The 137,605-nt window shown below is 56.1% G+C and overlaps 6 protein-coding genes across 16 annotated transcripts; 2 read left to right on the top strand and 4 right to left on the bottom strand.

Annotated features, from left to right (window-relative positions):
* The first annotated feature begins 2,644 nt into the window (after nt 1-2,644).
* Gdf15 (growth differentiation factor 15) lies at nt 2,645-4,909 on the top strand. The gene is made up of 2 exons (XM_076845970.2): nt 2,645-2,894; nt 4,165-4,909. Exons 1-2 carry the CDS (start codon nt 2,645-2,647, stop codon nt 4,803-4,805), a joined length of 891 nt encoding a protein of 296 aa, XP_076702085.2. The 3' UTR covers nt 4,806-4,909.
* A 2,282-nt stretch (nt 4,910-7,191) lies between these two features.
* On the bottom strand, nt 7,192-11,637 carry Lrrc25 (leucine rich repeat containing 25). Its single transcript, XM_076845956.2, has 3 exons — nt 11,526-11,637; nt 10,236-11,086; nt 7,192-7,524 (listed from the first exon to the last, which is right to left on the bottom strand). The coding sequence occupies exons 2-3, from the start codon at nt 11,075-11,077 to the stop codon at nt 7,386-7,388; spliced, it is 981 nt and encodes a 326-aa protein (XP_076702071.2). The 5' UTR covers nt 11,078-11,086; nt 11,526-11,637; the 3' UTR covers nt 7,192-7,385.
* Nucleotides 11,638-26,805: 15,168 nt separating this feature from the next.
* Nucleotides 26,806-40,413, top strand: Ssbp4 (single stranded DNA binding protein 4). Of its 8 annotated transcripts, XM_076845902.2 has the most exons (18): nt 26,806-27,099; nt 33,839-33,911; nt 34,224-34,285; nt 34,369-34,453; nt 37,046-37,135; nt 37,447-37,512; nt 37,722-37,781; nt 37,861-37,930; nt 38,062-38,132; nt 38,214-38,281; nt 38,545-38,590; nt 38,709-38,744; nt 38,835-38,889; nt 38,974-39,044; nt 39,141-39,219; nt 39,501-39,529; nt 39,619-39,726; nt 40,076-40,413. In XM_076845902.2, exons 1-18 carry the CDS (start codon nt 27,041-27,043, stop codon nt 40,103-40,105), a joined length of 1,158 nt encoding a protein of 385 aa, XP_076702017.1. In that variant the 5' UTR covers nt 26,806-27,040; the 3' UTR covers nt 40,106-40,413. The 8 variants fall into 8 exon arrangements, with proteins under 8 accessions (XP_076702017.1, XP_076702024.1, XP_076701968.1 ...); XM_076845909.2 differs by lacking the exon at nt 37,447-37,512; XM_076845853.2 differs by having other exon boundaries at nt 38,062-38,281.
* A 237-nt stretch (nt 40,414-40,650) lies between these two features.
* On the bottom strand, nt 40,651-43,844 carry Isyna1 (inositol-3-phosphate synthase 1). The gene is made up of 11 exons (XM_076845797.2): nt 43,805-43,844; nt 43,574-43,702; nt 43,272-43,433; nt 42,767-42,899; nt 42,488-42,681; nt 42,160-42,309; nt 41,864-42,079; nt 41,590-41,754; nt 41,395-41,508; nt 41,097-41,314; nt 40,651-40,957 (listed from the first exon to the last, which is right to left on the bottom strand). The coding sequence occupies exons 2-11, from the start codon at nt 43,691-43,693 to the stop codon at nt 40,750-40,752; spliced, it is 1,680 nt and encodes a 559-aa protein (XP_076701912.1). The 5' UTR covers nt 43,694-43,702; nt 43,805-43,844; the 3' UTR covers nt 40,651-40,749.
* Nucleotides 43,845-47,437: 3,593 nt separating this feature from the next.
* Ell (elongation factor for RNA polymerase II) lies at nt 47,438-114,504 on the bottom strand. 2 transcript variants are annotated; one of them, XM_076845761.2, is made up of 12 exons: nt 114,363-114,504; nt 69,901-69,948; nt 63,215-63,336; nt 62,872-63,035; nt 60,232-60,497; nt 58,221-58,345; nt 54,971-55,064; nt 54,188-54,692; nt 51,214-51,280; nt 50,845-51,016; nt 49,562-49,606; nt 47,438-49,141 (listed from the first exon to the last, which is right to left on the bottom strand). In XM_076845761.2, the coding sequence occupies exons 1-12, from the start codon at nt 114,495-114,497 to the stop codon at nt 49,025-49,027; spliced, it is 1,860 nt and encodes a 619-aa protein (XP_076701876.1). In that variant the 5' UTR covers nt 114,498-114,504; the 3' UTR covers nt 47,438-49,024. The 2 variants fall into 2 exon arrangements, with proteins under 2 accessions (XP_076701876.1, XP_076701885.1); XM_076845770.2 differs by lacking the exon at nt 114,363-114,504 and adding an exon at nt 101,540-101,862.
* Nucleotides 114,505-125,583: 11,079 nt separating this feature from the next.
* On the bottom strand, nt 125,584-134,730 carry Fkbp8 (FKBP prolyl isomerase 8). 3 transcript variants are annotated; one of them, XM_076845829.1, is made up of 9 exons: nt 134,633-134,730; nt 132,812-133,110; nt 129,871-130,040; nt 129,694-129,782; nt 129,183-129,403; nt 128,621-128,793; nt 126,992-127,069; nt 126,456-126,587; nt 125,584-126,076 (listed from the first exon to the last, which is right to left on the bottom strand). In XM_076845829.1, exons 2-9 carry the CDS (start codon nt 133,083-133,085, stop codon nt 125,990-125,992), a joined length of 1,224 nt encoding a protein of 407 aa, XP_076701944.1. In that variant the 5' UTR covers nt 133,086-133,110; nt 134,633-134,730; the 3' UTR covers nt 125,584-125,989. The 3 variants fall into 3 exon arrangements, with proteins under 3 accessions (XP_076701944.1, XP_076701935.1, XP_076701925.1); XM_076845820.1 differs by having other exon boundaries at nt 134,612-134,715; XM_076845810.1 differs by lacking the exon at nt 134,633-134,730 and having other exon boundaries at nt 129,183-129,400.
* Nucleotides 134,731-137,605: the final 2,875 nt, after the last annotated feature.

Below are 137,605 nucleotides of genomic sequence, written 5' to 3'. Positions count from 1 at the left end.
CACTCTCCAGGTGTGGGCTGGGGCGGAGCCCGGGAAGAGCATGTGCTTAGCCCGCGGAGACCCCAGGGTCCCTGCCCAGCGGCCTCCAAAAACACTTAAGCATCATCATCATGAGACTCAGCAATTCTACCTCTGGACACAAACCCAAAGGAACCGAACGCAGGGGCACGGATCTCGGTGCTCACACACTCCCAGTGGCCGAGAGCCACAAGGTGCAAGAGCCTAATGTCCGCCCAGGGTGAGTGCGCCATCCAGGAGTGGTGCCCGGGCTGCAGCGCCCACACCTGCCGCAACGTGAGCCCCAAACCACCACGCTCAGCGCAAAGGCCAGAGGCAAAGGCCACCAGTGGGCCACCTCCTTGACATGAATGGTCCAGAACCCATGACTGCACAGGGACAGAAAACAGGCCAGCAGCTCCAGGGGCTGGTGATGGAATGTTCTGGAAGATTTAAGGCAATGCTTATACTACACGATGAATGTGCTAAAGGCCACTGCATCGGACATTTTAAAAATACTTCTTAGTTGTTGATGGACCTTTATTTTATTTATTCATATGTGGTGCTGAGAGTCGGACCCAGTGCCTCACAGGTGCCAGGCAACCGCTCCACCACTGAGCCCCAGCCCCAGCCCCAGCCCTGCCTCACACCTGTCACCCCCAGACACACTCCTCGTCATGGCACGGCGGCCCACACAGAGCTGGCAGAGGCCCTGGGGCCAGGAGCCCTGAGCACGGAAAGAAGGTGGGGGAGGTGCTCCCTGGCCTCCACATCTGGTGGCTGGACCTGACAGACACCAGCCCTCCCCGCGGTGACACCCAGCTCCTCAATCCCGCCACCTCCATTCTGGGCCCCGCCCAGAGCCTGGAGCACAGGGAAGATGCCTTCCTGCCCTCAAGGGGAGCAGGAGCCGGGACGGAGTCCCAGCTGGGAGGTCAGCCTTCGCAGAGGATGAGCACTGCTCAGTAGGGTGGGGGCTGCTCCCTGCAGGAGGGGTTGGATCAGGGTTTTGAAGAAGGAGTAGGAATTCTCCCGTGCGGCTGAGTAGCTGTAGTAACGCCCGGTTATTGAGCACTTATTATGCACCTGGTGATCCTCCCCCAGGGTCTCCATCCCTGTGGAGTGGTCCCCTGCATCTCCCTGTAGAACAAGAGGGCGTCTGGACGCGGCCCAGCTGGGAGTCCGTGACCGCGCCGTCCCATCTCCGCTATTGAACTTGAAAAGCTGCCGACTCGGGCAGTGTCCCTTTGCCCCACTGCCACCCCAGAACAGGCCTCCTGGGTCCCGGTGACCCTCCTGACCTGCTCAAGGCCACACGCATCAGGATTACTCATCTCTCCTGACAGGCCACGTGTGGGGGCGTGACCTCGTTGCCTGCCAGCTTTCAGCCGCCTCCGTGTGGCACCCTTCATTGAGCGCCTACTGTATGCACCACGTGGGTGGGAGAAGCAAGGCCAGAGGCTCCTCCTCCCAACCAAGCAGTCAGGATGGAACCGAGAGGCGTTTCCTGAGCACCTATGATATGCCCAGAGTGTCTCACCGGGGACCTCTCCCCCGCCACAGCACAGTGGTGACCCCGCGGGACAGAGGCTGTGACTGACCTTTGACCTCCAGGGTGGGGCTGGAGGCTGGTCTGGGCACAGGCAGCGAGAGGTGTGCAGTGGGTACACGTGGGCACAGGCCCAGCCTCTCTGTGTCCGGGAAGCTGGAAGCTGCCACAGGGACGGTGTCTGGGGCCAGGAGTCCTGAGCAGGGGGCAGGGCGCTCCAGGGCACCCTGGCCCTCCACGTCCAGTGACTGGGCCTGACCCCAGCCCCCGACCCTCACACCTTAGTTCTCCAGTTTCCTGCTGCCTCTGTTTTGGGACCAACCAGGAGACTGCAGCACTGGAGAGAAGATGCACTCCTGTCCCCAAAGGAGACAGCACTAGGGACAGGGGAGGAGGGGAGCAGGCAGATCAGCACCCCTGAGCGGCCAAGGGCAGGTCAGAGGCAGCTCCCTGGAGGAGGGGTTTCTGGAACAGGGTTTTGACTAGGGAGTAGGAGTTCTCCAGAGGAGGCTGAGTCACGGGAATAGCAGTTTATTGAGCACTGACACTTCGTCTGGCCACCTCCTCAGAGAAAGGCTGTTTTCCTGGTGGGGACAGTGAAGCCTGAACTTGCCCTTCCAGCTTTGACCTTGCTCCTCGGCTTCCTTTGTTTTTCACCCTCTTCAGCCCTTGATCCCAGGGAGAGGGGCGCGGGGGTCCCCCTGGGGGAAGGCCACCTCTTGGCTCCTGCCTGCAGTTTCCCACAGTCCTGGTCTTTGCACAAAATCATGTTCCAACAACCCCCCGGCTGGGATCCTGTCCCGGCTCGGAGAGGAGCCCGGGCTTGTCCCGGAGACTCCGTCCCCCAGCACCTCCCGGAGGCCCGGGGACTCCCCGCCCAGCGGAGGCCACCGCAGTATGGCACAGGGGCAGGCGGGGCGGCAGGCGGGGCGGACAAAGTCCGGGACTATAAAGGCCGCTGTTCAACGTCGCTGTCAACTCTCGGAGCGCAGCGAGCAGCCGGCCATGCCCCGGCCCGGAGCCCGAGCCTCAGCGACAGCCCCGACAGCGCGGCCCCGGCGGCCCCGGCGGGGACCCGCGCCTCCGCCCCGACCGCAGATGCTGCTGCTGCTGCTGCTGCTCCTGGTGATCTCGTGGCCGCCGTCGGGCGACGCCGTGTCCCTGGCCGAGCAGCGCCGACCCGGCCTCCCGGGGCCATCGGACACCCACCCCGAGGCCGAGCCCGATCGCTGGTCCCGGGAGTTGAGGCTGCGCTACGAGGACCTGCGGGCCAGGCTCCGGGGACAGCAGAGCCCGCGCGACGCCGCGCCCGGCCCCGCCCCCGCCGTGCGAATCCTCAGCCCAGAACGTGAGTGGCCCTGGCGACCCCGGGGCGCCCCCGTGTCTGACTGCCCCACGGGCCCAGCCCCCGCTCCAGGCGCCAGTTTTCCCGCCTCTGAAATGGGTGGGTGGGAACTCTCTGTCCCCTGCGGAGTCCCATGGGGAAGGTGGCCGCCACCTGTTTGCGACGGGCCAGGGCCGGGCTCCCCGGGGTGGGACCTCAGACAGGGGCTGCAGATGTGCAGAGCCAGGCCCAGAGATGCCGGGGCGTCCCCCGAATGCGCACAGGGCCTGGGTACCTCGGGGCCCCGGTGGGGAGGCTGGTCCCTGTCCCTGCCCAGAGGTCCAGGAGGAGGGATGAGGGAGCAGAGGGGCGGCCAGCGACGAGCAGAGCCTGCAGGAGCCGGATGGGAATCTGACGCAATCCCTCATCAAGATGTTGGAGTCGGGGCAGGCGCCCCAACAGGGGAGGGAGGTTCTCCCTCTGCGCACCCTCCACCGAGGCTCCAGGGGGCGCCGCTGGGACCCAGGAGGGGTGGAAGCCGGCGACTGGCAGAGAAAGGCACTTCCCCACACGCCCCCAATCCTTGCCCTGCTGTGTGACTCCTGGTAGATCTCTAGCCCTCGCTGAGCCTAGAGCTGGGTTGCAGGCTTTCAAACCGGCCTCCGCCGACCCTCCACACTTGCACGACCCTGGGGGGCTGTGTTTTCGGGACCAAGTCATCTGGAATGTGGGGGGCTTGGTGCTCCTCACTCCTTGGTCCTCGCAAGTTTGTAGAATCAGGTCAGACCTCCTGTGAGGTATTTTTGAGCTTAGCTTAACCTGTAGTCTTAGTTCCTTGGGAGGCTGAGGCAGGAGGATCACTTGAGCCCAGGAGGCCAAGGCTAGCCTGGGCCACACAGTAACAGCCAACCCCCCAAAATAAATAAATAAATGATTTTTTTTTCTTCTTTAATGAGAAGGAAGCAGGCCAAGATTCGAATCTCAGATTCACTGATTATTGGATATACATTCATTCCTTCAAATGTTTACTGTGTACACTGTGTGCCCGGCACAGTGGCAACCAAGCCAAGAGGGACTGAGATTCTAGGGAAGATGAAGTACTTACCACAAAATAAAACAAGATGGTTGATATTTAGGTGGCCTAAAGGGATGGGGCACAGCCACGCTGAGATTCCCGGGAAGAAGCTGTGCAAAGGCCCTGTGGTGGGATCCTGCTGGGTGTGTGGGCAGCATGGTAACCCCTATTCCTCGCGCACAGTAGGGTGACCAACTCTCTGATCTCTTTTTTCCCCAGTGCGACTCGGCTCCGACGGCCACGTGCACCTGCGCCTCTCCCGGGCCTCGCTGACAGAGGGTCTCCCGGAGGCCTACCGCGTGCACCGGGCCCTGCTCCGGCTGTCCCCGACACAGACGAAGTCGTGGGACGTGACGCGGCCGCTGAAGCATCAGCTCAGCCTCAGAGGATCCCGGGCACCCACGCTACATTTGCGACTGTCGCCGCCTGCGGACCTGCCACTGGCACTGTCGCCCTCCGCCGGGCCTCAGCTGGAACTGCACTTGCGGGCACGAGCCGCCAGGGGGCCCCGCCGCGCGCGTGCACGCGACTCGGACGGCTGCCCGCTCGGGCCGGGGCGTTGCTGTCGCCTGCAGACAGTCCGAGCGACGCTGGAGGACTTGGGCTGGACTGATTGGGTGCTGTCGCCGCGCGAGCTGCAGGTGAGCGTGTGCGTCGGCGAGTGCCCCAGCCACTACCAGGCGGCCAACACGCATGCGCAGATCAAAGCGCGTCTGCACGGCCTGAGGCCGGACGCGGTGCCCGCCCCGTGCTGTGTGCCCTCCAGCTACGACCTCGTGGTCCTCATGCACCAGACCGACCGCGGCGTCTCGCTCAGGACCTACGACGACCTCCAGGCCAAAGCCTGCCACTGCGCATGAGCAGCCCCGGGCCCCACTTAGTCCAGCGCCTGCGCAATGGAAGTGGCCTCAGTGGTCCCGCCTGTGGAGGGGGCCCGCAGGCCTTGACCGTCAACTCACTCCCGCTGCCTCCCTCCCGCCCTCCCGCTGTATTTATGACTGTATTTATTATTAACTTATTGGGGTCTCTGCCTGGGAGACGCCTGGTGGAAGGTGTATTTATTTAAGACTCTGGATATGTAATAAAAGTGGAGCTGTCTGAACTGATTCTTGTCCAGGATGGGGCTGGGTGACCTCGGAAAGATTCCCAACTCCTGGCCTCAGTTTCCCCAGGGGAGCTGGGAGGGGGGAGTGGAAGTTTGGAGGGTGGGTGGCAGGATGTCCTTCAGACACCAGCCACCAGAGGCGTTCGTGGCCAGGGAGGTCCCCCTAACTGCTCTGGGGATTCTCTGTCTCTATATTTTCTTCTGTTCCTGGGACCCTTTGAGGTCTCAGTCTGCCTCTGTCTTTCCTCATCTCTCAGTACTCTTCTCTGGGGGACAGAGGTGGCTCTCTGTCTCTGTCCCTGAGTGGAGTCACCTTTCCAAGCACAGGCAGCCCAGACACAGGCCCATCTGCCGTCGAGTTCATCATTTTATACCACTGCCCCTCCCTGAAGAGACCCACCACCCCTCCTGTTTGTGGCATTTCCTTCCATGTTAATGATACCTTCGTTCTTTCATATAGAAAGAGCAGGGAGAAATAAATAAGTGGTGAAGAACACTTTCATGCACATCACATCTCCCAGGTTCCATAAGCATCTTCTTGGCGTTGCTGAGGTGTGCTAAAGGCAGCACCCCACCTACCAGCCTTCTGGGCCTTGGAGGGGAATGCTGATGGGGGCTCTGGAGGGATAAAGGATCTCCAGCAATGAGCTGTGTCCCTGGGAATGCCACCACCATAGAAGCCAACCTGAATGACAGTAGGTGTCCCTGCATGTATTCAGCGAGTGCCAACTTTGTGCCAGGTCCTGGCTGGGCATGAGGATGCAGCAGTAACCACACAGACAAGAGCCGCTACTGATGATCTGATGGAGTGGGGGAGACGCAGGAGTCTGGAGGGAATCCTGGGGGGGTGGGTGCCGTCCCAGCACCACACCAAAAATCCCAAGAAAGTGGGCACTGTAGAGGAAATGTGTGGAGATTCAGCCCCGGTAATTCACTAGTGAGGGAAGGAAAGTGAGTTAAGAGGGTCAGGCGAGGTGGGGCTTCCTGGCACTTACCTACAATCTCAGCTCCCAGGAGGCTGAGGCAGGAGGATCACGTTTCAGGCCAGCCTCAGCAACTTGGTGAGGCCCTGTCTCATTACAAAATTTTAAAAAATGAAATGACTGGGAACTGGGCACATGCCTTGTAATCCCAGTGACCCAGGAGGCTGGGGCAGGAGCATCACAAGTTCAAAGTCAGCCTCAGCAACTTAGTGAAGCTCCAAGAAACTCAGCAAGACCCTGTCTCAAAAGAAGAAAGAAAAGGGGCTGGGGATGTGGCTCAGTGGTAAAGCGGGCCTGGGTCCATCCCCAGTACCCAAGCCACTGGGATGACAGAAGAAAAAAAAAATTAAAGAAAGAAAGAAGCTTTTGGCTTTTGGAGCCAGTGTTCCCTCCCGTGGGGTTGTTGTAGGCACAGACAGGCAGGGCACCCAGGATAGCAGGAAACATTTGTATTTGACTGCAGCCAGGTTCAGAGGGCACAGCTTTTGCTGTAATCAATCAATCCCCTGAACCCCGAGTTCAGGGAGTTTCAGAGTTTTATACCCAGCACGTAAGGGGAGGGGCTCAGAAGTTCACAGTCTGCAGAAGTTCACAGAAAAGCAGCTTTTTCTTTCTCTGTTCTGGGCAAGTTAACCCTTCAAGGACAACACCTGAGAGGGGAGAGCTTCTTGTCCCCTCTCTCTCCTCCCCCTGCCAGCTGTACCAGGGAGCCCAGTTGTAACTTATGTAGACATCTCTGTGAAGCCCAGCTCAGGGCCAGAGGCCTTGTTTGCACATTTCTACAAAGTACTATACTGGATACGTTTGTGAAAAACTAGTAAGGGGGTGTCCAGCACCTGGAGTGCTGGTATCTTCCCTGCGGTGGCCAAGTGAAACAGGAAGTTTCTCTACACTGGACTCTTTTGCAGAGACTTTTTTGCTGACAGTCCCCAAATCAGCCATGGTGAAGATTTCTGGAGAAGCCCAGTGAAGTCTTTTCTGGGTAGAGGCGGGTGCCACTTCAGGGTCAGGGCCCAGCCTGGACACCTGGGAAGGGGGCGAGGGCAGGGCACAGGGCAGGGCTGGGGGTGGGGGAGCCTGGGTATCTCAGATGGAGCCCTGGTCTGGGGAGCCAGGGAAATGCCGCCAGGAGGGACCCACAGGCCCTGAGCCAGCAGCCTGTGTCCTAAAGCATTTATTGAGCACCTCTGCGACATCGAGGGGGGGATGACATGGTGTTGTCAAAGGATGGCCCTTCTCCAGGATGGACCTTCTCTGCCCCGTTGGTCACACGGGGAGACTGAGGCCAGAGGACGAGCTGGCGGTGCCCGGGGCCCCAGCAGGGGCTGGAGGACCAAGGCTCCGGCACCGGCTCAGCGCCTGGGGGTCGCGCGCTCCTCCCCGGCCCCCGTGGCGCGGCGCAGGGACAGCAGGTTGCAGTAGACGGGATGCGAGTCGCCGGGGCCGCCCTCGAAGTTTACATAGAAGTCGCCTTCCTCTGCAGCCTGAGCCCTGGGGACAGACACACGGCGGTGAGCTGGAGGAGGACGGGGGGAGGCACATCTGCCCGGCTGAGGTCGCGTTGGCTGAGTGGCACTAAAGGGCGCAGAGGGGACCGCAGGCCAAGGGCGCGGTCTGGGGAGGGAGGAACCGCTGACTCAGGGACCCGCGGGTTCAGCCTCTGAACCTCGCCTCCCGGACCGGCACCCGCGGTGGGGGTTTTGGGGGGAGGTGGTTGTTTTATTTCTTCCTTCCCTAAAGTCGAGGTAGCTCCCCTTTTTCACATAAAAATTGTAGATTTCAGTTTCCTCTTGAAAAAATCGGAAGCCCTGCAGGGCGGCTGGAGCCTGCGACGGCTCCTATAAATGGGGTGTTTGTCTTGCCGAGGTCCCCTGAAGCAACAGGGGACTGAGGCTCCCACCTCAAAATCAATTTCTGACCAGGCACAGTGGTGCAGGCTGTCGCGGCAATGGCTTGGGAGGCTGAGGCAGGAGGATCGTGAGTTTAAGGCCGGCCTCAGCAACTTAGCAAGACCCTGTCTCAAAATTAGGGGAAAAAAAAACGGGGTGGTGGTGGCTGGGGATGTGGCTCAGTGGTTAAGTGGCTCTGGGTTCAATCCCCGGTACATATTAAAAAAACAAAAATTCTGAGTCCGAGTTTTGGCATCCATGGAAGGAGTCAAGGAGTGGATAAGCTGCCTAGAATGTCCAGTTATGGTGAGACCCCCCGGGAGAACTCTGTCCAGAACATCCTAACACCTCCTCTTGATAAAAGGCTACCTTGAGCCAGGGGCAGCGGCACACACCTCTCGTTCCAGCTACTTGGGAGGCTGAGGTAGGAGGATCATGAGTTCAAGGCCAGCCTGGGCAACTTAGCAAGACCTTGTCTCAAAATAAAATAAAGAAGACTGGGGATGTGGCTCAGTGGCAGAGCATTTGCCTAGCATATGTGAGGCCCTGGGTTCCATTGCCAACAGTGTCAAAAAAAAACCCAAACATATATACAAACATATATGTGTGTGTGTGTGTGTGTGTGTGTGTGTGTGGCTGTGAGGAACTGGGAGATTCCAGGCAGCCCGGCAGGAAGGGAACTCAGGGCTGTTGATGAGAAAGGAGAAAATATGCAAAGCAGTTGCAAATATGGTTCAAAAGCAGAAGTGGCCTTGGGAAGGAACTCGAAGGCATGGACTTCCCACAGCACCCTGTGGGGGGACACGCGCCTGGCCCTCATGTCCTTTCAGGACCAACCTGGCCTCCGATAACACCCTGGGTGGAGGCGAAGGTCACTTTCACCCTGTTTTCTGGTTGCAGAAATGGAGGTCCTGGGAGGCCCAGGAATGACCGGGCCCCACATCTTACCCTCTCAGGAACTGTTGACCATGGAGCCTATGTTCTTTTCCACCTTGGGGCCTCAACCCTTGAAATTCCCTCCTGGCTCTGTCTATCTTTTCTCTCTCTCTCTCTCTCTCTCTCTCTCTCTCTCTCTCTCTCTCTCTTTCCCTCTCCCTTTTAGTTGTTGTTGTACTTGGGATTGAACCCAGGGGTGTTTAACCACTGAGCCACATCCCCAGTCCTTTTCAAATTTTTCATTTTTTTTTTTTCTTAAAGAGAGAGTGAGAGAGGGGAGAGAGAGAGAGAGAGAGAGAATTTTTAATATTTATTTTTTAGTTATTGGCGGACACAACATCTTTGTACGTGGTGCTGAGAATCGAACCCGGGACGCACGCACGCCATGCGAGCGCGCTACCACTTGAGCCACATCCCCAGCCCTCAAATTTTTCATTTTGAGTCAGAGTCCACTAAGTTGCTGAGGCTGCCTTGAGCTTGTGATCCTCCTGCCTCAGCCTCCTGAGCCCCTGGGATTATAGGTGTGTGCCACCGCTCTCTTCTCCGATCCAGGAAAGTTGAATTCATCTATTGAAGCCCAGTAAAATCTTCTAGAGGCTGGGGCTTTGTGGGGGAGAGGAACCCGGTGACCCGTTTAGCATCTTATGTGTGTCAAAGGAGATGGGAGGGCTGTCCCCATTTTATGGGGAAGGAAATGGAGTTTCAGAGAAAGTCTGTGTCACACAGGACCTCAATCCAAGCTGCTCACCACTACCACAGAGCCCCCACTGTCCCTCAGACTCCCCTGCTCTCCCCATCCTCTGAAGCCGAAAACTGAAGGGGCGCTGATCCCACACACAAGACTTATGTAATTCTTACCCCAACTCCTTCTGATCTTACAGTTCAGAAGACTGAGGCCCAGAGAAGGAAAGCTACTTGCCTGAGGTCACCCAGGCTGCAGAAGATCTAGGATTTTTTTTTTTTTTTTGATACCAGGGATTGAACTCAGGGGCACGTGACCACTGAGCCACATCCCCAGCCCTATTTTGTATTTTCTTTAGAGACAGGGTCTCACTGAGTGGCTTAGAGCCTCACTTTTGCTGAGGCTGGCTTTGAACTTGAGATCCTCCTGCCTCAGCCTCCTGAGCCTCTGGGATGACAGGCACTTGCTCACCACGCCCGGCTGGTTTTTGTTTTTTGGGACAAGGTCTTGCTATGTTGCCCAGGTTGGCCTCAAACTCCTGGGCTACAGGGATCCTCCTGCCTCAGTCCCCAGAGTAGCTGGGACTACAGGTGCGTGTCCCCATGCCCATCTGGCAGAGTTGGGATTTACATCCCAGCTCTGTGGGTCAGGAATGTCACCATGAGCCCCTGCAGGCAAGGCTGGGGGTCACTCACCCATGTCCAGCCCATTGGTGCTTGTCCCCTGGCTGGTCCAGGAATATGTTCTCATAGTCAGGCACAGAGATGCGGTGCAGGGTGGCCCCTGGGGGCTTGGTGCCGAGGCTGCGGCTGCTGTACCGTGGCTGTGAGCCCGAGCTGGGTCTGGAGCCATCCTGAGCACCCCAGGCTTTGCCGGGGCCCAGGCTCCTGGCCTCTCGGCTCCCCCGGAGTCTCCAGACCAGCAGTGGACCAGCGACTGCAAGTCCAAGAAACAGGACCCCACCAGCTGCAATGGCCCCAATAGTCACTGGGGACAGGCCAGGGGCACAGTTGGGTTCCAGGAAGGCTGAGAGGTTCTGCCAGGCCCCAGTGGCCCTGAGCAGGCACTGCGGAGCTTGCTGTCCAGAGCAGTTGCTCTGCCAGACCTGGTGCCAGGGCAGCATGGCACAGCTGCAGTCTGCCCTCAGCTCAAGGCCACAGCGCAGGGCCAGCGCCCCGTCCACCCTGCTCAGCTGGTTGCCTGTCACATCCAGGAGCTGCAGCTTGTCAAGGTGAGCAAAGAAGAGCGGCGGGAGCTCCCGCAGGTCATTGGCGGACAAGTCCAGGATCTGCAGGTGGCTGGCGCGGAGAGACTGGTTCCAGGGCAGGCTCGGGAGAGACTGGTTTGAGGGCCCGCTCCGGAGCAGGCCACTGAAATTCAGGCAGGTGCCCTCAAACTCCCTAGTCCAGTCCACGGGCACTGGCCCTGAGAACAGGCTGCACGACCATCCCTGGCTTCCTGGGTTCTGCAGCAGCAGCAGCAGCAGCAGCAGCAGCAGCAACCGCACCGGCAGCACCGACGCCAGGGCGCCCCCCATTCAGGCAACCTGGGTGGAGAATGGCCCGATTCAAAGGCCTGTGGTTGCCCTCACCCTCCCGCCTCTGTTGCTGTCTCAAACCAGCCGCGGCCTCTGCTGAAATAGTAGAATGCAGCCCCTGGTCTGTCGCCCTCTTGGTTGGCTAGGGTCGCCGGGGCTCAGTCTTCCCCTCTGCAGAATGGGGACGCGACCACAGTCCCTCGCGGGCTGGGAAGGCAGAGAGGAGACCCTGCGCTGTCAGCCCCTCCACCCCCGGACCTTCGGGCCCCCTCATTGGCCGCGACGGGACCCTATGCAAATGAGCGGTTGCTCTGGGAACGGCTAGCCCCTCCCCCGGCCCAGCTCAGGGTCTCTCCCAGAACTCGGATCCTGGGATGGGGCTGCGGAAGGGGTCCCCGCTCGGCTCGCAGCCCTTGCCCAGGTCCGAAGCCAAGCGCCTTGGTCTGACCTTTCGGTTCGGGTCCCCGCGCCTTTGCCTGGGCCGTGCAGGAAGCCTCCGGTGCCCGCGAGAGGCTCACGCCAGCGCCGAGCGACTGCAGGGGGTGGTGGCAGGTGCTCCTCAGGCCTCGCACCAGCGACTCTGGGGAAGAGGAACTGGTGGCCGGGTGGAGCGCCGAGGGGAAGACTGAAGATGACAGTATGACCCGCCCTCGGCAGGGCCGCGGGCTCTCAGGAGGGGAGGAGGGGAGGCCCAGGGTCCCACTTCCCTCTTGCTGGAACCCAGTGACCTCACGTCCCCCATCTGGACCTCAACTGCCTGCCACCTCGTCAACAGACTCCCCGATCCCAGTTCAGGTGACTCCCCCTGCGCTTCAGCGATTCACTCAACAAACACGACTCAGGCCGGGCTGCGCGAGGGGCCTCAGCCAGGACCCGGGCCTCCAGGGCACCCGCCCTGGGAGAGAACAGAGCTGGACACACACACCTGCTCCATGGAGTCAGTGCAGGGCCACAAGGAGGGACAGGATCCTGGAAGGCTTCCTGGAGGAGGAGGGGTCAGGATCGGGGCTTCAACACATGGGTAGGAGTTTGCCGAGGATTCCTAGAATCCAGTTGGCTCTCCAAGCTCCAAGCTGCCAGTGTAGACACAAAGCTCCAGCTTATGTTCAAGGGTGCCTCTGGGTTGGAGGGGCTGGGAGGAGGGCTCCTGTGGGAGGGGACATGGTTCTGAGGCTTGGACAATGGCTTAAAGTGACTAACAGAAAGGAGCACATTGCAGATTTGAGGCACAAAGACCCCTGGGCAGGAGGAGCTGGTGGTGTGGGCAGGGGCAGGCAGTCTAGGCTAAATCGTGGGGCTTTATTCCCAGGGCCAGCGTTCAATCCGAGGGACAGTGACCATACTGCAATTGAAGATAGAGTGGTCAGGGTTGACCTGGGAAAGGGTCTCAGCTGCACAGGGACCCTGGTGTCAGACAGGCCAGGTTCAAATTCATTCCAGCCGCGACTCACTGAGTGACGCCAGCCACTTTGAGCCTCAGCCTCCACATCTGTAAAATGGGGTGATTGCTAATAGGTTTCTCCTGGATTTTGAGAGGATGAGCGTCTACTCCAAACTCAAAGGAATGGTCACAGATTTTGGGCCGAGACCTTGCAGAAGTCTTGGAAATTGTTCCTCGATGCATCTAAATATGCTTGCTCTAACTGGGTGCAATGGTGCACCCCTGTATTCCCACACCAGGAGGCTGAGGCAGGAGGATATCAAGTTTGAGGCCAGTCCCAGCAACCCAGTAAGACCATGGCTCAAAATAAAATCAAAAGGGCTGGGGATGTGGCTCCACGGTAGAGCACCCAGGGTTCAGACCTAGCAGGGGAAAACGAGCTTGCTCTTCATGAGAAAATTGCAAATCACAAATCCCAGCTCTGAGATATGGTTCACCTATCAGATGGGCAAAGACCCAAAAGCACAATGACAGTCTGTGCTGGCTGGACAGTGGGGACGCAGGCGACCCAGAACGGTGCTGGGGAATGTCCCCTTGGGCCCGTCGCATTGTGAACTGTCCCCTCTTCCTGGAGGAGCCCATTCCTGGGGGTTCTCTCTGGTATTTGCAGGTTTGTGCGCATCAACCCAGCCAGCCTCCCCGCCGTGGAACACCACGGTCACCAAGAGGCACGGAGAGGTCGTGGCTCCAACCTGGCTGAGCCAGGGAAGGGGAAGTGGGGGTGGGGGTGGGGGGTGCTGAGTGACAGAAGCCACACAGTCCTCAGTCTGCAAAGCAGATGCATGGATGCCAGGGGCCAGGGAGGAGAGCGGGAGTGGTCACTAGTGGGGACAGTTTCCTCTTGGATTGAAAATGAGACAGGATCGTGGCGGAACGGTACATGAACTAAATGGCCCTGAAGTGTTTGTTTGGGCGCGAGGTTGGAACCCAGGGCCCTCCCTGCACATGCGAAGTACACTCTCCCACCCGCCACGCCCCCAGCCCCAGTGATTCACTTTGAAGTAACTTAAAATGGCCAGGCGAGGGCGCCTGTGAGCCCGTCATCCCAGTGGCTCAGGAGGCCGAGGCAGGAGGATCGCGAATTCAAAGCCAGCCTCAGCAAGAGCCAGGCACTAAGCAACTGTCTCTAAATAAAATCTAAAAAAGCTGGGGGATGTGGCAACGCTGGGTTCAATCCCTGGTATCAAAAAATAAAAACAAATAAATAAATTCACCCTACTTAAAAAAAAAAAAGGAACAAGGGTTGGGGTTGTGGCTCAGTGGTGAGCGCTCGCCTGGCATGCGCGAGGCCCTGGGTTCAATCCTCAGCACCAAATAAATATAATTGAACAAAATAAAATAAATGCACTGTGTACAACTAAAAAGTAAATATAAAAAAAGATAAAATAGAAAGCAGAAAAGACGAGAGGCGTGGGATCATTCGCCCCAGCTTTGTTTATTATATGGAAACCATCACTCAGAGTTCCTCTCTCCCAGGGGGTGATGAGAAGAACGGATCTCTGGGGACCCTAAGGAAAGACTCACTAGTTTTCTTCAAGTCTTATCTTTTTTTGTTGGCACATCCGCAGCCACGTAGTGCTGAGGATGGAACCCAGGGCCTCCCATGTGCCAGGCGAGCGCTCACCGCTGAGCCCCGGCCCTGTATTTAGAGACAGGGTCCCGCTGAGTTGCTGAGGCTACCTTTGAACTTGAGATTCTCCTGTCTCAGCCTCTAAAGCCACTGGGATTACAGGTGTGCGCCACCATGCCCAGCCTCCACAAGTCCTTATTAAGCTCCTACTGTGTGCTGGGCAGGGGTCTGAGAGCTGGGGACAGAGGCGTGAACAACACAGATATGCCTCTGCCCTGGGGGGGCTCTTGTCACAGCTGGTGGGGACAGGGAAGCTGTGGGATCCAGAATCCATCAGGAAGCAGGAAGTAGAGCAAGCCAAGCGGCGGGAGTGACAGAAAGAAACATAGACGCTGGAGGAAGAGAGGATGGGAGCAACTTTTTTTTTTTTCTTTTTTTTTTTTTTAAAGAGATGGGGGTCTCTCAATATTGGCCAGACTGGTTTTGAACTTCTGGGCTCAAGTGATCCTCCTGCCTCAGTCTCCCAAGTAACTGGGATGACAGGTACATAACACTGCTAATAGCAACTTTTTAATGGTGTGATCGAGGAAGCTCTTATGGAGAAAACAGCTTCTGAGTAAGGAGGTGTGAATGTGGGAGGATTTCCATGAAAAAGGTCAGCCTGTACAAAGGTCCTGTGACGGGAACAGACCTGAGTAGGCATCAGATGTCTTCAGGGGTTTAGTTCAGGCTGCTGTAACAAAAATACTATAAGCTGGGTGGTTTATGAAGAGCAGATATTGCCAGGAGCAGTGGCACACATCTGGAATTTCCAACAACTCATGAGGCTGAGGCAGGAGGATCGAAAGTTCAAGGCCGGCCTCAGCAAATTGGTGAGGCTCCATCTCAAAATAAAAAATAAAAAGGACCGGGGTTGTAGGCCAGGGTGTCAGAGCAACCCTGGGTTCAATCCCTGATACTGCATCCACCTCCTGTTACCAGCCCAAAGGGGACTAGATGTCAACATATCAATCTTGGAAGGGGACACAAAATTTTGGACCCTAGAACCAAGATAAAAATGCTAAATGGAAAAAAAAAAAAGTTCATCAAAAAAATTTCTATATTTCCTTTGAAAAAAGAAACTGGGTGAAACAAGGAACACAAGGAACAGACACCCATGGTCACCTCTGAGTGGCAGCCAAGGGGGACGCAGACCCTCCCTGGGGACCGTTCACAGTTTCCACCCTAGCGGGGAGCGCAGTCTCACGGAGGCCCTGGATGCCAACCGGGAAGCCAGGCGGCTGTGTGAAGGAGAAGCCCTGGGAGGGGGCCGGGTGCCCAGGAATGTCTGGGGCAGCCTTGGGGGTGGGGTGTCTAGCTCAGGGCCTCTCAGAAAAGGAGGAAATGAGGAAATACGGAAATGAGGGGACACCAGCTGCACTGCCACAGAGGGCGGGGGATGGGCAGCTGGGGCCTGGGACGCTAGGTCTTCAGGGGGGGCCTGGGGGTTCTGGGGCCTCCGGGGTCCGGGAATCTGGGGGCCTTGGGGTCTGAGGCCTGAAGGACTTGGAGTCTGGAAGACTTGGGGTCTGGGCCCTCTTGGGGTAGCCCCAGCCCCACCTCTGGGAAGGGGACAGCTTTGGGCTTTGCCAGGCCCCACCCTGACGGAGGGAGCTAGGAGGTGGCCAAGGGTGCACCTCTGGGTCCCCTCCCCTCCCCACCTGCCACACCTGGGCCCCAGGCAGGGCCACCTGTCAGCACAGAGACCTCCAGGACTCCCAGAAATGGCCCTAGATAGAGACACCAGAATCTTCCCAGACACCTCCAGGGACACCCGGCAAATCTTCAAGATCCCAGAGCCCCCCAGAGCCCCCCAGAGCCCCCCAGAGAACCTGGGGATACACAGACAACCCAGCAGCCCAGAGGGACCAAGGGAGAGACTTTCCTGGGGCCTCCCGGCTCCAGGGCCATCAGTTTGTGATCCCCTGGGTTCAGCCCAGCCATTCAACACCTGGGCTCCCTGCCCACCCTGTGCAGGTGCTGCCAGGACCCCCCCCCAAGGTCTTGCCAGGGCTCTGCCCCCAGGGACCGCAGTCCTGATCAGGTCGCCCTCCCCTCCCCCCACGCGGAGACCTCTCAGTCAGGTCCCCTTTCCTGGCTTCCTGCCTTGTGCCATCCTCCCTGGGACATCCTCAGGGCTGGGGACTTGGAACACCCGCCCCCTGGTCCAGCCGCTCTGGGAATCCACCCACCCGGAGAGGGTGGAGGGCAGGCAGCAGAGGTCCCCCATGGAATCAGAGGCAGGGGTGACCACCAGAGGCCAGGCCAGGGCTGGAACCTAGCCAAGGATGGCTGAGGCCCCTTCAGCTCATTCCCAGTGATGGGACCCAAGACCAGGGCCCGAAGGTCTCTGTGCCTTGACATCCCCTTCTGTAAAATGACAATAGCCAGCGCAGTGGCACAGGCTGACAACCCCAACAGCTCGGGAGGCTGAGGCAGGAGGATCACAAGTTCCAAGCCAGCCTCAGCAACTTATTGAGGCCCTGAGCCACTCTGCCAGACCCTGTCTCTAAACACAGAATAGAGCTGGGGAGGTGGTTCAATGGTTGAGTGCCCCTGAATTCAGTCCCCAGTCCCCCCAATAAATAAATAAATAAATCGAAGGCAATAATGGAGCCGCAGTGTAAGGTGGCTGTGGGGACAGCAATGGGGCCTGGAACCACCGTGGAAACACTGAGTGATTGACACACGGAGTGTCCAGTGGGGGGAGGGGCGGGTAAACGGTGGCCCAACCTTCCACGGAAATTGCCTTTGGGGGCAAGGCTGGGGTGGCCGGGGCACGGTTTCCCTCTGTCTGCTGGGAGGGAGGCCAGCGGGGACGTGAGGCTTTAGAAGCCACTAAGTGCCTTGGGGAGGGCAATGGGCGAACTGGTTGGCCAAGCAAGCGCGTCGCACATGCTAAGCTGCATCTCTTGGCTGCGGGCTGATCTGGTCGCAGGTGGCCATGGTACCGGCCACAGGGCTCTCGGGGGAGCAGTCGTCAACCTCAGCCGGAAGGAGAGTGGGTCCCACGCGCCCGGAGCCCGAGCGCCCTAATGTGCGCCTGCTCCGCGCCCCGGGCGCCTGCTCGTTGGCGCCCCCGCGGGGCTCCTTCCCTCCGTCTCTCTTTTAATATTCTTTTCAGTTGTTGATGGAGTTTTATTTTTTATTCATTTTTTTTTAGTTTTTGGTCGTGCTGGGGATGGAACCCAGGGCCTTGTGCATGCGAGGCAAGCCCTCTGCCACCCGAGCCAGGTCCCCAGCTCATTTTTCGTTTTCGTTTTCTAGCTGCAGACGGACACACGGCATCTGTCTCCATGGGCCGAGGGTCCCGCCCGGGGCCTCACGCCTGCCAGGCGGGTCTCTACCGCTGAGCCACAACCCCAGCCCTTCCTTCCTGTCTCTTTACCTGCCTCAAAGAGCATCCCGAGTCCCCTTCCAAACCATCAGGCCCTTGAATCCCAGCCTTAGGGTCTGCTCCTCAGGGACATTAAGAGGCTGTACCTCGGGGCTGGGGGTGGCGCTCGGTGGCAGAGCGCTTGGCCTGCATGACTGAGGCCCCGGGGTCCCCCCCACCTCCAACAGATGGAGCGATATGAAGGAAAACAGTCACGCGTCGCTTAATGACTCGGACATGTTCTAAGAAATGCGTCATTAGGCGATTTCCTCGCTGATGGGTCTCACAAACTGAATGGCCACTTGGTGATATAATCTTAGGGGACCAACATCATATATGGGTCTGTCCTTGACCCAAATGTCTTTAAATGACATTCTCAAAGGTACTATTTAAACTGGCCCCGTGGGGCACACCTGTAATCCCAGCGGCTAGGGAGGCTGAGGCAGGAGGATAGAGAGTTCAAAGCCAGCCTCAGCAATTAGAGGCTCTAAGCAACTCAGGGAGACCCTGTCTCTGCAATGCAAAACAGGGCTGGGGATGTGGCTCTGTGGTTAGGTGCCCTTGGTTCAATCCCCCTAACAAAAAAAAAAAAAAAAAAAAGAAAGAAAGAAAGAAAAAAGAAAAGAAAAGAAAAAAGCCCTCTACACAGTTGACATTTTAAATAACTAGTAGAAGCAGCCAGGTGTTGGTGTCTTAATTAGTATTAAGCCATGTAATCTTCACAGTGGCCTCTCAAACTAGGTGGTGACATTAGCTCCTTTGTACATATGAGGAAACTGAGGCACAGCATCTTCAAGTCAAGAGTCTACAGCAACTGAAGATCTGCCCAGATCTGCACGGTTGACCCCTAGGCCACACAGCATGCAGAGACAAGAGTGATCTGTCCGCAGGCACTTGGGAAGGTTCCAGAGCAATGCCACTGGCCCCAGGAAGCTTCATGTTGCTCTGGACACGTGTGTCGGCCTTGATTTCACAGTGGGGATTGCTTGGTAGTAAAAAAAGAAGTGGGACTTGGGTTAGGGCTAAAAACACACTTGTCCCTTGGCATCCATGGACGACAGTTCCAGGACCTTTCCAGGACACCAAACTCCGTGGATGCTCAGTCCCTGTGTAAAGTGGAGTAGTGTTTGCATAGAACCTACACAATCCTCCCACAGACCTTCAATCATCTCCAGACTAAAATCCCAGTAACCTGGGAGGTTGAGGCAGGAGGATCCCAAGATTGAGGCCAGCCTCAGCAAATTCATGAGGCCCTGTCTCTAGATAAAAAATTAAAAGGGCTGGGGATGGAGCTCAGTGGTAAAGCGATCCTGGGTTCAATCCCAGGGTCTCTAGCTGGCTTACAATGATGATGTGATGAAAATACACTGTATCCATTTCTGATACAACCAAAATGCTATTCAAATAGTTGTTGTTATAGTATATTGTTTAGGAAATGATGACAAGAACGGTCTCTATATGTTGGGTAGTTTTTTTGTTCGCTTTACCGCTGAGCCACATCCACAGTCCTTTTATTTATTTATTTATTTAGAGACAGGGTCTCACTGAGTTGCTAAGGGTCGAAGTTGCTGAGGCTGGCCTCAAACTTTCGATCCTCCCACCTCATCTTCCTGAGTTGCTGGGATTATAGGTGTCCGCCATCACGTGGGGTTCTATGGGGTTCCACCCTAGGGATACTTTCAATCTACAGTGGGCTAATCCATGGAATGTCCAAATATGGAGGGGTGTCTGAGTGCAACTTCATTTGCTAGGTTTGATTTAAAACAAAAAGGGTGGGGTGTACATGGGAATTGAACTCAGGGGCACTCGACCCCTGAGCCACATCCCCAGCCCTATTTTGTATTTTATTTAGAGACAGGGTCTCACTGAGTTGCTTAGCGCCTCGCTTTTGCTGAGGCTGGCTTTGAACTTGCGATCCTCCTGCCTCAGCCTCCTGAGCTGCTGGGATGACAGGCGTACGCCACTGTGTCAGGCTGATTTTCAAAACTTTGGTCAGAATTTGTTCATTCCTCGTATATTTACTGAGTACCTTCTGGCCAAACTCCTACCCTTGGGGAGTGACATTCTAGTAGGAGAGATACTATAAATCATAAAATAACAAATTATAAAAGAAGTTAAGAAATAATTGTGTGATGGATAAAAAGTTAAGCATCAGGGGGAATCTGTGAGTAGGGTGGGATGTTTTGCAGGTTTTTATTTTTTGGTAGATTTTGGGGGTACATGAGTGTGGGGGAGGTGCTGGGGAAAGAAGGGGGGGGTTTGAAGTTTTGAAGTTAGTCAAGGAAGCCCTCTCCAGATTGAAAATGACAACGACCAAACAGAACAAAAAGGAAAAAGAATAGATGTTTTTAGGTGATTCCATGACAGGAGATCTTTTTCTGAATTTTTCTCCTGTGTCCTGAAACAATTCAGCACATAAGCCTGTAAACACCTATTTGGAAGCCAATCTGAGAACATGAGCAAGATTAGGGGAAGCCGACTAGATTCCCCACCAGAACTTGGGGGTTCCGGGTGGTTCCCAGGGGTATGGGGTGTTCCAACTAAGTTCAGGTTTTGAGTTTCTGCTGCCATCGTGTGGTCATACTTGGAACTGCAACTGCAGTCCCTGACATCGGCTGGGGCAAAAAAAAACAAAACGTCTCCAGGTTCTCTGTGTCCTATCAGGCCACACAGGAATTGAGCAGAGGGGACATTGGTGGTGTTTCATTAATCTTTCCATATTAAATATTTACTGAGTGTCTACTGTATGCCATGACGTGTTCTAGGCATGAGGCCACAGCATGGAACAAAGCAAATTCCCCACCTTCATGAAACAAGAGGTCACTGGGGACAGAGGAAATAGATGTGCAAAAATTAACAAATAAGATTTCAAGGATGATTCATCAGGGTGATGTAATCCAGAGGGAGGCTGGAGGGCCTTTCTGAAGAGGTGTCATTGGAGCTGAGGCCTGAAGGACAAAAGGCCCGCATGGGGGGAAGGGTATCCTGAGCAGGAACAGCAGCCAGTGCAAAGGCCCTGGGGTGTGAATGAGTATATTCAACATGATGGTGAGAAAGTGTTCAGTGCACAGCAGGCAGCTACTCCCCAATGTTATTGCTACCCAGAAGACCCTCAAAGGGAAAGAAGAAAAAAGACTTCTCCCTATACCACTGGGAATAGGAACTTAGGGAGCTATGGAAGCTCCTTCCTTCATCAGGAGGAAGAGGGGCTGAAGTTCTGGAAAAAACAGGTGAAGGAGGGGCGTTGCCAGTTCACCCCAAGTTTGGGACTGGGTATCTGCTCCCTGCTGTGTGTCCTCAGACCAGTTGCTCTGCTACTTGGAGTCCACTTTCTCCTTTGCAGAACAGGGATGCCTCGGTGCCTGCTGGGAAGATTCAGGGAAGGTACTGAAGCCCTTGGGAGCCTGCTCCTAGTTGAGGAATCAAGGGCTACAGGGGAGATGACCCCTGACGGGCCCCGGGGAGAGACAGGGAGGGAAAGAGCCCTGTTGGAGATTCACCCACTAATGGGCAGGCGGTGCTGTGTACTGAGCCTCCCTGGTGCCCCTGGGGGACGGTGATCCTGCTTAGTGACGGTGGGGCTGGGCTGTTTATCCACCCGGCGTCATTCTGGCTTCCCAGAAAGCAGACAGGGACCCGGGTGTCTGGGAGGTTGTCCCAGAAGGCCCTCGTGGTGAAAGACCCCAGCCCAGCAACCTTAGGCTTAGTTACAAAATTATTAGGGCACGTCACAAACCTGCAGACAATGTGTTTTTCAGATAATCAGTTAAGTGTGACCGATTGAAAAGGGAAAAACAGGATGGTTGGGAAAGAGCAGAAAAACAGATTCCAGGGCATGCCTGAATAAACAGGGGCTAATAAGCAGGAACAGAAAAATCAGAGTGCTCATATATAACTGTCATGTGGTGTAATTCCAGAAACATAAAATGAAAAATAACTTTACCCTTTAGGTAACCTGTATGCTGGGTTCAAAATAGCCAATAAGAAACCTGTTGCTTACCGCGCGCGCGAAACCTGCCCCTTGACCCTATAAAAGACCTGTACCCCAAAGCCTGGTGTGCCAGCTCACCAAAGCTCCGGCTGAGGTTTCGCTGAGCACCCGCAGGCGCCTGTGTCTGAATAAACCTCATGCGTTTGCAGCCAGTGCTTCGTGCGTCTTTCCTGGACAGGGAATCGGTGGGTCTTTCAGTGGGAGTTGGTGAAGAAACCTTCAGGGGACAAGGAGCCGGAGGTGACGGGTGAGGCTGGCTTGACTCTGTGGCTTTAGGAAGACCAGAGACATCTGGGAAGGGCATTCCTTCCCCCAGGAGATCTCCAGGTGAGGAGGAGAGCACCTGAAGTCGGGGTCCAGGCACTCGGAGAAGTCGCGGGTGGCAGTGTGGCCCTGCCCCATTCCCTGTCATGGGGTCGCCTGGTGTTCCACAGGATACCTCCAGGGACCCAGACAGAATGTTGGAGGTACCCTCCGAGGGACCCCAGCAAAGGTGACTTTGAGACTCCTTGGTGCCCTTCTGAGCCTCAGTTACCCCAGGCTCCTGGGGGGTGGGGGTGGGCGCCCAGGACCTGGTGGACTCCCAAGCTCTCTAGGGCGGAACTCAGGCAGGGCCCGGTGGGGGTTTGCCTTGTGGGCAGCAGGAGCCACAGAGGGTGCTGTGGGGGGAGCAGCACCCGCCGGGCTGGCCTTCCTGGGGGAGGGCGGCCCCAGGCCCCCGCGGAACCCAGCTGTGTTCTTTCTCTTGCCTGGACTCCCTTGAAGCCCTATGGGTTGGGGCACATCCGATGGCTGAGAGAGGTCACTGGGGTTCACCTGGCACCTGCGCAACGCCACACAGTGGGGCCGGCCACAGCCAGGGCTCACACACGGGTGCAATCCCCACTTCAGAACCCGGGACTGCGCGAGTTGAGGGACGGCCCCAGTGTCGCCCCTGCCGGCCCCGCCCCCCAGCCCCCACCCACCCGTTTCCACCCGCTGCTGCGGCTGCTCTCTTCCCGGTGTTGTTTGGGTTTTAATTTTTGTGTTGCATTTAGAAAATTACCCGTAATTACAGCTTCGGAGAGGAAACGGCCTCGGAGCGCAGCCCCGGCTCCCCAGCTGTGGCCCGCCGCCCACGCACAGCTGGGGAGGGGCTGCAGGGGCCCCAGGCGCAGCTCCCGGCCCCCGACAAGACCCCGCTTGAATGGCAAGGATGTGGGAGGCCGCTGCCTCCTCCTATGGAGAGGAGTAAATCCATCATTAGGAAAACCACGGCCGCCTTCTCCCCAGGACTGCAGCACCCGGGCCTCTCGAAGAATATTCATGGGTCCCCACCTCGGTCCTGGGGGGTGTGGGGGTCCCGGAGCTAGGGGCGGCACCGGCTGTCAAAAGATTACATGATGCATGATTTTTGTAACAGTGACAAGTCCAACCAAGGCCAGTGTGGAAACAGTGATGCGGGGGAGGTGGCCCGGGAAGGCCTGGAGGAGGAAGAGGAGGGGGAAGGGCAGCGCAGGAGGAAGAGCGGGGAGGAGTCCTTGTCCTCCCGGTGGTGACGAGGAGGAACTGTTGGTTGAAGGAGGAGCCAGAGGAGGCCAGGACAGGGGTCGGAGGAAACTCTCCAGGTGGAAGAAAGATAAGACTGTGGAAGATGTATGGAAGGGTGGCGGGGTGGAGGTGCCCCCTCTGCGTAGACTCCCTGCTCCGTAAGCAGACTGCCTTCGGGCTCCCCCAGGCACCACCCTGACCCTGCGGGGCTGGTATCTGATGGACTAGGCAGTGGCGACTCACAACCTACCCCTCCAAACCGACTCAGCTGCAGTCCCCGAGCAGCCACACGGGGGCGACATGGAGCCCACATAGAGGTGGCAAGGCTGGGATGCAGTCTCGACCCTGAGTATTCTTGGACTCTAAATCAATTACCAGATCTGCCCTGCCCAGGACGCTTGCCCAGCTGGGCACCTTTCCAGGTGCAACTTTCCTGTCATATCACTTTAACTCTGTAGAAGTGGGGAGATCCCTTTCCTCATGCATGGGGTCTTGGCCACTACTCTTGTAACCAAAGACAGGTTCACAAGAGAAAAGCATATTGGATGTATTGAAAATGTATTGAAATAAAAGTTTTCCGTAGCTGGAAGACTTTGGAAATGAAGACCAAAGGCCCAGGAAAACTATTTGTATTCCTGCCTCCCCTGTAGAAACGTGATTGGACAAAATGGCAAGCTACAGAGGAGTGAACCCCAGCAAGACCTCTGTTCACATTCTTCTTGGTCTGTGTATGGGCAGGACGCTTCTAGAAAGAGGGTCTTCTAGTTAGAGGGAGAAGAGTGATCTAAGCCCCTCCCCTGCATGCTGGAGTTGAACCAGAGCCTGAAGCAGCCAGGCAGGCACTGTACTACCCAGCCACACCCCTAGCACGATCTTTTGGCTTAATGGCTTGCTTTAGAGGAGCAGGGTTCTAGTTCTATCATGTGCTTTGGGAAAGAGGAATTCTGCTTTCTATGACACTTGTCCAGAGAGAAAGAGGGAGATTGGGCAAAAGGTCTGAGACTTTGCTTCTGAGGCCTTCCAATCTCCTTTAGTGCAAAGAACTCAGCATTCCAGATATGCTTTGGGGCATCTCTTCTGAGCTCCAACACCAGCTCCCCACATGGTCATTCCTAGCAGATCCACACTTTCCTATGGCTCCCTATTGTTCTTGGAACAACTCTCAACTCCTCCCAGAAAGTGGTGGTCTTGTTCCGCTGCCGTCCTTGCCAGCACCTCTCTCCATCAGCTCCAGGTTCACCTGTCTCCTCCCTCTGCCTCCAATACTTTGTGTGCCAGCCTCAGGATCTTTGCACCTGCTTCAAAGGCAATCTGAAACTTCTTCCAGATCTTTGAGATCCACGCCTCCGCTTTACCCTCCCCCCATTCTCCTCGCTTGCATGGGCGGGGACCCCTTTCTGTGCAATCTCCTTTGGTGTAGAGCGCGCAGCTATTTCCTCGTGGTTGCTGGAGCCCAGGGCGCGTTCACCTTGCACTTTTCCGCAGGCGCCCAGGCTGTGTTTGGGAGATCCTTCCCCGGTTGCTATGGGAACCGCGCTAGTTGCCCCCGCCCGCAAGTAACTCCCCCAGCGCAGCTCTCGGAGCCGCGGGCGCCTCCGCCTCCTTCCCTCCGCCTCCGCCCTCCTCTGGGAGCCCTGCCGACCTCGCTGTCGCCTGTCCTCCCTCCCTCTCTCTCTCTGCCCAGCACGTGGCACTGCCTGAAATTATCCGACTGACTCGCCAGCTTTTGACTATCCGCCTCCCCCATCAGATTCTTCGCCCCACGAGTGGTAGCAACGTGTCCCGGCTGGGTCCCCAGAGTCTGGCACACTGTGGACGTTCAAAAAATGGTTGTAGGGTAGACGAAGACTCACGTCGAGCCAAGAAACTGTGGCTCACAGAGGGCTAGAGACCCGTCCAGGGGGTACAGGATCCTGGAGAGTCAGGGAGCCATGGGTGATAAATGGGGGTAGGGGGACCGTCTGCCTGGCCCCAGCCGTCACCAACGTGCTGTGACGGGTTAGCCACACCATCTCCGTGCCACGTTGGGAGTAGTGGAAGGAGCGCTAATTATGATGGGGTGTCCTTGACCCCTAAGCCCCCCATGGCCCTCCGTCTGCCTCGGGCTCCGCGGAGCAGTGCTGGCGGCTCCTCTGCCGACCGTCGGCTAGAGAGGCCTGCGGGAGAGGAAGCTGGGGGAGGGGGCGGCGGGCTGGACAGGAAATGGGAAGGACTGGCGTCCCTCCCCCCCCCCCCAAGCCTGGGCCCCAAGGGGAGGAGGCGGGGCTGGGGCCGGCCCTGCCCTTCCCTTCCTCTAGGTCTGTCTGGAACCCCGGCGGCTCCCGACTTCCCGCCTGCCAGACGGCCTCGGGTGGGGGTGGGGTATTGTCCAGTGCTAGGAGGTCGGCCTCTATGGAGGGTCAGATGGTGGTGGGTAACATCCAGGCGCGTTCTCTCTCGCGCGCGCACACACACGACACAGGAAACGTGAGCGCACAGCTCACACAATGCAGGTCCCAGGGAGCTGGCGATCCACCCACGCGCGGAGACACACATCCGCACATTCGCACACACTTGTGCACACAACCTGAGACTGGGCGTTTTGACCCCCCCCCCAAACTGCTTCGGACACAAACGCAACCGAGCCAGGGACAGCTGCGTGGATAGCTACCATTCACTTGGGTGTCTGCCAACCCCTAGGCACCACGATACGCAGGTGAACTCACAGGAAACTCGGTTTACACACACCGTGGCCGTGCACAGGGAAAAAAGCATTCACGTGTCAGATATTCACGTGTCAAACATTTAGACGCCGAAACCCCAACTTTCCACACCCCTGCTACCCACACACACCCACCCGACCCATAGGCTCACAGACCTCCACTCATAACCCGGACCCCCAATCTGGGGGCATGCCCTGCCTCCCCACCTCCTACGCACATGCCCTGGGTCCAGGAGGGGGAATGGTGCACCCACTGTCTGCACCCCTCACTCCAGCAAGAGAGCAATTACAGGTGGAGTGCCCCCGTTTACAGCTGGCAACACTGAGGCTGAGAAGCAGAGCCAGCGAACGAACGGTCCCCCAGCACCTCTGTTGACGCCGGTGGTGCTGTGAGGCGGTGCAGGGTGGCTCACAGCGTGTATGCTAGGAACCTCAAAAATTTATGTCTGTATGGAGCTAGGTCGCGTGTGGCTCAGTACGACCCCAGGGCTGCGATGTCATGCCCTGGGGTGATAGTGAGTAGCTGCCCGGGCCCTTTCCACGGCTGTCGGAAGCTGCAATTTAGCTTTGCGTGTCTCTGTGCAGCTGTGTGCCTGTGTACACGGTGACCTGTGTCTAGTTGTTCTGTTTCGGCCACTATTTAAGCTGTGCATACAGCAGAGTTTCGCTGGGCGAGCTGTGTGGGGTGGCCCCCACCCTTGCTGGGGGAGAGTCTCTGCGGGGGGGATACACGCAGTATGCCTGAAGCTTTATGGTCTGTCAGTTGTTGCAGCAGCTGTGCACTTTTGTCGTGTAGGGTGCTGTGTCTGAGAGTGTCGCTGCGACTGTGTGGCTGTGATCCTGGGTGTACAACAATTTGGGTGGCTAGTCCTAGCTGGTATGTGTGTGTTTGTGTGTGTGTGTGTTAGCCGCGCCCCCACCCCCCGCAGCGAGCACTGCGCGTGCGCGCCCGTCCCGCGGTCCTGGCGGCGGGACCCACCCGCGCGCCTGTCATTGCCCCTTTAAGAGCGGAGCCCGCGGGCGGCGGGCGGGGGCGCGCGCGGCAGGAGGAGGGGGCGCGCGCTTCCCGGAACAGCCCGCGCTGAGGGAAGAGAGGAAAAAAATAAAACCCGCGGCTGGAGCCGAAGCTGGAGTCACCGCTGCCGCCGCCGCGGCCGTCTGGAGCTCCCCCGCGCGGACGATGCCCGCGGTGCCCGCCCGGGGCTCGGGGCGGTGAGGCCCGGGGCGCGGGGTAGCTATGGCGACGGCGAGCGCGGCCCCCGGTGCCGCCTGACAGGTGTGGGCCCCGGCGGCGGCGGCGGCGGCGCGGAGCAGCATGTACGCCAAGGGGGGCAAGGGCTCGGCCGTGCCCTCCGACAGCCAGGCCCGCGAGAAGTGAGTCGGCGGGCCGGGGGCCGGGGGCGGGGCTCGGCGTCCGCGCCGCTCCCGCGGGCTCCGACGCGGACCGGCCCCGCACCGGGCACGTGGGCGCGGGCTGCTAAGCGTGCGGGGTCCGGGCGCGCTCGAGGGGTCGCGAGAGACCCGAGGGGCGCGAGATTTGAGGGGGCGCGCGAGACCCGAGGGGCGCGAGATTTGCGCGGGCGCGCAACTTGCGTGGCCGCTCGAGACCCGAGGGGCTTGTGAGATAAGCGGGAGCGTGCGAGACTCGAGGGTCCTGAGGGGCTTCTCAGGGGTGCGGGAGATCCGAAGGGGGCGAGATTTGAGGGGCGTGCGAGACTCGAGGGGATGCCAGAGACCTGCGCGGATGGAGGGGTCGTGAGATTTGCGGGGGGGCCCGCGAGACCCAAGGGCGCGAGATTTGAAGGGGCGCGCGAGATCCGAGCAGGACTTGAGGGTCGCGAGACCTCCCCGTGGGGCGAGGCTGGAGTACGCCAGGTTGCGCCCTCTGGGGACCAGGGTTTCCAGGTTGCGCCCTCTGGGGACCGGGGTTTCGTAGCTTCTCGCAGTCCCTCTCGGAAGTTTCCCGGGTGGATGAGACTGGTCTCTCGGAACCCTGGCGCCTTGGGAAAAGCTGGAAAGGAGAGGGGAGTCCTTGAGGGGTGCACAACCACCTGTCCAGCTCTGCTGGAGCAGCTGCGCTGGGCCGGGGCCTAGGTGCGTCCCTGGGGGTGGCCACACGGTTCAAGGTTCGGAAGCCTCCCGGAGCCACGGGGCTGAGCCCCTCCCCCAATGCCGCAGAGTGCGTTCCCAGGGGCCACCCCTTAGTCTGGGCAGGTTTCTGAGAGATGGCTACCAGGTGCTCTCAGGCTGATAGAATCCCTGGGTGGGGAAGCAGCTGAGTGCCCCTGCAGCTAGGTTGCTGAGCTCGAGATCTGGCACTGCCCCATTCCTGTTCTGTGGCTCTGAGCTAGGGAGTGCCCCCAGCCAGGCTGACTTTCCTTCCCTGAGCAGTGCATTCTTTTTTAAGGGTTTGGGGAGCATTTGAAAGGTACTTGGAGCCATGACAGCAAGGGCACCCAGTCCTCTGCAGCACTGTGAAAGTGTCAAAAGTGAAGGGCCTGTCACAGAGTCGGCAGATTCACAGGATCCTAGAGGTTGGACACCTAGGGTAGCCTCCATGTGGAGTAGCCCACCTAAGCAGGAGAGGATGCTGGGTCATCAGGAAGGGGTCCCATGGAAGTGTCGGAGTGAGGATTAAAGAGAAGCCTGGACAGTGAAGAGAAGCCCTGAGTGCTGGCTGACTCTGTCCCCCTCTTCTGCCTTTTCCTGGACTGATGTTGGAATCCCAACTCCCCTCCACAAAGAGAAGGACACACACTCTGCCTAGTCTCTGGGTCACATTGGAGAAGTGGTTCTTTGGGCCAGAAGATGCTAGGCAGTGACCTCTCCCTTCAGAACTGTCTTGCTCATCTGTGCAGTTAGGAAGCTGAGCTCCATTTGCAAGAAGCTTTAAACCCAAAGACTTTTTGAAACTGGCACCTGGCTGTTGCTGCTGGGTCTGAACGTGACCACCCACCAGTGGGGATTTTTCACGTGTATATCAGATCTGCACTAGAATAGGTCTTGGGGTGTGTTGGTCGGCAAGGCAAACTTGACCCTGAAGAAGGCCACAGCTTTAAGTCAGGTATTCAGTTACCATGGGACAGTCACAGGGCTTGAAGAAGTTAGGGATAGCGAAGGTAAGAGAGGGAGGAGGCAGCAGATGGCAAAGCACATGCCAAGGCCCTGAGCTGGGAGTAGGCAGTGGAGCCCAGGGAGGCTTGTGTTTGCAGAAGTGCACTCAGGCCCCATGTGCAGTGGGGCTGTGGGGGGTCAGGAAAGAGGCCGGCAGCCTGGGGAAGGCAAGCACAGTTCTCTGGAAGACAGCCTTGAGCAAGGTGGAGAGCTAAGAGAAGGGAGGGATCATAGGCCTGAGGTGGGAGCGGTGGGTTTGGGGTGGGTTCTTGACCCTGTCAGCCATCCGGGGGAATGATGGTTCTTTGAACCTGCCTCTGTTCTGGATTGGGGCTGGTAGAGGGATTTATCTCCAATTTTTACCCTTCTCCCTGCAGTTGCCTTACCCCCTGGCCTGCCCCACAGAGGTGCTCAGAGGACGCCAGCATCAGGATTGAGAATGCTTACAAGTGGCTCAGCACCTGGTGGGGAGGCTGAGGTCCCTTCTTGGGCCAGAGCCACCCTGTGCTCACCCATTTCTCCCGGAGGGTGTTGTGTGTGTGTTGCTCTGCTGCTGAAGAGAGTGTGCAGATTAAATGGTCACATTCCTCAGCTCATGGATGGGGACGGGCCTGGGGTCCAGGAGAGCAAGTGGCCTACCAATAGCCTAGCTTCTTGGCTGCAGGAAAGCTCTCAGAAGTAGGGGGGGCACCTCACTAGAGAGGGGGACTGGTAGCATAGCACCTCAGTTCCTCATCTAGAATGTGGAGGGCCTGCCATTTGTAATTTTTTTTTTTTTTTTTGTACTGGGAATTGAACCCAGGGGTGCTCAATCTCTGAGCCCCATTCCCAGCCCTTTTTATATTTTATTTAGAGACAGAGTCTTACTAAGTTGTTTAGCACCTTGCCGTGCTGTGGCTGGCTTTGAACTCTCCATCCTCCTGCCTCAGTTTCCCACACCCCTGGGATTACAGGTGTGCACCACTGCACTGGCACCTTTTGGAATTCTTGGGACTGGGTGAAAGACTGAAGGCAGAGCACCCACACCAGCAGCCCTCACTCTAAGGAAATACCAGCTGTGGCCGAGCCACTTCCTGTCTCTGGGTCTTGATTTCCTCTTCCGTGAAGTGGGGTGAAGCCTCCCGCCTCCTGAAAAGTCCTTTCCTTCCTTCTCTGGTCCCCATACTGAGTCCAATTGGGCTCCCTGTGGAGCCTTTGGGTCCTAAAAATGGACTGAGCACCTGCTGGGTACCTCCTAGATGGTGGGGTCCCTACCTTAGCTCACAGCAGTGACCACAGAGTTCAAGGTTGCCGTGGTTAACTCTTACCCCTCAGGCGTATCCTTGAGCCCTTTAGAGCTGCCAGGTAGTTTAGAAGAGTCCCTTAAATGACAGCCAGGGTTGGTGTCCCTGGGTATGTTGTTTTCCTCTGAGTTTGGTTTTGAAATGGGCATGTGGACCTGGATAGTTAGATCACTGGGTCAGAGCAAAAGAGGGTCTTTAGAAAGGAGCCTGAGATGAAGCCCTCAACTGGGGAAGAAAAGCCAGGGGTGGGATTGGTGACAAGGTGCTGCTGAAGGTCAGGCCCCTTGGGCTGGCAGAGGGGAGGGAGGACTCCAGTTGGAGGGTTGGAGGGTCACTTTGGGAGCTGCAGTGGGATTTGGTGATGGATTGAAGGAAGACACAAGTGTTTGGAGTAGAGGGCGTTTCTCAGCCCTTAGCAGAGTGTATGTCCAAGGGGATGCTGGGTAGGGGCCCCCATTATGGTAACTCTTGATAATTAAAAAAATTCTCTATAATTGTGGTAGTTCTGGGTAATTACGGTGGTGGTTGGTGGTCCATTTCTGTCCACAAGTGGTAATGCTGCACCATGTCTCCATGCCTGGCCAGCCCTGTGCCTGTGGCTCAGGGTCACTCCTCCCTCAGGGGATGAGGAGCTGTGCCTGGGGCTTCCCCTCTCCTGGGCCTCCAGTGCTCCTCCTGTCTATCTGCCCTCGGTGGCCACCCCTGGGGTGGGGCAGGGCTCTCAGGTCTTGGAGCCAGTCCTGGGAGTAGCTGCGGATTTGGATCCCGCACCAGGACCCTTGAGACCTGGGCCAGTGAGTCCCCTGCCCCTCAAACCACATTCTAGAGGGTCTGCAGCAGTGAGCAGAGAGCTGGGTCAGATGGCGAGAAACAGGATGATGGGGAAATGGAGCAGAATCGGGGTCAGGTGTCCCAGGGAAGCCTCTGATGGTGACCCTGGAGATGGCAGCCTGCATGGAGGCCCTGGGGAAGGAAGCAGCTAGTTTATATAGTGGGGGGCTCTGGAGGGTCTGAACAGGAGTGGCCGGGGAGCACAGAGGTGCCAGGGAGAAGCAGCCCCTGCTGGGGTTCTGCCACAATCCTGGTGAGAGACCTGGGCTGGGGTGTGGGCGGGACACAGGGGGCTTCCCTCAGGTTTGGTTACTTGCAGCAGGGGTCTCGTCATGTGACCCAGGCTGGCCCTGAACTCCTGTCTTGAGCCATCCTGCTGCAGCCTTCTGATCAGCTGGGACTACAGGCCACCATTTACTACATTTGTCTTTAATGTAGTAAATGCAGTGTGTTGGGGTACGGCTGAGGGGAGCCCAGTGGACACCTGGTCCAGGCCAGGGCTCCTTTGAATTTGGGGGCACTGAGTTCTGGCGACCAGCGTGGGAGTGGAAGGAGTTGCGGTGGGCAGCTGGCAGAGGCAGACACAATGACGGGGACGGGGATGGGCAGGTGGTGGGGAGGAGCACGGGGCTCCGGCTGGGCCTCCGGCTGTCAGGTGGAGAGTGGAAGCGAGTGGAGTGGGGACCGGGCTGGAGGTGGGTCCTAGCTGTTTGGAAGCGTCACCAGATGTCTTCAGATCAAAGAAGGGAGGCCACCAGGGAGAGGGGAGGATGTGGCCTGGGGTGGAGCAGGCAGGGCGTGGAGGCGCTGGAGGATGCAGCGGTGGGCAGGGGGCTCTGGGGACTCTGGGCCGTGGGACAGTATGTGGAAAGGGGATGGAGAAGGACATCATAGGAATGCTCAGTGGACCTGCTGATGACAGGGTCACTTCCTTAGGAATATCTTGAGACCCCAGGAGAGCGTGTGCTCCTGGGGTGTGTGGTGGAATGCGGGCACGGCAGGACCTGTCCCCATGCTGTCCTGCTGCCCCTTCCTGCACTTCCCGGGCAGCTTCCCTGGGTCCCCCCAGCCCTTGTCTTTCTGTCCATCTCGGCGTCTCACCACCCGCAGCCTTTGTGCCCCCTGCTCTGATGCCCAGAGCCAGGCCTATAGGCCCCAGCCTCATGGGGCGAGGAGGGTGGGATGGCGTGAGCTCCCCAGTCTGGTGGGCTCTCCACAGACCTCCCCCATTGGCCATTGCGGGCATCCTTCACTGACGGGAGTGGGTCTGTCAGATGCTGGCTGCTTATGAAGGCTCAGGAAGCCTCTAGAAGTAAGTTGGCTGATAACCCTCAAGGCCAAGATGCCAAGGGTGGTCATAGAAATGGGGTGCCAAGTCAGAATCTGGGCCCGGAGGTGCTTTTGAGTGGGGTAATGATGTGACAGTGACTGCGGCCTGTCTGGGGGACCACACACTGGGACGTGTCTCCTCTGCCCCATCCCTGCACCTTAGGTGGCCATTACCACCCACTAGGGGAGGTGTGAGCTGCAGAGACCCTCCTGGCCCTGTGCCAGCTGCACCCCGACCTGAGACAGAGTGTCCTTTGCTGGCCTCCGCCCCTTTCTGCCTCCCCGCCGCCTGCCTTCCCTGCTCCTCCCGGAGTCTGGGGCTGGAGGCCTCTCCTCCTGTTTGCTGGTTATTGGGGGAACGGACAGATGGATGGAGAAAGGACAAGTGTCCAGGGTAGGTCAGAACTCGAGAGGGGAGCCCCCACATTCATTTCCTAGTAGTTGGGCCTTGGCAGAAGCGCTGGAGCTGGGGTGGGACTGAGTAGATGGGGTACGTGGGGGGAGTGCAGGGACATGAAGTGGAACTCAGAGCGAGGCCAGGAGGGCCGCGAGACTGCAGAGCATGAGTCAAGGGAAGGTTATTTTAGGATGGGGCTGTCGGCCAGGGGAGGGCGGCCGCCGAGTGGGGAGCAGACAGCTGAGGCTGCTGGGAGGCCTGCGGCCAGCCGCCTCCTGTCCCTGCCCACCCTGATGGCGTGGGGAGGCCATGAGGGCCGGGACTGGGAGTGGGAGGACCCTGAGGTACCCAGGGAGTCAGGAGGGGCTGGAGCCTGGGGATTAGGTGACACTGGGAGTGGGGGTGGGGGCCCCTGTCCCTACTGAACCTACTGTGGAAGGTGGCCTGGGAAGCCAGTGAGTGACCTGGCTTCCTTTTGTGACCTGCAGAGGGCAGTGCTGGGGCCATCTGTCTGGGCGAATAGTGGCTGAACCCTTGTTTTCAGGGTGAGCAGTGACTGAGGAAGAGTCCAGGTCTCCCTGCTGGGGACCCATGCAGGACACTGGGTGTTAGGGTAGCACCATAGTGAACACCTATGGCTCTGTCTCTGCGGGAGAGTCAGGAGTGTCTTGTTTGGGACAGAAAAGCTGCAGCTACCTCCTGCTGGTGACCCTGAGGGAGGGGGGGGACCCAGGGACACCAGGGAGTGGGAGCCTTCCTGGCAGGCACAGCTGGGATGGGGTAGCTAGTGGCCCTGGGCACGTGACACAGCTGCCCACCCAGAGTCGCTCCCTGGTGCCCCATCAGGAGAAGCATCGGGAAGCCTGTTTCTGGGTGGAGGTGCCCCCAGGGCCGAGGTCACCAGGGAGTCAGTGTTGGTAGGATGGGGCGGGGCTTGGTCCATGGGGGCATGCTGAACTGAGCAAAACTGGGCCTCGAGTTGAGGGGGGTGATGCCCGGGGATCCTTCAGGTTGGGTGTTGATGGACCCTAGGCATTGGCTGAGCTGAGCAAGAGAGTTGAGGACGCCATCTTCTGGGAGGGATGGGGACACAGCAGGGGGGTGGGCTTGGGGAGGTACTGGCCACGGGCCCTGCCCACCTCGCCCGCCCTCCCCGCAGGCTGGCGCTGTACGTGTACGAGTACCTGCTGCACGTTGGTGCCCAGAAGTCAGCCCAGACCTTTCTGTCAGAGGTGAGCTACACGCCAGCCTGGCCTTTCCCCTGCCACACCCGGGGTCCTCTGCCCTGTTTCCACTGGGGCGTCAGTTGGGATGGCTCCTTCAGGGAACCGAGGGCAAGGATGGGGTCAGGAACCTGAGCTGGCATCCATCCCGGCCTGTGGCCCTGGATCCATGTGTCCACCTCAGTGGCTCTGGTTGGCCGGCTCGCCCCCTTGCTCTGATCTGGTGGCCCCCCCAGCCCCAAATGCCCGGGCTCTGTGGGCTGGGTGGCGGGAGGTTGGCCTGGGCCGCAGCCTCTCAGCCACCTCCCCTCTTCCCTGCAGATCCGATGGGAGAAGAACATCACGCTCGGGGAGCCCCCAGGGTTCCTGCATTCCTGGTGGTGGTGCGTGTGGTGCTGCTGGGGGCAGAGAGGGGACAGGGACCAACGGGATATGGCGCAGTCATCGTCCCCTCTGCTGCCCACAGTGTGTTCTGGGATCTGTACTGCGCAGCGCCAGACCGCAGAGAGGCGTGCGAGCACCCGGGCGAGGCCAAGGCCTTCCAGGACTACGTGAGTACTGTCCCGGGCGGGGGTGGGCAGGCCTGGGCTCTGTGGGCCTGGGGGGACCTGGAACCTTGTCCCTGCGCACCCCCTTCCACTGCAGCTGGCTCCTGAGGGTCCTGTAGCCCCCCTGCCTCCCTGCTCAGCTGGGTGGGGTGGGCACCAGCCTGTCCCTGCCACCCCAGACTCTGGGAGCCCACGTGTTAGTAGGGGAGGCAGTGGGGCCCTGTCCCCACAAGCTCTAGAGGTCATCATCAGGGCAATTCCTGGCCCCTACGGCGTGGGCTCCACCTCTCAGCATGTTTCCGGTTGGGTTGTGGGGCTCCGATGCCTGTCTGCAGAGGAGGCTGAGGCGTATCTTGTCATTATGGGGCTGTGGATCTGAGGATGTGCCCTCACTGGCTGGCGGCTGGGGACAGTGCAGCTGACCTCCCACCCACGCTGGGGGACTTCGCTGCAAGGTGGAGCTCAGTGCTTAGCTCCTCAGGTCCCTGAAGCCACCTGGGGCACACTCCGGGTGGAAGCAGGGCCATACTGATGGCCTCCCAGCATCACTGTCACCTACCGAGACTCTTAGTGCCCCTGTGCGGTACCCCTAACCCTGCCGGAGGAGTGGGTGGAGGGTACCTGTCCTCCGCAGTGGCACTGCAGCCCCCCCTGCTCCCGCTGGGGTCTAGCAGCCTCCCCAGGCGCCTTCTGATCCGCCACTCGGCAGAAGGCACAGGCCGGTTTCCATGGCAGCACCAGCATTGGGAGCAGCTTGGGCCAGGAGATGGGGGCGGGGGCTCCCCAGGCCTGGGTGAGGGTCTCTGTGGCCAGGAGCTGGGTGTGTGACTGCTAGACTGCCACCCTCCACTGTGACGGGGCGTCCTATGTGAGCTCCCAAGGGGGCCCCATCCTCCCGGGCCCGAGTGAGGATTCTGTGTGCCCCTCCCTGCTCCAGGGCTCCCCAGCCGACCTTGGCGTCTCCAGGAAAAGCAAGCGTGCCCAGCCCGTCGTCATGACAACACGGGCAGGGCTCTGGCGCCTCTTTGCCTCTTTGGGATGATTGACGTGGGGGGTCTGGCTGGCTGCTACCAGCTAGGGAGGCAGGCGAATCAGCCCAAGATTAACCCCTCAGGGCCTAGAGTTTGGGGCACAGGTGCCACCCACCCCCTCACCTTGCAGTTTGTGGTCTGGGCCCAGCCGGAGTCCACCTCCCCTCCCTTCCTGGCTGGGCCTCCAAACCCGGATTGCTCAGGTGTCCCCTGGGGTGAGAGGGGGGCCTGGCTTCCTGGGGCTGGACTGACCCCAGGGGAGGTGCCCCCTGGCCAGCCCGAGTGTGCTGAGCGTGCAGAGCCCTGAGGTCCCAGAGGCAAGCTGGCAATTTGGAACTGGAAACCCGAGACGAGTTGGGGGCTGAGGCCGTGACCCTCCTCAGATCACGTGGCTTTCCAGTGATTTGTTGGGGGTCTGGGAGGCTCTCGTATCCACATGCGCTTGGAGAGGCGCCCACTTCCCCCTCCACTCGCCAGGCCTTGGCTGAGCCCTTGAGGCTGCCCTTTTGAGAAGGGGCAGGAAGGGAGTCCAGCTGTGGCCCACAGAGTGAGGGTGAACCAGAGACCCCGCTCCTAGCCGGCCAGTCGGGGCCAGCATACAAAGCACCTTCCTCTCTGCACCCAAGGGGCCACAGGGCCACAGGGCCACAGGGCCAGAGCACCCTGTGTGCCAACTTGTGCCTGCCCCAGGGACAGGGCACCCCTTTCTCTGGGGGTTTTGACCTGGTGAAGGAGGGGGACGTGGACAGATAAGGGCCAAGCAGCCAAGAGGGGAGACCTGCTTGCTCAGGGACTCAGGTGCTGGCCTCCCAAGCCCTCCTCCCTTGTCCCCTTCTCCACATGTGGTCCTCAGGCTGCGGAGACAGACTGGTCTGGAACTCAGGAGCTGATTAGGAAGTGGCCTGTCAGCCTGTCCTCTGCCAGCTTAGGGCCTGCCCAGAAACCTCACCTTCACAGACACAGGAGCCCTCATCTCTAGCACCGCCTCTTCTCCCCTCCCCACCTAAGGAGCGTCCGGATGCCTGGGAACCCCACTCTAGTCCTGTTCTTCCTCCTCCATCCTGGGGGAAGAGATTGTCGGGGGGCGGGGGGTCTGCACAGCAGTTGCAAGGAGCCTCCAGGACCCGGCTGGACTTTGTGTGTGCTTGGGGTGTTGGGGATGGGCTTAGGGGCCCAAGTTACCCTGCCAGTCAGGAGGCTAGGGCCAGTTGGGTGGACTTGGAGAGCAGGGCCAGCCCGGGGCCACCCTGTCCATATGCCTTTGCTACTGAATGAGGCCCTCACTGGGGTCTGGGGCAGTGGAATCCTCAAGTGGAACCTCACTGAAGGCTGGGACCACTTTGCAGCGACACTTAGCTGGGGTGGGGCTGGGGCAGCTGCTCTTCCCTCACTTGGACCCCCTCCCAGACTCCCCGTGGGCTGACAGTGTCAGCTAGTCTGGGTTCAAGTCCAAACTTGATCACCTACAGCTGCCTGTCCCATGGCCACCTGCATATAGGAGGGGAAGACACCCCGTGCAGGAAATGTCCTGACCTGGCCCTCACGGTGTCTCCCATCCCCTCAGAGTGCCGCAGCGGCCCCCAGCCCGGTGATGGGGAGCATGGCTCCCAGTGATGCGATGGCAGCAGGCCCCATGGCGCCCGGATTCTTCCAGGTATGGCCAGGCCTGGGACTCCTTTTCCCCCAACCCTGGGTGGGCATGTATCTGAGGCGGGGGTCGGGGTACCTGTTCTGGACTTGGCAGAACCAGCAAGGGAGGGACCTAGGTGCGATGGTGGGAAGGGGAATGTCTGCACAAAGGAGCATAAGGTGGTTGGGATGCAGTGGCCACCAGTGGGCCTAGTGACCACCAGTGACACAAGTCCCACCTATGACCCTTCCAGCAGGGCTCCCTGCTATAGGCTGGCCCACCCCCCTGCCTCCATGGAGTCCCCTCCCACAACCCACCTGGTTCTGTCCTCTTAGGGCCCCTTTGGCTCCCAGCCGCCCCCCCACAACCCCAACGCCCCTATGATGGGGCCTCACAGCCAGGTAAGGACCTGTGGCCCTGCCCAGCCACGCACACGCACACACACCTCCCCCTCCCCCAGCCCCCAGTGCGCCGTCTAGTCCAACCACCTCAGTTTTTTGTTAGCTAGAGGAGGGGCCTGTCCAGATTGGGGGTCTGGGCATAGGAGGGACTGGGGAGCTTTGGGGGAGGAGGGTGGAGGTGGCGCTGATCCTCCACCCACCTCTTCCAGCCCTTCATGTCACCGCGGTTCCCAGGGGGCCCCCGGCCCACCCTGAGGATGCCGAGTCAGGTGAGAGAGGGATGAGGGGAGGGGCAGCAGTGGGCCAGGGCGGGGGCACCCCACTCAGTGCAGCCGTGCCCCTTCGCAGCCTCCTGTGGGCCTCGCAGGCTCCCAGCCCCTCCTCCCTGGCGCCATGGACCCCTCCCCGCGCACTCCGGGTGAGTAGGGAAGCTCTCAGGACCGGACTCCCAGCGTCCCCACCTGGCTGCCTCACAGTGCAGACCCCAATTCGCGTCCACACTGGGGAATGGCCCAGATCTGAGCCCCCTTCTTTCTGCTCCCACCCCAGGGCACCCCAGTATGGGCGGCCCGATGCAGCGGGTGACGCCTCCCCGGGGCGTGGCCAGCGTTGGGCCCCAGGTAAGGGCCAGCGGAGATGGGGTGAACCTGAGGGGCTGTCCCTCGGCGGTGCTGCCCTTCACAGCTCCTTTGCCTTCACAGGGTTACGGAGGTAGCATGAGGCCCCCGCCCAACTCCCTTGCTGGCCCAGGTCTGCCTGCCATGAACATGTAAGGCCCTGAGTGTATCCCCAAGCATGTGTCACCCGAGTAAAGGGGCAGTTATCTGCAACGGCAGGACAGCCTAGATGGTGCTTACTCCATTGGCACTGTTTAGGTGGGAAACCGAGGCCCAAGCCGCAGCCAGACCCTAGTTAGTGGTTGGAATTTGAGCACCTATGCTGTCCTCTCTGGAGGCAGATAAGAGCAGGGTGTGATGGGTGACTGCTGTACCATCCTGGCCTAGCCCCAGGGTCTATCACCATCTCTTCCAGGGGCCCAGGAGTGCGAGGCCCTTGGGCCAGCCCCAGTGGCAACTCGGTGAGTCAGGGGCAGGGTAGGGTGCGCTGGGTGGTGGGGTGCACTGGGTGGTGGAGCCTGCAGGGCAGAGGCGAGGAGCCTGCCCATGCCAGCTACTCACAGCTGCTCCTGTCCCCAGATTCCCTACTCCTCCTCATCCCCCGGCAGCTACACGGTGAGTCGGGGTGAAGTTGGGCAATATGCAGGCTGGGGCGCAAGCTGGCAGCCAGGGGCCTTTCTCACGGTCCTCTCCCTCCATGTGCAGGGACCCCCAGGAGGAGGTGGGCCCCCTGGAACACCCATTATGCCCAGCCCTGGAGGTATGGCCTGGGCGGTGACGGGGGCGGGTGCATGGGGGAAAAGCCATTCACACTCCACCAATCGTGGCCCTGCTGTCCCCCCAGACTCCACGAACTCCAGCGAGAACATGTACACCATCATGAACCCCATCGGGCCGGGCGCCGGCAGAGCTAACGTGAGTGGGGGTGCAGGGCTAGGATCCTAGCCGGGTGGTGACCCCGTGGGGGGAAGTGATGAGGTCGGTCAGGCCCATGCTGCTCTGTCCCCACAGTTCCCTCTCGGCCCTGGCCCGGAGGGCCCCATGGCCGCCATGAGCGCGATGGAACCGCACCACGTGAACGGATCCCTGGGTGAGTGGCACGGCCCCGCCCCTGCCAAGCCGCTCCGTGAGCCTCGAGCGCCCCCTGGCGGCGGCATCCCCCCTTTAAACCACTGTCGCCCGAATCCGGAGGCCCTGCACATGCCCTTTCTGGGGACCCAACGGCGGCGTGGGTCGTCCGGGTCTGGGGGAGGCTCGGGGAGGGCCCCGGGCCGCAAGCTCCGGGCGCGGGTGGGGAGGCGGCGGCTCCGGAGTCCAGCAGGCTGGCGCAGGCGCGTCTGAACCGCGCGCGTGTCGGTCTGTCGTTCTCAGGCTCGGGCGACATGGACGGGTTGCCGAAGGTGAGGGCTGTGCTCCTGCAGGGGGCGAACCGGGCGGAGGTCTGGGTGCGGGCGGGCAGGGATTCGGCGCTGACGGTGGCCGCCCCTAGAGCTCCCCCGGTGCCGTGGCCGGCCTGAGCAACGCCCCGGGCACCCCGCGGGACGACGGTGAGATGGCGGCCGCCGGGACCTTCCTGCACCCGTTCCCGAGCGAAAGCGTAAGCGACTGCGTCGACTCTCCCCCCGCGGCGGCGTCGGGCCGGAGGGGCCTGGCGGGCAGGCCCCGGCGGGGCGGCCGGGGGGCCAGAGCAAGACCGTGACCGCGGCGGGCCAGGTGGGGGGGGCGGCCGCGGCATCCTTTCCTCCACTCCCCGCCCACTCCCGCCCCTGCCCTCCCCCCAAGAGCCCCAGGACGGCCTCCCCCTGCATCCCGCCCTGCCCTGCCCCGCCCCTCCCCGGGTCGGCCCTGCTCTTCCCTGTCTCCCTTTCTCCTGGGGGGAGGTGGGGAGGGTCCCAGCCGAGGCCAGAACTGAGCCCGCCCCTGCGCGCCGCCTCCTCTCTCTGCAGTACTCCCCAGGGATGACCATGAGCGTGTGATGGGGCTGCGGCCCCAACCCTCTGCCCACCTCGGCTTCTGCTCAGTGCCCCTACCCGGGGCGAGGGTCTGAGGTCACACCTCTGGCACCTGGACACCTGGCCAACCAGGCTTGGACAGCTGGGAGGCCCCACAGGACTTTCTCATTTTATAAAAACGCAAGGACCTCAGAGACATTGTTTCCCACGTGGGCCCTTCCCGCGGCTCGCGATTCGCGATTCATCAGAGGGAGGCTCCTTGGTGGCCCCCTCTCCCCAGGACAGCAAGGGTGGACCCTTCCAATAAATGTAACTGGTTTTGGTTTTTGGTAGCCGGGTCTGGATTCTCACTTGGGCCTGGACCTGCAGCCACATCCTCTCCACCCTGTTCTGCCACCCCCCATGGCTGGGAGGTTCCTGGGAATTGGGACAATAACTCTGAAGAGTGGGTAGGAGGTTGACCAGCTGAAAAGAGGGTGGGGTAGAAGCTAGGTGTCCAGCTGATGCTGAACAGGTTTGGGGGTGACCATAGGAGCGGGTGACCTTCGGACACACCACACAGGTGGAGGTTTGTCTGATAGGGGCATTGACTTTATTGTCTTTGCGGGACCTCGAAAAGATGGACCCAGAGGGGTGAGAGGAGGGGCTGGGGGTCTGCAACTGCAGCTTCAAGCTGTGGGCATCTGGGGTGCCTCAGCCTGTGGGTGCCCATTGGCATCGCCGGTGTAGCCGTTGGGGGCAATGGGCGCTGGTCCTTTCTTGCAAGGCAGAGGGCAGGCGGTAGCCACAGAACCGACTCGCTTGACGCCCAGGCCTGGGCGCTCCATCTTGTGCTCCAGGAGCATGTGGTTTTGTGGGGGGAGCCCCACACAGGCCCTGGGGGACAGGGCTGGGATCAGCAGGGCCAAACCTCCAGGCTGGTGACCTCCGCAGCCTCCAGCCCCCTAGCCCTGTGCATAGCCCCATGAGTGGATGGATACGTGTGCCATGGTGGGAGCCGCGGGACCCAGCGCACCTGAGGATGTTCTCTATGCAGCTGCGCTGGCGGAAAAGCGCATTGACCACCGGGCTGCCTGGGGGCACAAGTGGAGCCTTGAAGAGGAAACTGAGGAGTGATAGCACAGGGTGGAAGCCCTGTGGCTCTGGGTCTGTGTTGGTGGTGAAGCTCACGCGCTGGCACAGCTCCGTGAGCAGTGCCAGGTCCAGCATGATGGGCGCTGCCAGCAGCGAATCCTGTGGGGTGGGCGGGTCAGGAGGCTGTGGGGTGGGTGGGGCTTCCTATTCGGCTCCGCCCACCGTCTCTCCCATTGTACCTCACAAGTATTGTGCAGCACCAGTGTATTGGTTCCACCAAGCATCAGCTCCGATGTATACTCGTCCAGCGCACGCTTGCTGTCACCCACATAGGGTACATACTTGATGACCACCTAGGGGGCAATACCAGGTCGCAAGGGCCCCTGCCACCTCCAGCCAGAAGCCCCCCACCGCTCTTGTGGACCCCTACGCACGCAGTGGTCAGGCGCCTCTCCTGGAGCGTACAGCACTGGGTTACTCTGCACCATGTCATCTACCACGCTGCTCTTGGACACCTCCTTTGAGCGGAACTGCTGGGGCGCCGAGAGGTTCTGCCCATCGTTGTTGCCCAGGTGGTTGTAACTCACGATGGACATGGTCTGGTCAAAAGAGGTGGCACAGAAGTCCTAGGCCCTGCAGGGAACTAGGTAGGTCCTTCGGGTCCAGATTCCTTTCCTCCCCATTTTGCACCTCTCCAGATAGACTTACCTTGAGGCCAGAGCCAATGAGGAAGTCCACGAGCACAGATTTGACCTTGGTCTGGCCTGATTTGAAGTCATCTCCACCCACAAACACACGATGCTGCGCCGCCAGCTCAAGCGCACCGGGCACCAGTGTGTTCTGCGGGGATCCATTGAGGAAGGCGCAGCCCTCCAGGATGCTGGCCACCGCAAAGAGCGTGGATGGTGACACCTCTCGACCAAGCTGAGGGTGTGGGTGGGCAGTCAGCAAGAGGGGGTCCAAGGAACTGGCCCTGACCCTACTGCACCCTAGCATGTGCCCACCTGGATGGTGTGCAGCAGGTTCTCGGCTGTGTCGTTGAGACCAGGAACCACTTCGCAGAAGCGCTCTGTGTTCGCTGTCCACAGCACGATGACCTTATCCAGCCCCGCGCTGGATCGGAAGTCGCGGATGTCCCTGCGGATCTGCTCCAACTGCAGGGAGGGTGAAGGAAGGCTAGCGAGGAGGTTGTACAAACCCCACGGTTTGCAGAAGCGTGGGCCACTCAGTTCTCCAAAGTACTAAGTGGGGCCTGGGTGCCCAGGATAGGAGCATGAGGCAAAAGGGAGTGAACAGGTGGCAGGGAACAAGGGATGCGGGATGAGGCAACACCTGCTGTGCGCGTGTGCCCGGGATGAGGTTGTCAGCACGCGCATTTTGGTTGGCCGCGATGAACTCGGGGATGTAGACCGAGGGCCGTGGACGCATGGCCTCCATGTGCGGCCACAGTTGCTCCTGAAGGCCCCAATCCAGTACCTTCGCGCGCCGCATAGCCTCAGCCAGGTTCAGCGACGAGATATCCCAGCCTGCGGGGGACCCTCACGCTTGGCCCAGCCCTGATCCCCAGCTGCTCCAGACCCCACCTCCCATCCCGCCCAGGGCTCCGCCCACCATCAAACACCAGGTCGTTGGGCGACACCATGGGCAGCAGTGCACTGAAGGGCACGAACACCTCCTGGCCCTCAGCATCCAGACCCAGGTTCACGGTACCGGCCTGAGTCAGCGAGCCGAAGTAGTTGGCTTCCTGGGTGGTGGGGGGAACCAGACACAGCGGAGTAAGGCGCAGGCGTGGCTAGAGGAGGGCCGGCGGCCTGCCCGGGGCCCCGCCCCGGTCCTCAAGCTCCGCCCTGCCCTCCTGCGCTTTCAGCTCCGAGCCCGGGGCGGAAGCCTCTCCTCCCAGCGGGTTCCCCGAGCCGGCCGTGCCTAAGGCTCCGCCCCCACAAGGCTCCTGCGGCTCTCCGCCCACCTTCTGGAACGCCCAAGGAGGTCTGCGGCAGCCAGGCCCCGCCCCCAGCAGGCCCCCTCCCCCGAGGAACCCGCCTCCCGAGGCCCCGCCCCCGCCCGCAGGAACTCCGACCCAGCCCCCCTCCGCGGCCGGGCCTCCCCGGCCCCCCACCTTGCGACCAGCGCGCGTGGGCCAGGACAGGCGCAGTCGGTTGGCCAGCACGGCGGCGGTAAGCGTGGAGCCGTTGTTCCCGCCCCAGCCGACGAGCATGACCCCGAGCCGGGGCACCTGCCGGGCAGTCCGGAAGGTGAAGCGCGTGGACGTGGGGCGCACCTGGGGGCAGGCGGCGTCGTAAGACTGGGGCCCCAGCCTCTTCTCCCCTCAAGGCAGGGAGAGGGTTGGAGATGTTGGACAATCCCCCGCCATCATCTCCCTGGTGTCCCCAACCCAAGGCTCCTGGGCCCCTCGCCCACCTTGAGGACACCGCCCTCACGGCTGACGCGCGTCGTCCGGTACTCGTACTGAGCCTCGATGGCCTCGGGGCTGTAGACCACGTCCGGGCTCTCGACCACGAACTGGGGGGCTGCCTCCATCGCGGCGACCTGGGGCCCGGGTTAGCAGAGGGTCAGCGGGGACCCCAGGTGACCGGCCCAAGCCGGCCTGGGTCCCCAAGAAGCCCCCAATCCGTCCAAGACCTCGCTCACCTTCGAGGAGTCAGCTCCGACAGCGGCGGCGGACAGCGCGGGCTCCCGGGCGTCCTCGGGAGAAAAGCGCCGCGGCCCCGCCCCCCGCCCCGCCCCCGCTTGCGCCTTGTTGGGGAGGGGCGCGACGGCGGGGGCAGGGGTTCTAGGCCGAACTGTCGAGGCCCGGTCCGGCCGGAAGCGGCCGGCTCACCACCGGGCGGCATTGGTTCTCTTCTCTAGAGGTTCTCTGGACACGCAGCCGCTTATTCCCATTTTACAAAAGAGGACGATGGGGCTACAATTGAGCCCCAGACCCCGGCCACAAGCTGGAGGATGGGGCTGCGCAGGGAGGCTGCGGCTGTGGAGGGAGGGGCCCGGTCTGTGATACTGCAGGGGAAACGGACCTGGAAGCCAGGCCGGCCTCCTTTATGAGCGGTGGCCCCCACTCAGTGCTCCGAATCTCTGGGCCCCATGATCCCGGAGCGGGTGGACCAAATTTCCTCTGCCTCAGCGGGGTTTCACATGCATGAGGAGTAGCGGGCTGGGGACATGGCTGGTCACTAGGGAGGAGAGAGGACCGCCAGTGTGGGGAGGAGCCGGGACAGCACACCAGAGGCCCCCCTCATGCACAGTGATAAGGGAGCGTGGGAACCCAGCGGGCAAGCGGGGGCGGCTCCCCCAAGGAACTTTCCAAAACAAGCCAGCCGGAAAGTTTCCACCACTGGAGCTGGCCCAAAGGTGGAGAGTTTGGGAATGTTTGCAGAAAAGGCAGCCGGGGGCCTGGTCTTGGGGACTGGGGGCTCCAAGAGTCTGGCTCTTGGAAAGGGCCCCACTCTGAAGTAGGAAGTGGACCAGGACCGGGGCACCTCCAGTTGGAAGGAACTCACAGAGGAGGCTCTACAGAGCAGGGTTTCCAGAGCAAGTGGCTGGTGGAAGGGGTTTTGAGATACGAAGAGTTCACCCGGAGAAGACTATAAGGTGCCTGAATCACCTAAAAGCCTTGGGGAAGGGGCTCCCACTCTGATGACAAGGTGGCAGTGGAAGGCAGGCACCAGTCTGGAGACCATGCTGACCCCAGGGGCTACTAGGAGAACATCTGGTATCTCCCTGGCTTCTGGGAGATTCGAGTTCAATCACGCATCATGAGTCATAAATTAGATTAACCAATCGCATCTATGCAACCACACCACTGGGGCTCAGAACGCAGCTCCCCCAAAATGCCACTTTGACATGCAACCGGAATGCTTGTCCCCACAGCACCTGTCTCCCCCACCCATAGCACCGAGAATGCCTCGGAGCTGCATTGCTGACCTGCCTGGTCTGGTAGCAGATAAGATCCCAGTTCAGGAGTCCTGCCCCCTCCCTGGGAGGAAGGACTCCCCACAGAAGGAGGCGAGAAGAATCTGGACGGACAGGCCTCTCTGGGCGTCCAGGCCCACTGTTTCCATGACAACAGCCACTTTTGTCCAATACCTTTCTCCACGGCTGTCCGTGCTTCATGGAGCCCAAGCCCAGGACATGTCTCCCTGGATTCTGTTTCTGAAGGCTCCTGGTCACCTGAGACCTTGATCTAGTGATTTCTTTTCTCTTTACTCTGAGGATGGGAGCCGGGCCTCCTGCAGGCCAGGCAGTTGCTCTGCCATTGAGCTCCGCTCCAGCACCTTGTGGTCCTTCGTCACAGGAGTCGGGGTGGTGGCCCTTACCGGGTGAGGAAAGGCACTGCAGGCCCTACAAGACTTCCGAACAGTCCCCTAAGAAAGGTTTGGGTTCCTTTGTGGTGGCGCTGGGTGGTGGCATGGATGGAGAATGCAAGGGAGGTCCAAGGCCCCATCATGCCCTTCGCACGTCCCTGGCTGTCAGCCAGCCCCCGAGTTCTGAGAGCTGTCATCCAACCCAAGGCGGGGGTCCTGGGAGTCCCCTGAACAGCCTTGGCTGGGCAGAGCTGTCTGTCGGCAGCAGGAATGTCCAGGGGTCTGAAGTGGGGGCAGTCTGTGCGCTGAGCCTCTTCACCGGGGGTGGGACGAGGGCATGATTGCAGCTTGAGGCCACACATGGCACCATGGGGACATATGCAGCAATGAGGAAGGCCCCCAGGCCTGGCGTCCCCAGGGCTGGCTGGGCCGGGGCAGGAGGCAGCCCCACGAGCTCCCTGTGAGCTCACAGGAGGTGGGAAGCGACATGGCCTCGGCCCTGGGCCGCCTCCTTCCCGGCAGATGGTGCTGGGAGGTGAAGGTAGGGGCTGTGGGGTGGCAAGGCTGAGGGAGGGGACTGGGCCCGTGGACCAGGGTCACTGTGGTGACAGAGGTAGGAAGAAAGGAGCGTTTTCCAGCCGGAGGAGGAGTGTGGTGGTAGCCCCAGGCCTTTTCTGCCTTGGTGTCCAGGTCACCAGGAAGGAGACACCCTCCTGAGCTCCCAGGGGTCCAGTCTGTCCCAGGAAGGACAGCGGGGGACAGACTGTAGCTTCAGTGGCCTATGGTCCAGGCAGAGCGGAAAGGCCAGAGGTGGCAGGTGCTGGCCCTGAGGTGTGCAGACGGGTGTTGTCCCCGGGAAGAACGGGGTCCAGACCATCTTAGAAGCAGGGGACGATCTGCCTCGCTGCTGGCCGACCTCCCCCTGTGCCCCACGGATTCCTGGCCTCAGAACTCTGGCCAAGAGGCAGCCCGCCCCAGGCTCCTGCCCTCCGCGCGCCTTTGTTTTTCCGCCTTTGTTTTTCCTTTTTAAAATAAACACCCCAGCCCCCACCTTGTCCTTGGAGGCCCAGCTCCTCGCCTGGAACACAGGCCCGGATGGCCACTCCGCTGAACCTCAGCACTCCCACTGCCACCAGTGTCAGTGGCTCGGGGGGACAAGCCAGCCCCATGTGCCTGCCTGGGAGTCGCACACAACGAACCCCACCATGGCCACTGCTTCCTTCTTTACAGCTGGGTTCCGTGTCTTCAAGGGGATATCACCTGCTGACGGGGGTGGCTTTGGACTCCAGGGCTGCGCAGCCTCCCCCTCAGCCTCCCACAGAGCTGGGGCCCATCCACAGGCAACCTGCTGCTGTTTTCCCCAGAAATGGGGTGAGTCACAGCTTGTTCCCCCAAATATCCTGGTCCCACTCCTGCGTGTCACTCAGCAGCCCTGTCCAGACTGGGCAGGGGACACTACTGTGCTCAGCGCCAGCTCTGCCGCCCCTTCTGTTCCCACTCTCATGGAGAGGGTCTGGCCCTGTGGCGCCCGCAGAGGCCGCTGCCTTGGTCCCTTGTTCCCGGCCAGTAGCCTCAGGGGGGTGCGTGGGCTGCCAGCTGGATGCCCCTCATCATCATGGAGGCTCCTGGCCAAGTCACCTCCTGGCCCCAGCCCACCCCCATCCCAGGACCAGGGACTCCCTGGAGCCACCGCAGAACCCGGCTGTGACACACACACAAGCCAGCCAGGCAGCCAGGGGCAGCTGGTTCAGTTCAGTGAAATTTATTGTAGGTTGAAAAACTCAGCATTCCCGTGTTGAGTACAAAAAGGACACCAGGTGCTTAAGAAAATACGAGGGGACTGAAGATGCGACGCCTTTCAATTGTAACATTTTGGCAAAAGTGAAAAATTCTTGTAAACACCAACTCCATGGCTCAAAATAGTTTTTCTCCACAGTACAACATTAAAAGGAAAAAACGTATCAATAAGTTAGACCATCTTTAATCAGCTAGAACTTTCGTCCATCAACCCCGAAGCACATCAGCTTCCTCCGAGGAGGACGCAGATGCCCGAGGAGAGGCCAACGGGGCGGTGGGGGGCAGTGGAGGGCAGCCAGGCCTCCTCCAGCAAGTCCTTCCACCCCCGAGGGAGGGGCCAGAGCCCGCCTGGGCTGCCCTCCCCACCCCAGATGCCAAACAAAATAACAGCTATTGAAACATGAAGGATCAGTTTCCTCAGAGATGTGGGGACCCCAGGGGTCCCAAAGGAAAGACACTGGGGCGGGTGGGACATATGCAGGCGCCTCCACACAGGCGCCAGCTCTTTGGAAGCCACTGGGAGACACCCCCACGGTTTAGAAAAATAGACGCATCTGTGTTTACCCGCCAGCCCTCCCGCCTCACTGCTGTGGACGGCAGTGCCCCCCCACCGTGACTGACCCTGGTCACAGCTGCCCCCACCACATTCCCGAGTCATGGCTTCGCTTGGCCCTGAATGTGAACACTCGCCTCACCCCCCACACCTTGGAGGGGTCACATACACACACGCGCGCGCGCGCGCACACACACACACACACATAGTCCCCCAATGCTTTGGGGGACACTAAGAGACTAGGCACAGCGACAAAGCAGCAATTGGGTTATCTGTGGAGCTTGTGCCCCAGAGAGGACAGATAGGGTGTGTCCTCGGGTTCCTGCAGCTCTGTCCACGGGGCCCCAGCCCCTCCCTGAGTGCAAGCCCCAGCGGTGGCCCTGCTGGCACAACCCCAGGACCCACAGGTGGATGGAGCCGGAGCCAGGGCCAGGGCACGGTCAGCAGAAACCGCACGGCCTTGACGGCTCGGAACCGAGAGCAGCTGCGAGGGGGAAACCGAGGACCTTGGGACATCATGCTGCCGCGGCCGAGGACTTTAGCTTGTAGCTCAACACACCCGCGGCCCTGGAACAGCAGGACGGGCGGGGCCCGGAGCGCGGCCTCCTCAGCTCTGAGCAGCTTTCCAGGGGCGATGGTAGAGTCCCCCTGAGCGGAGCCTCGAAGGTGGCTTTGGAGCAGAGACCCTGCCCAGCCCCGCAGCCCTGGCCCACCAGCTCGGATTCTCCTGGGAAGTCCCCAGTACTGTGCCTTCCGGTGGCGTCTTAATACTGCGGGAAAGGACACAGGGTAGCATCTAGGCCCTGGATGTCCAAGGAGAGGGAGGCACAGGTTTAGAAAAAAAGATTTGCTTTCTCTTTTGTACAAAAATAGACTTGAGTCTCTAGCAGTAGCTAAAAGTGGCTGACATTGTATAAAACTAGAAAAGGCAGGCAGGCTGGCCTCCGGTCTTCGGTTGTGGCGAGAGGGGAAGTGGGACCCCGTGGTGGGCTTCCGTGGGCCTGGCCTGCAGGGACTGCTGGGAGGCAGGGTGGGCCTGGGCCACCCCACTGGGCGAGCATGGTGGGGCCTCCCTGACAGCCGTGGTGCTGGCTCAGATGCGTACATCTCCGGTGTTTATTGTTTTAAATAAATCCTCTCTCCCACGCACGCCCCCCCAGCCCCTGGCACCCAGAGGGCCCATGAGGTGGAGGGTGCCGGCTAGGGCCAGGCCTGCAGCTGCCGCTGGTCGTACTCGGCGATGAGCCTCTTGATGTGCGCCAGCTTGCTGTGCAGGTACTCGCAGCGGTGCTTCTCCTGGCTGTAGTTGGTGTTGGTCTGTGAGAGAGAGAGAGAGAGAGAGATAGATAGATAGATAGAGAGAGAGAGAGAGCCACGCGGGAGTCAGCCGCCCGCCCGGGGCTTGAGGCTGCCCAGGCATGTGGCCCCTGCTCGCCTGTGCCCAGCATGTGAGGGTCCTCCTGGGACTGGGACCCTGCAGGCTGGGACGCCAGCTCGTCCACCAGCAGAGCAGGGTCCCCTCAGCCAAGCCCAGTGGTTGCTCCCTTCCTAGAGACAGGGCCCCGAGGCCCCCCACCCCCGCCCCCGACCTTGGGCACCAGCTCCGCTCAGGAGAGGCTCGGCCCCTCTGGTGGAGGAGGCACTCTGCGGATCAGAGATCTGAGTCCACCCTCCTGCTCCAGACTCATCTGGAACCTGGTGCAGCTGACCCCAACTGCCCAACACATGACTATTCACCTTTTTGATTTTTCGATATTCCTGCAGAATCTGCCCGCGAGTGGTCTAGAGGGACAACAGAACAGCACATGAGTCACGTCTGCATCTGAAGGAGGCCAGGCTGAGCCGCCCTCTCGGTGCTCTGCACAGCGTCAGAAAGAGCAGCGGCCATGTGGCGGATGTGCCCTGTGGGAGCTGGGGCAGCCTCCGGGGCAGAGCGACTGCCTTCCCCCAAGCCCAGCGGGGTCTGTCCACAGTTCCAGGGGCAAAGGGGTTGCTGTGGAGTGGCCACGTGGGCTGCAGGAAGTGTGTGGGTCCCAAGCCATCATCCCTCCAGTCCTCCGGAGATCAGACTGACCTCGGGCAGGGGACACAAACCTGACCCTTACCCGGGCCAGCCCTGCAGTCGGGCAACCAGCTCTGAAAGGTGGCAAGTGGGGACAATCGGTGACTGGGTGCGGGGCCTGATGGAGGATGTCGCTCAGCCAAACTTGTCAGGTCCTGACCCTTCTCACAACCCGCCTGAGCACTTCCTAGTGAGGTCCGCCCCAGGGTCCTGCATCCCCAGCAGCCCCCGTGTCGCAGCAAGAATCCTGTCAGGTTGGTTTGGCCGGAATCCACCCCAGGTTCCCTCTTGGCCATTTTCCATCCTCTGAGGCCGGTTCCTTGCTCTCGTCCCCACCTGCCTGGGCTATGTGGAGGCTGAGCCCTGCTCCCCGCAAGCCTATGGTGGCTTCCAGGTGGCCCTGTCCCTTTTCCTTATCCTGCTTTAACAAGTGGCACTGAGTAGCTACTTCTTCCTATAGCACTGCTAGGGCTGGCGCCCAGGACCCTCATGCCAGCTAGCACCCTGCCACCAAGCCACACCCAGCCAGCAACTTCCTTCCTCAACGAGATGCTTTTGCTGCGGAGGAGGCCCCACGTTCCTGAGCCCCGGGACAGGGATTCTGGGTCAGGGAGCTACAGGAGCCTCCACCCCGCTCAGTGCCCTCTGCTCTCTGCGATCACAGCAGTGGTGACAGGCTCTAGGTAGGGCCAGGCCTGTAGTCCTGCTCATGATGTGGGGTCCTGAGCCCCGGTCCTGAGTTTGAGAAGGGGACCCACGCGCCTCAGCTCATCTTGCTCTTTCGCCTGCACAGGGGGCCGGTGGGCCCGGCTATCTGTGAGGACACCTGTGACGGGCTGGTTACTATCTGGCGCTGGCCCTGCGTGACACCAGGGAAGGCAACGCCTGTGTGTCCCCCGCCCCAGGGCACAGGTTCGGCAGGGACTCCTGGGAGGGCTGAGGGAGGCGGCGGCCCTACCTCGTACTCCTCAGAGCCCTGCGAGAGCTGCCGCAGCTGGGCGTCCAGCTGTGTGAAGCGCCGCGTGATCTGCTCGATGCGGGCGTGCAGGTCGCGGTACTCGCTATACTCGGCGTTGAAGTCGTTCTTGTAGCTCTGGCGCTGCTCGGAGGAGGAGATGGCCGCGTATTTTCTAAGGAGAGGAAAGAAAGGGGCCATCAGGGCTCAGGGGGCTCCTGAGGAGAGCCACCAATGGCCATCCCAGGACACCCCGGCCACAGCTGTGTCCTGGGATTCACAGAACAAACACGGAGCCAGGGGAGCCTCTGCCAAGCTGAGGAGCCGGGGACACTGGCCCCAGAGAAGCGGAGCCCCTCCCGAGGTACTCACAGCAGATAGTCTGGTGTCTCTGATGTGGACGAGGGCACGCTGGCGCTGCTGCAGGTCCCGTTCAGACCTGCAAGAGGAAGGCACAGCTGCTGGGTGTCCGCACTGCCTGGGGCGGGGCCGGGACAGGCCCATACTGCAGAGGCAGGGCAGAGCTGGTGCTGTGCCGAGGCCACCAGGAGGGTCTAAGGGGAGGGCAGGGCAGGCCAGAGCCCCACAGAGCACGTGCGCCCAGATGCTGCCTCAGGGACACCTACAGTGAACAGCTGACAGGTCAGGGTGGCTGCGTCACTGTCCCTGTCCGGAGCTGGACAGCACCAGGCCTTTGCTGCTTCTACTGACAGCAGGTTAAAGGTCACTGAGCTGAAACAAATGGTCCCTGCCTGGCCTCGGTCCTGGTTTCTGGCCACAGATGCAGCCCCGCATCCTGCTCCTCTGACCAGGTGCTAGGCTGCGGCTTCTGCTGGAGAAGCAGGGGCCACCTGCTTAGAGGTCCCTGGGGTGGAGCTCAGGGACATGGGATCGACAGCATGTGGCCCTTTAGGCAGAAGGGACCTAGTGAAGGCCACGCAGTCCACACCCATACCTGGCGGCCAGTGTGCTGCCCTGGCCAGATCACACAACACCCCAAAACCGCCAGAGACCAGGGAGGGGAGGGAGAAGTGCCCTCGCCCCCACCCACACACTGTGACCAGAACGAGGCTCATTTCCCCGGGGACCGTTTCTCTCCAGAACTCGCACTCCCTTCCCAGTACAGAAATGAGTGTGTCCCTTTGCGGTGTGGAGCGGGAAGGATGAAGTACCGCTCTGCCTGGCAGAGGACCTCCCACTTCTTGGCCCTTCCCGTGGACCTTCAGGGACCCATGCCCTACTCCTGTAAGGCGAATGCCAGTCAGAGGAGAGTGGCCTGGGTGTCTGCCAGGACAAGCAAGTTCCCCGAGCCGCGGTCCCAGACGCAGCTGAGGCGCCCACAGCCTGAAGGTGGCCCAGAGCTCGCTCCCTCTGCTCCCCTCCAGGCGGGGCTGCAGGGCAGCTCTTGGGACATGCCCGTCCTCGGTGTGTATCCACACCCCTCTGAAAGTCCCCTCCAGGATGGCCACAAGTGGACAGAACAGTCTCCCCAGGGCTCTAAGCTAACATTCCCACCCTGAGCCACGCACGGCCATCCATGCATGCCCATCCTCAGCCCACAGGGCATGAGTAGGACCGATGTGCCAACATGTGAGGGGTGTGGCCAGCAAGGCATCTCTGCCATGGTGAAGCCCATGCTCCTGCCATGCCACGGGCAGCGTGAGCAGGGCCTCCCTGGGCATTCTGGAACAGGTGACTGCCGTATGCCAAGCCCAGCAGGCACCAGCTCATTTAACCCTCAAGATTTTCAGCGGGTGGGATGACAAGTAGACAAACCAAGGCTCAGGGCTAGCCTCACCCAGGGCAGGAGGGACCTTGAAGTCTGGCCCTTGCCAAACACTGTGGCCCCTGTGCCAAGCCCAGGCCCTGGTCATGGCCTGCTGAGCTGCTCTTGCCAGGGGGCTTCTTTGGGAACATGACCCATTCGTTTCTCTTCCGTCTCTCCACCGGCTTGTCCTCTGCTCCTGGGCGGGGGCCCTGGGACCTACCCTGCACCCGGACCAACCTGGGCCCTGGAGACAGCGGGCTCTGTGCTGGCACAGCTGCTGGTGCCATGCTGCACTTCCCTTTTAATTGTCTGGCGCTGGGGATGGAATGAGGGCCTCGGCCCAGCAACGCTCCAGCCCCCTCCGGCCCTGCCCCCTCCCTGCTGCTCGCATGGGTCTCCCAGGGCCTGGGAGGAGCTGCTCGAGGGCTGACCTGCACCTGGCAGGACTCTGCAGGGCTCCTATTCCTCTGTTCCTGGCAGAGGCCGGGGAGGTGTGGCCTTCCCAGGTGCAGTGGGACAACTCATCAAAACCACAGTCCCAGGAACCCCCGCCTGGGATTATGCCCAGAGAAACAATGCTGAAGTAGCAACAGGTGGCACCGCCCGGTTGCCCTGGCCAGCTAGTGTTGGGGAACAAGGTGGCCATTTCGGATGCCACTGCCCTAGGAGGCCCCACCCCGTGTGGCTGCTCAGTGTCCAAATGAGGCTGGCGTGGTGTGCTGTGCTAGTCCACGCTGCTCTCTACAAATCAGCAGGAACCAGGGGTCACTGAGCTGGACAGGCCACTGCCTGCTCGGCTCAAGTCCCCAGGGCTGTGATCTTGGGCACTAGGTATAGAAGACCTCACTGCCAGCCCTGCCTTTCTGGAGAGCACTGTGCTGGCCCACATCATCCCTCAGTGGCCCAACACTGATTCCCCATCACAAAGTTTCCTCTGTTGGGCTGGGTGTAGCCCAGTGCCTGAGCCCCTGCCCAGCATGCAAGGCCCAGAGGGTCCCCTGCTCAGCACAGGGCCTGGCATGTTTCACCCCCTGGTCCTGTCGCTAGGAACCCGTTTCTGGGTCCCCTAGGGCTTCCCACCCCTGCCAGGAGACCTGCAATGCCTTCTAAATCCTTCCTGCATGTGCCCAAACCCAGCTCCTCCACAAGCCACACAAGCTGACCACAGCCCAGGTGCTGTCCTCTCCACCCTGGGTCTGCCTGGGTGGAGCTGGCGTCCCTGTCCCTCCATTTCCTTCCCTGGGCCCCAGCAGCCCCCAGCAACCCTGCTGCCTCTCAGCAGCCAGGGTCTCCTGCAGCGTGTTCCTCTCCACACTGATCCCCTTCTGTGAGCCCTGCTCCCTGCTGGTCTGTGGCCTGCATATGGGCAGTGAAAGCAGCACCGGGCCTCAGCCCTGGGGGCTCCCCAAACCCCCACACCAAAGGGGCAGACGGTGAAACTCCTAGGACACAGCGGCCACAGGCTGCAGTGCGGGGAGCCTGACAGGGCCTCGCGGGCAGCATGGCCAGCCTCCCTCAGACTCTAGCAGCCTGGACCTTCATGACACCCTGCGAGTGAGGGTGAGTCGGGGCACCCACCTGGGGCATCGGGCGGAGCTCTGGGGGTGGCAGGAGCGTGATCTGGAGGCTGGGTCCGGTGCCTGTCCTCGGCTGCCCTCTCCTTGTCTTTGTGCTTCTTGGACTTCTTCTTGGGCTTGCTGCGGGCAGGGCTGTCGTGGGGCCTGTCGGGCTGGGTGTAGTCCGTCAGCAGGGGGAGACCAAGGTGAGTGGCAGGGCTGGGGGCAGCGGCCTCCCCGCGCTTACTGTCCTGGCCACTGTGGCCCAGGTCATTGCTAACATCGGTCAGGGGGTCATGGGCCCGCGGGGGCTCCAGTCGCGGAGGCTCCAGTCGCGGAGGCAGATGGGCACTGGAGCTGAGGGTGTCCGTGCTAGTCGGCGGCCCCGGGGTGGGCAGGAGGGCCTCGCGGCCATTGGGCACGCTCAGTTTCCCGTTGAGGGCAGGCTGGGCTCTCTGGGCGAAGTGCGATATCCTGGGTTTCTTGTTGGCCAGGGGGTCAATGAAATCAGGTGGCTGTGGCCGTTTCTGCAAAGAAAGGGCGATGATTTTACAGGGAGCCTGGGAGCCACCAGGCGGCACCAGGCCCAGGGAGACCCAGCGCCTGTAAGGCACCCTCTGGCCACACGGGGGCGCCTGGACCCTGGGTCAGGACTTGGCAGCCAAAGATGGCCAGCCAGGTGGCCAAGCCTCTAGGCACAGGAGCCTCACCAAGGCAGGCGGACAGGGTGCCAGAAGGGGTCCTTTGGCTCACAGGGGAGACCCACCCCCCTCCTGCGCTTCACACCCAGTCAGTCAGCTGCTACCTGAGGGGGCGAGGCCGAGCTGCCATGCTCGCCCGGGGGGCTGGCGGCCACGGGGTCTCCAGGCAGGCTGGTGCTCTGTGGCTGGCACAGCTTGCTGTAAGGAGAAGTGGGGGGAGGGCGGGTCAGAGGACTCGGCAGCGGTGCTGGATGGAGTGACCCCCTGGCTAGGAAGCCCAGGTAGAGGTGCCCCCCAAAACCACTCCAAAAATGAGAGCTGGGCCGGGTGCAGTGGGGAGTGGGGGAGCCCGGGGGGTGGTGGGAGCCCAGGGAAGTGGGGGAGCCCAGGGGAGTGGGGGAGCCCGGGGGGGTGGGGGAGCCCAGGGAGTAGGGGAGCCCGGGGCGGCGGGGAGCAGCCTTAGGGCCTCTGGACCAGCTGGCACAGGAGGACACCCCTTGGTGCCGCTGAGGTCTGAGCGTGGCCCTCGAGGCTTCTGTGTGGCGTTTGGTCTCCACTGTGAATAAGAGGACAACAGAAACTGAATCTGCCTGCGGCTCCTCAGGTGGCCTCTGTGACTAGGGTTAGTTAAGGGCATCAGGATGGAGCCCCCACAATTGAGTCCTGGGTAGATGGGGAGACCACAAAACAGACACAAACGCACGCACCCTTTTTCTCAATATGGGAAGGTTTGCACTGCTGCAGGACCTGCCAGCCAAAAGCTGTCACTAAATGCAGGCCCCAACTCCGCACTCCAGAACCATGAGCCAAATTAACCTCCTCTCTAGTCAGTTGCCCAGCCTGAGGGATTTTGTTTCAGTGTCCTGCACCCAGAGGAGGGTAGTTCACTGCCTCTTCATTTACATGGAGACGAGGAGCACATAAAAATGACCTGACACTTAGGGCACAAGCTGAGTCTTGCTGGGGACTCCAGTGTTCACAGCAGCATCACTCATCACAGGCAAAAGGTGAAAACCACCCAACTGCCCATCAACAGATGCCTGGATCAGCACAGCGTGGTCCAGTCACCTGGCGGAACAGCTCCGATACAGGCTACAGCACGGACGAACCTCAAAAGCACGATGCTGAGTGACAAGAGCCCTATACAAAAGGCCACACAGCGTGTGCTTCCAATGACATGAAATATTCTGAACAGGCGAATCCACAGGGACAGGACACCAGGCTAAGAGAAGCTGAAGAAATCTCCCAAAATTATGAGAGAAAGGAAAACAGGGAAGACATGACCACTCAGCACCACGGCCCCCTAGTGGCAGAATTAGAGAAAGCAGGAGGGAAGGGCAGTGGCATCATTTCTGGACCACACATGGGATGGAGGGAACAAGCGCCATCCAGAGCACCTGTCTGCATGCCTGTGACCGCATGGGTGGATGAGAAAGGGCTGGGTCGGGATGCCTTTGACCAAAGGCCAGGTCTTCAACATGAAGGGAGAGCGCTTTTGGCTCTGAAAGTCTAGTCTTGGCCATCAGCTGACACTAAGTAGGGTGTGAAGACACTAAGTGGGGTGTGAAGAGGGGTAGATGGGTGGCCTCCTGAGCCCTTTCCTGAGTCAGAAATCCCAGAAACTGTGTTCCCTCAACCCCAGGGAGGAGCAGGGGGCAGCTTCGGGGCCAGGGATGGGGCTCTAGGTGAGAGAGGAGCACCTGGACTGGGGTGAGGCCCTCAGCACTGGGTGGTTCTGGTGGAGTCGGTTCCTGAGGGCACGTGCAGGTCTCCGGACCTCCCAACAGGGACAAGAGGCCCGGGGAGTGGATAACCAAAAATGGCTCGAGCTGTTGGACTGAGAAGAGGGCGTAGACAACCGACAGTGCAGCCGAGGCATGGCACAAGGCTCTGCTGCAGGCCACCTGCAGTGAGCTGGTCCCCACACCCTGCCTGTTTTGTGACCTGCACAGGCCTAGCCTTCCTTGTAACAAAGGAAACACTCCGAGCTCCTGTCTTCTCTTCTGGTCTAAGTGAGGCCTTGACTTCGAACACTGCCTCTGCGGGGCATCTCTGCACAGCCACAGGCTGGGACACTGACGCTCGCTCTTCCCATACACCAGAGGCCACCGATCCACAGCCAGCCCCCATCGAGGGCTGACTGACCGCCCATGGGCTCCCGCAGGCCAGCAGCTCACCAAGGGAACAACCTCAGATGGAGGTGAGCAGGGTGGCTGGGGCGGGCATGCTGTGAAACCTGCCTGACATCCAGATGCTGCTTCCCACTGACCCACACAGGCCTGGGGCTCGCTCCCCGCAGCTCCCCTGCCTGGGTTGGGACAAACCAGCAGGCACAGAACCCCTGGGGTGCAAGCACTGTCGGAGGGACCCCAAGGGAGGGGGCAGGCTGGGTGCAGCCTTGCACTTCCAAGCACACAGGTCAATGTCATTGATGGTACAACGTTCGGTCCTTTACCCAAGTGTGTGGCGGGTGGAAACAGCTGGAGGAAGGAGGATACAGTGCTGCCCGGGGACAAGGTTGGTTGGAGTAGCAACCAACCACACCGTCCCAGGTGTGGACGTTGGCGGGGGGGGCTTCTGCCAAGACTATGTCCTCTGCCAGCCTCTCCTGAGCACCCAGGACCCACCACTGGACACTTGGGCTCCAGTTGGCCAGCTCAACCGAGGACCACAACCAGCTCCAGGAAGGGACACCGCAGGGGCGAGGAGGGGAAGCGCTGCTGCTGCTCTCTGGGGTTCATGTGGAGTGATCCCCAACCCCCTCGGCTTTCTAGACACAATGACTGCTTCAAACAGCCACACTTAAAAACACTTAAAAACGCCAAACTCACAGACAGCTCAGGTCTAATTAGCACACAGGCCTGCAGAAGCGCTGCAGGGGAAAGCTGCCCGCCTCCTCAGCCCCGGCTCCCCAGGACCCACTGCTCCTGACCCTAGGGCCCAATTAGTCAGAAAGGGGATGTGTTTAATTAACGCTGCTTAATCACATCTGCAGGGAGCACGCTTTGCCTCATTTCTCTCAGCTTGGGGTTCTTGAGAGGTTCAGCAGTGGCCTCCGGGGATGCTGGCTGCTCAAGGAGCCAGGAGGGAAATGGGGGGATAGTCACAGCTGATCCAGGCACACCGAGGCCTTTGGTTTGAGGAGTTCTTGGCTGGGGCGACGTGACTCACACCCCCACCCAGGGTGCTGCCTCCCCCACCAACCAGCAGGAGGCCAAGGGGACTGCGGGCAGCAGGGAGGACAGTCGGGAAGGCGCCCAGGAGATTCCGTCCTGAGTCACTGGCCTTCGGGACCATGAGACGTCGTCCCAGATCTCTGGGAGGTGCCGGGGAGGGGACAGGAGGAAGCATTACCGGACAAGCATTCGTTTCAGCAGCTGCTGGTCCCCCTCTGAGTAGCCAGGCCAGTCCTTCTGCACGTCCTTGTACATGCAGTCCCTCAGCGTGCATGTGCCGTCCTTGGCATTCACATTGGCCACCTGCAACACATAGCCAGCCGTCACCGTGCAGGGAGCCTGGGTGGCAGGCCCTTCGGAACACATGCATGGGGGTGTGCAAAGACAGAGGGAGGCAGACAGAGCGGAGAGAGAACATGGCAGCCCCCTCTGCCTGTGCCACCCGCTACTCCCAGCTCCCCTAGACCTTTAGGCACATAAGGGACAAAGGGGGTGAGGGCGTGAGGTCCACATTTACTTATCTCACAGATGCTGGGGGCCAGGCTGGCTCCAAAAAGGAAGCGCCACCATCTACACTCGTGAGCTTCCGGGACCCAACGCCAGCCCGTCCCCTTCCCTTTCAGATTGTGGCTCCCGGAGCAGAGCCAGCCTAAGCTCAGGTGCCCACCCCAGGCCAGGGCTAAGCCACCCTGCCAGCAGCCTTCTGCCTTCAGCTGTTCTCCTGGGCTATGGCCGCATCCCTAAGGGCTCGAATCCCAGCGTTTCCGCAGGCAAAGCCGCAGCGCTCCAGGGACAGCAGCTCGGGTGGCCGCGTTCTCAAGAGAATCGGGGTCAGGAGTATGGGTGCGGGCGGTCTCCTGGGACTACCTCCCTAGGTTGAGGGCTGAGGGAAGCACTTGACCACAGGTCCCCAGTACCTGTGCTCTGAGTCGTCCACACAGTAGGGCCTCAGAGGCCCCTCCTCCCCTCCCTGCCTTCATGCGGCACCTTCAGGACACCCCTGAAGCCCAGCCTTTCACAGATGTCGCCCTCAGTTCCACATAAGGAGTAGGGACTGGGTGGGTGGCAGCCAGGCCAACATCCTCCTGAGGCCGCGCTCTGAGGTCCCCAACCGGCCTTGGGCTGCACCAGAGACAATGAACGTGGCAGATATGGAAATGCACCTCAGATCCAGCTGCCATGTCACCGCATAGCACGATGTATGCTCCCTGCTACAGGAGGCCCCGCCTGTGTTCCCAGCTGCTGGGGGACTGGGCAAGCTGGTGGGTGACACCCTCGACATCCTGCTACGACCCATTGAGACAAGAGGCCCGGCCACACCTCCATGGCAGCACTCCTGGGCAGAACACCCCCCACCTCAGGCCTGGCTCAGGGCTGGCAGCCAGCTCAGGAGTGCTTGGCTTCCCAGGGGCCTGGGGGGCCTGGGGAGCCAGGGTGGAGCCTCGGGAATGTGTGGGGAGTGCTGGTGAGAGGGGTGGCAGTGGCTGGGGTTTGTCTGCGGTGCTGGGGGTGGCACCCAGGGCCTCCCTCCCGTAGGCTAGGCGAGCGCTCCTCGGCTGAGCTCCACCCCGAGTCCTTTTTTAAAATTTCATTTTGAGCAGCCTCAGCAGCAGCTCCACTTTCCGGTAGGGCCTCAGGGCCAGGAGGTTGCTCAGGCTGGCCTCAAACTTTCCATCCTCCTGCATCATCCCCCAAGTCCCTGGGATGACAGTGAGCACAGCACTACTGGCTCAGTGTGCTGCTAACAGCAGATCCACCTGCCACCACCGCCTTCGCTGGCTCCCCTCCTTCTCTTCAAGAGGGACAGAGCTGGCACTCCTGTCAGGTGAGGACCTGTCGGGTGAGGACCAGGGGTCCCAGGTACAAAGCCCCTTGCCTAGGCTCACAGCTGTTGAGTGGCAGGGAGCTGTCCACAGGCCACCTGCCTGCTGAGCCCGAGTTCTATGCTGCGAGGCCCCAGGCTTCAGATCTACTGTCCCCGCAACAGCAGACGTGGCTGCTTGGTCCTGGCCTTGCAGCTGCCCATCAGCCAACACACAGGAGGCACGTCCCCCAGGTTAAGTGTGTTCTAAGCCAGGAGGCCCAGGAGGGCCCTTCTCAGACGGCCCCACGAGACATCTACAGCAGACGCCACTGTGGCGCATGACCTCAAGGTGGGTGGGTTGTGCGGCCCCTCCCCCAGTCCCCACCTGCTGGAGCAGGCCATCCAGTGAGTCCTTGTCTGCCTGTGCCAGGCCGTCCTTCTGTAGCCTCAGCAGCAGCTCGGCCTTCCGGTAGGGCCTCAGGGCCAGGAGGTGCAGCACCCGGTCACGGAAAGGCCTCTGGGACACCCCACTGGCCCCGCTTACACCACTCTTCCTGATAGCACTTGCCAGGTTGATGGGGGTGGCACGCTTCCGGGAAGGCACTGCATCTGTCGCCCCTGGGGCTGGCTTCCGGAAGTGAACCTTCTTGCCTGCAACGACAGCCAGGGAATTAGGGAAAGAGGGAGGGGGCGGCCCGTGGCGTACCCTGTGCTGGCACAGGGACTGGGAAGACAGCGGTCTGAAGCCCACACCAAGCCAAAGCTGAGTGCTGGACGGCCAAGAGTGCCACCTGCTGCCCAGCCAGCCAGCCTGTCACCTCGGGGTCCCCAGCCTCAAAGAGGGAGGTGCAGGACACAGAGGTGCTCAAGTCCTCAACTAATTGTATCAGTGTAACTTGAGTCCTAGAAACTGGAGACTTGGCCACCCTGGGGGTAGAGGGCATCTATGAACCCTTAGGTATACTAAAATGGGGGTCCCTGAACTAAAGACAGGTACCCCTGGAGTCTGGATCTCACAGTCTGGATCTCCTATACCAGCCCCACAGCTGTCCCCCCCACCCTCATTTTTTTTTAATAAACAGGAATAGGTGTCAGGGCCACTTCAGACAGCTGCTGCACAGACCCCAGAGGGCATGCAGGTCCCCAGCCATGGGTCCCAGTAAGTGCTTCTCTGGCAAGCGTGGCTGTGCTTCAGGTCTTGGGGACACTGAGCTTGCCCTCAGTCCCAGAGGGAACAGAGACAGAACAGGGTCTAGCATACCACAAGTCTGTATGACCTCCATTCAGAAGTCATTCACCCTGTCCTCAACACTGCCCTGGCCTCCTGCAGAAGGCACCCAGCCAGGCAAGCTCAGCAGCAAATCCTGAGGACTTGGGCCACAAAGCTCTTTCTTCATGAGGACGTCCTTTTCTTTGGTACCAGGGATTGGACCCAGGGGTGCTCTACCACTAAGCCATATCCCCAGCACTTTTTAGTTTTGTTTTGAGACAGGGTTTAACTAAGTTACCCGGGTTGGCCTCAAACTCTCGATCTTGCTGCCTCAGCCTCCTGAGTTGCAGGTTTACAGGTGTGCTCCACCATGCCTGGCAAGAGGATTTCCTTTTGATCTTGTCACTCAAACTATGATTTGTGACAAGAAAACAGAATTATTTTAGAATCCCTAGGGCCAGCCGCTCACACCTCTGGGTTTGTTCAATGAGGTCCAGAGAGCAGGGCTGGCCCCTGTCCTCACAGGCTGAGAGAAAGACATGGGCCAGGGGTCAGGGAGGCGTGACACTAAAACACTCAGGGCCAGAGCCAGGACATGCATGTTTACTCTTCACGAAGACTGTTTCCGTGAGAATGTCAACTGCTTCAGAACCATCACTGTGCCCGATGTGGCACAATGAGAAAGTTTTTAACCAACATTTTAGCCAAAGGACCCGTGAATTTATTAATGTGTGTGGACATTCAAGTTTCTACCTTGAAGCAAGAGCAGGTGGGTAAAGCACCCAGCTGCTCTTTCCCAGGAGACACTGCCAGGTGGCTCATAGCCCAGTACCTGCTGCAGGGGGCGGGCAGGGATTTCTGGCCATGGAGCACACCCACTCTCGCCCAGCACTGGCCAGGACCAGCCCCTGCAGTGGCTGCATCTAGAGAGAGGTCTTTGGGGAGGAGGATGAATGTGAAATCTTCCCATGTTTTCTTTTTATTTACATTTTCTTTTAGTGATCAATATACCTTTATTTTATTTAGTTATTTTTATGTGGTGTGAGGATGGAACCCAGTGCCTCCCATGTGCTAGGCAAGTGCTCCACCACTGAGCCACGACCCAGGCCCCCCAACCCCATGTTTTCTTATAAAAGAATGAACCAAAAGACCTTGGAGGTTCTCATGCTTTAAGCTGCTCACCTCCCAGCCCAGAGCCTGGAGCGACCAGTGCCCCAATCCTAAACTCCTCACCCCTGGGGGGAGGGGCAGGGCAGGGCAGGGGCGGGCGAGGCGCTCTCTAAAGACACCGCCTGACTCCCCTCTGGATGCTTATTAGTTTTTCCACTTTTTTTTTTTAATTTATTTTTTTAGTTACAGGTAGACACCGTATCTTTATTTTATTTTCATGTGGGGCTGAGGCTTGAACCCAGTGCCTCAGCATGCGAGGCCAGCGCTCTCCCTCTGAGCCACAATCCCAGCCTTGGTTTCTCCACTTTTTCTGCAGAACCCATTCGTTTCCCTGAGGCAGAGGTCCCCAAGGTCCCCAAGCTACAACCTACGAGGAAAGCCCACCAATTCAGATCAGAGCTCCTAGAGATCCTGGGCCCCTGTGTGTACTTTGGGGTTCACAAGGCAGCAGCTGCTACAACTCAGGTGCCACCGCCAAGGTGGCTAGAAGTTGCCTTCTGACCTGGATGCTGGTGTGGGCATCTAGTCCTGCTCAGGGACTGACCCCTGTGCCGACCCACCCACCACTTCTGGTTAGAAACAGCCAGCGCCTGGCCTGGACCAGCCCGCTGCTGCCCCAGGCCCAGGCCTCGTCCCACTGCTCACCCAGGTAGCGGCCTCCGGGCTTGATGACGATGGCCCCGCGGCTCCGAGTCTCCTCCTCCGCCTGCGCCATGCTCTCACGGGCCTTCTGATAGGAGTCGTCAGTGGCGCACACTGTGACCTTGTCCTGGATGCTACCCAGGCAGTCCAGGTGGACGTCCCCATGGCTGAAAGACACAGGGCCAGGGAGACGTGGTCATGCCCTGCCTCGCACCCACCTGGACGTGGGGCTCAGTCCCCTCCGACTCGGGCCACACTGCTCAACAGAACATGTCCCAACCTGGCCAGAGGCCACAGCCAAGGCCTAGCACCCGGTCTGGGGGTCCCCAGGGCAGGGGCGCCTCACCTGGAGACGTACTGCTGGATGCAGTCGAAGCTGCCCTGGGGGCTGTCCCGGCCGATGTTGGAGAGGTAGAAGGAGAATGTCCGCGCCTCCTCGGGGCAGTCAGGCTGAGGGATGGAGATGTGCTGTGCACAGAGGGGGCGGGTCACTGGGAGGCCCGCAACAAGGAGGGGCCCACAGCTCCACCAGGCCCAGCTGCCCCCCACAAGTTGCCGCCACCGAACCCTCACCCCAGGAACTCCAGCAGCTTCCTGTAAAACACACCTCTGCCATTCCTGGCAGTAACAGGACAGAGGCTGTCCCCACCTTCTGCCCTCAACAATGGTCAGGAGGGGCCCCGGGCTCCTGTGAGGGTGTCCCCGTCTCGAGTTTTAGTAGCAGTGGCACCATGAACACTGACTGCTCAGCACCCACCCAGAGGCAGCGTCTTCACCCTGCTCATCTGGCTCTGGGGAGGTGGCTTGCCCGGGAAGTGACTCAATTTGCGCACCCAGCAAATGGAGCGACCTGGCCTGGGCCCCAGGAAGGTGAAATGCAGTAGGACTGGCACCAGCAGACCCTCAGAATCTGCCCACTTGGCTCACAGACTCCAAGTGTCACTCATTGTCCTGTGGCCACAGATAAAGCAGGAGTGGGCCCTGAGAAGCTTAAAGATGGGCAGCACTGGACCCCCATATCTAGGTAACATGTGACATGGTTTACATGTGCCACAGTCCATGTAAGCCTGGCTGCAGACCATGAGTCCAGCCCAGCATGAAGCCACAACAGCCGATGGCAGTGGGCAGGCGGGCAGCCATCCTAGTTCCAGCATAGACACTGGGCTCCCTGCAGGACAGCATCACCACGCCCCTGCCTCCAGCCCACCCAGGCCGAGGGAAGGCCCGGGGCTGCTGAGGAGGGAGGGAGGAGAGAGGAAGGTCTTGCAGAGCCCTGGCCACCAGGGGTGACCCTTCCGAAACTCACCCCTGGGTTTGAACACAAGTTCCTCACAGCTAATCAGACACACAGATGGGGACATGAAGTCAGTGAGGAGGGGGCAGCAGGGGTGGGGAGCAGGCCTCATCTCCAAGCAGCCACATGTGCCCAGAGGCAGCTTAGTCTGTCTGCACTCGGGCCTCGGGAGCCACAGAACACAGCTCCTGAGTCACCAGCCCACACAGAGAGACGCCCACCCTGCCACCTGCTGCATGGCCTCTGCTGGGATGTGGCTCTCAGAGTGGTGTGTAGGGACACAGGGAGCCACAGAATCACCGAGCCGGGATCATCCTGAAACACTGCAAGCCCCACGCAGCCCAAGCCAAGGCCCTGCCCTGAACCAGAACAGCTGCCCCACTGTCCCAGTCCACAGACCCTCCTGCCCCTCGCACAGGCTGAGCCTGCTCCAGAGGAAGGATCATCCCATCTGCCCTGCCCCGCCCAGTCCCAGGGCCTACCAAACACCCCTCTGTGCACCTCCACCCCACGCACCCCTGCAGGGAAGGAGCCTATGCCCCTGTTGTGCTCACCACAGGCTGCACCTAGACATGCACCCTAAGACCTCAGGGTGCTGTGCCAGGTAGGCCTCCACCACTTGTGTTTGTCTGAACACTAACATGTTTTTATTAGGTTCAGAGAGGGATGGGGTGGCTTACACTCGGCAAGAATCAACCCAACTGCCTGTGACTCACCTCAGGACGCACACGTGCTCTCTCTCTCTCTCTCTCCTCTCTCTCTCTCTCTCTCTCTCTCTCTCTCTCTCTCTCTCTCACACACACACACACACACACACACACTCACTCACACACTCTCTTTCTTCCCCTCCTTAGCCTTGGCCAGAGCCCGTGAGGGTGACCCTGCCCATCCAGCCTGTCCTGTCTGGACACCGCTGTGGCACCTCCTCACCCAGGTAGGCACTGCATCCTGTCGACACATCCCTCTCAGTGGCAGAGTGACTGGGAACGCCCCACTCACTGTAGCAACAGAGCAAATGTGACCTGGCAGGCCAGCGCATGGCAGGCGAGGGAGCCTAGGACTGCGACATCTGGGGACTCCAAAGGGATCTGATCCAGCTGAGTCAGGGATGGGCGGGCCCCCTCCGCCCATCAGTCTGCTAAGCCCCCAGGCACACATGGTCCAGGCTCTAGCTGACACTGAGGCTCCCCTGATTCAAGTCCCAAGCTGCTGGTGGCTCTTGCCCCGATGAGCGGCAGCTGGGGGCCCTATATGCAGCTCTGTTCAGGGCAAATTTGGACCCAACCTTAATCCAGTGAAGAGGAGCTGGGGCCAGACCAGGGCTGGTCACACAGAGAAGGTGAGCCTGGCACTTGAGGCCCCGCCCACCCACACTGCCACATCAGCAGGCAGGGCAGTGTGGGCCTGGTCAGCACCCCGAGGACCCTACCTGAGCCTTCCCAGGGTCTGGTGTGGGGGAAATATGGGGTGACAGAGGGTGACATGAAAGTGCATCCCTTTAGGTAAGAGGCTTAGGGCATGGAAATGACAGTGGGAGACTGATGCTGAGAGACCTTCATGCTCTGGTGACAACAGGAAGACACGAGAGGGCGCCTGTGGCCAGTGTTTCAGGCAGCAGTTGGTTGTTGGTGAAGGTTTTGCTCCGAGTCAACCAGGGCACTCCAGTCCCAGCCCAGGGTTCAGAGGCACTGCCACACTCTGCGACCCGAGGAATGGGCTGAGCACTGCTGGCTAGTGGCCACCAGCCGCGGGAGGAGCAGGAACCTTAGCTGGGAGACAGCAGGGCAGGGACGCAGGCACAGCCTGTGTCAGCCAAGCGCTCGCCCCTGCTCTTGGCCAGAGCCCATAGGGCGGCCACCACTTTGTGACTGCTGGATGAGGTCTCGGCTGCCCTTTTCAGGCTACTGTCAAGTCCCAGTGGCCAATGTGCTTAAGGTCTCCCAGGGGCCGTCAGGGGAGTACTGCAGGGCTGCCATGTCTGATGCCAGCCCCGACTCCAGGTTATTTGGGGTTCCGGGCATCCAAGGTCTCCAGTCTCCATCCTTTGCTGCTGGTCTGACCCATGGCCACCAGGGGGCTCTGGTCCCGCCTCAGACCAGGTCTCAGCTAGAATCCTTCCAGCATGTCCCTCTGCAACCTATGCCCCTGATGAGCTCTGTAAGGTCTCTGCTGCAGGGTGTGTATGGAGGGGGTGAGAGGTAAATTAAGTTCTGGTGTCAGGGAGTACAGTGAAGGAGTGGGGAAAAATCCCTCAATATTCTGCTCAGTTAAAACCAAACTGGCCAGACACGGTAGCCCACGCCTGTAATCCTAGCAACTCGGAGGCTAAGGCAGGAGGATTGCAAGTTCAAAGCCAGCCTCAGCAGGTTAGAGAGGCACTGGCAACTCAGCGAAACCTTGTTTCTAAATAAAATATAAAAAAGGGCTGGGGATGTGGCTCAGTGGTTAAACAACCTTGGGTTCAATCCCTGGTACCAAAAAAAAAAAAAAAAAAATACACACACACACACACACACACACACACATATATATATCAACACAAACTGTCAGGCATATACCTGTGATCCCAGCAATTTGGGAGGCTGAAGTAAGAGGATTGTAAATTTGAGACCAGCCTGGGCAAATTAGACCCTGTCACAAAATAAAAAATCCTGGGATGCAGTTCAGTGATACAGAACTTGTCTCACATGTTGAAGGCCCTGTGTTTCATCCCTAGCACTGAAAAAAAAAAAAAAAAAAAAAGAAAGAAAGAAAGAAAGAAAGAAAGAAAAAGAAAAGAAAATCTTTAAACTTAAAGAATTAAAACAGGAGGGGCTGGGGCTCAGTGGCAGAGTGCTTGCCTGTCATGTGTGGGGCACTGGGTTTGATCCTCAGCACCACATACCCCCCCCCCAAAAAAAAGCAAATAAAGTCATGCTGTCCATCTACAAAAAAAAAAAAAGAAAGAAAGAAAGAATAAAAACAGAGGGCTGGGGATTTAGTTCAGTGGCAGAGCGCTTGCCTAGCACACACAAGGCCCTGAGTTTGGTCCTCAGTCTTGAAAAGGAAGAAAAAAGGGGAGAGAATAAAAACAGGTGGCAGTGTGGGTCCAGGTGTATCCATGTAACAAATGCAGGGACCTAGACTCTGACCAAGCAGGTTCTCTCCAGCCAGAGGGCCGCTCAGGTAGCATTTGTTTTCTTCACTGAGTTCAGTTCCCAGTGAACTCGCAGAGTAGAAGCACATTAAGCTTTCTGAAGAGAGTGACTCGAGTGGTTGACAATGATGTCCAGGAGCAAGCAGCCTCTGCCACCCAGTGAAGGGTCTTGCTTCCTCCTCACACCCAGGTGTTTTCTAAGTTACAGGTTGTGCCCACCTGAGGTTTCCAGGCTGCTTGGTCTCTGCATAAGGATGCTCCTAATTCTGAGACCCCCTTATTATTATTACTTTTTTGGTACCAGAGATTGAACCCAGGGATCCTTTACCCTGAGCCACATCTCCAGTCCTTTTTATCTTTTATTTTGAGGCAGGGTTTTGCTAAGTTGCTTACAGACTTCATACTTGCTGAGGCTGGTCTTGAATTTCTAATCCTCCTGCCTCAGCCTCCCGAGTGGCCAGTATTACAGGCATGCGCCAGTATACCCAGCTATCACCTGATTTTTTTATTTAAACAGTTTGATTTCTTTCTTCCTTCCTTTCCTTCCTTCCTTCCTTCCTTTCTTCTCTCTCCTTCTTTCCTTCTTTCTTTCTTTCTTTTAATTGTAGACGGAAACAATATCTTTATTTATTTACTTTTATGCAGTGCTGAGGATCAAACCCAGGACCTCCCACATGCTAGGCAAGTGCTCTACCACTGAGGCACAACCCCAGTCCTTATCCCCTGATTTTTTAGGCCATTTCTAAGTTGTGTTCCACACAACAAAGCATCAAGCATGCCTGTGGTTAAACCCTTGAACACATCAGTAATATTACTCCCGTAGAATCCACCTCTTAGGCACACGGACATGGTCAGAGACCTCAGACAAGTGCTGTAGACCTTCTAGAGACCTTTGACCAGACACTACTGCTGCACACAGTCCTAGCATCTGGAACAGCCCTGCTGTTTTTCTTTCTTGTTTCATCAACTGGGATTTTGCTGATAAATTCTGGAGGTGGGGTCAGCCAGGTGAGGTTTCATTTCCCCTTGGAGTTAAAAGCTTACAAGTACTCCCCAGACAGCCACAGCCATGGTGTCACAAGAGGGCAGAAAGCCCAAGGGCACATGAGCAAAAGGCAAGTGCAGCAAAGTATGTGACTCCAGAGGCCACAAGTACCACAGGTGGCCCTGCTCTCAGGGAATCTGGCTCCACAGAATCTGTTGGCTCTGCATGTCAGCTTCCTGGGGGCCTGTCTCTCATAGCACTTACTGTAGTGGCGAGGTGGGCCACTGTGTGCTCAGACTAGGAGGAGATGCACACAGTGGCTGAGCTTGTCCTGGGCCACAGGAGGACACTGTTCTCCTGACATCAAGTTCAACCTGCAAACGCCCTTTCTGGTGGACAGCCTCTCCCCCATCGTGTGGACTAGGAGAAGGAGGGATGGAGGGAAGAATGTCCTACTGCTCAGGAGGAAAGGATGGCTCTGAACACCAGGGGGCACTGTGGAGCCAAGCAAGCACAAGTCAAGGCCATCCTCTGATCCCCAGGGGAAGGTAAAGGGGAAGTGGCCAAAAGGTAGCCACAGATTCAGGAATCCCACCGTCCACTGCACTCCAGTTCAGGTGGGTGACAGAGGTATCTATCAATGTGGTTATATCAACTACAACCAATTGGGTGGAAGTAGGTAAAGATGACCCACAGGTCTGAGTGGCCCTGCCCAACAGCTGAAGGCCTTAAGGGGGAACTGAGGATTTCCGGAGGAGAGAGACACTTCCAGGGCAGCCTGGGGCCTCTGACCCGCCTTAGGGGCTGCAGCCTTTCAGGAGCTGCAGAGACTTCCTTACTATGGATCCTTTCACACCTGGTCACACAGGCACTTGAAGATACACACTGCAGGGGCTGGGGATGTGGCTCAAGTGGTAGCGCACTCGCCTGGCATGCGTGCGACCCGGGTTCGATCCTCAGCACCACATACAAACAAAGATGTTGTGTCCGCCGATAACTAAAAAATAAATATTAAAATCTCTCTCTCTTTCTAAAAAAAAAAAAAAAAAAAAAAAGATACACACTGCAGCACCCAGGGGCTCTGGAAAGTCCGCTGACCATCTCGTCCACCCTCCTGCTGTGAGGAGCCCCAGGTGGGAGGAAGGGTGGGTACAACATGGCAACTTCAAACACACACATGCACACATGCAATCCCAATGGCTCGGGAAGCTGAAGCAGGAGAATCCCAAGTTCAAAGCCAGCCTCAACAATTCAGCGAGGCACTAAGCAACTCAGGGAGACCCTGGCTCTAAGTAAAATACAAAATGGGGCTGGGGATGTGGCTCAGTGGCAATAGCTTCAGGAAGGGGGCCTTCTGAGGAGAGCTGCCCTCTGCCCAGCAACAAGCTGCCATGGGCACTGGGAGCCTGGCTGAGGTGGCCCGTGGGCCTAGGGCCACCCAGAGGACCTCAACTGGACACAGGCCAGGCTGACAGGCCCAGGGCCCCAACCTGGCACAGAAGTGGACAGGGCCAAAACGCTGCCTCCCCTGAGCCTGCTCCGTGTCCTGCAAGCAAGCGCAGGCTGAAGGCGGCGGAGCTCCCTTGAGCGCAAATAGATTGAGGCAAAAAGACTTACCCCTTGGCTTCCTTGAAATCGGATTGATGGTCTCAGTGAAAGAGAATCCTGCAAAAAAAGAGGGGTGGGTGTCAATAAAGACCTTTAGAAATGTGGACTCAAGTTTCCATTATGAAGGAGCAGGACCTCAAGGACAGTGATTTTAGGAAAGGTGAAAGAAAACACGCTCAAGTGTGGAAATTGCAGGGCAGGCCACCGGAAGCGGGGTTTGGAAGGGTCAGCAGGAGCTCTCGGAGTGGACACGGCCAGGGCCAAGGGGGGGACCAGGAGCTTCACAGGCGGGCAATAGGGAGAGGCTGGCAGCAGGCCCAGGACTCCAGACTCAAGAATGTGTTCCATGTCCTCAGAGGCCATTGTTGGCCTGTGGCTCCCATGGGGAGAGAGAAGGGAAGCAGGGCTCAGGTGTCCGTGGCCCCACAGTCCTACGGGGAAACAGTGAGGACAGGATGCAGCTACCCAGATCACACAAACTCCCTGAGCCCCTGCACGTGTGGAGACGGCCCTTCTCCATTCTCACAGTCCCCGTTAGTTCCCAGGAAGCCCTAAACTGGCTGAGTCCCGCCTAAAGACGCCCTTCAGGTGGAACCCGGAGCACAGCAGCCAGCAGAGCCCAGGCAGCCTGGGCCGGAAGGATGGGATCCCCCATCTGTCCAGCGCCCCAGCACAGTTTCTGAGCAGTCTATCACCTGCTTGGGACATCATAATTTCTAAGGGAAAAAAAAACTATACTAAAAACCTACAAGCTTTAGTTCCTCAGAGATCAGACCTCTGGTGGCACTGCGGAGAGAACGTGGGCCCTGAGCAGGCACCCTCCGAGTCCCAGAGCCATCGTGGAGGGTTAGAACTGGTCACCTCGACCCCCAGCCCCGAATCCCCCCTTGCACCTGCCCATCCCCTCAAGGTCCAGAACTGTCTTCCTGCACGAGACACCCACCCAGGCCCACTGGTGTCCCCTGCTCTCCTCTCCTTGGCACTCTGGCCTCCCCACTCAGACCCTGGTTCCAGCTCCACTGGTCAGAGGTCTTCCCAGGCAGCAAAGCTCCACTGTGTCTGCAGGGGCCTCCTGCTGATCCTGCCCTCTGCAGAGCAGACCTGGAGCTAGTGGAGTAGAGAACCCACCTGTGCTCCAGGGGACAGAAGCAGACACAACACCACCCCCCAGGTCAGTTCTGAGTCTGCCCTTTGGAACTCAGGCGCCTCCCAGGTCCGCAGCAGGAGGCCATGCCCTAGGCTCCCCCTTTGCATAGGGAGCATGCTAACAGCCTGGGGTACAGGGGTGCAGAGAACAAGAACCAGAGCCCAGGCCCAGCACTGGGCATGAAAGGAGGTACCACGAGCAGGGACAGGGCGGAATGTGAGGGGACTGGCTTCACTAGCTCTACGATGGCCTTGAGCTAAGAGGGTCACTTGGGCAGCTGAGACCCTGTGGCCATGCATGGCACCCAGGGAGAGGCTCCAAGGGCCCCCTCCTGTGCGGGTCCTGCGATCCAGACACTACAGGCACAAACATCACCGTGCTGCAGATGCAGGGCAGCTCAGAAAGGGCTGACCCTGGCCCACAATCCACAGCCTGACCACCACCCGGGTGGCAAGGCACTTGGGGATATGCAGCACCTAGCAGGGACAACAGCCGGACTGGGCCCTCAGGAGTGCAGCGTTCAGTGACCATGGCTTGGAATTCAGTTGTGGACGGGCCTGAGGAAGAAGACCTACAGGGGTCCATAGATGCATGGGAAGACATGGGGTGCCCTGACTCCTCAGGGAATGCAAACCCTAACCGCAGGGAGGTCTCTGGATGCACCCAGCCAGCCAGCTAAGACCAAAGAGGTGGATAACACCGAATGCTGGTGGGGACAAGTGAATCCAGAAGTATCCAGAACCCTTGCCAGCTGCTAGTGCCAACGAACAAAGCGCAGCTGGGATGGAGACAGGTCTGGCAGGTGTTTTTCTCCCCCCTGGCACTGGACATGGAACCCAGGGCCTGGAGCATGCTAGGAAAGTGCTCTACCCCTGAGCCCCACATCCAGGCCCTGGAAAGGCTGGGGAAGGTTACACCCCCAGCATTCCCGCTCCTGGGAAGACCCAAGAGAAGTGAATGCTCTTCTTAATGAAAACTTACACCTGAACATCCCCAGTAGTCTCCTACAGTGTCCAAAAAGGGACAACAACCCAAATGTCTGTCAACTCGCAGAGAGACCCACACGGCAGAATATTCCCAGCAATATAAAAAACAGACTGCCACGGACACGCACAGAGGAACCTCAGCACCAGCCAGGTGGCAGAGATCCACAAATTCCCAGAACAGGCAGACTGGAGACATCCACCATGTGACCAGCGCACTGGTTTCATTAATGAGGTTCTTGGCATAAAAGTTAGCTAGTGAGATCGAAATAAACACACAGACTCAGTTACCTTTTTCTATGACCAGGTCCGAGACGGCTCCCCTCTCTGGTTCCCTCCTCTAACCACCCGGCAGGGCAGCAAGGATTACTCAGGGCTAGCAGGAGAGAGAGAGAGGGAGCACCCCAGGGAGTAGCCTTTTATTGGGGAGCAAGAAATTCAGGGGAGAATTCCATCCAATGAAGGTTGAGGGGGGCCGCACTCCAAGGTCAGGGTCAGTGATTGGCCCCCGGGGTCAGTGGTCAGTCACGCCCCCACACGGACAGGCTCTCGCACCAGGAGAGGGCCGGGAAAGCTCCGACACAGTTAGCCATAGTCGCCCAGTCACGTGTGAGAATGGCTTCCCACAGAGACACCAAGCAGGTCAATATGTTTCCAGGGCCAAGGATTGGAGCAGGAGGGGGTCACACTGGTGCTCGCGGGTGGCCAGACACTGACAATGCGAGTGCTTCATGGGACGCACGCTATATACCTCTGTGATGCCGCTGGCTGCCCTCTTGACTTACACGGGGTCTTTGCCAACCTGGGGGCTCTGGAGTGACATTCTCTGGACACACGTAGGCCATTCATGCTGGGACTGAACCAGAGTGCCACACACGCCCAGCTCACATTCCGACACTCAGCTACGTCCACGGGCTCCATTCACCATTTTTTTTTTTAAATATTTATTTTGTAGTTATAGGGGGACACAATATTTTACATTTATGTGGGCTGAGGATGGAACCCAGTGCCTCGCACGCGCTAGGCAAGCGCTCCACCCTGCCTCGTTCACCATTTTTAACACACAAGTGAGATGAAGCGGGTGAAAGGAAACCAGTGAAGACATAAGATCCACACAGAACAAAGAAGCCCCCACAGCAGAGTGACCCTGCCTGTCGTCACTTCCAAAGACCTCTGTGACACTGAAGCATCAGCCCTCACGGGTCTGACTGACTGAGACCAGAATCAGGGAAGGGCTCCTGGTGAGAAGCCAGAGGGGTACAGCCTGGAGCGGGGTCTGGGGATGCTGAGGTGGCATAGATGCTGGCGCGGCCCCCAAGCCTCCACAGGCCCACGTTACTCCAGCACCATCATCTACTGCTCACTCCATGCCAAGACCTCTGTGGGATGACCATGTGACAGAGATGGGGCCACAATGTGGCACAGGAGCCAGGAAGGTGCACCATCCTAGGACTGTGCTGGGGGTCTGGTGGTCGGCCCACCGATGACAGCACCCTCAACTGGCTCGGCTCTCCCGCCGTCCCCGCCATCAGTGAAGCACTCACCGCCTTCTGTAGCTGATGCCAACCGGGTTGTCTGAATGACTCTTCCTCCAAAGTCGCTGTCTCCCCAAGGGTATTCCCAGGAAGAGGACTCAGCAGTCAAGAGCCCAGCCTTTCTCTGCAACACTGGGACAGCCAACCTCAAGTGCCTGTCCCCACGTGACCTGGCTGTCAACAAAGATCTGGGCTCCTGGCCATGTGAGCTTGTGTAGTATCTCCTCCCTCCAGCAAACGAGGCCCTTCTTGTCAACAACAGAGCATTTCACTAGGACCATCTCTTACACGCACGCACATACACACACGGGGACAACACTCTGCATACCACCTGTCCAGCCATTCACAAAAATGGGCATCCAATCCAATATCCGACTAAGTCACAGTCCCTGTGCAGGCTGGCAGACAGGGCACCTGCTTCCCAAGACACAGAATAAAGGGAGGAGAACTGCTCGATGTTCCCAAATGTGCCTGATGATGACAGTTGTATTATAATGGCACTTAGCCCATGTGTCCAACAGCTGACAACCAGTCAGATTAACCAGTGTCAGGGAACATGTGTGACAAAGAGCAAGCCCTGTCTCCTGGCACCAGAGCTGCCCCTCCAGGCAGGTGGTCTGGTTAACACAGCTGTAGCTGCTGGGCTGGCCATGGCTGTCAGTCTATTAGCCACTCCATGACAGTGCAGGGAGCCTTGACCCCTTCTGCAAAGTTCTCCACCCAGGCATCTGAGAGCAAGCTGCCCACCTGCCCCTGCATATCCCTTAGGCTCCCAGAGGAAACAGGCCCACCAGCACCACAGGGGAAGGGTGTCCCTCAGAAGGCTGAGGAAGCCTCTGACTCTGGAGTGTCCCGAGTACCCGCACATGTCCACCTGTCTCAAACTCCCAGCTCAAGAGTTCTAGCATCCTTTAAAAAAATGCTACAAAATAAAAATTGTAACAGATTTAAGAAAACAAATTTTCTAAAGAGTTCTCGAGTGCACCAGAACTATGTTCCCAACATCCAGCAAAGCGGCCACCAGGCACCGAAGGTCTGCGGTGTCTGCAGGGGGAGGGGCTTGGAATGGCATCTATTTTTCGATCAAAGTAGGGTGGCTGTTTTCTTAAACAAAAGTCCTCAGGTGACACTGAGCAGCTGCTATCCAACAAATACACTTAATTTAAATGACTCCCAGCACACCCCTGTCACCTAAGAACCTACTGATGAAGCCCCAGACAGCAAGTCAACTGTGGAGCAAGGGCAGGCTGAGGAGAACCCAGCATCTGATGGCCCCCTCTTTTTGTTTTTTTGGCGGGGCTGGGGATGGAGCCGAGCTCTCCCGTGTGCCAGGTAGACACTCCGTGACTGAGCCACATCCCCAGCCTGTGAGCTCTCCTGGAACCCTGCCTCCTGGGCTTGTCTCAGTCAGGCTGCTTGTGGATGTGGCGGTCCCAGACCTGCTGGTGAAGCAGCCCCCGCCTCCGTTCTCCCCTCCCCTGAGGCGGGTGAGACCATCCAGGACTCTTTCTGCTCTAGTCAGCAAGCTGGGGGCAGACACAATGTGGGTCCCACTAGGAAGTCGAGGGGTATCTGCTGGGCACACGATGCACAAAACCCCAGCAAAGGCCTGGGTGCCATCCCTGAGGACCTGGGGACAAGCAGCCAGGGCAGCACCCAGCCCTGCCCCATGCCAGTTAGCGTCCAGAAAGGTGCCCAGCAAGGAGCAGGTGTAGAGCAAGGCCTGCCCGAGCCAGTGCTTGGGTCTGCCCCTGAAGCAGTGGTACTGCACACTTGCAGCACAGGAAGACCTGCGTGGTGACTGTTCCCGAAGGCTCTAAGAAGCAGGGGCAACCCAGCCTTGCAGCCGCAGGCCCATGCCCTCCCGACTCCTGTGGGCAGTGTGCAGAGAGCTGAGACCCAGCTGCCCCGGGGAGCAGCAGGAAGCCCTGCGTCCACCAGCACTGCAGCCCCTGCGTCTGGGAAGGGGAGAGCGGGAGGGGGGTTTCTGGAAACACATCTGAAGGTGACATGCCAAGAGCTGTCTTTCAGCAGAGTATCACTGAACGCCACCACAAAACTTGGGGAGCTCAAAGAGGATCACAGGACTGGTCTAAACACAGCAAGTCTGAATTCCAGTGCCCTGGGACACAGCAGAGTCTACCCTACTCAGCACTAGTGTCCAGCACAGTGCCAGGCACACAGTGGACTCCGGTCATGTTTGCTGATGGATGGACCGAAGGACAAATGGCTGCCTCGCAGAATCCCCCTGGCCCCACACAAGCAAGCACCCATTCAGGCCAGGATCTGGGACCCAGTGTGCCTTCAGGACAACATTAGAGTGCGGGACGGACAGTCCAGCCACAGCTCCCCACAATGGGCACGGGAGCCTAGAGAGGGGAACGACTGAAGGAATCCCCAATAGCCCAGAGCACTCCTGAGGAGCCTCCAGCCCACAGGTGCGGGGAGCCCAGGGTGGGGGAGGCAGAGGAGACTGAGGAGGTCAAAGGGGCTGGGACACGTGGGCAGAGACCCCAGAGAGGTGGAGCAGGGACTGGGACCTGCACAAGGCCTGAGTGGCTGTGGCTGAGAGGACACTTCAAGAGGCAGGGCTGGGAGCCTTGGAGCCACCGAGGGCACTCAGTGGCTAAACTAGCCCTTGGGTAAAGACCTCTCTCAGCTCCCCTTATTAAAAGGAGCTGGAAAACAATTCCAAGGGACCAACTGACCCACTCCTGATCAAACTGCCGGCAGCAGCAGGAACACACCAGCATACTTCAGCAAGGGCAGGAAGTCCAGCACCCCAAAACAGAATCCTCCAGACACATCTAAGCTGCAAAGCATGACCCTGGGGTCGGGGAAAAAGTCAGTCAGTAGAGGCAAGCCCGGAGGACAAAGAAGGCAGAATTAAGAGATGAGGGCTGGGGTTGTGGCTTAGCGGTAGAGCGCTTGCCTCGCACATGCAAGAACCTGGGTTCGATCCTCAGCACCACATAAAAAAATAAATAAGTGAAATAAAGGTATTGTGACCAACTACAACTAAAAAATAAATAATAAAAAAAGAATTAAGAGATGAGCTTCAGATTCGCTATTATAAATTTTAAAAGCTTGAATTGGCTACATAGTTCGGGGTAGAGGGCTTGCCTCGCATGCTCTACGCTGTGGGTTCAATCCCAGTACCAGATAAACAGATAAGTAAAGAAAAATCAATAACGAAGGCTCCAGGAAGCCAGGTGTGATGGCACACATCTGTCACCCCAGTCGAGGTAGGAGGATCACAGGTTTGATCCCAGCCTGGGCAACAGAGTAAGGCTGACCCACTCCTGGTCCAACTCCTGTCGCTACATGCTGCTCCAAAGAAGGAGGGTAGGGTCCAGGGTTTACATTAACCAAACCTGAACTGATGAGAAGAGAAACAGGAGGAACCAGGAGAGACACACCGCAACAGAGAAACACATCTGAAATGAGAAGTTCACCAGGAGGAATGAACAGTAGACACTGCAGAAGAAAAGCTTAGTGAATGGAGACAAAACCACAGAAACTACCAGAATGAGTCACACAGTGAATGGACATCCTAAAGGAAAATAAGTCTAGCCTCGGTGACGAGAGGGACGCAGGCCATGAGGTCCACCATATGCAGAACTGGGGCTGCAGTGTGGCTCAGAGCTGGCGCGTCTGCCTAGCATGAGAGACTCTGGTTCGCTCCCCAGCACACAAACCAAACCAAACCAAAAAGTCACAACGGACTCATATCAGAGCCCAAAGGATGGACAAAGCATCTCCCAAGGGACACTCCACGTACTCCCTATACCTCGGTCACAGGCCCAACAACAACCAAGGACGTCTCCAGAGCACTGAGGGTGAAACACAGCCAACCTTGAATTTCACAGACACGCGGATTGCACCTGGGGGCACGCTGGGCAGAGGGCGTGTGGAACCCAGAGGAGGCAGGCTCATTACTTTTCTGTAAATACCCTTTGAGGCACTCAAAACAACAGTCAAGTTCAGGTTCTAAAGGTGGCACTATGGACAGTGACAAGAACACAAGGACTAAGAGGGGAAATGGGCTGGACTGCGGGAGGCAGCCCAAGGCACTATGCCCTAAGAGTAAATGGTGGGCAGCGACACTGTGGGCACTCCAGGGCTGCGTGCTGCACCCAGAGGGCATCAGCAGATGGGCATCTATAAGCAGGTAGCCAGAGCCCAGATCACAGGTCGCGCCAGGCAGAATCAGGCGTTACCCTGGACCTACCTGGGCATGGTGGGCTGTCCTGCAGCCCTTAGGGCTGGCTGCTCCCTCCAGGACCCCACAACTCACAGAGTCAGGGCCCACCAATGTCATTCTCATCTAAACAACAGGACAAAGGGCCCAAACTAGCCTGTGGCACTGGTAACAACAGGCACTGTTTCTTGGTCGCTGCAGTAGCTTTGGGGCTGGATGTGAGAAGTCACTGGGTAACTGAAGGAAAGGACACCCTTCCCAGCTGTCTGCACACCTGGATACCCCACCCACCCAGACTCCACAGGCCCTCTGAGGGATCATGTCACCCCCATTGCAGGGTCAGAGGTGACATCCTCCCCCAAACCCTCTCTAGTTCACGAGTCTAATCAGGCCCCTGTGGGTTAAAGGTCTGTGTCGCCCTAGCTTGGCACAGGGATAAGCCAGGAGCCCCCACAGACAGACACACTCCCTGGTACTCTGCTTTGGGCCAAGGGCCCCAGCCATGAGTCTTGAGGCCTGCCAGAGTCACAATAGCTGGACCACCAGGGCCAGGAGCGTTGTCCAGGACAGGTGGGGAGGTGGGGCCAGGCTACGTGTAGGCTGAGAAGCCCTCTCACAGAGGACATGTCTCAAAGCAGCACAGCAGAGACATGGGCATCTTGTCACTCGGCCTGGATGCCTGATGGAACTGTGGCGCACACTCAGGAACCACCTCAGGCAGTGTCCCTCCATGAAGAGACACACCTCAAGAGAGGGATATCTATGGAAGGAAAGGGGGAGGGGGTGGGGGCAGTGTCAGGTGGCATGAGGCAGGGGAGGAAACCTTGAACACTCACTGCTGGTCTGAGAACAGGACAGAAGGAACCTCTCCATGACCCAGAATCCCCTGATCCTCTCCCCAAAGAGAAGAGCACTTCCTAGGGTGAAGCAACAGGAAGTGGTTTATGAAATTCACCTCCAGGCCTAGCGACCAGTTTACAGAAGTGCAGCCGAAAAGCATCAAGTTACATCAGCAATCCTCAGCCCCAGGGACACTGGCTGTGTCTGCAGACATTTGTGGTCACCACAGGGTGGGGGTGCTGCTGGCATCTGGTGGGTGGAGGCCAGCTACGCTGATCCATGTTCCACAAGGCACAGGATGCCCCTACCAGGGAGAACAATCTGGCTCCAACTCTCAGAAGTGCCAGGCTGAGAAGCCCTGGGGCTGACCCTGCCACAGAGAAGTGATCGTCACAGCAGAGCCAGTCACAACAGAGCTCGGGAAATTCCACAGACAAGAGACCTGGTTCCATAAGAATAGATGAGAAGGAAAAGGATTGAACCTTCCAAATGACCACAGGCTCCAGGACGTGGACACTGATTACCCAGCTACGGTGGCAACGTCAGGGACATGGTCAGGTGAAGGTACACAGGGCAGGGCTCCAGTGATAGTACAGTGGCTGTGGACTGGGCCAAATGTGAAAATGTGCCAAGATTAGGTTAAAAAAGCAAGTCATTATCTCTGGACATTAAATCTTGTCATTAGAAAGGTCAAGGGTAAACAGAAAAGATATCTGGGATAGTTTTTTTTGTTGTTTTGTTTTTTTTTATAATTTTTTTTTTTTTGAGAGAGAGAGAGAGAGAGAGAGAGAGAGAGAGAGAATTTTATTATTTATTTCTTAGTTCTCGGCGGACACAACATCTTTGTTTGTATGTGGTGCTGAGGATCGAACCCGGGCCGCACGCATGCCAGGCGAGCGCGCTACCGCTTGAGCCACATCCCCAGCCCCTGGGATAGTTTTTAAAATGCTCCAACAAAACAAAATATTGGGAGTAGGACAAAGGGAAGAGGAGAGACGTGAATGGGCGGGGCCTGATTTTGACAGAGCCCTGGGACACCTGCCACCAGCCTGGGGGACTAGGAGACCCTAGCTGTACCCCACAGGCTGCCTGAGGGCACACAATGCCTACATCCCCTCCCTGGGGTCCAGAAGCACTCCCTAGGCTTAGATGCTAACTCTGCCTGGACAGCACAGTCCCCTGCTGTCTACACACACACACACACACACACACACACACACACACCCCATGACGGGAAACAGGGAAGGAAGGGATCTGGATCTTCTCTAAGAGTGTGTTGCTGGTTCTACAGAGCAAATGTCAGTTCACACACACTGATTTGACAGAGCTGGGTCACGCTTCGTAGAGGCATGTGGGGCTGAAGAGAGGAGGTTAATCCTGGGAAGAAGCCTGGCCAGCAGCCTCCTGGCAACAGCCCCCCACCTTCCAGTAAAGCAAAGACGATTGAGAAACGTCTTTCAGGAAACCTCCCTGGCTTCCTGGCAGGATTAGAGTGGGACACAAGGGCTTTTTAGACTGTGAGCCACAAGCCGGGGGAAGGTGGGCCCAGTAGGTCTGGCTGAACCCACATGTTCCACCCCGAGAAGCCCAGAGATCATGGTCACCACCAGGTCAAAGCATAGAAGGGAGGTGGACCCTTGGCAGCTCCTCCTTTCTGCTGGAAGGATGACACCAGCTGTGACCGGATGAGGAAGTCCCAACAAAGGGGCTCCAAGCTGCCATGAGCCAGGTGAGCCACACAGGAGCCGGCAGAGTGGGTACTTCTATCTAAATTCATGGAGAAGCTCAGAAGCTTATGGAAAAAAAGTCTTTGAGAAACCTTGAGAAGGCTGGGGATCTAGCTCAGTGGGTAGGGTGCTCACCTCGCATGCACAAGGCCCTGGGGTCCATCCCCAGAACACAGAAGAAGAAAAGAAACCTTGACAATTAGAAAAGACCACACAGACCATTAGGGGCCCTAACGCCCTCTTATGAGTTTTGCTTGCTTTTTGGGGGTCAGCAAATAAATACTGCCAGAGCATCATGGGCCAGCTCCTTTCTGCTGGACTTCCCATGAGCAGACTCGGAACCCAACCCTCCATTCACACCCAGTCACCAGCAATCTCAGATCCATTTTCTGTCCCTGTGATTCTGTCTCTTCCGAAAACTCATGTAAATGGAACCCACCATAATTATCCTATGGCTACTGCACCAAATGACCACAAACAGGGTGGCTTTAAACAACAAAAGTTCATTTTCTCTTAGATCTGGAGACCAGAAATCTGAAGTCAGTATTGCTAGGCTGAAACTGTGGTGTCAGCAGGTGTCCTCCTTTGGGGGCTCTCAGGGACAATGTTCCCTGGCCTCGTGATCCCAGGGGTTCCTTGGCTTGTAGCTGCGTCACCCTAACCTCTACCTCTCCGATCCTGTGGCTACCGCCTCTTCAGTCTGGATCAAATCTCCCTCTCTTTTATAAGGATACTATGACAGACAGGCGTGGTGGCGCACACCTGAATTCCCAGCAACTAAGAGGTTAAAGCAAGAGGACTGCAAGTTCAAGGCCAGCCTTGGCAACTAGCAAGACCCTGTCTCAAAGTGAAAAATAAAAGGGACTGGGGATGTGGCTCCAAGGTAAAGTGCCCCTAGTATCAGTACCTAAATAAATAGATAACACTAGGATGACATATAGGGCCCACCAGCGTAATTCTGGACAATCTCCCCTTCTCAAAACCTTTAATTTAATTCCATCTGCAATGTCTCTTTTTCCATATTAGGTCACAGTCGCAGATTCCAAGGATCTACTGAGATCATTGTTCCGTCCACCACTCATACTTAGCATAATGCCTTTGGGATTCATCCATGTGGCTCTCTGGGAAGCTCATTCCTTTTTATTGCTGAGCATTTTCCCACTGAGTAAATATGCCACCTTCTGTTCATTCATTCGCCCTGAAGAACAACAGTTGCTTCCAGTTTGAGAGATTAATGAAGAAAAGGCTGTAACACTCACAGGCAGGGTTTCATTTCATTTGGTGACTGCCCAGGACTTCCACTTGCTCACAGGAAGGGTTTAACTTTATGAAAACCGTTCCCAAGGACTGGGGATGTGACTCAAGCGGTAGCACGTTCGCCTGGCATGCACAGGGCACTGGGTTCGATCCTCAGCACCACATAAAAATAAATAAAGATGTTGTGTTCACCGAAAACTAAAAAATAAATACTAAAAAATTCTCTCTCTCTTCAAAAAAAAAAAAAACACTCCCAAGTGGAACTATGTTGCTGTTTCTCGAAGCCATGAGGTCCTCCTTCGGCCAGGGCCTCTTTCCAACACCATAACTTTGCCTTTCCCCTCATCATTATCACTATTATTTTGCAGCACTAAGGGTTGAATCCAAGAGCGCTCTATCTCTGAGCTGCATCCCCAGCCTTTATAGTTTTGCAGGGTCTCACTAAGTTGCTAAGGTTGGCCTTGAACTTGAGATCCTCCTGCCCTGGTCTCCAAGTAGCTGCGATTGCAGGAGTGAACCACAGTGCCCAGGCTCTCTCATTACTATTTCGCCTTTCACATCTGCTTCAGCTCAAATAAAGATATGAAGGAGTTGCCCAACATCGCAAGCTGCCTACCCAAAGTCAGGAGGGGCAGGGTCCTCGCTCTGCTCCTGAGCCCTGGCCACTCACAGTGAGATCAGATGAAAGTAGATAGAAAGGAGAAATAAAGGACAAGAATATAAGAATTTAACTAGGCACAAGGGCACACACCTGTAACCCCAGCAGCTTGAGAGTCTGAGGCAGGAGGACTGTGAGTTCAAAGTCAGCCTCAGCGACTTAGTGAGGCACTAAGTAACTCAGTGAGACCCTGTCTCCAAATTAAATATAAAAAATGGCTGGGGATGTGGCTCAGTGGTTGAGCACCCCTGGGTTTAATGCCCACTACCAAAAAACTAAAATAGGATTTTAATTCAGAAGTTCCTCATACTTTTTACAGGTCGGTTACTCCCTGAGCCAATCTCTCTCTCCCAGGCCAACTGTTACACCCCAAATTCCGGTGAAATCTGTAAATCTACCTGTGCACTGCTAATTAAACCACCAATAAATCAGTGAAGCAAAGAGAGATATGACATCTTGAGGAACTTATAATTCAGGGAACTTTCCAGTGCTATTTACTGGTCAGATAATGAAAACCTCATCAGTGTTAAGAATCCTGAGAGGATCCAGCCCACCAGAAACCATCATGTCTTAAGATCGCCAGGCTAATACCATTCCTACACACCCACCCTTACCAACTTTCCTTTAAAAGAGCCAGGGCCCAGGTGTAGTGACACACACCTGTAATCCCAGCAGCTCAGGAGGCTGAGACAGGAGTTCAAAGCCAGCCTCAGCAAAAGCAAGGCACTAAGCCACTCAGTGAGACCCTGTCTCTAAATAAAACACAAAATAGGGCTGGGGATGTGGCTCAGTGGCTCAGAGCCCCTGAGTTCAATCCCTAGTTCCAAATAAATAAATAAATGAGCCAGGAACCCCCTCAAATGTGATCTCTCACTCTCAAGACTGTCCCCATCTTCCCTTGAATGAGGATCTACCTTCATAAATAAGCCTCTATCGGTGCCCTGCCTGGCATACGCTGGAATTCTTTTCTGCCAGATGTGCCAAGTGCCCTGCTGGTCTGAGTCAAGCTTCCCCAGCTCCAGGAACTGCTGGAACCCTTCTTTGGAGACATCTTTTCTCCCATGGAGCGGCAAGGAAGCCACTCTGAGCAGCCACCTTCTGAGCCATATGTCCGCAGAGGAGCACAAGTGTTGGGTGGCTTTTGTTTTCTTTTTGATCTTTCACAAAAAGCTCACCGACAGCTGGATGAGCTCAGTGTTGGCACCAAGGAACTTCCACGAGGCCTCTGAGCAGCACTCCTCGAGCTCCCTGAGCCTGCCTCGGCCACAGCCTGGGCGCCTGACCACTGCTCCCCTCTCCCCACACTGAGTGACCACAATCCTCAATGCCTGACAGAGGAAGGTGAGGACCTGGCCCATGGTCCAGGCCACCTGGGTCCTCTGGGCTGGCACAGGCCTCTCTGGGGGCTCCCACTCTGTCTGAGGTGAAAGGAAATCTGCTCTGGTCCCACATCTGTCACCTCCCCTCCTCAGACCCCAAGCAGCGACTCCACAGGGTGTGTCTGAGAATCAACTCTGTCCTGTCCTTCCGGCTCAAGAGATCCTTCTTCACCAGCTCATCTCCACAGCGCAGAACCACTCGGAAGTGTGCTGATGTGGCCAGTAGACAGCTGTCCCCAGTAGGCCCCCTCAGGTCGGGCACTTGACCTGTCTGTATTTCAGGCCAGTTCCCTTGGGCAGCCTTGCCTTAGGGCTCAGTCCGTTTCTGGCTGGACCCTCAGAACCTCCCCATCTCTGTCTCAGCCTCAATACCTAACTGCCTGCCTGGCCAGCTCCCGGCCCTGCCTGGGGCACAGTTCCAGCAGCCTCCCCTCCCGCCTCCCTGCACATGAACCCCCACCTCAGGAACCCATCTCCATACAGGGAGCCCACAAGTCCAGGACCAGTCCACCCACCCAAGCCCGGGTGGTCCACGTTAGGCCTCTAGGGGAGACAGAGGGCATCCCCTGCCCACATTCGCACCCCATCATAGTCACTGGGAAAACCACCAGGCAGGAAACACCTTGAAGGCCCTTGGTTTTTGTTTCCCCCACAGCCTGGCCATCCCTCCACCGACCTCAAGGGCAGCAAGAGACCTCTTAGCACAAACACCCACAGGCTGCCTTCCCAAGAAGCGGCCCCTGGGCTGGGGACCTGTGCTGGTAGGGGCTGGAGGAGAGATTCAGTGGGAAGGCCCCAGGAATAGGCTGGGTGCTGGCCTCATGACCCTGGCCTGTTGATACAAACCTGGAGGGACACTCTGGTTCCAGGTTTGGGGAGTGCAGCCAAGGAGTATCAGCAGGCGTGGTGAACAGAGGGCCTCCTGAACCAGCAGACCCCAGGAGAGGGCAGGCAGGGCTGGGAACGTGCCCAGGACCCGGGGTGAATAGTCCATCAGTCTCGGTCGTTGGCCACCTCACCAAGGCCACCCCTAGGTCCTCAGAGACCTAGGGTTCTGAGAAGGATGCCACCTCTTAAGCAGAATCTGCGCCCTTTCTCGGTGCCTCCTTGTCGGGCTGGTACCTGGAGGCCCTGAGGCTTGGCCTCGGCCCTGCTCTTGTGATTCATCTTATCTGCCCCTCTGCAGAGCTCATTCTGCATCTTTTTAACTTTCTTTTTTTAAGAAACAGAACCTGATGTGGTCAAGGCGGGACTGTACTACATCCTCCATCTCCAGAATGACTCTGGGACAAGGACTCACAGGGCTGCCCCAGCACTGAGGCTGCATCACCAACAGAGCTGAGTCGCCCCTTGGAAGAGCAGCTTCGGGTCCTAGTGGAGTCGAGCACTTGGTTTCTGAGAGGCCCAGGTGTTTTATCTTGAGAACAACAGGCTCTTCTGTTTACCCAGATAAACAGAGTGCAGTCTGTTCTCTCAGACTGTACTCAGCAGGACCCAGGGAGCAGGCCCCACCCTACCCCATCCAGCTGTAATTCCAGCCACCAGCTTCTAACACCCGGAGACCTCTGCCTGCTATCCCTGCTACACCCCAGCAGCCAGCAGGGCAGCACAGGCTCTTGCCTTTACCCGCCACTTGCCAGCACCCCTGAGAACGGGCTCCAGAGGGTCTGCCCAGGCCGCCTCTCCTCTTGGGTCCTGTCTCACAACGATCAGCCTGTGTTCAAGTTAGGTTGTATACAAGCATACACCAAGACCTGCCAACTTATTTCTTTCCAGAAAGATGACCGCACAGCATAACAAGAATCGTCACCAAACTGGACTCCTGCCCCAGAATGCAGAACCCAGAGGGCACCCTTGTGAAGCCCTTAGGGCCCATGGAGAAGACCACATAGCAAGAAGCACATGACACTCTCAAACCCCACAGGAGGTGGCTCATACTGGTAATCCCAGTGGCTCAGGAGGATCTCTAGTTCAAAGCCAGCCTTTGCAACTTAGTGAGGGACTTAGCAACTTAGTGAGACCCTGTCTCTAAAGAAAATACAAAAAAGCCTGGGGATGTGGCTCAGTGGTTAAGCACCTCTGGGTTCAATTCCCCATACAAACAAAAAACAAAAAACAACCACCTACAGGAGTTTCTATGCCAGTGGGCCACATGTTGCCAGGGCCCATCCACAGCAAATCTCCAAAAACTCAAGAGTGTATCTGAGAGGCCAGGGAACTCAGAAAAAGCCAGGGCTCTGGGTGGTACTGCATCCTCCCAGCTTCTCTCAGGGAAGGAGCAGGTCACGATCTGCCAGGTGCCTGGTGCCCACACACCCTCAAAAGCCTGATTATATGTCTTATATATAATAACAACTTATATTACATATAAGTCTTCTATGGACAGGGCTGAGCACTTTGAGAACCACCATCAAGCAGATGAGGGCACCTAGGCTCAGAAAGGCCCCCTACATGGTATTCGGCAAAGCACTGTGACCTCCTGGGCCACCATCCAAAGCATTCCTCCCTGGCTCCCCAACCAACTCGTCAGCCAGGTCAGAGGCTTCTGACCTGCCAGGGCGGGCTCACTCACTAGATGCCTGGAAGAGGGCATTGGGGGACCAGGGTGCAGAGCTGTCTCTGCCCTCATGAAGGTGAGACTCAGGAGGAAGGAGTCCACCCCACCACTGCTCACCCCTGGGGCCAATGACAGGCACAAGGACACCTGAGTCTGCACCTGGTGGGCGGAGGCCGTCGCTGGCCTTGACCCACTGAGCACGCTCCGACGGTCCTGAGGGCCTCTAACCCTGCACACGGGGCTGGTGGGACCAGGTAAGACATGGCAGCTGCATCTGAGAGCAGGGCCTCGGCCTGGCTTTCTCCCCGGACACAATCTGGAAATAATTTCTAAAGCACAGGAACAGTAAGTACAGGAACGGGCCACCTCCTCAGCCCCACGCGGGCTGCTGGGAAGTTTTCCCCACCAGCCCCCGCACACTCCCTCTGCGCACCTCCCTCCGTGCTCCTGTGCACACGAGCCACTGGCGAGCAGGCTGCATGCCGTGCCCCACGACACCACCGTTCAACGTGTTCCAGCGCCAACACAGCAGCCGCCAGCCCCTCTCCATTATCCACACGTTACTTCAGGCCACTGCTCACCTCCACGCTGTCACCTGACTTGGCAGCATCCTCGTATCATTTTCCCCGACGCAGAGCCGGCCTCATCAGCTGCCTACAACCTGCAAGCTTCGCTATTTTCCGACGTTCGGGGCTCTGACGTTTCTGGAAGGCAGACTCTTCCATCTTTCTTTCCTAGAGTTGGCGGTGCTTCAGGTCTGCCAGTGTCACCCTGACCAAATGTGCTGCGTGGTCCCAGCTGAGGGCCGCAGGGTGACTCCTCACTGAATGGCTACTCTGATGGTCCAGACAGGGCTCCCCCCTGCAGCCCCTCTTCTCCCTGCACAGCTCCCAGCCCTGGGCTTGGCACCACTGTCCACAGCTCACCATCGGCCCTTGGTAGACATCCTTCTCCCATTCTCCAGCAGTGTGATGGTTAATCTCCTATGGCAACTTGGCTAAGCTATGGTGCCCAGCTGTTGGGTGAAAAACATCAGTCCAGATGTTGCCATTAAGTTATTTTTACATGAGTTTAACATTCAAATCAGTAGACTTTGAGTAAAGCATGATTCCCTCAGGCTGTGGGTGGGCCTCGTCCAATCAGTTGAAGACCCAGAGAAGAATACACCAAGGTGCCAGGAGGAAGGAATTCTGCCTCCAGCCTGCCCTCACACCCAGGCTGTAATGTCAAGCCTGCCCTGAGTCTCCAGCCTGCTGGCCTGCCCTGCAAATCACAGACTACCCCCTCGACCCCACTTGGGCCAATTCCCTAAAATGAACTTCTCTCTGTATCTCTTTCTCCATGCATATGTGTATACGCACACGTGCTCGTTCTGTGTCTCTAATACTCACAAGAGTCAGACATGACCACTGCCCTTCACAGTGGTCTGAAGTGCATCACTGTCCTTAACATCTTCAATGTGCAGACTGACCCAAACTGGTCCTGGGCACCCACTCTTGACTCATTCCCACTAAGGTTCTGACACCCTGAGTGGCCACAGTGTTCTGAGGAGGCCCGGTTTCAAGGCCTAGCAGCCTACCCGTTCATCTAACAACAGTGACTAACAAGCCCTCTGCACACCAGCGCCCCAGGCCCCCAGCTGGGGAAGTCCGTTCTGTTAGGACACAGCTTGCCAACTCAAGCTCGAGAAGTCCTTGAATTTGAGTGAGAAGAAAATCTGCTTCCACTCTCCACGAACTACGGCTTATTTGCATTTTCTTCCTTTACAGAGGCAGGAGGCAACTAGAGGACAGTACAGGCCTGTGACTCTAATACACTTTTTTTTCCTTTTTTGTTCCCAGGAGTGCTTAACCCCTGAGCCACATCCCCACCCCATTTTACTTTGACACACAGTCTTGCTAAGTTGCTGAGGCTGGCTTTGAACTCATAATCCTCCTGCCTCAGCCTCCAGAGCTGCTGGGTTTAAGGCGTGCGCCACCACACCCGGCTCTAATACACTTTTGTGGTGGTGGTGGTGGGGGGGTGCGGGGGACCTAATACATTTTATTTTTTAATAGCACTATTGATCACCTTTTGAAAATAATTTTTTAAATATTTATTTAGTTGTAGATAAACACACAGTATCTTTATTTATTTTTCTGTGGTGCTGAGGATTGAACCCAGTGCATCACACATGCTAGGCAAGCGCTCTGCCACTGAGCTATAGCCCCAGTCCTTGAATACGCTTTTAATGATGGTTGTGTTGATACCTTAAAATGACATTCGGCTCACCATTATTACTAATGCACTAATGGAGTGAATTCGTTACTGGGTCACATCACATATTGCCCCCCCCCACTTCCCAGTACTGAACCCAAGGGCGCTCTACCACTGAGCTGCACCCCCAGTCCTTTTTATTCCGAGACAGGGTCTCACTAAGCTGCCCAAACTGGCTCAACCCCCCAAGTAGCTGGGGCTGCCTGGCCTCTCCTGTTCTTCTCTGCGCTCTGACAACTCCCCCTGCACACCGCTCTGCCCCCCCCCACCACATCTGCAGGAGGTGCCCCAGGCCCTTCAACTGACTGAGCGAGGAGGAGGGAGGCACTGAGACCCAGGAGGGCAGCTTGGTAAAGGGAGCTGAGCCCCAACCCACCTCCAGGCCCAGCTGCCTTCTCCTGCCTACCTCCAATGAAGGGGCCCCCTTGCTGCGCTCTGTTCCTGTCGCTCTGATCCAGTGTGGCTCCTAAAGCTGGTAGTGGCGAGCGGAGGTAAGCCAGGCTCCTTGCCCTCCTGCATGGAGACCCAACAACAGGGAACCAGGGGGGAAGGCAGGGTCTGCGCTCATGGAAACAAACCACTTCTATAAGGCCAGAGGCTTGTCTGACAGAGAAGCAAGGCAGGGTACATCCTACAGGGCTGCTCAGGGACCCAGGTGATGAGAAGAGCCACTGTCACTAGAGCTGCCCACGGGCCGTGCTGGGAAGCTCTGCCAGCACCTTCCAGAAGAGACGCTCTCTGTGCCACAATTCTGAGGAGCTCACCCTGGGCTCTCGGCAGCATAATGGTCCCTCTGTCCCCTCCGAAGCCAAGGCTGCTTCTGGACTGCTGGCCAGAGCGGAGAGGGCCAGACTCCCCAAATACAGGCCAAGCTGCTTCATCCTGAGCAGCAAACAGAGACCGCTATGAAGCCAGACGTCCGCTGGCGAGGGCAGGGAGCTGGCTGAGCTTCCACCCAACCCCTGGAGAGCCGGTGCGTGGGCCCAGGGCAGCGCGGCCGGGTGCATTCAGAGCCCCCCACAACCAGGGAGGGAAGGCACGGCTCGGCCACCTCCATGCCCAGGGCCACAGCAGGCTAAACAGGAAGGTGGCTTGCAGACCCACCGGCCACCCATCCCTGACCACTTCCCCCTGCCCCACCGCCAGGCAAGCGCCAGGCCATAGAGCCACACCCTAGCCCCAAGCCCACTCCTCACAGTTCTTTCTGCTGTTTTGTCTCAGGTGGCGGTGGCCCCACAGGAGGCAGTCCCACAGACTGCTGGGAGGTGAGGTGACCAGCCTTACAAGAGTGAAGTGAGTTCTCAGCCTCTCGTCCCAAGTGGGAGGTCAGAAACAAATATCAGCACCAGAAATTCATCCAGGAGACACAGGCCCAAGGACCAGAGAGCCCAGAGCCAGCTCGGGCCTCCCCTCCTCTGCCCCCCCGCCGCCTGCTGCCTCGCAGAAAGGGCCGCTGTGCCCGGCCCCACCCCTTGCAATCATCACAGCACCCAAGCCCTGGCCTTCTGGGCACATTCTAGATGACTGCTATTGGACACGGGCCTCTGCCTTCAGAGCCTGGGAGCCCCCTCACTTCTCCAGGTCCCTACCCAGAGCCTCTAAGTAGGTACCATCTCAGAACCTGGAGCCCAGGACTTGAAAATCAGAAAAGACAGCAACAGAAGTGCTATCAAACGTCAGCACCCAGTGCGACGAGACCCAGAGGTGTCCAGGGGAGGGCTAGGCCAAACAGGTACATCAACCAGTGCCCTGGCTGCTGGGGTGCAAAGGGGAGTTGGTGGCAGCTGCAGGACACCTCGGGTGGGGACGGTGGGCCCCCTGTTCCAGGCTTACTCCAATCTGCGTCAAACAGGGCGCAGTGCCCACCTGACTGCCCTGGGTTGTGGCATGAGCCCCACAGCCTGTTTCCCCTCCCTTCAGGACCAGGGGAACCCAGGCCTGCGGGCTCCCAGCTGCCACCAGAATTGGGAGGAGAGCTACCAGGCTATGGGACAAGACTGGCAGACTGCATGGAGGCAGTGCCACCCACTGAGAGAAGAGGGCTCAGCAGGCAGAGCCAGCCCCTCCCCCGACATGTAGCCACTTCAAGGGAATCTGCACTGGAGCAAGGAGCGGGAAAGTGGCCCCTGTTGGTCCGACTGTGAGGAAGACTCAGCCGCGGAGAGAAGCAGCCAGGGCGGGCCCTGCAGGAAGGTCGGCTCAGGGCCTTGTCGGGGATCTTCTGACCTGATGTAGGTGGCGAGATCAGGCAGGCAGCTGAGGAGCAGGATCCAGCTGCACGTCCCAGGAGGGGCCTGTCCTCCACGAGCTGCTACCTGCTGTTTTGGCAGATGTCTGAAAGTCACAAAGGACAATGTGGGAAGTTTGGACGGGAGGAGATGGGGGAGTGTGGAGACCGAAGAGAGTTCAGCTTCTTCCCAGTGTGACAGCAATGAACCTGCCATCTAAAGCCACTATGCTACCCAACTGACTCTTCACGTGACACTCCACTTGGTCCCCACAACTTCCAGAGCAAGCTGAACTACTTACTCCTTACAGAAGGGGAAACTGAGGCGAAACAGGGCCATGCAAACAGGCCCCATGACAGCACTTCCAAGGCAAACGCCAGAGCCACTCTGGAAGTCAGCAGCCACAGGAGAATGTGCCGGTGCTGGTGGGGCTGCGCAGGAGCCTTCAAGTTGGGACGGGCCACTGCCTTGGCAGAAAACTTCCCTACATACAGGAGGAGACCAGGCACTGCCTCCCCTTGGCACTGGGCAAGGCAGGCGACCCCTCAGAGAGGGGCAAGCAGGAAAGTAAGACAGGAGGAGACAGGCCACATGCCAAGCCCAGAGCATTTCCTCTATTTCCTGTGGGTGACAGCTCATCTTTCGGGGCTTGCAAATAAATGAAACCAGGTCAAGTGCAGGAAACAATGCTTTTAACATTTCTTGGAAGGTACAGTTTGGAAAGAGGTAGAGGGAGGCCATCAGACTGGCAGGGTCTGGCTATACTGCCGAAGCAAATCTGAATATTTGCGATCCTCCTGACTTGGCCTCCCAAGTCACTGGGATTACAGGGGTGTGCCACCATGCCCAGCAGGAGTTTCTTACAAGACTAAATAACAGCTGCGTGCAATGACACGCACCTGTAATCCCAACAACTCAGGAGGCTGAGGCAAGTTCCAAACCAGCCTCAGCAACTTAGTGGGCTCCTGTCTTAAAACAAAGTAAAAAGGGCTAGAGAAGGAGCTCAGTGGTAAAGCACCTGCCTGGAGTGAGTGAGGCCCTGGTTTTAATTCCCAGTAACACACTCACGCACAATCTCAATAACATGCTCTTACCAGGTGATCCAGTATCACGCTCCTTTGTGTTTACCCAGCAGAGTGATACTTGTGTCCACACAAACCTGCACTCAGAGAGTGACAGCAGCTTTATTAATAATTATCCAAACATGGAAGAAATCAAGAAGTCTTCGAGTAAATAAACAGATAAGCCGTGTCATGTAATAATGGAATATTATTTAGCAGCAAAAAGGCATGAGTGTGCTGGCGTGGCTCAGTGGCAGAGCTCTCGCCTAGACATTAGACATGTGAGGCCCTGCTCCCATTCCCAGCCCCGGAAAAAAAAAAAAAAAAGAAAGAGAGAAAGAAAGAAGTGATGAAGAAATGAGCCATGTGTGGTGGTGCACACCTATAATCCCAGCAACTCGGGAGGCTGAGGCAGGAGGATTACAAGTTCAAAGCCAGCCTCATCAACTTATGGAGGTTCTAAGCAACTCAGTGAGAACCCATCTCTAATAAAATACAAAAAAGATCTGGGGCTATGGCTCAGTGGTTAAGTGCCCTTGGATTCAATCCCTGGTACTAAACAAACAAACAAATGATCAAGCCATGAAAAGACACGGAAGAACCTTAAGTGTATATTGTTGGGTTAAAGATGCTTGTCTGAAGAGGCTGCCTACTATATAATTTCAACTCTATGAAACCAGACATGAAGTATGGACTCCAGGTGGCAATGACATGTCAACGTAGGATTAGCTGTCACAACAAACGTACCACCCAGGTGGGGGACTTTGATCATGGGGGAGACGGTGTAAATGGGACACCTGCAGTCTTCAGAGTGGTTTGGTTTGGTTTGGTGCCAGGATGGAACCTAGGGTTCGCACAGGCCAGGCAGCGCTCACCACTCAAACCTTCTGTGATATCAAAACTGCTCTAAAAATATTAATTCTTCCAAAAGAAAATACCAATAATGTCTCCTACCTTCCTACTCAACAGCATCAGCCAGAGCCAACCAAGATCATTAAAGATCATTTATTTCAGGCCAAAAGTTAGATTTCAGGAATAGTTCATGATCTGCACCACCACAGCAGTCAAACCCGGCTCAGCTCCAGACTGACAGCTTCAGCGGATGGCCAGAGGCCTATTTATTTAGGAAAGGAAAACAAAACTGGCTTCTGGTGCTGGGCAGCTGCCCTTCTCGGCAGTCTGGCTGCAAGGACAATCCAATGCCCTTCTGCAATCCTATGGGGGAAGCAGCACTGACCAGAGCAGAAGATCTAGTCAGGCCCTGCCCAGCAGCCTCCCAGCACTCACTGCCACCCCAGGTTTGTTTAGCACCAGGAATTGAACCCAGGGGCACTTAACCACTGAGCCCCAGCCCCAGCCCTTTTTTGTATTTTATTAGAGATGGGTTCTCGCTGAGTTGCTTAGGGCCTTCATAAGTTGGTGAGGCTGGCTTTGAACTTGCAATCCTCCTGCCTCCCAGGGGTCAGGAGCCAGGGGCCTGGGTTAGGAAGAACGAAACTTGACTCACAGATGTGTGCAGCAATGACAAATTGAAAGGCACTAAAATTCACGTGGTCCAGGGCTGGCTCCCTCCTCCATGTCACCTGAGCCACCCAAAACCAAGGCCAGGGGTGCAGGGAAGGGACCTGACCTCAGCCTTAAAGCTAAAGCAGCACCTGAAATATCACCTGGGATGTCCTTCCTTGCAGGAGATCCCAGCAGTATAAAAGCCCAACTTCCACCCATCAGCCCAGCAGGGTCAGGGCACTGGAGGACTCAAGATCAGAAAACGGCACACTGAGGCCACCGACAGCTGCTGGAAACTGAAAGCAAAACTCTGTCTCAGAGCCCAAAAGCTAAGATTAGAAGATTCAGTTCCCATTCAGGATCTGACATTTAAGCTGTGTGACCTCAGTAATACACCTTACCTCTCTGGGCCTTGCCATAGGGAGCTAGCAACCTAACCTATTAGGCTGCTGAAACAATGTATGTGATAGTACTAAATGGACCCTGCCACACAACAACCTTCACCTCTTCCAGCTCCCACCTCTACTTTTCTGAACACTCCGATAAAGGACTACAACATTCTTTTATTAAAAACACAAAGCAGGGGCTGGGGCTGGGGCTAGGCTGGGGCTGAGTGGTGGAGCGCTCGCCTAGCAGGCATGAGGCACCACGTAAATGTAAAATAAAGATAGTGTGTCCCCTAAAACTAAAAAATAAATATTAAACACACATACAGACAAAGCAAAGCCCTGACATGAACAAAGGGGCAAAGCTGCAGGGGCCTGCAGACTCCTTGGGTCAGGGAGACAGTCCCTCAACTCACTGTTGGCCTTGGTGACAGATTTGACACTGTATCTGTCAGCTTTCTCATCCACAAAATGGAAACAATCGGTCCTGTCTTTCAGGGGCTAAAGGGGGGACGAAGACCATACAACCTCATGGCATCCACTCTCGGCCAGAGTAGCAGGCCACGGGGGATAAGGTCTGGGAAAAAGGACACAAGAGGTTCTTGGTGACCTTTCTCAAAACATCAAATAATATTCAGCAAGGTGATGGCAGGCCTGTTGTTTAAGTAAAATGTGAGACTGGTGGCCCATTCGTTCCACCTTTGCCACATGTGACAGGTATTCACGTGACAGTATAGCCACGAAGACTCCTGTGCATGTCCTAGTTTACAACTGAACCCCACTGGGTGACCAAGAGCTCATCACGAGGACACCTCTCATGGTTCCATTGAATGTCACTGCACTGACTCCCTGGTCATGGCATTTGAGATCCTGGGTGCACTGGCGCAGCTTGCATCCTAGCTACGCTGGGGGCTCAGGCAGGAGGATCGCTAATATGAGGCCAGCCTAAGCCACTTAGGCCCCTGACTAAAAATAAAAAGAAAGGGGCTGGGGATGCAGCTCAGTGGTAGCGCACCCTGGGTTCAATCCCTGATGCCAAACCAAAAAAGAGGAAGGATCTTGCAAGCTGAGCAGGGAGGACTCAGGCAGTTTCTGCCTGGAGAACGGATTCTGACGATGGAGAAAGGGGAACTAAGAGTCTTTCTTCAAGAAAGAGCAGTGCGCCAGGGCCAACAGAGTAGTCTCATCCTTGCAGAGGATATCACAGCACAGATGCCCTAGAACTTCTTGGTAAGTTCTTGCTCTGTGCTTGGATGGCAACAGAGGATGGCCTTGGGCTCTAACACAATCTGTATGCAAAATGATTTGGGGAGCTGTCAGGGGCTGGGTGAACTCTACTATTTGCCAGTACAAAACCAGCTTTAGCTGGGCGAGGTGATGCACCCTTGTAATCCCAGCAGCTCGGGAGGCTGAGGCAGGAAGATGGCAAATTCAAGGCCAGCCTCAGCAATTTAGTGAGGCCCTAAGCAACTTAGAGAGACCCCGTCTCTAAATAAAAAATACAAGCTGGGTGCAGTGGGTAAGCCTGTAATCCCAGCAGCTTGGGAGGCTGAAGGAAGAGGATCGTGAGTTCAAAGTCAGTCTCAGCAACTCAGCAACCATGTCCCCCAAGACACTGAGCATCTTGGAAGTGGTTTGTCACTGGCTAAGCAACTCAGTGAGTCCCTGTCTCCAAATAAAATATAAAAAGAGGGATTGGAGTTGTGGCTCAGTGGTAGAATACTTGCATAGCACGTGAGGCACTGGGTTGGATTTTCAGCACCACATAAAAATAAATAAACAAAATAAAGGAATTATGTCCATCTACAACTAAAAAATATTTTGGAAAAAATATCCATATATATAAAGGACTAGAGATGTGTCTCAGTGGTTAAGCACCTGAGTTCAACCCACAATACCAAAAAAAAAAAAAAAAAAAAAAAAAAAAACCACTTTTTAAACATAACTTCAGCTTTCTCACTAATATATCACCCAGGTAAACTGAAGCAAACTCAAGACCTTCAAAAGTAGCCTGATGACAGTTTGAGTGCTTTGAAAACACCAGCCAGTGTGGTGCACAGATCTTGCTCAGCAAAGGAGACAAGTAGCCAGCTGGTTGCCAGCTTCACACATGTGACTCCACTTGTCAGCAGAGGTCCCACAAGGAGGTGTGGCAACTTCCAGCTGCCAAACTCAGGCCGCAACTCTCCACAGGGCAGGAGAATGTTGGCCCATCACGAACAAGGAAGGGCACACATGGTCCTCACCTCCACACCACCATCCTCACTGGCAGAGCGGGCAGAAGGCAAGCAAACTCTTGAGAGCAAGGCCTAGGTCAACCTGCCCCGGGGGGGAGCCCCACTGCTGGCCAAACCAGTCAACAGGAACAGCAGGGATGCAGCACCCGCTGCAGAAAGTAACATGGACCGTGACAACACATGACAAGCCATGAGTAAGACGCAAATCAGAGCAAGGCGGTATCCCACCCAGCACTGCTACAAAACTAAGAAGAATCAGAGACTGTGGTGTACAAGAAGTGGGAAGGTCCTGGAGTGTGCCTGAAGAGGTGGCTTCGAAGGTCTAGACAGTCTATGGTCAGAGCAAGGTGGACCCTCCAACCTGCCTCCCACTCCAGGGGAGTCCTTCTGGCCCAGCCCAGGTCTTGGAGCACAGGACACTGGGAGGAGGCAGCAGGACCTGGTCCGTGGCACAGTCGGCTCAGAGCCAGGCTGATAAGGTCAAGGGCTGCACCCTCCCTTAGGCCGGTGTGGCAGGGCAGGTACAGCATGCTGGGCCAGGGGCCAGTTATTCAGGGGAGCAGGCGCAGATGAAGGACCCATCAGAGCCAGATGGGCCAGGGCTCAGCAGGATGTGCACCAGGAGACTAGGAGTCGAATCCCAGGCACTTCCCTGATCCATGGTGCCACTTCCTGGGCCTGGCTAGGGCCCAAGAGGTGGCACCATATAAATGGGAAAAAGAAGAAGAACGTTGAAGACCCCTGATGCAGGCAAATTCCTGGACTCCTGCTGCCGGCCTGCTTTCAGCAGCCTCCTGCAGCCCTCTCTCCTCAGGGAGCCAGCCATGCCCTCCAGAAACAGTCTCTTTCAAAGGAAGGCCCTCAGCAGACTCAGCAGGGACAGAAAGGAGCTCCAAGCTGCTTAGCTGGGTCACCAGGTGGCCCTGTGAGGGTGGCACGGGAGAGACAAATCAGAAATCAGGTATCACACTAGGCTGCACCATTAGCAACCGAAGCGCTTTCTAGGCTCCAGCAAACCTGGTCAGGTGGCTCAGTGGCTGCTCCCAATAGGGCCTCTAGAATTCTGCAAGCATCCCAGAGACTGCGAGACCATGTCTCCCAAGACACTGAGCATCTTGGAAGTGGTTTGTCACAGGCTGAGGAGGCCCCATGTGAGGCCACTCAGAGTCCACCACCACCGCTTGATAGATGTGTTAAGGAGGCACGGGCCTGGTCCAGCAGCCTCGAATGGACAGGGCTCCCGAGACAGCAGGGTCCCAGGGGACAGACCCAGCCACTCTGGAATGACCAGCCACAGAAACAGCTGTGTGGATGCAGAAAGACTCCCAAGGAGTAGGCCAGCAGTGAGGCAGAGAGGGACGGGGACACTTCAGGTGAGGGGCCAGGCCTGAACCTACCAGGCTGAGGTGTGCAGTGGTGCAGGAAGGACCAACAGAAGCAAGGAATGAGTTGGCCTTAATCACTTCCACCTAGCAGGGACCCCAGCCCCAACACCAGGGGACATCCTAAAACCAGCCAAATTAGGAGCAAACATTTGAAACTGAAAGGTCGAATGTCCCAGACCAAGGTGTTCCAGTACCTCAAACACGGGGCTTTTCCAAATTCCATCCCTGAGGGAAGACAACTGAGGAGATCAAGAGAAAGGAGTGGAGCAGAAACAAGGGGGAAGTGCCCAACGCCACTGTCAACTCACAGATGCCAGGACAGAGAAGCAGAACATGGTGTTAGCGTGGGTTAGTGCTCTGTGGAGAAGGCTGAGGACCTTCCTCCTCCTGCCACTGAGCCAACTTCAGGAAAAGTGTCGGGCCATCCACGCAGAATCCCAGAAGCCCTTCCCCGAGCAACCCTGAGCCACCTGGCCAGGTTTGCCAAGTCCAGAAAGAGCTTCACTGCTAAGGGTGCAGGCCAGTGATCCAGCAGATGGCCCGAAGCTGCCACCTGCAGCACACCCTCCAGGGCGGGCACAGGAGGCCAGCTGCATCCCCGAACCCCACAATGCCAGGGACCTATGGAGGGGGAACCCTGAGGACCACCCCAGCTCTAAGGCAGAGTCACACTATAAGGCTCCCTGGCCCTGCCGGAGCAGCCCACCATCACCTGCTTTATACGGAGGCACTTTTTTATGGTTTTATTTGACTAACAAAAAAAAAAAAAAAAGGAACCTAATTTAAAAAGAAAAGTGTTCTGGGCTGGGGACACACTCAGTGGCAGAGTGCTTGCCTAGCATGTGTGGGGCCATGATTCATCCCCAACAGAGAGAAAGGAGAGAGCAGAGCAGAGCAGAGAAGAAGCTACAAGGCTGCAGAGGGCCACACTGGCACCCAGTTCAGGAAAGCCACCATGAACACTCAGGATCTGGAGGGGGCATGGCCACCTCAGGCCCTGAGCAGCTCTGCGCAAGGCAGCTCCGGAGATGCCTCTGTGGGGCTCTGTGAGGGAGTGCCACCACCGAGGGGTGAAGCCACTTAACCCACATAAGAAGAGGTAGCGGAGTTCTGCCAGCTTTATTTTTGGAAAAGGCATCTGGCAGAGCAGGAGAACCGCAGAGGGAGCGACCCCGACATGTGCGAGTGGGAAGAGCCTGGGGGAGGCAGCGCGTCCAGGGCTCCAGGCAGGAGCTGGCAGCTACTGGGAATCCCAGGCAGGACACAGCCCCCGGAGGCAACAGGAGGACAGGGAACCACACAGGACCCTGCCCCTCCACACAGCCCACCGCAGGATTAGACGAATGGCTAACAGCCTTCACTGAGCAGGCAGGTGCGCAGAGCCAAGGCCACTGATCCCGAGTGACCCAATCCCAGGTGACCCAAGTGACAAGGAGACATCTGAACCAGGATGGGAAGGGACTGGAGAGGGAGGCCTAAGAAAGGGAGGAGGTGCCCTCTGGCCGGCTTCCCCACTCACTCCGAACTGTTGCTCTGGCGTGTCTCTGGCCACTGGCACCCGTGGGACAGGGACAGGCCTCCTGGGCACAGGCTTTTCCCTAACAACCGCCAGGGCCAGGAACTCCAATCTTTCTTCAGACCCTGGCAAATGTCCCTTCTACCAGGGAGTCTTCCTGTCATGCAGGCTGCTCTAGAGCCTGTGGGACTGTCACTCTCCACCTAGGACCCCCACTGCCCAGCAAGGCACCAGGACCAGGTTAGCAGGTGTCCCACGTGGGGGTTTGGCCAGCATTCTGGCCAAAATGGAGAGCATGTGCTCTGGCCAGATGCCAGGTCTGACCTGACCCTGCAAGTCACCATCCTGCAGACTCACTTCCCTCCCGCACACTGCTCCAATCCCAAGTTCAGAGAGGCCTCGTCTCTCGTGGACAGTCTGGGCAGGCTGTGGGCAGTCACAGTGGCAACAGTTGACCCAGTGATCACACCCTCACCAGACACACTTCACTCAACCTCGCTGGCCTGCTTGGCTACTTGTGCCCAAGGGACAACCGAAGAGACAGGGCAGGTGCCAGGAGGGGTGAGGCTGAGGAGGAGGAGAGGAGCCTTCCAGGTGGCGCAGGGGAGCTGCAGAGCCACCCACCCAGGAATGACTTGGCTGATGTGCGGCAGCCACTCCTATTCTGGTTTTTGCCACGCAATCTTGTAACTCAAGTTCACCAAAATCTGAACGCACATCCTGAGCGAAACAGTGACGTGTAGTCCCCCTGCTGCGTTTCCCCCAGGCCGTCTGCCAACTTGGCCTTCCTCCTGGGCTCTGAGCTCACACTGTGCTGCCCACCTGATCTCTGTCACGTTCGCCTCTGCCTGGAGAGGGTGGGGAGGGAGCCAGAGTCTGGTCTTTAAAGTGGTAACACCTGTCTGTCATTGGTCATCTTTCAGGCCTGAGGAGAGGCTGACACTGCCCACAGGACAAATCATGGGGTCAACAAGTCACCACAAAGCACAGCCTGTGAAGCCTCCAGGCTGCAGCCTCACTACAGCCCAGTGGAGACCACCCCCTTAGGCTGTTATGAGGAATGCCTGCTCTGTGTCACCCTCCACAGGGACCTGTCTCAGACAAGTCCAGGTGACAGGCCCGGAGGTCCACATAAGTCCTGCAGCTCTGAGTATCCAGCAGTTGGCTAGCCTGGGGTCTGTGACTCCTACCTGCAAGAGACCCCTCGGTGCCCAGTTCCAACAGTGGAGCTCCTTTGGAGCAACTCGTGCCTCAACTCTTCTGGGACACCAGAGCTGTGAAGGGATAGGTCAAGCAACTGGACGTCTGCACCCCCAGGCTCACAGCTGAACCCCAGTGGGCAACTTCTTGATGTTCAGGGGCCAGAGGGCAGGAAATGTTGGGACATCTGGGAACTGAAGCCACCACCGGCCCTTCCTGCCACTCCACCGGGTGCCTTCCTCTCCACCTGCCTTCACTGACCCAGCAGCACCTGTGACCCTACCAGCAAGGCTGTGTCAGAGGAGTGAGGAAGTTTCTGCTAGGCCTTCCTAACCAAAGCCATTTTAAAGATGGAGGGGCCAGTCCCACCCTTCCTGGGCCAGGCTGTGCCTGTGGCTTCATAGGCAGCAGGAAGGCAGGTGTGCCTGGAGGAGCCAGAAACACAGGAGCACATGGGGCCACACCCCCACCTACCTGCCATTCTAGGCCGAGCTTTTATTTTCACTGTTCAACTGCCCTCAATAAAGCAGGCTCCTCGCCACTAACAGGTACAAGAAAGCAGGGATGTGGGCAGAAGCAGCCCAGCCGAGCTGTCTGTGCCCAGACACAGTGGAGCAGGAAAGGGGAGCCTCAAGTGCCAGATGCCCTGTAAGCCACTTTGGGGTGCAGCTCCCTAAACCCACAAACATGCCACGGAGGAGGAGAAAGGAGGCCTTGCAGCCAAAGGGGTAGGACTCAAGACCTGACCACACCACCAGGCCACAGGCACTGGCCCACAATGACTCCACACTGCAGGAGGGGGAACTGAGGCCCAGAGGGTGGCACCACTACACAGGTGGTCACTGCCACCCTGTGCCCAGCCCCCATGTGTTTTAACATCAGCAAGGAGAATGAGGTGGCCTGTCCCTTTTCCCAGTCCTCAGCTGTCATCAGGACACCAGCTCCATCACTTGGAAGCTTTCTGCCTGGTCTCCCTCTGAGCCCTGGGTGCCCATGTGGCCACAGGATGATGGGCAGCCTCTGCCAGCATGTGCCCAGGCTGCTGCCCCCAATTTCCAGACCATGCTGCAGTAAATCCGCCTGGTCTGCAGACTGGCTCAGGACCAGTCCTGGTGTGGTCAACGTGGTACTGGCCCTGCTAGCACTGCCCTAGGCCTGAGCCCTGTTTTCCACATCCTCTGGTGACCTGCCTGTGACACCCTCAGGTTCTCCCACCCACTGGATCCCTCCACCCCAATGCAAAGACCTGGGCATGAGGCCCTGCTGAGGAACAGCCGTGCCCACAGCGCATGGTTACCTGCTCCTGAACACCTCAAATCAGAACTGCACCAACAGTCTGCGGCCAGCTCTCAGGCCACTCCTGTCACTCCAAAGTGGCCAGGCTTCAATTAACCCACATGTGAGAGAGCAGGAAGAGGAAAGGCAAAAGGCAGGGGCACTCTGGGCTCCCAGGACAAGCTGCCATCAGTGGTGGAACTCTGGGCCTAGACCCTGCCGGTCACCCCACCCAGGGGAAGGAAGACACTCCACGCCTTTGCCTTTGTGGGGCTGCATGGACCCACTTCTGCTCCAGGGCTGGTGAGCTTTACCTTGCACATGTGAGCTCTGGCAGGCGCTGCTCAGCGGGGAATCCGCGGCCTCCTAAGCTCAGAGATGCTATGACAGGAGGGTAGCACAGAGAGAGCCGGGGCCACACCTCATCAATCCTCCCAGGAGAGACACCTCAGCAGAATCCTCCTTGACACAGCTCACTTCCCGGTTTATGAAAAGCTGACCCCGGGATGGAGCCATTCATAGATCACGGGGTGGGCTGTGTGGCCCCACACGAAGGACCTCACCAGTGAGACCCCGTGCCCAGGAAAGGGATCCAACATGCCTCATTCTGGCCCCAGAGAAGACGAGGGATGAGCTGGACACAGGCCGCCAGCACTGGTTGTCCCCTCCCACTCGCCAGATGCACTGTGAGCTGAGCACATTTCCCTGGAACAAGCAGGCATCGGTGAGCGTCCAACTCCAAAAATAGTGCCACCAGGAAAGGAAGGAACACACTCTTCTAGCTGAGACCTGCCCCTGCCCTCAGACGTCTCCCTGCAAGGTCCCTGCCTGGCCTGTGCAGCTCAGCTGCCACACCCTTTCTGAAGGGAGAGACGACATCAGAAGAGAAGAGCAAAACCAGGCCGCTTCTGCTGACAGAATGCAGAAACCACACGCCGCCCCTGGCCAGGGAGACCGACCCAGGAAGCCCTTCTCGGGGACTTTCAGGCCTCTGGTATCTTGCATGGAATCTGCTCTACAGAGAGCACTTGCCCCAAGCTGAGAAAGCTCTGGAAGGCTCCCCAAGACCACCCTCAGTCCAGGGTGAGGTATCCATGGCGGACACCAGCCCCACAGAGACACCGCCCCCCCTGTTCTGACCACAGAGCAGAGGCTGAAGGAACAAGGGACTGTGGTCAGGGCCCAACAAGAAGCAGTTATGGGCCCCACGACCCACTCCAAGGCAAAGACATGGAACCTACATCCCCAGGAGAGAAGGGGACCAGGACGCCAAGGCTTCCTCTAAGCTGCAGCTGATCCCAACTCCACAAGGGTCATGCACATTGGCCCTTCCCATCCAGGCTGTGCATGACTGGGCTTTGTTTTCAGTTCCAAAGGTCACAAACAAAAAAGGCCAGTCCCACTGGAAGCTATGCCAGGCTCTTTGCTGAACCTGAGAAAAGCTCCTGGATAGCCATGGGAGTGGCACTCAGGGTGGGAAGCATTTTAAGTCTTCAGGAGATCCAGGTGGGGGTTGGCAGCCAGGAGGGTTGTGGGTCCCAGAGCAGACACCCTTGGACTCCAGGTCTGACCTTATCTTTTATTTTGTTTTTTGCAGGATACAGACTGAAACAGGGGTACTCTACCAGTGAGCTACATTGCTAGCCTTTTTTCTTTTGAGAAAGATCTCGCTAAGTTGCTGAGGTGGGCCTTGAACTTGTATTTCTCCTGTCTCAGCCTTCAGAGTAGCTGGGATTACAGGAGTGCGCCACCACACCTAGCCTTTCTTCATCTTTGCCAACCACAGGTCCATGGCTAGTCATCACCTAGACTTCCTGCTGATAAAATGAAGGGGCCAGAACAAAGGGACCCAAAGTTTCAGTCTGGCCCTGAACAACAGCAAGGCCTCCCAGGGGTGTGGTCTCAGCACAGGGGCTAACACTCCAGACCAACGGCCAATTGTCTGATCGAGTTCTGGTTCGGGCTTTATGGGGCTGTTCCAACTGAGCAGCTGTGTCCCAATAAAACTTTATTTACAAAGACAGATGGTGGGCTTGACTGGGCCCTTGCCCTAGGCACTACAGCTGACACTAGAAAAGCTGAAGTAACAGTCCGCATTGTCAGTGCCTGCAGCCAGCCCTGCTCGGGCACGCTGTGCAAGCTATGTCTGAACTCCTTGCTCAGAAATGACAGAGGATCTTCCCCACAGAGGTGCTATGACAGGAGGGGTGAGTGCAAGCAGGGCCAGGGGTCACAGGGCATCGGTGCCAAGCTATAGGCCACAGCTTCCCCAGGCCCCTTCAACTCTACCACTAAGTCATGGGAATACTGCAAGTGGGAGACGCAGTCCTGGTCCTGGGAATGAAATTTTGGAGAGGACAAGAGCAGGAGGCACCTCTTGGGCTCCTTACCCTCAGTGGCTCTGTCTGGAGAGGAGACACACCTGCCACTCAGGTTTCCCTGATGCTACAGTTATCATCATCTCACTCTGGGACCCTGAAATCACTCCCTCTGGATGAGGGGAGGGGAGCCCCCACAACAGGTCCACAGCAGAAAGCTGGATCTCTCCTAAAGGTTTAAAAAAAAAAAAAAAAGCGGGGGAACCTCCCCATCCACACTGGCCAGTAAAGGAGACCATCCTGAGCCCTCTGGGTCCCAGAAGACAACGCCCCCACCAGGAAGGGCAGTGTGAATGGGTGGCTGCCCCCACCTGTCAGCCAAGAGGCCCCCCTCAGATCAGCCTAGCCTGGACTGAGGCGTTGACCCCATGTTTCCAAGGGGAGTGCAGGTCACACAGGTGGCTGACATATGCACACACATGTGCACAAGCACTCACCTCCCCTGATTAGAGGCCCTGCTCCTCCCAGCAGTCAGTAGGTGGCTTCTGCCCACAGGATCCCAGGAAACCTCACTGCTCCTACTCTCTCCCACCCACCTTCACCACCGCAGGGTCAGGCCAAGGGCAGGAGCAGGGGCAAAGGCCAGCCTGCCCAGTACCCCCCAGTGGGCAGCACCTGAACGTTGAGTTGTCCAGATTGCTTCCTGCCAGGAAGAAAGCCCATCTTCCACAAGTGTTATCTTTTTTTCTTTTTAAATATACTTTTAGTTGTAGGTGGACACAATACCTTTATTTTATTTTTATGTGGTGCAGAGGATCAAACCCAGTGCCTCACACGTGCTAGGCAAGTGCTCTACCACTGAGCCACAAGCCCAGCCCCAACAAGTTTCTCTTTTTCCCCTACAATGCTGGGATGGAACCCAGGACCTGTACACGCCAGGCAAGTGCTCCACCACTGAGCCCACCCTGGTCATCTTAACAGTTATCTTTTTCCATCTTTTTTTCAGGGGTGGGGAGCAGTTACTGGGGATTGAGCCCAGGGGCATTTTACCACTGGGCTACATTCTAGCTCTTATTTATTTATTCATTTATTTTATTTATTTATTTATTTATTTTAGAGAGAGAGAGAGAATTTTTTTAATATTTATTTTTTAGTTTTCGGCGGACACAACATCTTTGTTTGTATGTGGTGCTGAGAATCAAACCCGGGCCGCACGCATGCCAGGCGAGCACGCTACCGCTTGAGCCACACCCCCAGCCCATATTTATTCATTTATTTTGAGACAGGGTCTCACCAAGTTTCTCAGAGCCTCACTAGGTTGCTGAGGCTGGTCTCAAACTTTGATCCTTCTGCCTCAGACTCCCAAACTGCTAGGATTCCAGGCATGGGCTACCATGCCCAGCACAACAGTTATCTTTGTGTGTGTGTATGTGTGATACTGGGGATGTAATACTGGGGACTGACCTTGACCACTGAGCTACATCACCAACCCTTTCCATTTTTTATTTTGAGATAGGGTCTCACTAAGTTGGTGAGGCTGACCTCAAACTTGAGATCCTTCTGCCTCAACCTCCTAAGTAGCTGGGATTTATAGGCATGTGCCACTGTACCCAGCACAACAGTTATCTTTCAATTCCACTTGGGACACAAAGAACTAAACTCATAAAAGCAAATTTTGCTCCCAAAAGAGCTGTGGCCTTAGGACCTGCAAGGTGGGCCCTGCCCCTTCCTGAAATCTTTAGGACCTTTGGCTGGTTGGGTGTCCCACCCTGCCAGACTCAAGAGGTAGCAGGGGGCTGTGAATAACTGGGGTGCTCAACCAAGGACCAAGGCTAAGTTACCCTTCTCCCCTCCCCACAGGTTCTCCAGGACACCCAAGGTGCATCTTAACCTTCTCTATTTAAATACACTTGCATCCTGGTACTGGGCTCCATATGCGGTCCTTACAGAAGTAGGACACTGTCACTGTCTCCTCCACTTCTCTTCGCATCCACTCCAGAGTCAATAAGGGGCCCTCCATGCCCCTGCTTCTCGGTTGGTTCCAGGTGATTTTCCTTAACACTCTCCTTCAGACGTGACCTGAAGTCAGCCAAGCTCACCTCCAGCATGGACACCAGCATCCCATCCCATGGTGTAGGATGGTAGCTGTGGTCAGGGTCTTTGTCACCTGCAACCAGAATGTCAGTAGGAGCTGAAACCAGTCTCACCCCAGCATGTGACTCCCAGCATCCTTCAAGGGAAATGCCTCCTTATGATGACTCTTTTCATAAGTATTTAGAAGAGTCACAGGGCCAGCAAGAGCAGTGACTTGGGGAAGAACACACTCAAGGAAGGGACCACCCAGCTGAGCCCTGATCTCTCCATGTGAAGAGAGCAGGATTAATCCAGGGCTTTCATCACCAGCAGCACCTTAGTTTCTCAAAAGCTCCAAGGCAGGCTGAGCTGCTCCAGGCAGCCTGCGACAGAAATGCCTAAAGCCCACTGAGAAGCAGTGACAAGAGGGCTGTCACTAAGGCCCTCCCCTGGTCTTCCCTGAACCTGATGTCGTACATCACTCACCCACCTGCTGCAAGGCTGACTCAGGGTGACTTAGGCAAACCCTCCATCCAGCCAAAGACCTTGGCGACGCTGTCCAGTGCACCCACAGTCCGGGAACTGCCTCTGGGCTAGTCAACACCAGTGCAATCGGGAAACGTGGTGTCCAACTGCTCCTCAGCAAAAGATGCAATCCAAGACCCAGACTGGCCATATCTGTCAAACCCACCTACAAACTGCACATAGGAGGACACCTGGAGGAACTCAGGACGTCCACACTCTGGAACAAAGGCAGCAGCTCAGAAAGACCGGCTTACCACAACCTCACTACACACAGCTTCCACCTCAACAGCAACGACACACCCATCACGGACACACCAGGGCTCTCTGATCCTCGGCAACCACTCCAGAGCTGCCATCGGAATGTCTTTCAGCCCTGCAGGAACCCCACATCTCTCACTGAAAACCCCAGATCAAACATCACAACAAAGCCGACTAGGTCAAGACCTTCTACCACATAGCCAGCATAAGCCAATATCAGAAATGTCCACCTCCTCCAACCAGACACAGGCGACTTCCCAATTGCCTCCCACATTTGAACCCTTACCCAGTCCCCAGGTACCATCCCAGCTAAGGCCCTCAGAGCCTCTATCCACAGTCTCCCCCAGCCTCCCTGCCTCCCACTTGGCCCTTCCTGACCACACAGCCATCCCCACCAGAGCCAGACACATCCTGGAAGCAAATGCACAGCAATCACAGCCTCCCAACTCCACCCAGCCATGAGCAGTCATGCCAGGCCTCTGCCTGCGCCAGCCTCCTCAGGGGAGCCCCGTCCACAATTCAGTGCGTCTGTGCACCTCCACCTCAGGAAATGGAGCAGACTGTCCCAGCATCCAGAATGACCAGGACATAAAAATGATCTACGAATAGTGACCTCTTAGGACCCAAACCATGTGGAAGACATAACCATTGAAAAGTAAAATTTGGGGAGCTGGGGCTATAGCTCAGTGGTAGAGCGCCTGCCTTGCATGTGTGAGGCCCTGGGTTCGATCCTCAGCACCACATAAAAATAAATAAATAAATATAAAGATATTGTGTGCATCTACAACTTAAAAATATATTTTAAAAAAAAGTAAAATTTGGGGCTGGGGATGTGGCTCAAGCGGTAGCACGCTCGCCAGGCATGCGTGCGGCCCAGGTTCGATCCTCAGCACCACATACAAAGATGTTGTGTCCGCCGAAAACTAAAAAAAATAAATAAATATTTAAAAAAAAAAAAAAAGTAAAATTTGACCCAGGTGCAGTGGTGCATACTTATAAATCCAGCAACTCAGGAAGCTGAGGCAGGAGGCATTTAGGCATTTGAGCCAGTCTCAGAAACTTAGTGAGGCCCTAACCAACTTAGCAAGACCCTGTATCAAAATAAAAAATAAAAAGGGCTGCAGATGTAGCTCCGTGGTAAAGTGCCCCTGGGTTTAATCTCCAGTACCAAAAATAAATAAGTAAATAAAGTTTAGGGTGCTGGGGCTATAGCTTAATGGTAGAGCACTTGTCAAACGCATGAGGCCCTGGATTCAGTTTCCAGCACCATAAAAGACAAAAAACAAAGTTTCAGCAGGGCACAGTAGCACGCGCCTGTGGTCCCAGATACTTGGGAAGCTGAGGTAGAAAGATCGTCTGAGCCCAGGAGTTACAGCCAGCCTGGGAGACAGACCCCGTCTCAAAACAGGAAAAAAAAAAAAAAAAAAAAAAGCAGAGCTGGAGGAAGAGCACTTGTCTGGCATTTGTGACCCTGGATTCCATACCCAGCACCCCACACACACGCACACACAAAGTTTAGAAGGACAAAAAATATTTCTCTAGTTGGGGAAGAAACAAAAAGAGACAAAATCACATGAGCGTATCATGATGACAACTCAGTACAAGCAGAAGAGAAAGGAAATGAGATGCCATCGCACTTGCCTGGGGCAACAGGACCAGTACTTTAGGTTTGCTGCAAGCCTCTAGGCTGAGCTACACTACTCATCCAGTTTAAAAAATAAAAAAAGCTTTCACACACGTGGCTTTTATGTTTTTTGTGGTTGTTGTTGGACACAGGGTCTCAAGGCTGCCCTTAAATTTGTGATCCTCCTGCCTCAGCCTCCAGGGTCACTGAGATGACAGGTGTACACCATCACACCCAGGATGTGTGGCTTTTAAACAGCAGTTCAGTGATTCCACAAACTTCACCTGGACTTGAGAACCTGTCCCTCCCGAGGGGCTGGGAGTCACAGTCCCTCAAACCTGCGTGACTCAGCCAGGAGCTGCGTCTCCACTTGGCCAGGGAGGTATCCAGCCCTGGAGGATATAATTAGCATTGGGTCCTGGTGTGCATGGCCACTTCATGTGGAGACAAGTCTCTCTACGACACTTTCATTCAGTGGAACAGTCTCCCTTAGGATGGCTTACTTGGACACCAGTTTTCTTTTTTCTCTTTTGTTTCTCTTAGTTAAAAAGTGACAACATATCTACCTGTCATCATTGTCTGTCATTCAAGCACCTACAGATCAGAGGTCATTTGGGGTCACTGTTATAAGTGTCCCTTCAGGCTATGTGGCTGACTGCAGAGATGAGATCACACAAAGCCCAGCTGCACAATTCACAGACCAAGGAGAAAACAGGACAAGGTAAGTCATAAAGACAGAGTCCTGGGCGTGAAGCCCTAAAAACAAAAGAGGCCAAATCCTACAGACACAGTATTAATCATCAGTCTGACCCCTGCTGGGCCACATCAAGCAGGGCTGCTGTCCCTGAGGCCCAGATTCTGAAAGCCAGGGGTCTCCTGGGTTTCTGGCCTGAGCTACACAGAGTGGAAAAGCAGTCTTGTTTTTCAAGTTGGCTGGTTCCTCCCTCAAGGTCTCCTGGCCATGTCACAATCCTGGTATGATGTCAAAACTGCTTAAAGGGTGATGAACTCTGGCCTCCTGATGAGTCAACAGAGGGTGGGTTTCCGTGAGCAGACTACTGTTTACACACAATCACCGTGGCCACAGCCAGGCAGCCGGAAGCTTGGTCAAGGGTCACAGTGGCCAGGGTGGTGTTCAGCCTCCCTCTGTCTCTCCCGCACCCCCAGCCCCTCTCCTGCACAGACAGCCAACTACAGCCTCAGGCTGGCTCCATCCTACAGCAGCACCTTGGGGGAGGAGCCCACCCCACCCAGAATCAGTTGGCGCCCACCTGGAAACACACAAGCAAATAGAACCCAATGACCCAGCAAGCGGGAGACACAAGGCTGCCATGTTCCTGATGCCCTGTGCCAGCCCACTCCACCCAGCCCGTCCAGCCTGGCCAAAGCCTCACGCCATGAAACCTGGGTTCTCAGCTACTTCCCAGCTGAGAGGTCCTGTGAAGTGACTCAACCTTCTAAGCCACTGCCTGCCTGCTTCCTCACCTGGGAAACAGGAACTGCTCAAGTCATGGACCTGATAGGGACAAAAAGAATTACTCGGGCAGCACAGCCAGTGCTGGCATGCGAGTGGGTCATACACTACAGATGCAGGCGGTCATCTATCATCTTTTGGTTTTCTCCAGGGACAGGGCTCAGAACAGTCAAACTACAAAAATTTTGCACAGCCACTCATGTCATCAATGTTTGTGGCCTCTGCTCAGGGGTGGGGGCGGTGTCAAAATGCTGGTGTTTCACTAGTACTTGGTCCCACAGTATGACTCCCTTCAGAGCTATGTGCCCTATAGCTCAAAACCCACCCCAACCCCAAACAAGACTGTGGCTAGGGCACCGAAGAGGCAGCTGAGACACGAGGACAGTGGAGTGCCCTCAAGCAGGTGAGGCTGCCTCAGAGTCTGACATGCCCCTAACATAAAGCAGGAACCATAAGCTAGTGTTCCCCCCAGAGCTTGGAGATGATGGCCCTAGGATTCCTAACGAAGGCCTCATCTGAACAGCAAGATAAAGCGCTTCCCTGCTCAGGAGCACGTGGCCACCCACCCAGGAAGGGAGAGACAAGCCTGGCCTCCCGGATTTCCCCACCATGCAAAGGGAATGCAGACTAAATGAAGACTCCTCCTGCCACCAGTGCCCAGGTTGACGTCCAAGCAGTTCACCTACTTACTAGCACGCAGCAGTCGCCAGCATAGCACTGGGGCCTCCCAGGACAGCTGTGGGACACTGGCTGCAGGCCCATAGAACCTGGTGCTCCTTCACACCTGGACAGCACCTTGCAGCCACCCTACACCTTTACCAGGCCCTGACTCCAAGAGACTGTGCACTCCAGTGCCTGGGACTCTCCAGCCACTGACCTCAACTCTGTGTCATCTCCTATGCCCACCTGGGGTCCCTCACCAGCATTTTGCCCTATTTTATTTCCTTTCTAGCACTGTCCACTGATGAATCTTTCTTGCTGATTCCTGGGTGGCTGTTTATTATCTATCTCTTTTTTTATTATTTTTACTTTTTTTAAAGTTGTAGAAGGATAGAATGTCTTTATTTTGTTTGCTTTTATGTGGTGCTGAGGACCAAATCCAGTGCCTCACATGTGCTAGGCAAGCGCTCCACCACTGAGCTACAGCCCCAGCCCCTATTATCTACCTCTTGATAATTCTAGAATATTGCTGTTGACACAAGGCACCCATCTTAGTCCCTGTGGGCGTCTAGCCCCTGAGCAGTGGCCCTGTGCTGACCAGACACTCCATCAAATTGGGTGAGAAGAGTGAGCCCAGGCTCATCTCCCACCAGCTCTGCATGAATCTCCACGAGGGCCCAGAGCAGGAGACAGCGCTGGGCAGGAGTGCCAAGAGCTGAGAGCTCAAGAGGGCTCAGGGTATGCTGGGGCCTGAGAGAAGGATCTGAAGCTTGGAATGGGGTTAAATACTGGCACCCTCACGGTTCTGAGGAGAAGGATCTGGAGCTGGGATGGGTCAGGAATTCACTTGCCCAAAGCCTTGTGAGGCAGGCAGGGCCAGGATTCAAACCCAGACAGCTTCAATCTCCAGCCTCAAGGACCCTGCCTGGGCCCTCAGTTATTCCCAAATATGCTCCCCTCCACCAAGGAGGTTACCTGGCCACAGAGACCACTCAATTCCCCTAGTGACAAAATACAACCCGGCAGATGGAGGCAGATGCCCCTGGGTGGGTCACTTCCTCAGGGTCACCAGGGGACACTTCTCTGAGTAGGCAGTGACATTATTCTGGAAGGATGAGTTGTATACCACTTCCTCTCTCTGCTCTCCTGGAAATAACCCAGCAAAGTCAAAAAAGAAATACAGAGAAATGGTAACCTCAGAACTACTCGGGATTTTATAATCAAAGAGAAACTTTAACAAGTCCAAAATGGGATGGGAGGACCAGCCATTACACATATTGCTAAATCTCTACCTGCCTGGCCACCAGGCCTACACAAGAGCAGCTCAGACTTCAGACCCTTCAGGGGAAAGAAACCACCGTAGATCCTTACACAAGGCTGCTCAAAGGGCTACGATGAACAGTTCATGGAAAGACACAGGGAAAGTTCCACAGCAAGTTCCTGTCCAGACCCTGCCACACCTGAATATGTAAAAGTCTTTTTGCAATTAAAAAGTTTAAGTAGGGGGCTGGGGTTGTGGCTTAGTGGTAGAGTGCTTGCCTAACATGCATGAGGCACTGGGTTCGATCCTCAGCACCACATAAAAATTTAAAAAAATAAATAAAGATATTGTGTCCACCTAAAACTAAAAACATATTTTTAAAAAAAATTTAAGTAGGGGTAGGGGGCGCAGCTCAGTGGTACGAGGCTTGCCTAGCATGCACAAGCATGCACTCCCAGAACAACAACAACAAAAAAAAATTAAAACCCTACCCACAAGTTGCTATTGGCAAACCATATAGCCACAGCACCAGAGAACAGTAAATCCTGGCTGCTAGTTGACAGAGATGGGCACACAAGGTTTTGTTAACAACAAATATCAAGTTCTTTAAGTTGCCTTCCCCATGCCCACCATCCAAAACCAGCTAAATGAAGGCTCTTCCTGCCACCAGTGCCACAAAAAGGACAGGAGCTCCTCTGGTCTTAGCTCAGTCCAGTCCACTGCCCAAAGCGTAATATTAAATACGAAAGCTTCCATGCCACTTAATTGACCAGTCATCTTTCAAGAAAAACACAAGTTTGGATCTCCCCAAAATTTAACCCAGCCAATCAAGTTGCCCTAGACGGCTTAGAGAGTTCTCTGAGGGAACCCTTCCTGACTGGTCAACACACTACTATAAACAGCCCAGATGGAACAAGCTCAAGAGTCTGCAGTTAACTTCACCTTCACATACAAGGAAGACCCAGCTTAGTTAGGGGATGTAACCTATACCCCAAATTAAAAATAGCAGCATGATGGCATGAGGCAGACGCACAGGCAAGCCTTCCTGACAGGGGACTGGAACGAGTGAGGGCAGCTTTGGACAGAAGGTGGGGCTCTTGGTCCCAGGATCCCAGAAGTCCGGGGCAACCAGGTACCAAGTCCATCTTATTTACATGACTCATGCGCTCTCCCCCAGCTGTTTCTGGGAAAACCTGCCTTCCTGCAGGACAAGTCAGAATTGCCCAGGGGAGCCAGGCAAGGTGGTGGTGCACGCCTATAATCCCAGCTACTCAGGAAGCTGAGGCAGAAGGATTGTAAGTTCGAGGCCAGCCGGGGCAACTTAAGGACAGACTGTCTCAAAATTTTTTTTAAATAATAAAAAAGAGCTCAGGATAATAGCTCAATAATAGAGCGCCCCTCAGTTAAATCCCCAGTAGTTTCGGGGGGAGGGGGACTGTACAGATGAAAAGGTTCCAGGCTGCAATTTCACCAGGAAGAATGGCCCAAGATGGTCACTGGGCAGCCACTGCCACCTCCTGAAACCATCATTAAATTCTCCTCCTCACCTGCAGGGGCGCCTTAGCCTCGTCTTGGTGAATCTTTTTGACAAGGGTAGAAGGAGCTCTTCCAAAAAGAAGAAATCCCCGTTCTATGAAGGGGAAAACTGAAACACAAGGACAGGAAGGAAACTGCTGAAAGAAGCAAAGGAGGTGTGGGCTCCAGGACAGGAGAGGGAACACAAAACAGGGTAAGAAATTCCCAGCTTAGCTAATGGTGCTGAACAAGTCTGGGGCAGGAAGAAAGCCACATTCCTTCCTAGTTACTCTCTCCTCACCCGCCCGCGGCCCCCCCCCCCCCAATGCTCAGTATACATAAACACACACACAGGGCCTCCCTGAACCTGAAACAGACATCCCCCCACAACCCCAGCTGCCTTATGATTATGAAGTCCTCACTTTCCAGGAAAAGAGGTAAAATGCTCCTTCCTTTCTCTCAGGTCCTAATCACTGGGGGATCTGCAACTCTGATCTGGGCACAAGACAGAGGGTGCCCATGACACAAACTGAAATGGGAAGAGGCAGACTTCTGATCAGGACTCCAGATGTGCCCCAAAGTTAGACCTGAAAGAAGGTACACCCAGCAGTCTCCCCACCCCCCAGCCAGGTGGCAGAACTGAAAGACTCCAAACTTCCCCAGAGGGGCCCAAATTGGCCAGAGAAGTTTGAGAGTTAACCACAGGTATGGTGGCCAGAGCCTCCTTCCAGGTCCACCAGGGGCTCCAAGACTGAGAAAAACACCGCGGGGGGCCAACCCCACACAACTACCTTCAGGAAAACATCACTGCCTTCCTAAACATTTTCACCCTCCGATGGTATCCAGAGACAGGGTCATCGGAAAGCGCCAAACACAGGTCCCAGGTACAGACACAGCCTTCCACCTAGATGGAACAGGCCCCCACAGGTGCCCGGTCAGCAGCTCCCCCTGACCCACCCTGCCTGGGATATAGAAAAGCTGCTTCCCAGGAAGACACACCAGTCACCCCCACCCAACTGCCCCTCCAGGTGTCCAGACAGAGAAGCCCAAGTCCCCACCACCACACCAGGCCAGAAGAACAGGGCCCTCTCCCTTTCCCCACCAGGTGGGCAGACCAGTTCCTGCCCAGGTGCCGGGCGGGCCAGGAAAGGCCCCGGACGCCTCCAGGTGCCAACACTGACGCCCCTCCCGGCCAAGTTCCGGCCCCTTGGCAGCCACGGACTGTCCGCCGGTATCGCCTAGTAGCACCTACGAAGACCGCGGTTCCCGGCGCTCCGGGCTGACGCTGGCCGGGGACACCGCTGGCCCAGGGACCTGCCAGCAGCACGCTGGACCCTGCGCTCCCCGCCAGGGCGCCTCGGTGAGGGGCGCGCGAGGCCGGCCCGCGCCCCGACGTCCCCGACGGCGCACCGGACCCCACGCCGCTCACCTGGCTGGCGCGGTAGCTCTCGAAGGCCTTCAGGGCACTGTCGGTGAGCTTCACGTGGAACACAGACACCTTGCTGCCGTCGCTCACCCGCCCGCACGACAGCCCGTAGCTCCGAGCCTCCTTCAGCGCCGCCATCTTGCGACCATCGCTCCCCCGCCCCCCCTTCCCGGCTCCAGCGCCGGCGCGACGGCCACGCCACGCCCCGCCGCCCTCTGACGTGCTACATTATTCATGAGATGCGGCTGGCCACGCCCCACAGGAGCCCAAGAAGCCAACAGTTGCTCTCGCACAGTTCGCTGACGTGCTGCATTATTCATAAGACATAAAAAGCAACGCCCTCTACGGGCACAACAAGATTCATAGTCTCCGCCCCAATGTTTTGCATATTCATAATATGCTGAAGGTCCCACCTCTCCAGACCCTAAAGGAGGCCACTTCCGTGCATGAACTCCGCCTTGACACGCGCACCCCTCCAGGCCCCGCCTCCATATGTATTATTCACGACCCTGACTTCTCCGGGCGCGTCAAAACCCCGCCCCCAGCCTCTGACGTGATGCATTATTTATGAGATCTCTTGGGTCTTCCGTCTTTGGCTTCTGTTAGAAGCCGCAACGAGGGCGTGGAGGGGGCGGGGACAGCGCAAAACACGTGGGAGGCGGGGGGCAGATGCTGGCCAGGTTAGTGGGCGTGGCTATGAAAACAAGTCGCGCGATGGACGCTGGGTTCTGCTGATGCGGCTTCCCTTAAGGTGGGCTGCTGGGATTCCAGGACCTGAAGCTACTAGAGGGTTGGAAGAAGAGGGATCCTCTAAACTTTGTTTATGAAAAGAGTAGACTGTAAAATGATAAAATACACCATCGCCCTGAGCATTGGTGGAGTACAGCTCTATTTCTGAGCAGAAAAAAAAAATTTTCGAAATGTATTTTTTGTTTTTTGGGTTTTTTTTTAATTTTTTGCTTATGATTGTTTCCTAGGGCTGGAAACATGGCAGGCAAATGTTGTACTATGGTCCTAACCTCCAGACCTAGGCTGTTTCACATTAAAAAGAAGTCATCTATTTAATGTGTACAATTCCACTATACAAAATCAATATATAAAAACCAATAACATGCCTGTACACCAATAATGACTTTGCTGAAAAGAAATTAGGAAAAATTGGGGCTGGGGATGTGACTCAAGCGGTAGCGCGCTCGCCTGGCATGCCTGCGGCCCGGGTTCGATTCTCAGCACCACATACAAACAAAGATGTTGTGTCCGCCGATAACTAAACAAGAAAGTAAAAGACCCTCTACAATGAAAATTATAGCACTGAAGAAATTGAGGAAGACACTAGAAAAAAAAAAAAATGGAAACACTTCCTGTGTTCATGGATGGGCAGAATTACATTGTTAAAATGGCCATATTACCTAAAGCGATCTACAGATTCAACGCAATCCCCACCAGCATACCAATGGTATTCCTTACAGAACTTTTAGAAAAAATAGTCCTGAAATTCATTTGGAAGAATAAAAAAACCCAGAATGGCCAAAGCAATCCCTCCCAACCCCACCCTCCACCCAGGGTTTGGACGCAACACCTCACACATACTAGCCACGCACCCTATTATTGAAGTACACATCCCCAAATTGGCCTGCCAAAACAATTACAATGCTGGAATCGTCACAATACCTGACTTCAAATTATATTACAGAGCTCTAGTAATAAAAATTGCATGGTACTGGCATAAAAACAGACAATAACATAGAATGAATGGAAAACACAAAGATAAACCCACCCAGAGTCATCTGATTGTTGACACAGCACCAACAACATACATTGGAGAGAAGACAGTCTTTTTAAAAATGTTGCAGGGAAAGCTGACTATCCATATGTGGAAGAATGAGGCTAGATTCTTATTTCCTACCCTGCACAACAGTCAACTGAAACAAATCAAAGACCTAGAAATTAGATCAGAAACTTTGAAACTGGTAGAAGAAAACATAGGGTCAACATTCAAACAGGGAAGTGCCGGCAACAACTTCCTCAATAGGACTCCTGAACTCAGGAAATAATGCCAAGAATTAATAAATGGGATAACATCAAATTAAAAAACTGCACAAGCAAAGGAAACATTTAAAAGCAAAAAGAGTCCACAGAATGGAAGAAAATTTTTGCTAGCTTCTCTTCTGCTGGAGAATTGATATTCAGAATATATAGGGAGCACAAAAAAACCTAACACCCCCAAAATAATAATAACCCAATTAATAAATGGGATAATGAACTAAATAGACACTCCTCAAAAGGAGTACAAATGGAGGATTGGGGTTGTGGCTCTTGCCTAACACGTGTGAGCCCCTGGGTTCGATCCTCAGTACCCCATATAAATAAACAAAGTTAAAAATCCATTGGCAAACTAAAATATATTAAAATATTTAAATAGGGCTGGGGATGTGGCTCAAGCGGTAGTGCGCTCGCCTGGCATGCATGCGGCCCGGGTTCCATCCTCAGCACCACATACAAACAAAGATATTGTGTCCGCCGAAAAACTTACTTAAATAAATAAATATTAAAAATTCTCTCTCTAAAAAAAAAAAAAAAAGACTATTAGATTCTGTTTTGAAAAAAAATAAAATAAAATATTTAAATAAAATAATAAAGGTATTGTGTCCATCTACAACTAAAAAAAAATTTAAAAAAGAGGAGTACAAATGAGGGGCTGGGGTCATGGCTCAGTAGTAGAGCACTTGCCTGGCATGTATGAGGCACTGAGTTCAATCCTCAGCCCCACATATAAATAAATAAAATAAATAAAAATATTGTGTCCATCTACAACTAAAACATTTAAAAAGTAAAAATGCCCAGAAAATACATGAAAAAAAATGTTCAACATTGTTAGCAATTAGGGAAATGCAAATCAAAACTACACTGAGGGCTGGGGATATAGCTCAGTTGGTAGAGATCTTGCCTCGCTCGCATGCACAAGGCCCTGGGTTCAATCCCAGCACCACATAAAGCTGAGCAAGGTGGCTCACATCTGTAATCCCAGCAGCTTGGAAGGCTGAGTCAGGAGAATTGTGAGTTCAAAGCCAGCCTCAGCAACTACGAGGCACTAAACAACTCAGTGAGACCTTGTCTCTAAATAAACCACAAAATAGGACTGGGGATGTGGCTCAGTGGTCGAGTGTCCCTGAGTTCAATCCTTGGTAAAAAATAAATAAATAAAAAATTTAAAAAATTACTTCTCTAAATAAACATTCATTTAATAAATTAAAAATATTTATTAAAAAAGAAACTACAGGGCTGGGGCTGGGGCTCAGCAGTAGCGCACTTGCCTGGCATGTGTGAGGCATTGGGTTCGATTCTCAGCACCGCATATAAATAAACAAAAATCTATCAATAACTAAAAGATTGTTTAAAAAAATACAAATAACAATCCAGGCATGGTGGCACATGCCTGTAATCCCAGAGACCTGGGAGAGACAGAGGCAGGAGGATCTCAAGTTCAAGCTTCAACAATGTAGCAAGACCCTCTCAGCAACTTAAGGAGACCCTGTCTCGACATTTAAAAATAAAATAAAAAGTGATGGAGACGTGGCTCAGTGGTAAAATGCCCCTGGGTTCAATCCTCAGTAAGGCAAAAAAATAAATAAATAAATAAAAAGAATACAAATAAAGATAAATGTTGCTGAAGGCGTGGGTAAAACTTTTACACTGACGGTGAGATTATAAATCAATCACCACAACCACAGTGGAAATCAGTACGAAGTTTCTTTGGAAGACTAGAAGTGGAACCACCATGTGACCTAGCTATGCTATCCCTCGGTATCTATCCTAAACAGTTAAAGTCTTTATACCAGAGCAATACATGCGCACCCCTGTTTACATACAGTAATAATGTCTGTTTCATTCTACTATCTGTCCTATGCCCACATCCCTCACTTCCCTCTACTAATCTAAGGTAACGCTATTCTTCCCTAGTGCCCCAGGCCTGTGAATTAGCATCCGCATATTAGAGAAGACAAATGGCCTTTGGTTTTGTGGGATTGGCTTATTTCGCTTAATATAATATTCTCCAACTCCAACCATTTACTGGCAAATGCCATAATTTCACTCTTCTTTAAAGCTGAGTGATACTCAATTGAGTATATATATATATATATATATATATATATATATATATACTCTTTTTTTCTTTTTTCTTTTTTTTTTTTTGTGGTGCTGGGGATTGAACCCAGGGCCTTGTGCATGTAAGGCAAGCACTCTACCAACTGAGCTATATCCCCATCTACAACTAAAAATTTTCTTTATTCATTCATCTATTGAGGGACATCTAGGGTTTGTTCCATAGCCTAGCTATTGTGAATTGAGCTTCTATAAACATCAATGTAGCTGTGTCACGGTAGTATGCTGATTTTAAGTCCTTTGGCTATAAACCAAGGAATGGGATGGCTGGGTCAAATGGTGGTTCCGTTCCCAGTCTTCTGAGGAATCTCCATCTGCTTTCCGTAGTGGTTTTACGCATTTGCCGTCCCAACAGCAATGTCTGAGTGTGCCTTTTTCCCCATATCCTCACCAACATTTATTGTTGCCTATAGTCTTGGTGATTGCCATTCTGAAAGGAATGAAATGAAATCTTGGAGTAGTTTTGATTTGCATTTCCCTAATTGAGAATGTTGAACACTTTTTTCATATATTTGTTGATCAGTTGTATTTCTTATTCTGTGAAGTGTCTGTTCAGTTCCTTAGCCCATTTATTGATTGGGTTGTTTGTTTTGGGGGTGTTAAGTTTTTTGAGTTCTTTATATATGCTAGAGATTAATGCTTTATTGGAGGTGCATGTGGTAAAGATTTTCTCCCAGTCTGTTGTCTCTCACCTCACATTATTGTTTCCTTTGCTGAGAAGAAGCTTTTTAATTTGAATCCATCCCGTTTATTGATTCTTGAAATTACTTCTTGTGCTTTAGGAGTCTTGTTAAGGAAGTCAGATCCCAGGCTGACGTGGTGAAGATTTGGGCCTATTTTTTCTTCTATTAGGCTCAGGGTCTCTGTTCTAAGTCTTTGATCCACTTTGAGTTGATTTCTGTGCAGGGTGGGTGAGATAGAGGTTTAATTTCATTTTTCTACATATGGACTTCCAGTTTTGCTAAGCATCATTTTTTGACTAGGCTCTCTTTTCTCCAGTGAATGTTTGGCTTCATTCCTTTTTAACAACTGAATACTATTCCATTGTAGGAACCTACCCTTTTTGTTTGTCCATTCATCCTTTGAAGAATATTTGGGCAGCTTTTTCTCTTTCTATTTCACTATTATAAATGTTGCCTCTTGACCATTCACGTACACAGGGCTTTTTTTGTTTGTTTGTTTGTTTTATTTCTGTTTTTTAGCTTAGTTTTGTTTTGCAGGGCTGGGGATGGAACCCAGAGTCTCATGCCCACTGAGCTGTACCCCCAGGCCAGACGTACCTGTTTTTGTGTAGATGGGTGTTTCTCCTTCTTTTAGTAAAAAGCCTTGGAATGGGATTGCTGGGTCACATGACAATTCTACGTTAGACCTTTTGAGGAGGTGCTTGTTTACCACAGGATCTACCCCGTTTTGTCCCTCTTTCCTTTCATGTGTATAGGCAGCAGGAACTGGAGACCAGCCCTGGCCTGTCCAGGCCACAGAGCGAGCACCTCCTGGACTCGCAGCCTCCCAATCTGTGGACACCTCCTGGGGCTTTTCCATTTCACTGGTCACAGAGGGCGGTTCCAGAATGCAATTTTTGGTTTTGTTTTGTATGGAGTTTTTTGTTGTTGTTGTTGTTTCATTTTTAAAAAATATTTGATTTAGTTGTAGTTGGACACGATACCTTTATTTTATTTATTTATTTATTTTTAGTGATGATGAGGCTCAAACTCAGGGCCTCGCATGTGCTGGGCGAGCACTCTACTGCTGAGCCACACCCCAGGCCCCTTTTGTTTCTTTATAGGATGAAGATTTGGAGGTGAGTGAGGAAGACGAGTTCAAGAACCTCTCTGCTCTTCCAGAGATCTCCTTAGTTCTGTGCCTCCTCCTCCCCCCCACAGCAAACCAGCGCCTTCGTTCATTACCCCAGCTGTCACCGCTCTCCTGCGAGGTCGTGTGACACTCCTAGTACCCTTTTCAGGTATTTGTCATTAATATCCTCACTTACAAATGGAGAAACCGAGGCTCAGAGGAGCGAGGTATAGACAAGCTAGGACTTGAACTTGGAATCTTTCTGATCCAGAGCTCTCTTAAATACTCTCCAGCCTGCCTCCAAAGCCAGGGTCCCTTTTTATGTAGGCAGCCTTCCACATCCCCAGGTTCCACATCCTAAAATTCAACCAACCGTGGATCGAAAATATTTGGGAAAATAACCATTGCATCTATACTGAACACATGCAGAATGTCTTCTTATCATGAGTCCTTGAGTAATCCAGCACAATGACTGTCCACACAGCAGTTGCTTACATTGTATTAGGTATCGTAAGGAATACAATTTTTTTTTTTTTTTTTTTTTTGGTGCCGGGGATTGAACCCAGGGCCTTGTGCATGCTGGGCAATCACTCTGTCACCTGAGCTATATCCCCAACCCTAGAGATGATTTTTAATGTATACTAGAGGAGTCAAATATGGTGGTGCACACCTGTAATCCCAAATACTCAGGAGGTGAGGCAGGAGGATTGAAGTTTCAAGGCCAGCCTTGGCAGCCCAATGGTAAACCACACCTGGGTGTTCAATCCCCAGTACCAAAAAATAAAAATAAAAAACCATCCCTCCCCAGTAGAGTGTCTGGCATGGAGTAAAGATGCTCAGTAAGGGAGTGGGGTTATGGCTCAGTGGATGAGCACCTGCCTGGCATGTGTGGGGCATTGGGTTCAATCATCAGCATCACATATAAATAAATTAAATAAAGGCCCATTAACAACTAAAAAAATATGAAAAATATATACGTGTGTGTGTGTGTGTGTGTGTGTGTGTGTGTATTGAAACCGAGTGCTATACACCTACCATCCCAGCAACTTGGGAGGCTGAGACATGAGGATCGAAAGTTCAAAGCCAGCCTCAGCAACAGCGAGGCCCTAAGCAACTCAGTAAGACCCTGTCTCTAAATAAAATACAAAATAGGGCTGGGTTGTGGCTCAGGGGTCAAGAGTTCAATTGCCAATACCAAAAAAAAAAAAAAAAAAAAAAGAGTGCTGGGGCTGTAGCTCAGTAGCAGAGCGCTTACCTAGCACATATGAGGTACTGGATTTCATCCTCAGCACCACATAAAAATAAATAAATAAAATAAAGGTATTTTTAAAAAAGAATTTTGAGTGAATAAATGATCTCATGTAATCCTCACGATCCAGCTATAAGGCAATTCTACGGATGAGGAGACTGAGGCTTAGGGAAGCTGCGGGGGCTCTCAGGGCTGAGGAGACCAGCCTGCATGAGCGCAGGGCTCTTTCTCTGCCACCTTTCCCCTGGGACCAGCCTGGGGGGATGCTGACCTAGCAATCCCCTGTCTGGGCCCAGCTGTTTATCTGCAGAGCTGGTGCAGGTCAATATTGGAGCTGGTGGGGCTACCTGGCTCTAGAGGGTCACAGAAGGGCAGGGACAGGGCAGTGGGGACACAGGAGTTCTGTAACAAAGGTTGGGAGGGTGGAGCCAGCCAGGCCGCTGAGTGGAGGAGAGTGTGGGAGGAACCCCTAGGCGCCGCTGGCCAGCTGGCTCCCTGAACCTCTGTGCATTCACCTGGGAAAAGGCAACAGCAGTCACAGTCTGGAGCCAGGTGTGGTGGCACACACCTGTAGTTCCGGGTACTCAGGAGGTGGCACTCAGGAGGGTCCCTGAAGCCCACACGTTCAAGATCAGCCTGGGCACCGGTCTCCGTGGCTCAACCCTGTAATCCCAGTGGCTCAGAGGCTGAGGTAGGGGAATCGCAAGTTCAAAGCCAGCCTCACCAATTTAGTGAGGCCTAAGCAGCAATTCAGTGAGAGTTTTCTTGAAATTAAATACAAAAAAGGGCTGGGGATGTGTCTCAGTGGTTCAGTGCCCCTTGGTTCAATCCCCAGTACCAAAAGAAAAAAAAAAAATCAACCTGGGCAACATAGTGAGACCCCATCTCAGTAACAGTAACATCAGCCGACAGGGAGTATTTAAAATACAGAAGGCTTCCGGAGCAGGGCGGGGCACCTATAACCTCCTGGCACTTATGACCTCCTTGGGGTAGACCTGGCTGGTGACTTGGAGCCACAGACCAAATGGGAAAACAGACTTGAAGAGTCGAGTTAGGGATGCACTTTACAGTTGATTCCCAGTGACTCCCCAGGGGGCCCCTAAAGGGACCCAAGGTGCCAGAGCTGCTCAGTGGTAGTGCTTAGCATGCTCAAGGCCTTGGGTTGGATCCCCAGGGGGAGAAATGAAGGAAAACAAGGGACAGTGTAGGAGACAGAACAGAGTGCAGGGTGGGCTGAGGGGACAAGAAGACCCAAGGGGCAGAGCCGAGCCCAGAGGAGATACCGTGTAGTCAGCTGTTATTTCATTTACTTATTTATTTTTGGTAACAGGGATTGCACCCAGGAGTGCTTAACCACTGAGCCACATCCTCACCCTTTTTAAATTTTTATTTATTTATTTTTTGCCATTTTATTTTATTATTTTTTTTATTGGTTGTTCAAAACATTACAAAGCTCATGATATATCATCTTTCATACATTTGACTCAATTGGGTTATGAACTCCCATTTTTATTTTGAAACAGTGTTTTGCTAAGTTGCTGAGGCTGGTTTGAACTTGGGATCTTCCTGCCTCAGCCTCACAGGTCACTGGGGTTACAGGCATGTGACACTGTGCCAGCTTCTATTTTTCCAATGCAGTATTGGGGATTGAGCCCAGGGGCCACAGACCTAACCCAGACACACCCCACCACCCCATTTTCTTTTTCTTTTCTTTTCTTTCTTTTTCTTTTTTTTTTTTTTTTTTTTGCTGAGGCTGGCTTTGAACCTGTGATCCTCTTGCCTCAGCCTCCAGAGCTGCTGGGATTAGAGGAGTGTACCACCATGCCCAAGTGGCCAGCTGATTTTTGACAAAACTCCACAGTCACAAGCTAGGAGAAACAAAGTCTTCCCCACAGACTTTTCAAGAACAAATGGAGAGGGGCTGGGGTTGTAGCTCAGTTAACGCGTATTTGCTTCACATGTGTGAGGCACTGCGTTCAATCTTCAGGACCACAGAAAAAATAAATAAATAAAATGAAGTTATTGTGTCCCCCCCCCCCATACACACATACACCACAAATGGACAGCTCTATAGACACCAACCTCAACCCTAAACTCACACCACAAATATTACTCAGGGATGGGGACGGGGCTCAGCGTCAGAGCGCCAGCCAAGCATGCAGAGCCCTGGATTCCGGCGCCAGCACCGCAAACAAAAACTGAAATATGACGTGAACTCAAAGTAGATCATAGGCCCATCTAAGCCACAAGGGGTTGTGATGTCTTGAATGTCCCCCACAGTGCAATGTTGGGAAGAATCCCCAAGTTCCTACATTGATGCATGGGGCCCTTTGGGGAGTAATTAGTATTAGATGGGGTCATGATGGGGCCCCTGCCTTGGCTTTGTTAGAAAGAGACCAGAGTTGGCATGTCTGCTGCCTCATCATGCAATGTCCAGCGCCAGTTACCAGGCAAGGGGCCCTTGCCAGATGCCAGCAGCATGCTTTTGGACTCCCCAGCCTCCAGAACTGAGAGCTAAACCTCCCTGCTTTATAAATGTTCTTGTCTCAGGTATGCAGTTTTAGCAACAGCAAATGGACTGAGACTGATATTTAGAAAACAAATCTAAGGGCTGGGGTGTGGCTAGAGATAGAGCACTTGTATCTAGCATGTGCAAGGCCCACAGTTACACACATACACACACACACACACACACACACACCAAAGGAAAAAAAATAAATGAAAAATCTTGCAAACTTGGACTCAGCAAACATTGCCTGCACAGGAAGCACAAGAAAAACCAAACTGAAAAACTGACCTTCATTGTAATTTTAAACATCTGCTTTTTGGGAAATATAATTTAAAAGTGAGCCACAAGTGATGAAAGAAGTCACAATCCCTTCTGTGACAAAGGACTTGTCCCCAGAATATACAAAAGTGGTCAAAGAACAAGAAGCCCAGTACTGAGGCTTCTCCAGCACACGATCAGCACTGGGGAATGACAGCAGTGACGGTCACATAGGACCAGCTGGAATGTCACCCAACCATCCAGGATCAGCTGCCCAGCCCGTGCCTGAGAGCTGGGCATTGGCCAGGTCTGTGAGAATGGGAAAGGCAGGGCGTTCTGACTGAGGGAACTGCAGCCCCGCCTCCAGGGAAGGCCCCTCCCAGGGGACAGAGACACCAAAGGGGACTGACGCTGGAAAGGAGGCACAGGCTCAAGCCACCTGTGGCCTTTTGCCCCCGATAGCCATTCCGGTGGCAGAAAGAAGGGGCCTAGAAATAGGGCACAGATTCAGGTCCTGTGGGGACAGGTGTACACGATACCTGTGGAGGTCTACTTTTGGGGACCTCCTCATTCCTGGAGGCAGGATGGAGCAGCAGGAAAAGCCAATGAGCTGTGAGGCGCGATGCTGGCTCTATCCATGCAGGATATCATGGTGGGCAACTCACAGGAGGCATTTCCAGTCCCAGGTGGTGGGGATAGTCCAGTGGGATTGGAGGTAGCTCCTGCCTGGAGCCCTGCACGGTTGCACAAGCATACCCCTGTGGCCACTGAGGTCTCAGTGCACAGCACTACCTGGGAGAGGCCTTCCTGGACCCCCAGCCACACCGCTGGACCCCCACTCAGGTGTTCACACCCTTCTCCTGGGTCCCATCTTTTTTTTAGTACTGGGGATGAAATCCAGGGCAAGTACTCTCACACCCCAGCTGCTCATCCAGCTCCTCGGAGGCCAGGAACCCGGTGCCTGTGACACATCACTGAAGCAAGGGGTGATCCTCCAGGCTCGCATCAGGGCCTGCTGGGGTCCCTGACCCTCGATGAGAACAAAGGTTCACAAGGCCGGGTGACAGGTGGAGCTGGGCGGGCAGTTCCCCTGCTACGTCACCCCACTTCTCCAAGCTGTTCCTCCCTCTGTAAAGCAGGTCTTTGGCCCCAAGGGGAGACCCCCACTCTAGCCTGCCCTGCTAGCCCACAGAGCTGCATGACCCCGGATGAACCCCAGCCCAAGTGGCAATGAAAGAGGCTCCGGAGGCTGCAGCGCGGGTGGAGGCTTTATTTCACTGTGGGGGAGCCTGGACAGAGGGCGGCAGGCAGGGCAGGAAGGGCTGGCGGTCAGGTGGGAACTGGGCGGGGTGGGCTGCCCCCAGGCCTACTGAGGAGGGGAAACCGAGAGGCCGGCCCGGGGGACCGAACCCCACGGGCAGGGGTGGGGAAGCGGAGATGGGTCTGCAGGGACAAGGCCCTCCCTCTGGGCTGCCCCTTACTGCCTCCTGTGGGGTCTCAGTCCCTCTTGCTCTCTGGGCTTTGTGACCCCCGATCCTTGCTTCCCCGACCCAGAGGAGGGGGCCAGGCCGCAGAGGACAGAGGACAGGGAGCCGGGGAGTGAGGAATGCAGGGTGGGTCCACGGTGTGCAGAGGGGGTGGCAGCCACCTGGTCCATCAGTTCCTGGCAGCGATGACCACAGAGAGCGCCACGCCCCCCAGAGCCACAGCAGTCGCCCCAAACAGCCACTTCCACGGGATGGACTGTGAATAAAGGGGAGAAGGTGACCAAGATGGCGGAGGGCAGCCACGACCGGCTTCCTGGGCCTCTGCTCCCACCATGCTCCAAACAGGCCTCCTGGCAAATCCCTGCTGGCCATGCCTTTCCTCACTCACAGAAACCCAAACCCCAAGTTCCCACCCCAGGTCACCTCCTGGTCCCCTGAAGAACCCCACCCCCACCCAGGTCCCTCAGCACCAATCCACCCGACTCAGCGCTGGTCAGCCTAGGGCTGGGCCTCTGCGTCCCCAGCTTCCCCGGCACAGCCGGTGACAGAGGACTCCGGCAGGTGCGGGATAAGAAGCGTGCCACTCTCCACCTGCGAGCCCTGGACCTCAGGGCCTGTGCCCACGCACTGCTCACCCAGGCGCCCTTGCCGGGACACTTGGCCGGCAGCCGGCTGGGGTTGCCCAGCATCTTCCGGTAGAGAGCCGTTTCCGTGCTGCGCTGCGCCGCGTGCTTCTTCACCAGCTTGGACAGCTCCGCGTGGATCGTCTGTGGGAGGGGGCCGTGGGCACCACTGGGACCTGGGGCTTCCGTCTGCCCACTCTGTGCTTCACCAAACTGGGGGCTGCTGTCCCCGTTGCCCAAAGGAATGGGGTAGACGATGCAGAGCACAAGATAGCCAGGGAGGGGAAGGTCCCAGAGAGAAGGCCAAGGACACAGGCCCTGGCCAGGAAGGTGGTGCCCTCAGCCCCGGGAGGGCTGGCAGCACGAGTCCAGCCTGTCCATGTGGGGTCACGGGACTTAGCAAGCTGGCCAAGGGCCTTTAGCTGCCCATCCCCTGCCCACTGGGAACACCAGAGAGCCACATGAAGAAAAACTTAAGGCAGACTGCAGGCAAGACTTCCCAGATAGCCCCACAAAGCAAGTCCTTGGGACACCCCTGTCCTGCTTACCTTGTTGGAAGGTTCCAGCTTCAGGGCTGCCCTCAGGATGGGGATGGCCTCACTGTACTCGCCTTGCTGAGCCAGCACCTGTGGGGAAAGGGTGCCATCCTGGGGGCCACGGCAGGCTTGCTCTCCTTCAAGAGGCCCAGTCCTGCTAAGCTCCTGGCCCCCTGACCAGTCCGCACTGTCTCTGGCAGGAGCCCAGGTTCCAGGCCTCTCTGCACGCGCCCATGCCCTTGGCTTCCGAGTGCTACAGCTGGCACAGCACTGTCCCCTCCAAACCAGCCCCTCTCCCTGTGTGTCTGGCTCAGCCTAAGCTGGTCGCCTGGGTGCCTCCTTCACTGTCTCCTTCCCTCATGGCCTCAAGGAACTTCCCATGAGGGAAGTTCAGGCCACAGTGAATGACTTGAGGCCAGGCATGTGACCCAAGGAGGTCAGTGAGATCCAGCCTGAATGGTGCAGTACCACTGGGAAGCCGGTTGCTAAGGAAAAGAATAAAATTCTGGAGCTTTGGGGAGCTTTTTGAAGCTGGGGTAAGGGTGAGGGTTAAGGAGCCTGAGGGAAGTCCATGGCACAAAGGCACAGCATCGCTATGTCACTGGGAATGCCTGGATCTAGCTGTGCCTGAAGCTAGCTACCCTGGACAGGACAGTTTCATGAACCAACAATCTCTCCTTTTTGCTTGAACCTGTTCAAGTGGGTTTCTTTCACTTTCAACCAGTAGATGCTACTGCCACCCCAAATTAGAAACCAGCTGACAACAGCCAGACATGGTGGCACATGCCTATAATCCCAATTCAGGAGGCTGAGGCAAGAAGATTGCAAGTTCAAGGCCAGCGTTAGCAACTTAGTGAGGCCATAAGCAATTCAGCAAGACGAAGGTCAGCCTCAGCAAGTGCCCTGGATCCACTGCCTAGAGTGCAGATAGACAGGTAAGACACCTCTATGTGCTACCTATCAGAAAGTGACACAGCAAAAATGAAGAGATGGCAGGGCAGGGGAGGAGGCAGGCGGGGAGGGCCTCTTGAAGTGGTGACATCAGAGCAAAATCCTGAACAGGAGCTGGTGGTGCAGCTCAGGGTAGAGTGCTTGCCTGGCACATGTGAGGCCCTGGGTTCTGCTCCTAGCACCACTCACACCAAAAAGGAAAAACAAAACCTGAACCAGATCCAAGAGACCCAGGCAGGTCCTGGGGTACAGCAACCTGAGGCACAGGGCACAGCCTGGCCAAGGTCTTGGGGCAGGAGGGGCCTAGATGCAAGCAGAGAGGAGGCTGGGTGGACGGAGAGGAGCAGGAGGTGAGAGAGCAGAGGAACTGGAGGAAGGGGACAACCAGATGACTCAGGGTCCCAAGGGCCATGACCAGGACTTGGCTTGTGCTCTGAAGGAGAAGGAGACAGAGTCACAGAGCATGAAACACAAGGAAGAGCGGCCCTGGGACAGAAGCAAGAGGCCTGAGAAGCTGGGATTTAGGATTTAGGTCTAGCCCCAGCCAACCAGTTAGTGGGACCCAAGCTACACCCCTGTACCCCTGTGGGCCTGTTTCCCGCCTGTTTCCCACCTGCACCCCAGAAAGCTCAGCTGGCTGACGCCTGTCTTTCTCGGTCACGGGGCTGGGGACTCGGCTGGGTGGCCCACCTTGCCCTTGCGAAAGAGCGCCTTGATGTTGTCCGGCTGGTGCTCGAGCACCAGGCTGCAGGAGCGCAGGGCGGCGCGGTAGTGGTCCAGCTTCAGCTGCGAGGCGGCCAGGTTGTTCAGACACTTCACCTTCAACTGCAGGAGCTGCTCCTCCTCCTCAAAAGTCATGTCCACTGTGGAGGACAGTGGTCACTGCACCACCAGCCCCCAGGACTGCGCCTCTGAGGCACGCCAGGTGCCATCCACCAGGGTCGGGGAGCTCAGTCCTCCTGTCTCTACAGGCCAGGGCCACACCTTCCCCAGGCTCCAGTGTCTGATTCTTGGCACCTCACGGAGGGAGTGTTGGAGGGGCACAGGGACTGATGCCACCTGCCATGGCCCATCGTTCACCCGCCTTCCGCGACATTCCCACTGGCCTCAGGTACATCAAGGCTGGAGGGGCCCCGTCTGGAGGGTTTAGTGTTCCGAGCCCAGGACCCCGGGGCTGGGGGCTTCTGAGCTGAGCTGGAGGAACACCTCTGTGGGGTGGTGGTGGGGATCTGACCCAGAGCCAGTTGGTCACCTTTGGCGCTGGACGTGATGGCCTTGATGGCAAGGTCATAGGAGTTGGCGGCCAGCACGAAATCCGCTCGCTGGTAGTGGGCGTTGCCACACTCCCGCTTCCGGTTGGCCAGGGCCACCCGCTCCTGCCCTGTCAGCATCTCCAGGTCAGGCCCATCCACGGCCGTCTTCAGGGTGACCTCCAGGCACAGGGCCGCGTGCGGGGGGATGTAGGGGCTCCTGCTGGGGAGGTGGGGCAGGCGGGTGCACTCAGACCCGGCGGCACTGGCCCTCGCCCCAGGCTCGCTGGGTTGACTCTGGGGCAGGAGGGAAGGGCCTCAAGTTCCAGCTGTGCCCATCGCCACCCCTCCTCGTTGAAATAGGGAAGTCACCTTGCCACCCCTGAGCTGCTAGCAGGTGTTCTTCCCTAAGTCTCAGTCGCCTCTTCTATAAAGTGAGCAGGCAGACGGGGAGAGCCAGGGGACACCCCACCGCGTCCCCCACTTGGCTGGGACCCATGTGGTGGCGCTCACCTGCCCTGGGGGCCGTAGCAGTACTTGGAGTCAGCAGTAACCATGGCCGTCTCACCCACATCCATGAGGGGGACACTGAGGTCTAGGGCCTGGGGTGGACAGAGCCAGAGGGACTCAGGTACAGCCCAGCCTGGCAAGGTGCCCATCCTGCCCCCACCCACCTCCTCCCTCTCCAACCTGGATGACGTCGCAGTCGCCCAAGGTGAACACCAGCTCTGGCTCCTCCTGTACCCGTGTGCCATTCTCCAGCGACATCTGCAGCTGCACGGTGACCACCTGCCCCTTGGCAGGTCGGCTTGAGCCAGGTGGGCCCGGAACCAGTGTCTTCTTTCTCAACAGCCCATTCCCTGCCAGGAAGCAGGGCCATGAACCTGTCATTGGGTGGCCCTATGTCCCCAAGCCCCCGCCAAGCTCTGCTGGCTGCAGAGGGTGCGAGCTAAACACATGATGACCACCCTGCCACTGCCAGGCCGGCTGACCCAAGGAGGCTGGACAGTGGGCATGGCAGATCTGTTTTCTGGTGCTGGGGATGGAACCCAGGGCCTTGCCGGACAAGTGCACTGCCACTGAGGCACTTCCCCAGCTCCAACAGGACAGATTTAGGGGTGACGATGCTGGTGCTGGGAACTGGCTCAGTGACCAACAGCTGTTCCAGACAGAGAGGTCCAGAAGAGACACTGGAGTAGGCCCCTCCTCCGGCTTCAAATCCCAGCCCTGGGATGTCTGGGCCTCAATTTACCCAGCCATGAAATGAGGCAGTCACAGGGCCTCCCAGCAAGCCCTTGCTTGGTTTGTAACCACTGCTGTGCTGCGAGTACGTGCACTGAGTTTAAACATTAAACAGAGTCAAAGGGCTTGTGAGCAAAAGTAGCTCCTGATGCCCCCGTGATTTCAGAGGAGACCACTGTCCACACTCTCAGCCACTCCAGCTGCTATCTCTCCCATGCCCCAGGCCATCCCAGGAACCACCAAACAGCCAATGCCAATGCCAGCTGAGCAGGCACAAGGCTCAGCACCCCTGCAAAGGCACTCAGGAGCCTGCCACCCACTGTCACCCCACAGCAGCTGCTGGGATGACTGCTTCCAGCACCCACGTTAGACAGCAGACAACAGAGTAAAGAGAGGGCAGGTGACCTGAGCTGGGCCTTCCTCAGAGCTCCCCCAGGTTTCCTCCAAACAGAGCCCCAGGGCAGCGAGGGCAAAGACTGCTGTGCAAGGGGGCAGCCAGGGTCTGTGGCCAGGCGCTCAGTTCCCACACTGGCCTACACCCTGCCACTTTCTGATGCTTAGAATACTTTGCAAGTCTGAGTGGATTCTAGTCTAAAGATTAGAGACACTGATGAAGCCATCCTTATTCTGAAATATTCTAGAAAATTCTAAATGTCTGTGCTACACCCCTACTTGTACACACCTAGCATTCAGTCTGAGACCCAGTGATCCGACAGACCCCTGGGTCATAAGGTTTGTGGGCTCTGATGACAGACAGGCTGGAAGTCACAGTCACGGCCAGGCCCTGCCTCCTCTCCTAGGATGGACTCCGGCAAACCACATCCCCTCAAGGGCTGATTCTCTGTCTGGAAAATGAAAACCCCAATTCTTTTTTTTTTTTTTTTTTTTTTCGGTTTCTGAGATGCTGGGAGTGAAACCCCGGGCTTCCCACATGCTAGGCAAGTGCTCTCCCAAGGTGCTACACAGACCCTGCCTGGAGGCCCCAACTCTGACCTCAGAAAGAGGCTGCACAAATACAGTGTCACACTAGTGCTCCAAGGGGGAGCTCGCAGCTCTCACACTTAACACCCTTGGGAAACAACTTGCCCAACTCTACTATACCTAGGGAGGCTGGGTGACCTTGGGCAAGTGTCTTGGCTTCATGGAGCCAGTTCCCAGGGGATGGAATCGGAAAGGGCTGCTGGAAGGATCCAGTGACATGCCACACGGGACTGGTGTGGAGCCAGCGCTCAGGAAGTATTACCTGGTGTTGGGGAGGGAGTAAATTCTTTCCCCCGTGTACTGGGGATTGAACCCAGAGTGCTTTACCACTCAGCCACACCCTCAGTCCATGGTATTATCAACAGTGGTGATGATGTATCATTTATCATAAGAGCAATAATCATTCAGTATGTCGGATATCAGGATTAGTGGCAACGTATTTTCTACAAAATATTAATATTTCTCTTATTTTCAGAATTCTGAAATAGCACAAGGGAGAGGAGGAAATGTCTTTCTTTGCAGGACTTCTTTGAACATTTAGAATGATAATGAGGCCCCCTCCCCCAGGTCCCAAGCTCAGGAGGGGCTGGGCAGGAGCTCAGTGGTAGAGCACTTGCACATTCAAGGCCTTGGGTTCCATCCCCAGAACTGCAGCAAATAAATAAATAAATAAATCATCCCCCAAATATAACAATAATTGCTAATGGTACTTCACAGATATAAAGCATTTAAGAACAGTAAGGAAGTCAGACAGGGTGGGACATTCCAAAGCCAGCCTTAGGCAACAGCCTTAGGGCCTTTTATTTTGTTTTGTCTCAAAACAAAATAAAAGGGCTATGGGTGCAGTTCAGTGGTACAGAGCTTGCCTAGCAGGTGTGAAGCCCTGGGTTCAATCCCCAGCAGGGGGGGGGGGAAGAATAGTAATGAGTACTGTAAACCAGCCAGAGGGATGAACAGGACATTCTTTAGATCTATTTGACCTCAGGGTGCATTTTTCTGAGATTGGCACAAATCAGACAATTGCCCAGAAAAGATGCAGTAGGGGTTGGGAGCCGCTGGCAATCAGCACGCTAGCTGTGTGGCTCTGGGCAGGTGACTCAGCCTCTCTGGGCCGCTGATAACAGTTCTGGGAAAAAGAGACACAGCACATGGTGTGTGTGTGTGTGTGTGTATGTGAATGTGAGAGAGAGAGAGAGAGAGAGAGACAGAAAATGAATGGAGTTCATGAACATGAAGCATCTCAAGCAGTTGTCACTGGCTGACAATCACCATAGTTACCAGGTTACTTTCAACCCTCACAGCAGAGATGAGAAACAAGGCTCAGGGGATGAGAAGGCCTGATCCAAGGTCATTCTGCACCCTGAGCTGTCTGGGCTGTGGCTCAACCCAAACCACCCCTGCTCCTTACCCAGGATGTCCAGCCACTCTTCTGGAGCTGGGGCTGGGGCAGGCTCTGGCTCCATGGCGGCCAGGAACTCTCGGGCCAGGGCCCCAGGCTGCTCGGCCTCCTCCAGAGTGGACTGTCCCATGTCCTCCAGAGGTGGCAGCTCACTCAGGTCATCGTCATCCTCTTCCTCCTCACCCTCTGCATCCTCAACCCCATCCAGCACCTCGAAGTCTTCAAGTGGTGGGACAGAAGGCGGTGGGGCAGTGGGCTCTGAGGGCTCCGCACAGGATGCCATACTGCTGGGGGGACGGGAACTGGCCCTGAGAAGGGTTACAGATGGGGGTAAGAATCCCACCTAGCCTCTCAAATTATCCGAACCACCCATTCCCTGCAAGCTGATCGCCTGCTGTGTGACTCAGGAATTGTGGCCCTCAGTTTCCTCATCTATATAGTGGGTACAACAACAAACCCAGGTTTGTTGAAATAAATTAACAGCCCACACATCAAGCCCTGAGCATCAGTGTTAACTATTATTAGAACCAATTATTATTTAATCTTTATAAACACCTCAGGAAGTAGGGAACTCCACCCCCAACTGCAGAAAACGAAATTGAGGCCCAGTGGGGCATAGCCATTTGCCCAAAGTCCCAAAGCAAGCCAACTGCAGGGGCAGAATTGAAAGGGGGGGGGGTTCCAGTCCCTGGGGCTTTATCTGATTAAATGCCAATAAAGAGTCACTGGGTTTTTTTCATTTGTTTGTTTTTTTGGTTGGGAACAGCCCCTGAGGCCTTGGGGAAGCCATTTTTATAGCCTCTGAGCCACTTGTGAAGTTGAATCATTACCAGGGCTTTCTACTCCCAATTGTCCCATCTCCCAAAGAGATCCCCCTCCCCATAACCACCAGCACCAGCCCAAATGACCTAGAACCCCCAAGCCTTTTTCCTCCCACACCCTGAAGCTAAAGACCCCAGCCTCAGCCTCAATCTCCCCCTACCCGCCCTCCCGCCAAGGGAGACCTTTCTCTAGCCATCCAGCCTCCTTCCCAACCTTCCGAGTAGGAGAGACACCCCCCCCCAAGGCATTCCACAGCTTTTTCCTTGCCCCAGGCCGGTCTCCCTTGCCCAAGGCCTATAGGGAGCCCCCACCTCTGGCTGTCCTATCACCAATCGGAGCTAGGCCCCCTCCCCCAGGCCCCAAGCTCAGGAGACCAAGCCAGCACTCACCCACAGCATCCCCTCCTCTATAATCCTCACCTGCCAGGCTCCTTCCGGGATCGGAGCCCCATTCTGAGACCCTCCCAGCGCCCACCCCCACAATCCCCTGCGCCCACACAAATGGGCCTCCCCCCACCACCCCCAGTCAGGGCCAGCCCCCCCACAGCGGCGCTGTCGCCCCGTAAACACCCGGGTGTCCCCAGACGTCTCGCTCCAAATCCCATAACGCCCTACGCTCTCCGGACGCCCCCTACCTGGGTCTGGCCCTCCGTCAACCACCCACCCAAGCCCCCAACGCCCCAGGCCGGTCTGACGCCACTAATTTGGGGCCCCGACCCCGCACCCCTTGGGCGCCCCCAGCCCAGCACGTCCGCGTCTACAGCCGCCAGACCGGCTCCTCCGCGCCCCGCGGCCCCTACCCCCGGCCGCCAGCGCCTGGCTGCGCCCCCTAGGACACTGCCGACCCCCGCGCCCCCAGCTCGCCTCCCCCACGGCCCCTTCGCCCCGCCCATCGGCTACGGCCCCCGCCGCGCCGGCCTCCGGACCAGCCCAGGCCAGGGCAGCGCCCAGGGCCGGCGCAACCCCGCCGGCGCCCCGGGACACGTGCCTCCGGCTCCGGGACCCCCACCTGGGGTCCTGCGCCCCCCTCCCCGCCCCCAGCCGCGGCCGCCGCGCCTCGGGAACCAGGTTCGGGCGCCCGGCCCCGCCTCCGCCGCGACCATTGGCCGCCGCCACCGCGACTGCCGCGTCCACTGGTTATCACACACGTCCGTCCCGGGCGCAGGCTCCGCCTCCTTCCTGCTTTGCTCCGCGGGACGTTCTTAAAGGGGCAGAAGCTTCTGGGCCTTTTGGGGCGGGGGCGAGTGGGCCAAGGGTTAGAATCCTAACGCCTGTGATTACCGCGCAGCCCAGTGCTGTGCCTGACTCCCATCAGAATTTCATCCTGCGCATCCGTAAAATGGGGATAAACACCCTTCTCCATGCACTCTCACCTTGGCGGCTGTTGGGAAAACAGTATTAAATGTTTCCTGAAGTAGACGGCTTGGGGGTTCAGGCTCCTATGAGACTGCTGGATGACCACCCCGAAGCCCTAGCTACAGAAGTGGACCTAAGGTCCGAAAGGGGAAGCACGTGCCCAAGGGCACGCAGAACACCCCTCACCTATCACGTTCTGCTTCCCGAAGGTTTCCTGGTGCATACAGGAGGCGCTCAATAACAGCCAGGTGGGCGACAGAGTGAGCAAGACCGCTAGAAGTTCTTCCTCCATGCACCTCTGCCAGAGGGTGATAAGGTGCCCAGGGAGAAGGTGTGCACTCTCGATTAGAAAGGTTTCTGTGGATCTTATTTTGAAACAGGGCACTATACCTTACCAGCTTCCAGCAGGTAATCCTGCTAGAATGGTGTCCTCCTTTGGCTTTGCCCTCCACCCCACCCACCCACCTCACTCTCCCATATCCCGACAGGGATTTTCACCAGTTTTGTGCCCAGCACCTCCTTGAACAATGCCTGACTACCCATGGGAGCTCAATAAATGAAAAAATAAATGGATGAGTCAGAGGCTGGGCTTTGGAGGTGGCCCTCACTGGAGGCAGTAACTGATTTTTGAAGATCAGAGCTCTAAGGTTGCCGCCTGCCGCCTGCAGGAAGTCCTCCCTGACCTCCTCAAGGCAAAGCCTGGTAAAAAACCCCCCGCCCCCCCCCCCCCCCCCGCCCTCTCCCCAGCTGTCCTCCGGGCTTTATGAAGCTCTACTTCATAACTGGCTTACTTGTGTGAGTGTCATTTGATTCACCTCTGCCATGCCCAAAACACTGGAGGACACCACCGCCAGCAGCCTGGGAAGCTCTGTTGTTTCTCATTGTTGTAGTCCTGACACCTGCTCAGTGTTTGACAGAAAAGCCAGAGTGGGGCCAGTGGTTGCTCAGAAATCACAGCACAAGGCAGCCAGGATATGAGAAGTCCCCAGTAGGGGGTCAGGCTTAGTTCTGGGGAACTTGGATTATTTACCATCATCTATGAACTTCAGTGTTGTTTTTAATTTTTTTTTTTTTTTTTTTAGTTGTCAATGAACCTTCATTTTATTTATTTATATACAGTGCTGAGAATTGAATCCAGGGCCTCACACATGCTAGACAAGTGCTCTATCACTGAGCCCTGAGCCACAACCCCAACCCCTAATCCTTTCTTTCTTTTTTCTTTTTCTTTCTTTCTCTTTTTTTTTTTTTTTTTTTTTGGTGCTGGGGATTGAACCCAGGGCCTTGTGCATGTGAGGCAAGCACTCTACCAACTGAACTACACCCCTAGCCCCCTCAATCCTTTTTTTCAATTTTTTTTTAATATTTATTTTTTAGTTACAGGTGGACACAATATATATATGTGTGTGTGTGTATATATATATATATATATATATATATATATTTTTTTTTTTTTTTTTTTTTTTTAATATGGTGTTAAGGATCGAGCCCAGTGCCTCATGCATGCTAGGCGAACACTCTCTCTCTGAGCCATAACCTCAGCCCCCCTGATCCTTTCTTATGAGATGAATATTCTGATATTTGGAAGTCACAGGACTAACTGCATACAGAGTTGCAATGGTCATGTCCTCCCAATGAACTTTCATTTCCATGCCATTCCCCTCTTTATCTCTGTTTCTGGCCTTAGAGTGGACTTTGACTAATAGGATTGCACTCATTCTCCTTTGATCATGTTTTCAATGTTTCATGCTCTTCACCATGTTGCCTTCCATTTTTCTGTATTCTTATACATATGTCTCTTGGAAGCAATATAGACTCGAGTTTCAATTATTTATTTATTTATTTTGCTACGGGAGATTGAATCTATGGGCACTTTAACTTTACCACTGAGATACATCCTCAGTCCTTCTTATTTTATTATTATTTTTTAAATTTTGAGACAGGGTTTCTCTATGTTGACCAGAATGGTCTCAAACTTGTGACTCTTCTTCTTTTTTTATTTTTTTATTAATATTTATTATTTTAGTTTTTGGCGGACACTACATCTTTGTTTGTATGTGGTGCTGAGGATCGAACCCGGGCTGCACACATGCCAGGCGAGTGCACTACCACTTGAGCCACATCCCCAGCCCAACTTGTGACTCTTCTGCCTCAGCCTCCCAAATAGCTAGAATTATAAGTATGCACCACCATGTCCAGCTGAATTTTGCTTTTTGATCTATTCTTCCCATCTTTGTCTTTTAGCTGGGTTATTTGGCCTATTTATATTTAATATAATTATTAACATTTTGGGACATAAATATGCCTTGTTATGTTTTTATTTCTGTCCCACCTGCTGTATGTTCCTTTTTTCTTCCATTTTTACCTTCCTTAAGATTGGATGGGTATATTTGGTAAGACCCCTGTCATTCTTTTTTTTTTTTTTTTTTAATTAATTTTTTGAGACTAGGTCCCACTATTGCTCAGGCTTGTCTTGAACCTGTGGGCTCAAGTGATCTACCCACCTCAGCCACTTGAACAAGCAAGCCTGTGTCACATCACCTTATACATGAGGAAATGTTCATCTTACAGATAAGGAAACTGAAGCCCAGAGAGGTTGACTACTTTGTTCAAGGCCACAGTGGTGAAA

Source organism: Callospermophilus lateralis, chromosome 1 (genome assembly GCF_048772815.1).
Source record: "Callospermophilus lateralis isolate mCalLat2 chromosome 1, mCalLat2.hap1, whole genome shotgun sequence".
Taxonomy (NCBI): Eukaryota; Metazoa; Chordata; class Mammalia; order Rodentia; family Sciuridae; genus Callospermophilus; species Callospermophilus lateralis.
Note: the sequence above shows the minus strand (reverse complement) of the source record. Positions and strands in the feature narration are given on the sequence as shown.

Excerpts from the sequence above, each read along its gene's own strand:
- Isyna1 (XM_076845797.2), bottom strand. The coding sequence starts at position 43,693 with ATGGAGGCAGCCCCCCAGTTCGTGGTCGAGAGCCCGGACGTGGTCTAC. Across the intron at positions 41,755-41,863 it reads TCATTGGCTCTGGCCTCAAG|ACCATGTCCATCGTGAGTTA; the intron begins GTAAGTCTATCT and ends TCTTTTGACCAG. Across the intron at positions 40,958-41,096 it reads TGCATAGAGAACATCCTCAG|GGCCTGTGTGGGGCTCCCCC; the intron begins GTGCGCTGGGTC and ends CCTGTCCCCCAG.
- Lrrc25 (XM_076845956.2), bottom strand. The coding sequence starts at position 11,077 with ATGGGGGGCGCCCTGGCGTCGGTGCTGCCGGTGCGGTTGCTGCTGCTG. Across the intron at positions 7,525-10,235 it reads CACCAATGGGCTGGACATGG|GGCTCAGGCTGCAGAGGAAG; the intron begins GTGAGTGACCCC and ends GTCTGTCCCCAG.
- Fkbp8 (XM_076845829.1), bottom strand. The coding sequence starts at position 133,085 with ATGGCATCCTGTGCGGAGCCCTCAGAGCCCACTGCCCCACCGCCTTCT. Across the intron at positions 130,041-132,811 it reads AGAGTGGCTGGACATCCTGG|GGAATGGGCTGTTGAGAAAG; the intron begins GTAAGGAGCAGG and ends GCTTCCTGGCAG. Across the intron at positions 129,404-129,693 it reads TGCTACGGCCCCCAGGGCAG|CAGGAGCCCCTACATCCCCC; the intron begins GTGAGCGCCACC and ends CCACCTCCCCAG.
- Gdf15 (XM_076845970.2), top strand. The coding sequence starts at position 2,645 with ATGCTGCTGCTGCTGCTGCTGCTCCTGGTGATCTCGTGGCCGCCGTCG. Across the intron at positions 2,895-4,164 it reads GCGAATCCTCAGCCCAGAAC|TGCGACTCGGCTCCGACGGC; the intron begins GTGAGTGGCCCT and ends TTTTTTCCCCAG.
- Ssbp4 (XM_076845843.2), top strand. The coding sequence starts at position 27,041 with ATGTACGCCAAGGGGGGCAAGGGCTCGGCCGTGCCCTCCGACAGCCAG. Across the intron at positions 27,100-33,838 it reads GACAGCCAGGCCCGCGAGAA|GCTGGCGCTGTACGTGTACG; the intron begins GTGAGTCGGCGG and ends CCCTCCCCGCAG. Across the intron at positions 37,931-38,061 it reads CCCCTCCCCGCGCACTCCGG|GGCACCCCAGTATGGGCGGC; the intron begins GTGAGTAGGGAA and ends CTCCCACCCCAG.
- Ell (XM_076845761.2), bottom strand. The coding sequence starts at position 114,497 with ATGGCGGCGCTGAAGGAGGCTCGGAGCTACGGGCTGTCGTGCGGGCGG. Across the intron at positions 69,949-114,362 it reads AGAGCTACCGCGCCAGCCAG|GATTCTCTTTCACTGAGACC; the intron begins GTGAGCGGCGTG and ends CTTTTTTTGCAG. Across the intron at positions 51,281-54,187 it reads AGCTCCGCCCGATGCCCCAG|GTCTGAACGGGACCTGCAGC; the intron begins GTGGGTGCCCCG and ends TTCCTCTTGCAG.